Below are 101,182 nucleotides of genomic sequence, written 5' to 3' on the forward strand. Positions count from 1 at the left end.
AGGTTCTCTGGAAGAGCAGGAAGATCCAGGCCCAGGATCCCACCCCAGCAGGCATCTGTGTTATTAGTGCTGCCTCTAAAACAAAGCATACCAGAGACTTTAGGCTGGAGAGAGCTTAACCACTGAGTGATCTCTCCAGGCTTTTAAAAGCAAAGACTATTTACTACTGATATGTATCAGAAACTGACAAGCCAAAAAAAAAAAACCTGTATTATTAAAAAGAATTATGCAATTTTTCTAGTAGTAAAATTTCTGTAAATATTTTTATGGTAGTATAAAGTATAATGAAAAACAGCATTTTGTTGGTTTTTATTTATGAAATAGAACCTTTACTTTATCCCAACATTTTCTTCAGAGGTAGACTTTGATTTGATTTCAATGAGTTCTTCTACTCGAGCCAGAACACTTTCAATCAAGTCAAATGTGAAGAGAGCGGAATGTAAGACCTGAAAAGCCAAGAGCATCACGTTGTCATCACTGGTCTCGTGTTAAAACAACCCAGACCAGCCTTCAGCTCACAGTCCTCCTGCATCAGACTCGCCACTGCAGGGGTTCCAGGCCCAGGGTCCCACCCCAGCAGGCATCTGTGTTATTAGTGCTGCCTCTAAAACAAAGCATACCAGAGACTTAGGCTGGAGATAGCTTAAAATTTGTGGGTTACCTTAAGCTGCATTTCAGGAGGCATAGTAGGGATTTCTTCTCCACCTACAGTCACGGAACAAACACCTTTACACATCGAGGCTACTGTAGGGAAGAAATAAAGCATCTCACACTTAGACATTACAACAGTTGGAGGGTGTCAGCACCGTGTGTGTGTGTGTGTGTAGGACTGGGGATCAAACCCACGGTGTGTTGAACATACTAGGCCAATGCTGCTGATTCCCAGCCCCAGCTCTCAGACTGTAGTACATGTATTTATTCTGTGTGTACATGTGTGGCATGGTGCATGTGTAGTATGACATGGATTTATTCTGTGTGTACATGTGTGGCATGGTGCATGTGTAGTATGACATGGATTTATTCTGTGTGTACATGTGTGGCATGGTGCATGCATAGGGGTCAGAGGGTGACTTGGAGGAGCTGGTTCTCTTCTTCCACCACTTGGGTCTCAGGGATTGAATCCAGGTTTTGGGCATGACTGATGGCAAGCACCTTTACCCACTGAGCTATCTTGTCATTTTAATTGTACATAGATAAACTACTTTAATTGTTACTAATTGTAAAATGGGCCAATGGGGTAATACTTTGTTATAAACAAATAAAATTAAGCACTAGAACTAAGCGATATGTGACTTCAGAGAAATCACTTTATTTTGGCATGTATAGGGCACAAAAAACATTTTTCTTTAGTATACTCAAGAGCCTATATAAGGAGTGTAAGATTACTATACCAGAATTGCCAACTTTAAAGAAGTAATTCTGAATCTATATTTCTTTTTTACAATTTGTACAAATTTACTCTGGGACAATGAGGGGTGGACCATGTGATATAAGAGAGTGCAGTCGGGCCCAAGGAGAGATGCTTCTAATATACCCATTCACATTCAGAGCCTGGGGCTCTAAACACAGAGACTTTCAATGTGGTTTAAGCCTTCATTAACCCAATTTCAGTACTGGCTAAGAGTCATTTTAATTACACAAATATTGCTTTTATGGCCCTCATTTTTGCATAAAGTGAACATGTACTAAAATGTGATAGTTTGGGGCTATAGAGATGCCTCAGTGGCTAAGAGTACTTACTGCTCTAATACAGAGCCTGGGGTGTTTCCCAGCACCCACATGGAGGTTCAAAAGCACTTGTAACTCCTGTTCCACGTGATCAAGCAACCTCTTCTGACCTCCACAGGTTCATGCACACATATAGTACACATAAAATAAATATTTAAAAAATATGCTCATTCCAGAATTTGAATGGTTAGACCTAATGGCAAATAAGATTGCATATTACCAACCTTGGTTATTTTGTTGGCTGTTTTTAATTTCTGCTTCATAATGTGCTTTTGACATATTAAGTCCTATATGAAGTGGCTTCAGAAAGTTATTTTCAATTTTTCCAAGTTCTGTCCATAATCCAGTCTGTTCAAAAGATTTAATGAACAAATTAGTTACTTGGTTCAGTTAATAAACATCCACCAACTATGAGAAACGACGACCGTGCCACTGTGCTGCTCTGCAGTGAGTTCTGATGTGCCAGTCAGCAGTACCCACCACACACACACATACACACACACACACACATCTTTTAAACAACTTCTCTTACACTGCTGGGAAATGCAGAGGTCTAACAAGAAACTAGATATAAATTCAAACTTCAAAAATATACCTATCTAGTCCACACAGCATCTATAGATTTATCCTGGGAAAAACAAAGATTAATCTGTAATGCTTGCATTGTAGACAAGTCTTTAAAAGCAATGTTTAATGAAAGAGAATGCAAGAATATGTCTCATAACAGGAAAATGTTAAGTAGTGACATATTTGCATAATGGAAAACTACATAGCCATTACCTTTTTCTTGAATAAATATTGTTGAATGAAAGAAACTTATATAGCATGGCTTGCTTTTTATTTAAAAGAGAAAAACGTTCAAAGTGCCCGGAAAAGTATAATGTCAACAAGGGGTGACGGGTGTGTGATCCCTGCTTTTCATTTATTTTGTGTGTGTGTGTGTGTGTGTGTGTGTGTGGAGGTGCCACGCTGTGGTGTAAATGTGGAGGTCAAAAGGACAGTCTGGAGTTGGTTCTTTTTCCTAATACCTTGTGGGATCCAGAGACTGGGCTCAGGTCATCAGGCCTGTGTGCAGGCTACTCGACCTGCTGAGCCCTGTTTCCAGCTGATGTGTTTAGTGTGCGTGTTGAGGTCACATCCTGCGTGGAGATCAGAACACGACTCTGCCATGTTGATTCTCTTCCTTCCGTATCACTTGGCTCAGGCTCGGCACCACAAAGCCGCCCTGCCAGCTCTGGTCCTCATTTCCTTGGTGTAGCGATCATTGTAGGACTGTGGTGTAGCGACGCTGTTCTTTATGTGCGTTTTGGGCTTTCATTCGTACACGCCTGAGAACCATATTCTCACATCTGTTCACACCTCTCTCCACCTAGTCCTCTCGGGCTAACTCCTGCCTCCACATCTGTCCCCCTCTAATGTAAACTACCCCCTTTCCTTTACCTGTATCTTTTAAGCACTAGAGCTGCTGCTTCCGAGGCTGATCAGGTTATTGTTGACAGCCAAATGTGCTGCATGCATGTCTGTGTACCTTATTTATGCATTGAGGGACCAGACGAGGGCATGCAATCTCCTGAGATTAGAGTGGGCACTGAGAATCAAACCTAGGTCTTCCACAAGAGTAGCACTGTGTATGTTATTTTTGTTGAGACGGTTTCACTGTACATAGGACAGCCCTAGATATCCTACAATTTACTCTGTAGACCAGGCTAGCCTTGAACTCACAGAGATCTGCTTGCTTCTGCCTCCTGAGTACTAGGATTAAAGTGTGTGCCCCAGCTACCTAGCCCAACTACTCAGCCCATAGCCAGTGCTCTTAACCACTGAACCTCTCTCAAGTTCCCAAGGGGAACACTTTTTTCACCTATACTTAGCTTTATCAAAAGGAAATACCTTCCCATATTTATTCAAAAGAAAGTATTAGTTATAATTGAAGTCCTCTTTACTCAAGAGGTAGCAATTAATTCATAACCAGGTGATTAACACTTTTTATATCTATGACACTTAATATAAAGTGTGTGTGTGAGTGTGTCTGTGTGTGTGTATGATGTTGGCAAGTTCTAGGCCAGCCAGAGGCACCCAGTGAGACCCACTCTAGAAAACCAAACTCGAGTAAGTACTGAGTTGTAATTGCTGGATCTCACTGGGCTGCCCTAGACGAGGAGCGGGGATGAGGTGGGAGTCTGGATGCTAGTTCCCCCTTGCTCTCAAGTGCCCTCCAGAACTGAGCAAAGCCCTCCTGAGGGCACATCCTTCCCACAGATGAAAAAATCCTTATAGTCAAGGCAAGACAACTCTAAATGGAATTCACAAACTGGCCTGTTTTTTATTTTCCCTATTCAACCTGTACAAGGGTTTTATAATCCCAGAATTTGTGATAATTGTTGGCTACATAGCAAGTTCCAGGCCAGCATGGACAAGAAGCCAGCAGAAAGGCTCAGTGGGTTAAGGCCTTCACTGCCAACTCTAACAATTTGAGTTTGATCCTAGGAGACACATGATAGGAGGAGAGACCCAATTCCTGACAGTTGTCCTCTGACCTCCATTGGTGGACACACATGGACACACACACACACTAAGATGATGATAGTAATAATAATGCATGAGCTTACAACAGCAGCAAAGGTCTAACTGTATACACACTGCAGTTTCCTTTTCTTTGCTGACCTCACCTCTGCAGGGCTGTAATTATAAGCAGGAGCCATGGCATCCAGCTAGGGGCAATAATTTATTTTAATTTGTAGTCCATAATATCAAAACATTGAGTAGTAAAAACACCCTTCAAAATTAGACTAAAGAAATTTTCCTTCACATGCTGTTCAGCATAATTCCAGTCTTTTCTATAATGAACTGTACTGTTTTTAGAAGCATGTAGGAGTAAAGATGCTATGGAGGAAGAAAAATTCTTTGTCTTACATGAAAGTTACCAGGTCTCTCTAAAGCACAAAAGAATTAAGTTTAAGATTTCTTTCATCTCAAATGCTAAAAAGAGTAAAAAGATTTTTACAATGTTTATAAGGACTTAACTTTTGAAATCCTTGCAATTGTCTGCCTCTCATCTCATACCTGTCACTGACTCAACAATTCTGACAATATTTGAGTTCTGTCTTAACTACACACTAAAAATTCACTGCAGCCTACCCAACCCCACTAGACATTTCTACATCATGGTGAAATAGGTTCTGGGACAGGTAGGAACCCTACAAAGACACAGTCAACCATAGTAAGTGGAAAAGGGCATAGCCGTGTCCCCCTCTTGGCTCTTTCTCCTAACACGTGCCTCATTTATTAAGCGGTAACACCAAACTTATACCACTTCATTCGGAAGAACTTGGGCGACCATTAGCCGTGTGGCTCTGCAGACTCTGTGTGCATGTGTGTGCGCATTTCACTTTTAAGTTGCGGTGCTACTGAACACATTTTAATTTTGAATAAACAGGCATTAGGGAGGGTTTGAGTGAAGAGGACAAAGGTAAATGGCATACCTGGGCTCTATTTTAGAACAAACTTGTAATCCAAAACAATAACTACCTACAGAATCCCAACAGCAGAGAATGTGACTTCTATTAACTAGAGATGAGAAACGTTAGTCTGAAACTGACAGGAAATGGAAATGTAGGACAAAGTGCTGACAACATGCAGGTGGCTGGGATGGGGACAGGAAGCCAGGACTCTGGAAAGGAAACTCAAGCTGGTCAGAGGGATTCTTACTTCTTAGGAGTCCACTTACTGTCTTCATCTTGGAATGGCTTTCTTACTCTCCCTGGGTGCCTCTCTGACTTTTAACCTCCATCTTAGCGCACCTAAATGGGCACAAACAGGAACTGGGAGGGGCTCCTCTGAGGGAAATGCCCGAACACCACAGTGTCACTTTGTGACTTGTAAACCAAGCCAGAAGCCATCGTATTTGTTTGTGTTCAGGGTTCTGCTTCACACTTCAGGCTGGCCAGGAACTTGTGACCCTTCCTCAGCTCTGTAAGTGCCACCATACAGGGCAATCCCTTCTGGACGGAGGCGGTGGATTATTTGTTAGCCATGGTGGCTAAGTTTGCCTTTCCTTGTTGGAACTGTTCTTAGGAGGAATGTTCCCATTACAGACAGGCTGTTAAGCTTCATAACAGGAAGGGCGTCTGTTAATCATCTCCCTAGTATGGTAGTTCTCATGGTGTCAGCAACAAACAAACAAAAACCAGGATTTGGTCCCTATGGGGAATAAACCATTAAGTATGGCAGCCTTATAAATGAGGAGTGTGCTTCATTATAGAATGTCCTCACCAAAGTACATTAAGGCCCTATGGAGTCAAAACAGGCATTGCCTGCCTTCTCCAGACCCTCTGACCCTGTATTAGGTGTACATTACAGCCACTACATCAATCATTGCTAATCAGTGAGACTGCTTTGTGTCAAGCAAATCACATCAACTCCTTTGTGTGTTCAGCCTTCCTGATTACTGCAAGGTTATGCTCCTACCTCCCCTAAGAATGCCCGCCAGAGACCCAAGGACCAGGGCCGCTCAATAGACACTGTATCTCTTCTGTTTGTTCCTTTATGAATCAGAGTTAGTTTAATTCCAAAATTTCTATTCCTTCCTAGACCTCTGCCCTTGCAGGAATTATTGATCGTTCCTGTAAGAGAAGGGTTAATGAGAAGGGAACAAGAGTTCTTCTGTCAGCACTGTGAAGACTGGACCGAAGCACCTGGCAGGACAGCAGCCACTGCCATCAGGGATGGGTGGACAGTGAGAAAGACTTCAGTGATGATTGTACTTGATAAAAAGATCTATACATCTGTGCTTGAAAACTCAAGCCAAACCAAACTGTTGCAGAATTTCCCCCCAATTAATTTAAATATTAATACAACAAGAAGCCTGTGATTGGACAAGGGAGGTGGAGCTAACAGTTTCAGGGACAGGGTCAGGAAGGGAGGAGAGATGAAGGAAGAAAGATAGAGGGAGAAAAAGACGATCCAGATTCCGTGTGGCTTTAAATAGCAACAAGTAGCTAAGAGTATCATAAAAGGATAGAATGACTGGGATAACGTATTAAATCTGGTGGGCAGCTTGTATCATTATCAGTTGGCTTTAAAATTATTGTGTGGGCATCTTATGAATTGAGAATTTATTGATATATAAAACTGACTGAAATGATAAGCTTTAAGAGTTTTGAGTTACTGGGTTAAGGGGATTTGTGACAGCTAGCCGCAGAGGATGTATGGCTGGAAAGGTACAAGCGGCTCAGAGGCAGGTGAACCAGAGCTGAGAAGACCACAGCCTGGGGCTAGCTATGAAGGCAGTGAGCAGAGACCGCCGGGGCAGAGAATAGCTGGTTATGTCATTGGATGGTGCACTTTTTTAAATATTTCCTGTAACACCAAGCCAAACCAAAACTCATGACTACATACTGAAAATCTGTGTACATCATTTATGTAATTTTACTTCACAGAAAAACTGCTGACAAAGACTTAACTCTGCCTAGTGGTACATATGCTGAAATGTTTGGAACAAAATTTGCTTATGTCTACAGACTTTTGGTACTTTGAAATGCACCAAAAATACAACAAAAATGGATGGGAGGGGAGACAGATACACAGGGAGCAGGTGGAGCAGGCACTGCAGATGGAGGGCAGCTGTAAAGGTCTTCCACCTTTGCAGGACATTTTAATTTTCACAATAAAATATTGAAAAAAAAAACCCAGTACAGACTAAGCCAGAATGAATAATAGTAATCAAATATTTCTGGATGAAGAGACATGAGGAGGTCAAACTTCTGAGTCCACTAGATCTGCTAAAGGTACTGCAACTCCTCACAGACTTCGCAGCCTACGCTGTGACTTATCTGAGTATAAAAGATCTCTCTGGTACTTTTACGTGAAAATTATTTTCATTCTTCCTATTGCTTTTTTTTTTTTTAATTTTTTTAAAAGGCCATTTTAGCAACATGATTCATGTGGTTATAGGTAATAGGAGAGCAATTATTAGAATGGAGTAGGCGGAAAGGAGCTCAAAAGTAAATGTGATTTTGCTGTATGACAAATCTCCGTCAAATAGCTTTCTATTTATTGAATACTTCTAATGAAGTGCTATTAATAATACCCAGCTTCCTACATACCATTCAGAAAGTGCCATTAACAAACTCTGTTTTAGGGCTAAATATGCTTCCGTTTGTCACGTCTGATGAGGTGATATCAGATAATTTTATTTTGTATAACTCAGATTAAAATCCAGAACTGTACACAAGCAGAGAAAGATGATCAAATGTTTATGTGTTTGTGGAGCTCCAGGAGGTCAATTAGCACAAAACCCGCAGCTTACCTACCAAGAGGGCTAAGCAAGACTGGCTTTTCTACCAAGAGGGCTTAGCAAGACTTGCTACAAAAGTGCAGCTGCACACAGGACAGGTGAATGTAAACACTGAGGGGTGCCTGGGAACTGGCACATGTCGGACCAGGTGCTCAACAGAGATAATGAATGCTGCTCAGGATGATACTCAAGAAAAGCTCAGACACTCCTTCTCATTCTGAATATACTCACAGGTTCTTTTCCGAGTCATTCACTTACTTGATTGTCATCTTCATTATCTTTGATAACCAAATACCTCAATAAATTTAATGAAGCCATAATCCTGTTAATTAAAAAATATCATTTACAGTATAAGTTTATGTAATCAACAACTGCAAATTATTATAAAGCAAGATGAAACATTGGAAATACCATTGTTCACACATTTGCCATTAGAAACTGTTCACGCCCATCTGTGGTCTGACAACAGCTGCTTACCACTGTTCTTATATAAGTTCAGAAATACAGGGTGAGCACTTTTCCCTTGTCCTCAAGACCACCACTTCTTCCCAAGTTTCAAGATTCTCTTTGTTTATAAATGCAAGCACTTCTCCACATCTATCCTAATGCACTAAGAATATGTTCTATATGGGAAAAAATGGACCTGAAAAACAAAGCCCAAATACATAAGTCCTTTATGAACTGTTTCTGTGAGATTCTTAGTCACAAAAGTGTGGTTTCAAATCTCTGTAATGCTGAGGACTTCATTGTTCTTGAAAGAAGAGGTTTTGTTCTATATTAAGTCACTGAGTAACTTAAATAGGAAACTTTACATACTTTTATGAACTAATTACAGATCATATAATCACAGGAAACCATATTTCTTAGTTTAGGCAGCTGACTAATACAACTTGAGTGGTGGTCACCTCACCTGTCTGAGTTCTGCAGTAAGTCTGTCTCAGCGCCCTCAGGGAGAGACAGGACCAGGTCTAACAGAGAGATCAGCTGTGCTCCTGCAAACCATTTGTTATATGTTTTCTGAAAAGCAAAATAAAGTTTATGTAATAGTATGATAAATCTCATATAATTACCCAACAGTACAAAAACTATTAGACTCTTAACAGATATTGTCTCTTTCATTTCCATGTGCCTATTCCCTTTGAGATGCGTGTGAAAATCCTGCCAGTGTAAGAACACTGGTGATTTCTTTTCTCTATGTGGGGTTATTCATATTCAAATACAGAGGCAACTCAAAATTTTATTTTCTGAAGTATATAGCACAATAAAAGCCATATAAGCCAGAAAAGTTTATAGTTAACAAGTTTTCAAAATTCAGGGGTGTGGGAGTCATGTTTATTTTTTTAAATAGAGAATTATACTTTAATATTATAGACATCTATGAGTCAACCATACTGACATATGCCACGCATGAACAAGTAAGTTGGTAAATGACCCCTTACCTGGCCTGTGCTCTTACCTTAAATGATAAATCAATCTGATTTTTGATGTTTTGAATTACAAAGGCTTCCACACCTGAGTGATTACTTGTATTTAGTAAGCACCTTGAAAACATAATTATAACACATAAGATTATACAATTCAACTGGGCTTTATATAACTTTTAAGGATATAAAATTCATAGCAAAGACAATTATCAGTGTGGCCAGGCAACTATAAGGTCATCGTAATAGTTTTGCTTTTTCTAGTTAGTGAATTTTATGTACAGCTGCGTCTAAAGACAATTCTTTTATTTATTTATTTTTTTTTTTAGTGTTTGCATGTGTGTGCACAGAGGCCAGAGAGCAGTGGGTGTCCTGTTCTGTCAGTCCCCTTCTTGTTTTGAGATGGTCTCTCACTGAACCCGAGATAGGTTGGCACAGTGAGCCCCAGCAATCCCCCTGTTTCCTGTCCCTCCAGCCAGGGCTACAGGTGTGTGTGACCGTGAGATAGGTTGGCACAGTGGGCCCCAGCAATCCTCCTGATTCCTGTCCCTCCAGCCAGGGCTACAGGTGTGTGTGACCGTGAGATAGGTCGGCACAGTTGCCCCAGCAATCCTCCTGTTTCCTGTCCCTCCAGCCAGGGCTACAGGTGTGTGTGACCGTGCCTAGTTTTTCACATTGATTCTGGAGATCTTCACAGGTCCCATGCTTGGGAAGGTGTTCCAGTCACTGAGCTGTCTCCTTAGCGCTCCAACAAGAAACGTCTATTAAACCAAATTCAAATCGTTTTTATGGATATAGTTAGAATAATTTAACATGGTGAGAATGAGCACCAGTATAACCTAAAAACTTTCAAAACTGTTCTCTGTGAAAGAAGACTAGTGCTGGCTCACTTGCTTAATGAAACCTGATAAGTGTTAATGGCTTAGTTCTTCAGTGTCCCCTAAAGGCTCATGTGCGGAAATCCTGGTTCTCAGCTCCTGGTAGCACCTTAGGAAATGAGGCATCATGGCCTTCCTAACCCTAGCCCTAACCCTGACCTAGGTCACTTGGGACATGTGCTTGAAGAAGGTATTGGGACACTAAGCCTTTCCCCTGACCCATGCCTGTGTTCCTGGCCCCCATGAACTGAGGCAGTCCTGCTACCGACACACTACCATGATGCTCTGTCCTGACTGCACAGACCAAAAGCTACCAAGAAAGACTACGTAAAAGGGATCTCTTGGTAGAGTATAAGTAAAATAAGAAACTTGGTATAAGATCTAAGGGCTAAGTCTGTGTAGGCTAGGCCTGACTCTGGTATAAGATCTAAGGGCTAAGTCTGTGTAGGCTAGGCCTGACTCTGGTATAAGGTCTAAGGGCTAAGTCTGTGTAGGCTAGGCCTGACTCTGGTATAAGGTCTAAGGGCTAAGTCTGTGTAGGCTAGGCCTGACTCTGGTATAAGATCTAAGGGCTAAGTCTGTGTAGGCTAGGCCTGACTCTGGTATAAGGTCTAAGGGCTAAGTCTGTGTAGGCTAGGCCTGACTCTGGTATAAGGTCTAAGGGCTAAGTCTGTGTAGGCTAGGCCTGACTCTGGTATAAGGTCTAAGGGCTAAGTCTGTGTAAGCTAGGCCTGACTCTGGTATAAGGTCTAAGGGCTAAGTCTGTGTAAGCTAGGCCTGACTCTGGTATGATCAGAGCTGAAGAAAAGGATAGGCTCAATGGTGCTAGTACTGGACACAGCCAAAGAAGACCTTTCAGCATTTTACTGTTGCTTAAACCAGTTCATAATTCATTCTTAGTCTCTAGAACAGAGTAAAACAGGCTAAGATCTGTAGGCTAAATTTAGTATGTAGTAATGTCTGTGTTATTAGAATACATCCACCTCCTAATATCAGGACAACAGAGTTTCCACACAAACTCTTTATACAGCCTTATAAAGTCTTTACTTATTATTTAGGCTAAAGTTTTCTAGTCTTTAATTTCTTGCCTAGAAACTCTACTAGAAGGAGCTAAGAGTAACTTGAAGTGACAAACCTGTTGAGGTTACAGCTGTTCTCCGTGGTGCCTTAGTGCCAATGATAAATGATGGAGGTCACTGAACTCTGTAAAGACCTAGCAGCTCCAGCAGGAGCATTATAGTCCCAGTTATTCCTTCCACACCGAGTGCACTTACAGTGCTTCAATCAAACTGAAACTTACACACTGACACTCACATAATATTCGATAAGCTGATTCTGTGGTTACAGACACTGAACAGTACTGTACAGATGCTGTACCTTTAAATGACTACAAGGCATTAACAGGTTTTGATCAGCCACATACCTAGTAATTAGCCAGGGGCTATGTTTTGAAATGTCTCCTAAAAGCTCATATGTTAAAGACTGGGTGCAGCTGAGACTTCGTGAAGTGATTGATTAAATCCTGAGGGTTCAAACCGATCAATCGACTACCCCTTGATTGAGTCATATTATAATGGCATCCTTGAGAGATGGTAACTAGGCAGTAGAGTTTAGTGCAGCAAGCAGGTCTCTGGGGGCATGCCTCAAAGGATGTGTCTTGTCCTTGGCCCTTCCCATGAGGTGAACAGCTCTGTTCCATCACCTTGTCCACATGAGCTCTGTCTTACAGACAACAGCACAGGAGCTGGCAGGCCACAGACTGCACCTCTGCAAACACTGCACCCAGATGAACATTCTCTGTAGTTGTTTTCTCACCTATTTTGTCAGAGCAATGAGAAGTGCCTAGCTATCAGCTTGATACATACCTAAATAATGTATATTTGCCTTGTGAATCCAACTTGTCAATAAACAGCTGAAGCATAGATAAACCTTTTTTCCTCTGAAATTAAACAAATAATACAAATATATAAAACATTTAAAATTACATTATTTATTAAGATTTCTTGCTATAACTCATGAGTTAGCCCCCAAATCATACATACCAATGTCTCAATGGGGCAAAGTGTCATAACTTTGACTAAGCCCTAGAAATAAAGAAAAAAACATTTTAAATCCAGAGGTAAATCAATTCTGTCTGCCAAGTTCAATTATCACAAGGTGCTAGAGAAAGGAGATGTGCGACCTAAGGAGACCTGCTTCTCTGGCCTATCATCACATGGCAAAGTAACTACAATTAGTTTTATACATAGCATAAAATGAGATGTAAATAAATGTGATTTTAAAGTAAATGGTAATTTCAATTATTTGTAGAAGAACAAGAAAATCAAATCAAATATGCACAAATATAACACATTAATTAAATATCATCAAGCTTAATGTACTAGCAAAAGCCACAGCTTTCTACTTAAATATTAACCTTCACAGCTGAGGACCTGCCTGGTGAAGGAAGAGATGCGACTGAGAGCTAAGTCACAAGGTCAGGCCCTCCCTCGTGCCATCAACCAGGATGGTCACAAATAGCTATTTAAATATATATTAATCCTAGGAGTTGGGGAAATTAATCAAAATAGAATTTAAACTTCAGTTCTGTTGTCTTATGTCGTCTGGCTTTTGTCACGGCAGCACAGAAAGCAGGCCATTGCCATCTGCACAAACAGTGAGTTGCAGCTCAGCTGGAAGTCACAGCAGCACTTACAGAGGTGGGGAAGAGTAGGGGAGGAGTCTCAGCGCACACTACCTTAGCAGAGGTCAGAATAGATAAGGAGCTGTTACAATGTTTGAATCCATGTTCTGCTTACCTGAGGCACAGCAAGAAAACTCTTGATTTCTAAGTACTGATAACATAGGCTGTTGTCTTCTAATCTCAATAAGCTAGTCTCCAGAAGTTCCTACAGATGAACATACATGAACATACATGTATATACATGAACATACATGCACATAAGGTATAGTTGACCATTATATTTGTTATTTTTTATAATTTATAATGTTAGCTAACAGGCTGCTGAGATGGCTCAACAGAGAAAGGGGCTTACCTTAAGCCTGATGACCTGAGATTCCCCAGTACCCATACAATGGAGAGAACTGGTTCCTTCAGGTTGTCCTCTGGCCTCTACAAGTGTACACACATGTGCACACGCATGCACCCCCCCCCCATACACACGCACATATGTGCACACACACATATGCAAATATACAATGATAGTAAACAAACCTTACCAATCCTTTGGAGTAAACAGACTGTTCTGTTCTGAAAGAAAACATTGAAAGTTATCACTATGGTTTCATGATTTATTTAGAATGATTCCTAACTTTAGGATGAGCAAATAAAAAATTGAAATATAAGGTCTTTTAAAGCTACATCATTATCTGGAATGACTGGTGGACACTTGTAACAGTAGCACTTGGGAGGCTAAAGCAAGAGGATCTAGCGTTAGACACTAACCAGGGCTCATCCCAAGACTGTTCCAAAATTAATGAAATGATCTGTATGTTGAGGAGAAATTCTGTTGAAGAATCTGTCAAAATTCTTTTTTGTTGTTGCTGTTTGCCAAAGGGTCTCATGTAGTTCACCCTTGTCCTCAAGGCTTGGTGTTGCCAAGGATGACCTTGAACCTTGACCCTTCCTCTACCCCCACCCTCCTCCCAATGACAGCTGAATGTTACAATTTAATTCTGAGATTTCATCTAAATGATCTTACCTTTGCAGAAACACTTCAATATGCTCCATGTTCAACTGCAAAAGGTATGATGGGCTAAAATAGGAAATAATAATAATAATTTTAAAAAGATCTTTAAAAACAGTAATTTCCTCTCTTCAACCACTGAGCAATCCCAGGGCCTCACGCTAGATAAGAACTCTTAACACTGATCTCCAATTATAGCCCCAAAATCTCTCACACATACACATACTATTTGAATTGTAGTCTCCTCAAAAAACATAGGTTGGAGTCATAGTCTCCTGAACTTAGAATATTAGACTTAAGGATTTTATAGAGTTAAAATAAAGTGAGGTCTTTGGGGGGTCAGCTCTAATCCAGTACCTCATGTCTACTAAATAGGAAACTTGGGGGCTGGAGAGTTGGCTCAGCGGTTAGGAGCCCATACTGCTTTTGCAGAGAACTTCAGTTCCCAGCACAAATGTCAGGTGGCCCACAACTATGTGTAATCCTGCCCCACGGGATCAAATGCCCACTTCAGATTTCTGTAGGCACACAAATAAACATAACTAAATACATCTTTAAAAAGGCAGGGTTGTGCCACCGCTGGGCATAAGAACTGGTGAGGTTGAGTGAGCTCAAACCCTGGGGAATCTCAGAGATTTGAGAATGGCAGGAGTGGAGCCACTCCCTGCCTATCTCTGTAGTGCTCTGGGACATGTAATGGCACACCCAATTGAGAGGACCACTCAGTCATGTAGCATAGTGCCTAGAGGTCTCCATGCTAATGAGGTATCTTAGATAGCCTTAGCCTTAAGCCAATGACTTTCTCTTCCTGGATACCATCACACCCTTCCCCAAGAGGTATATAATCCTGGTTTACCTGAATAAAGCATATGCGTTCGCATTCTCCCCCATGAAAGCAATGTAATCAAGCATGGATTGTCTCAGAGAGCTGCTTCACTAAAGATGCAGAAGGCCTTGGCCTAAAAGAGCCACACCTAAGACTCCAGAAGAAGGCTTTTCTCTTCTCCCACCCCTCTGGTACTTGCTCCCAACAGGACCAGATCCTGCTCATTTCAAACTCTGTTTCCCCTTCCAGCCCGGCATTTACACACCCTAAGGGGAAACAGGGACCTCTGACCCAAGTTCCTGACTTTCAGGTGGTACACTGGCAGTGCCTGGGTACCCAGAAAGGAGACCTGGAACTACAGCATTCATCCCAGACCCCCCTTTTCCATTCTGGCGAGGCATGTAGCAGCATCTGATGCCCCAAAGGGAAACATGTTGTGGACTTTCCTTTCCAGACATTGCCCAGTCTTGACTATGCCCAGCCTTCTCCAAGCTGGCATGCCTGTGGCACCAAAGTATCCCAGGCAGAGGCAGAACACAGTACCACAAAGGACAATGTAAGAATATGAAGGTAAAGACCATCAAAGATCTAAATACCAGAGCAGCATGGATTCTTCTTCCTAGCTGTGCTGCCTAGTTTTTATTGTCAACTTGACACAACTTAGACTCATCTAGGAAAGGGGAATTTCAAGTGAAGAGTTACCTTGGTCAGACTGGCCTGTGTCTGGCTGTGAGAGATTGTCTTGATTGATATGGAGAAGGCCCAGCCCACTGTAGGTAGCACCATTCCCTAGGTACATGGGTCTGGGCTGTTAAAAAACATATCTAAGCATGAGCTAGTAAGCAAGCCGGATAGTAAGCCTTAAGTAAGCAAGGTTCCTGCTTCAAGCTCCTTCCTTGTGTTCCTGTCCTGACTTCCTTCAAAGATGGATTATGACGGGAAGTGTAGTCCAAGTAAATCCTTTCTTCTTCAAATTGCTTTTGTTTATGGTATTTATCGTAGCAACAGAAAGCAAACTATAACACCAGCCCTCAAGAGTAAGCAACCTTCTGATAACTTAATCACAAACTTCCTACCTCTAGAACTAGGGTAATATGTTTCTGCACTTTAACAGTTTTATCTGGTATGGCAGACCTACTGGTTTTAAAAGCAATGTATTCAGTTTATCACTTGAAGTAGTATGTTGGTTCTAGGCCTTCCACATACAGCCTGTGTCAGTAACATATGAGTCTTCTATTTAAGTTTCTTTGGGGCTTTTATCATGAAGGGATACTGAACTTTGTTAGATGCTAGATTTCCTGCATATAACAATCACATGAAACAACCACATATCTGTCCTTGAGTCAGTATTTGTATGTCCTGTGTTATTTACTGATGTATGCTGAACCAGTTTTTACATCTGAACTGAGATCAACTTGATTGTGACTTATGATCCTATTCTGACACTGAAAAATTTGCCTTAGAAGCATTTTGTTGAGTATTTCTACAACAAAGCTAAGCAAGGAGACTGGTTTTTTTCTTTTGTTGTTTATTTTGTTGTTGTCTCTTGGGGGTTTTAATAATGTATTATTTGTGTACATGCATCCACACGGATGCTGGATATGATGACACTGATGTAGAAGTCACTTCTCTTCCACTTCAGGGCCTGGGAGCCATTTCAGGTTAGTCAGGCTTTCCTGACAAGTGCTTGTATCAACTCAGCTATCTTTATGCACTTATCTCTTGCTTGTCTGGGGGTTTTTGTTTGGGTTTGTTTTGTTGTTGTTGTTTTGTTTTGAATCGTGATTTTGATATTTGGCTCAGACTTCCTAGAATTCACTATGCAGCCTAGGCTGGCTTATATAATTCATGTTCTTCATGCCTCAGCCTTCCAAATTCCCAAATTCTGAGATTATAAGTACGTAGCACCACACCCAGCCAGTTATTTCTCTTGTATTTTTACCTAGCTTGGGTATCCTATTATCTTGGAAGGGTGAGTTTAGAAGCACTCCTCCTCTTTGTACTTAGAGGGTAGCTTAAGAGTGGGTTTGTACAGCCCTGGGCTTCTCTCTGTTGGGAGATGTTTTGTTACTGATGCTTAGGTTCTCAGCATCATCTCAGTTCGATTGTGATAGGTTACAGACGTCTAGAAATCTACTGAGTACTAGATTTTCCAATATACTAGAATTTAAGTTTTCAAAGTAATTCATAGTGATTCTCCGGATTTTAGTGATTACCACTTTATATCTAACAAAATTCCATTATATTCTCATGGTTAGTTTAGATAAATGTCAACTTAGAACTGGCTCTGTTTCTTTGATCTTTTTTGTATTGCTCTTTTAGATACCATGCCATTTCTTTCCACACTGATCTTTTAAAAAAAAAAAACTGTATACAGCATATAACTTTCTGTCTGCATGTTTGCCTGCAGGCCAAAAAAGGGCACCAAATCTCATTACAGATGGCTGTGAGCCACCATGTGGGTGCTGGGAATTGAACTCAGGACCCCTTTAAAGAACAGACAGTGCTCTCAACCGCTGAGCCATCTCTCCAGCCCTCCACACTGATCCTTACTTCCTTCCATTTAATTTGTTTTGGGCTAGTTCTGTTTTGTTAAGACCTTCAAATACATCAAGTTATTTATCTGAGATTCCCTACACACACATTAAAAAAAAAAAAAAGATGTGTGTGCACATGTGTGTGGGTGCCCACTGAGACCAGAAGAAAACATAAGATCCCCAGTAGGTGGAATTAAAAGCAGTTGGGAATGACCTCACATGGGTGCCAGGATCAGAACCATGGTTCTCTGAAAGAGCTGCAAGCACTCTTGACACTAAGATAGTTTTCCAGCCTCCTATTATTTTTAATTTCGGCACTCATAGCTACAAATTCCCTCTCAGAACTGCCTTTGTTATATCCTGAAGTTTATGGTAGGTGACTTTTTTTCAGATGATTCTAAAGAAATTTTAAATTATCCCAATTTCCTCAATGACACATTGATTGGTCAAAAGTAGGTTATATTATCAATCTCCAGGTGTTTGCCTATTTTCTATAGCTTATTCTGTTACTGACATATTGATTGGTCAAATGTGCTGTTATCATGCTCCAGGTGTTTGCCTATTTTCTATAGTTTCTTCTGTTACTGATTTCTAATTTTTATCACATTATGACCTGATAAGACAGATGTTCTTTTTTAAAATTTTGTTTAGACACGCTTAATGGCTTAGAATGTGATTTCTTTGTAGAGAAAGTTTCAAAATATATATAAGAATATATATTTTGAAGGTGTTGAGTGAAATACTCTGTAAACATCTGTTAAGAAGCTGCGATCTATGACATAGCCGTCATTAACGTTTTTCTGTTAGTTCTTTTCTCTGAGTGACCAATTTACTGATGAGACTGGAGGCTGAAATCTACACCATGTTGAATCTGGACTTAACCTTTGCTTACGGCGCTGTCTTATGGAATTATGTGAAGACATGCTATTCTGTCTTCTCAGTGACACTCAGTTACTTTGGCTTGGGGTCTCTATTGTCCAGATACAAGCTAGTCCATCTTACTTTCAGGTTCTGCGTTTTTAGAATATCATTTCCATACTTTAGGTCTATGTGGGTTTCTTCTACCCATGCCTGTTTGTCTGCATTTCTTTGAGACAGGATATCTCAGGGCATTGCTGTGTAGCCGTGGCTAGGCGAGAACTCACTGTGGCTGGCCTTAAACTCAAGGCCCCCATGTGCTGCTGAGTGTGGTTTTGAAAGTTAAAAAGTAGTTTGGGACTGGCAAGATGACTCAGCAGTTAAGAGCACATACTGCTCCGGTCAAGGACCTGAGTTGGGTTCCCAGGACCCAGACTGGATGGCACACAGCCGCCTGTAACTCCATCTCTAGGGGATCTAATAGCTCTAGCCTGCTGGGGCATCTGCACTCACATGAACATATGCAACATATATGCAATTAAGTTAGTTGGGTATCATTGTATCCCCAGCACCATAATTCCATCAGACAGTTAAGAGGGTTCACATTGAGGGTTATCAGTGAGAGGCACATGGCTAATTCCTGCTGTTTTCCTGATTAACTTTCTAACGTATTCACCTTGTTTTGGAGGTTTAGTAACTCTTATTGGTCATCTGGTTTTCCTGTGACTTATTCTTCCCAATGCTTCTGTGGTTCATCCATTGCCTTCTCTGTGTGCAGGATTGCCTCATGTACCTTCTTTAGTGTGGGCTTAACAGTCTTGCGCTGATCTTAGACGCCCTTATTTCTATCTAAATTTTGCTGGATATAGTAGTATTTTTGGAAGCTACTTATTTTCAGCTTTAAGTGTATTGAAAGATCCTGAGAGAGAAGAGTAAAAAATTATGTAAGCCCCTAGACTTGTGTTCAAAATAGACCTCACTAATGGCAGGGAGTAAAAGTCAACTCGCCCCATTGTTCCAGGATGTACTAACCACAAAGTAGAAGTTTAACTTGCTCCATTGTTTTAGGAAATGTTCGTACAGAATACTCCAACCGTTTCTTGAACCCGTTATGCTTGCCAAATGCTATAGCCCCATGCCAGGTGTGTGCGGTTTCTGCCTTTATAAACCCCTTACCCTTTGAGCTCAGGGTCGACTCCTCTACCCCTGCGTGGGATGCGAGTCATCCCCAGTGCACTGGCCTTCCCCAATTAAACCTCTGGCTGTTTGCATCAAGACCAGTCTCTTGTGACTTCTTGGGTGTCGTATCATCCCGGGCCTTGAATGAGGGTCTCCTGTTTCGGGAGACTTTCAGTATCATTCCATAATCTCTCTGTTCCCTTTTGCTTGGGGTTCTTGGCATTCCATCCTCATAACTTTCTATATTTTTTTTCCTGTACGTTTGACATTTTAGCTAAATTTTCATATGGACAGTTTCTTGAATGCCCATTCTAAGTGCCTCCTTTCCTTGGATGTTTATCTTTCTTCTATAGATTTTAGAAATCCTCTCTAAAAACCAAGTTTAAATTCTCTAGCACTTCAATCACTCCATTTTGTTTGGAACTGGCGACTAAAGAGAGGTAAGTTCTGTGGGACTTCGTAACGAGCCAGCCTTCTCCCAAGTCTCAGTTCCCCCTAGTACATGGAGTGTTGGAACATGGTCCAGGAATGGAGTTGTGAGAAAAATCTGAGCTCTTGTGAGAATACTCAAAGAAAACAAGACAGGAGTCTTGTGACTTCAGTTTCTCCAAACATGGAATTGTCCTTGGAATGTGTTTTCATGTTCCTCCCAGGGGTAGGAATAGGAGTGAGTTTGCTTCAGATTACTCATGACTGCTTGCTTGTGTTATTAAACTGTCATTTATTTGCCACATGTGACTCATCCTTGTGATTGTGTACGGCTTAAACTCACTCAAACTTTACCCATGTAACCTTGGAGTACAAACTGTCTGGGGCTCTGATTGAAGTTGGCCTCATTTATTGGCGCCATTCTCCCAGGTGCCACCGCCTCTAGAGCAGTGACAGTGGGTAGACCACAAACACTTAATTACAAAAGAAAAAAATGAAAACAACAATAAGGATAAAGAAAAAGGTAGGATGTGTATGGGATAAATCAGAATTACAAAGCTAGTAAAGTTAGCAGTGAAAAGAAGTGGCAAGAAGCATGAAGGGGAGGAAGAGAAAGACAGAAGTGCAGAAGCGCCCACAGGATGGAGATACAGAGCCACATGACCCACCAGAGTGCCCCGCCCTCCTCAGACCTTGTTCCTTGCAATGTCTGCTCAGCACTGAGTCCACTGTACTGAGTGTTGCCGCCATCACTGCTGCTGGCCTAAACGCTTGTCAGTGTTCTCATGGGTTGGCCCAGCAACCTGGCAAGTTTAATATGCATGAGGCCCTGGGAAACGCCAAGCAGTGGCTAAGGCATTATTCACTCAGAGCCAGTTTTACTCCCTAGAGGTAAAGACGTTCCCAGCTCTAAGTCTCACCCACCTCCCTCTGCAATGGAGCCTGCACTTCTTATTAAGGAAACCTTATGTCTCCTGATCTGGGTTCAAGTCAAAATCATTTTGTCTTGATGTCACCTGAGCCCACAGTGATTTTCAAGGTGGTTGTTCCCTTAGTCGGCAGAGGGCAAGCTTTTAGAGCTTAGAGGTTTAGTAATTCTGGGCTTCTACTTACCTTAGCTGAAAAGTTTGCCTACAAACTACAAATCTCTCAAGGTCCCCCTATAGCATTAGTGAACAAGCTAGGACGTATGAGGCCTCCATCGCTAGATGTATCAGGCGCACTTCTCACTGTTGACTGTGTGGATCACAGACCTCTAAGCTTAATGTGCTATGCAGAATGTCATACTCTGTACCTGTGGGGCTGTTTCCTTTACAAGTCCAATATTCAATACACCTGAACCTCATCTGGTCTCTGTCTACTGATGCTGTTGTACTCCCATGCCTTTTTACACCACGACCTCTCCCTGAAGCCACACACTTACTTGAAGTCTTTTCTTAAACTGGTGGAGATATCAGAAGATTCTAGGCATCTCTAATCTGCCATCTTTCAGTGTACTAGTATATTAACATACACGTACTGGATAGTAAATAAATCTAGAGTTGAGATTGACTCTTACCTTAAGACCATGGGCAGCTGATCGATACCGATGCCCTGAACAAATACTAGATATGTCAGAGAAGCCACAGACTCTGCCAGTTGTTTGTCTTCTTCTTCTTCAAATTCAAGGTAATCCCAAGTCCTTTTTTTCCTTCCATGATTAAGAATAATTTGGGGGACAGGGTGTCCAATTTTTGATAAAAATCCCTGTGAAATGGGTTTTTAAAAAGGAAGCAGTTGGCATATATCACCCACTTATTCCATGTCCACTCTGTCCATATCCCTTCTCTTTGAGGGTATAGACAATTTGTGGGACTTGCTTTGAATGTCACCCCCATTGTTAGACCCTCTTAAATGGCAAAGGTGAGTGCAGTGCTCGGAATAAGAATGGCCCTATGGGATCACACACTTGAATGCTTGGTCGGCAGGGAGTGGCACTACTTGAGAAGGAATAGGAGGTGTGGCCTTGTTAAAGTATGTCAGTGGGGGTGGGCTCTGAGGTTTCAAAAGCCCAAGCCAGACCCAGACGCTCTCTTCCTGCTGCCTGTGGGTTTGAATGGAAAACTCATCTCTTTCTCCAGCACCGCGTCTTCCTGTGCGCTGCCATGCTCTCCACCATGGAGATAATGAACCAGCCTTCTGAAACTGTAAGCAAGCCCCAATTCAGTGCTTCCTTTCCTAAGGGTTGCTGTAGTCACAGTGTCTCTGCATAGCAACAGAACACTGACTAAGCCACCGAGGAAGCCTGCTGGTATAATGCAGGTCTTGAATCAATTGATTTTGAGTTATTCAAGATTACTGGATGGGCCTTACCTATTCAGGCAAGGTTTCTGCTTTTCCTTCTTTCTTTCTAGATATGATCTCACTCAAAATCATAATTAAAGGTGCATGTACTCGCACGCGCACACACACATATACACACACACATACATTGAGTTTTTGCTGATAGCTAAACTACCCAGTTGCTGGAGGGAGGGCTTTAGAGTAAACTAAGACAGGTCATTTCAGGGGCTGAAGAGATGACTTAGCAGTTAAGAGTACTTGGTGCTCTTGCAGAAGACCCAGGTTTGGTTCCCACTACCCTCATGGCAGCTCACAACCATCTACAACTCCAATTCCAAGGGATCCAATACCCTCTTCTGGTCTCCTTGGCCACTATACACATGTGATGCACAAACCCACTGTGATAAAAAAAAAATGAGTAAGTTTTAAACACAAATGAAGCTGGGCACGCCTTTAATCCCACCATTTTGGGAGGCAGACACAAGTGGATCTCTGTGAGTTCAAGGCCAGCCTGGACTGCAAAGAGAGTTCCAGAATAGCCAGATCTATGTAGAGAGACCTTGTCTTCAAAATACCGAAATAAAAAGAGAGAAAAACCATTTCAGCATGGAAACAATAGAAGTGCTTTCCAATACAGTGTGGCAGCTGCCAGGCAGTGACAGGACAGGCAGGGGCCTGGGAGGAGTGCTTAGTCAGACAGTGACAGGACAGTGTGTGTGTATGTGTGTGTGTGTGTATGGATGCACGCTTAGCCAGTTAGTGACAGGACAGGGTGTGGGGAGGGTGTTGGGGGCAGTGTTTAGCAAGTACAGAATTTAGGTAGAAAGAAATGTTCTTGAGATGGCAGCGCTGGTGACTGCACAGCAATGGAAACACACTTAATGCTGTACTTTAAAATGCTTAAGATGGGGGCTGGCTGCTCTTCTAGAGAATCCAAATTCAATTCCTAGCACCCACATGTTGGCTGACAACTAAGATCTGATGGTCTCTTCTGGTTTCCACAGGTACTGCATGCATGTGGTACAAATACATTCAGGTCAGATATACACGGACACATACACACAACACTCACACACATTCTCTCTCTAAAAAAATAATATGAAATTAATACCAATGACTTGTATTAGAGTATTAAGAGAAAATATACACATTTTCAAGATCTTATATGTATGTATACATTTTCTTATTTATTAGCATTTAGAAACATTTAGAAGGCTTTGGATAATATTACTGCTATTTAGTTTCCATCCTGTTGTTTATCAGTGTTCTAAAAAACTATATACTGCCCTATTAATAAATTATCAATTTAACTGGTCATATATCACAATATAGCAGGATAAATTTAAAATTACAAGTATTATAGATTAGATCAGCTGTACTTACTATTATTTCAGATGCAAAACACCGAAAAGGGTCATTTCCAACATCTTCTGACTGTTCGAGGAATTGTGCTGTCAGCAAAGGACATTTCAAGCCTTTGAAACAACTACGGCATAAGAAATAGGTAACTATGCAGTCAACACTCCCAAGGCACAACACCTCGAGTTCTTCATTCCTGGCTTTTCATGAGAACTGAGTGCAGCCTGTATGGGTTGTTGGCTAAAACAGTGTAACAAGTGGGACCTTTGAAAGGTGGGCTCACTCTCATGGGAAAGAAGGTGCTGTTCTGAAAGCATGAGCTCAGCGAACCTGAGCCTCAGTCCAGCCTGAGAACTCCTAGCCTAGAACTGCAAGCCACAATACCTTGATCACAAATCACCTATATTTTACTATGTCACAGACGTGACCTAAGGCAAGCACCAATAGTTCAGTGTCGGTAACACAAGCTGAATCCTTCCTCACTCGTGACAGTACTGGGAAAGCATGAGAAGGCCTTGCTAGACTGCATAGCTCAGATTCAATTGAATCTCTAGAGTGTTACAATTGATGCTGAATGTCTCCTGAGGGCCAGCTAGTTCAAGAGGTCACCATCATTGGTCCAAGGAAAATTCAGGACAATATAGTCATGTTTTTCATAGAGTTGCATTTTTTTAAACTCTAACTTTATTCTGTAACTAAGCCTTTTCTAGTTCTTTAGGATAGTTTTTTTAAAACAATTTTTTTTGTTGTTTTTAAAAACAACTTTAAATGCCTTAACCCAGAAAAATAGAAAAGCATTAGTCTTCCAAATTTGAAAAAAAAAAAAATTTAGTACTGTCCAAGAGAAATTTAACATAAATTCCTTTATTTTGTCCTTTATTTTAGAGGTTTTGTGTTGATTTGGTTTTTGGGACAACTTAGTCTATAATCCAGGCTCTAGCTTTGATCTTACAATCCTCCTGCCTCACCCTGAGCGGTGGAATGGCAGGTGAGCACCACCATAGCCAGCTCATGGTCTTCCTGTTAAAAGGGTCCAGCAGTCAAGTCCGGAGGCTGTGTCATACTGAGAGCACATCTCAGTTTGGACCATCCATATACTGAGGGATTGGCAACCACATTCAACAGTGGTGGATGTTTGGTTAGAACCCAAGGTGTGAGAGAGTGGGTGAGCACTTTGCTGAATCTGCAGTCAGGGTGGATGTTCAACTCTCTAGTGGTCTCTATTTTCAGGTACGATTTCCCCGAGACAGAGTAAGTCCCTTGAGTTGAATCCATCCCCTGCCTGACTTTCAGTGTTTGCTTGCTGTGATGGGTGAAAGTGAGTTAAGTGAAGGTTGGTTTTGTACTGTCAGTGCCTCTGTAAACGACCATGCTGTGTCAGCCAAACATCTACATCTAAAATTCAAAATATGAAACTAGGTTTATATGTACAAATAAGAAACATAAGGTAACTGAGCTGCTAATTACTCACTCCACGGTAAAATGTTCTTCAAGATATACTTACAATTTCAGTAATTCATCTTTTAGTTTTGCATTTTCTTTGTTTTCTTTATCACTTATTACTTCTTCCACAAAAGGTTTCGTGAACTCTATCAAGGCCTTGCAACACTGACAGAGGCCATAATCATCTGCCTGAATTTGTTCTTCTGAGTGTGGAACAGGAAGAAGAGACAGCTGACTCCAAAGTGTTGACAATGCTAGTCCAACGGAGTATGCCTTGTTGTTAGGAAGTTTCTGAATAACTGCAACAGAGACGAAGCAGTTAGTTCCCTCTGCTCACCGCATAAGCGGTTACTGTGCTCAGTGCATGAGCTGTCACCTGTGTTCGCCTCTTAAGTGGTCACCTGTGCTCATACGTGAGCAGTTAACTGTGTCACCCTGTGAGCACACAGTCCACGTGGGACAAGGTTCTGGATCCTTAGCAGGTGGAGCCTTGCTAAAGGAAGTGGTCACTAGAGGTGGGCTCTGAGGCGGTAGAGCCTGATCTCACTACTGTGACTGTCATTACAATGTGACCAGGTACTTCGCCACCCTACTTCCACCATGCCTCGCCACCATGATGGACTGCGGATCCTAACCAGATCCACAGTTCTTCTTAAATTGCCAGTTGTCAGGCACTTAGGCCAGCAATAAGAAAACCAACAAATACAGTATTTTTATAACTCGTTACATCTTTCCCTTATTTTTGATTATAAGCACAAAATATGAATGGAAAATTGCAAAACACCGTATAAGTGTACAAGAGTATTAAAGAGCTTTTTGTGTCCTTAGAAAACTTTGAATATTTAAGAAGTGTCTAGGTCCCTCTATCATATTCTGAAGCATATATATGTGCTACATACACACAAACAGTAAATAGCTTCTTTCATGGAAAGTGTCTATGTTGGTTGTTGAGAGCCATTATTTGCCAATATTGAACCGTGAAGCTTTCTCTTTTCATGCCTCATTTCACTCTGGTTGAACCTTTTAACTCCAACCTCCCAATTCAAAGGCCAAGTAACACCCTGTCTCTTCTTAACCAAACTACAGGACTACTACACTGCTGTTAGACTGCGCGCTGCAGGTACCACAGCTGAACCACTAAATATGCTTAGAGGGGAAATTCTAACTATAGCTGTAGATAAGAAGCTTACTAGGAGCCTAGAGCCACGGCTCAGTGGCTAAGAGCACTGGCTGCTCCTAGAGGACCCAGATTCAGTTCCCAGAACCCATATGGCAGCTCATAACTATCTCTAACTCCAAGGGATCTGGTAAGGTACCAGGCATGCAAGTGATGTACAGACATACGTGCAGACAAAACACGCGTATATGCAAAAAGAAAGCTAACTAAAGAGCTACACACACGCCAACAGTATGACATACAACAAGGGATTTCCTGAGCAGCCAATCTTCCAGGCATCCCGCAGCATCCACACTGGCGCTGCTGGGACAGCCTAAAAGCTGGGCATGCAGTAACTTATCACAAACTTTACTTTGGTGACAGTTCATACGTAGGGTAAACATCAAGACACTAATGCAAATAGAACAAGAAATACTTGGATATCAAAATGCTCATTACCTGTTTGTAATGGTTGCAGTAAAAGAAGAATAATTTGGGAAATCTGTTTTCCGGAGGGCTCTTCAATGAGTTCAAGCAAACCCAACAACAATTCCTTTGGATTACATAACTATAAAAATATTCACAATTGAACCTGTTTAATACAAGTTGCATTTAAAGCCACATGATTACTATTTTAAAGAAGACATACCGAGAAAATACAGTTATATTTGCTAACTGTAAAATGCCCTATTCAGTTGTTAAGGCTTTTCAGAACTCAGGCTTCTTCACTGTAGACTGCAGACTCTCCATGCAAGGCCTTGACCCCACACCACTGTCTCTTGTGTTTTCTCAACAGATGCTCTACAGTGTGTCCTGACTGCCATATCTTTTTTTTTTTTTTTTTTTTTTGATTTTTTGAGACAGGGTTTCTCTGTGTAGCCCTGGCTGTCCTGGAACTCACTCTGTAGACCAGGCTGGCCTTGAACTCAGAAATCCGCCTGCTTCCGCCTCTCAAGTGCTGGGATTAAAGGCGTGTGCCACCACTGCACAGCCTGACTGCCATATCTTAAAGCCTCAATCTGCTTAACATTCTCAGCACCTCTACCAGAGCTGCATCCCCAGCCACTGCCTCCCTCTTTAAAAGTCCTCATAATCAAGTGTCCTGTTACCTGGGAGGAGCTTTCTCATCCCAGGACTCATCTGTGTATATCCCAACAATCTCTAGTTCCTATATTAGATTTTACTATGGCATTTTCAAACAAGAATTGTTATTGTTGATCCGAGACCCCCTTTACAGTCTCTTTTAACGTTCTCATCTGGCATTTGATTCTGGCTCTAATGCTACACAAGGGTCAGCATGGCATTAAAAGTTCTCTAAAAGTGACTTCGCCTATATAATGAGAACACTTGTTAAATCACCTTGTAGCTTTCTTACTGGAAACTGAGTTAGGGGTCTCAGCCTGGGTAATTCTTGTATCTAGAAATGTTGATGATGCTCAGCTGGAGCTGCCCGCTCATCCAGTCAAGTACAACTCAGCATTGTCTAGGAATAATTTCCTGGACTAAAGTTTCCTTACTGAAGAACAAGAATTAAACATGGAAGGGAATTGCGGAGCTGCTGTGTGCTTGACAGGCAGAACAAGCTTTCCTGACTTACCTTCACCAGCAAATCAAATATCAGAAAGCACTCTTCTCTTTTATCCTCTTCTCTGCCCCTCAGGAGGCATCGAACAACAGGACCAACAAGATTCCACCCCATAGACTTAATGATGGTCTGCAATCAGGAAAGAGCAAAGCAAATGTTGTCATCTAAAGAGCCCTGAAGGAACGCAGTGCTTTCTCAGATAGGAAGGGTGAGGCAGGCGAGACTCACACTTCACCACTGACTTGCTCACAGCCAGCAGCCTCACCATGTTCAAACGCCGTTGATGTTTTCACTGAGGGACGCAGAATGGCCTTTACTCAGCAACTAGACCCAGGCCCTAAACAGTTCTGTTATTTCTGACAAGATATGAAATGAGGAATGTGGCTTCCTTTTCATTCTCTCCTACATGCAATTTTACTCTTTCTTCCTTCCTTTCTCTTTTCTTTAAGATAGGGTTTACTGTCCTGCAACTCGCTCTGTAGACCAGGCTGGCTTCAAACGCAGAAATCTGCCTGCCTCTGCCTCCCAAGTGCTGGGATTAAAGGCATGTATCACCACTGCCCAGCATAGTTTGACTTTTAATATTTACAAATTTGGGGCTGGAGAGATGGCTCAGCAGTTAAGAGCACTGGCTATTTCCGAGGACCTGGGTTAAATTCCTGCACACACATGGCAGCTTAAAATTGTTTGTAACTCCAGTTCCAGGGGATCGGATAACCTCACACAAACACATACTCAGGCAAACCACCAATGCACATAAAATGAAAATTAACAAATCATTTAAAAAGTATTTTAAATATATATTCAAGAATCCATGCTATGAATTAGTAACTAAGTTTTTGATAATTTAATAAGTTATTATCTCACCATAACTTGATTTAAAGAAGACTGACTAAGTTCACGTTTTAAAATTTGGCCCTTAGGCAGGATAATTATTTCTTCAATGAGGTCCTATACTTTCCATTCCTAGAATTCCTAACCCCAGCACAGTCCTCCATGCAGATCAGCATCTTTCCTCTTTTCTTTCTTTGATCTCTTTCTGATGCTGGCCAGACCAGGTAGACTCTTCCTGTGGGCTATGGGCTTCCTTGCTCTTCCTCTAAAGTCCCACTTCTTGCCATATCATATGGCTGCCTGCTACCCTGAGGCTTTGTTTCCTGTCTGTTCTCCCTGACCAGCTGCAGAGATTACAGCTTGCTGAGGACAGACTGGCTTTCTCTTAAACTCTAATGCAATTGTCCTTAAGCTTAAAAACAATAACAAAAACAAGTAGCCATAACTCCTGGCGCTGCAGCTTCTAACTAAGTTTCTCTTTGCACAGCTCCACTTCTTTCAGTAAGTGATCCTTCGAAAATGTTTATCTAAATACTTAAACAACTCTTTGACTGTTTGTTTGCTTAGTGTATGTACATGTTTTGCACGTGTGCAACAGCATGTGTGTGGAGGCTAGAGGACAAGTTGGAGATTGCCATTCTCTTAAAACTCAGACTGTGCTTGGTGGTAAGTGACTTTGCCCATTAGCCATTCTGCCTACTCCAAGAATTTTAGCTATACATTTTACAAATATCAGTCACAAGGTTTCCAGGTACTATAGAATGATGTGTTTGGGAACTTAATAGACTCTAATATCAAATATTTCATGGTCTTTGTTAGGGAGGAGAGAATAATACATCAGTATACAGAAAGGAATTAAGACAGGGACTTAAAAAACCAGACTAGTGTGAAACTCAGAGATCAGCCTGCCCCTGCCTCCTAAGACACCTGATGTACCTTCTGCAGTGTTTTGCAACTAAGCAGCACACAGGGTAATACTGTTGTCCCCAAAGCGGCACACAGGGTAATGCTATTATCCCCCACAGCAGCATACAGGGTAATGCTGTTGTCCCCACAGCAGCACACAGCCACAGCAGCACACAGGGTAATGCTATTATCCCCCACAGCAGCATACAGGGTAATACTGTTGTCCCCACAGCAGCACACAGCCACAGCAGCATACAGGGTAATGCTGTTGTCCCCACAGCAGCACACAGCCACAGCAGCATACAGGGTAATGCTGTTGTCCCCACAGCAGCACACAGGGTAATGCTATTATCCCCCACAGCAGCATACAGGGTAATGCTGTTGTCCCCACAGCAGCACACAGCCACAGCAGCGTACAGGGTAATGCTGTTATCCCCACCTTATATAAAACTGTGGCAAAGCCAGAGTCTCTCCAGCTCCAAGCCTTTACTTTCCTACACTCCAGTTGCTCTCCACTGGAGCAGTCTTGCTTTCAAGTCCCAGGGGATACTGGGTAAGGTCTAGAGATTTTTGGTTGGTGTAGGAAGGTGCTGCTGGTGTAACAGGGAGAGGCCACCGCTGCTGCTGTATATTCTACAATGCACAGGACAGTGACCCTTACTAGAATATAAGCAGTGTTCAAGTGCAAAAGTCTACATTACAAGGTCTTAGGACAAGTTAGTCTTCAATTGGCCTTTAAAAATATTAATGAGGACAGATTAATAGTAAATCAGGACCAGTCCTGAAAACATCACCTGGAAGGAAAATCAAGCTGTGATCAGTGTTAAATATTGTGTTGAAATCTGAATCTTGTAGTTATCAGATTATACAGTACACAGGTGATTTCCAGATTAAGCCTAAGCCTTACTGTCTTTAAATTTACCCTGTTAGCCATTTAGAAACATACTAAAATTAAACCACTCAGCCATGAAATACCCAAGTGTTAGGCTCTTTGCTTCTCTGCCTCACTGATGCACACCTTGACAGTTGCATTCTCAGCTACCTGCTCCTTAGTTCCTCAGGATGGGCCAATGAGAGCTGGGGAGATGGCTCAGCAGGCACAGTGCTCATAAGAATGAGGATATGAATGCCAGTCCCCAGAACCCACGTGAAAACAGGGCATGGCAGTGGGCATGTGCAATCCTGGTGTTCCTTCTCCAAGATGCAGGATCTAGGAAAACTCAAGGACCAGCCTGCCCAGCATATATGGCAGTAAATAACAAAAAGATCCAGTCACCCCTGACCTCTACACATGTGCCACGGCAAGCCTATGCCCACACTCACACACACAAGCAGGGACATACACACATGCACATCATACTCACAAAACTTTAAACGATGAGATCCTGGACCTCTTCTCTGCCTCTTGAGAACTCAAAATCTCCCCTACCCTTAATGCTTTAATTACCTAACTTTGAAGAACACTTACAAATCTGCATTTGAATCTATTTCTCTCTCTTCTCCACCTCCCCCCATCTGTGTGTGTGTGTGTGTGTTTGTACAGAATTTAATAGTAGAGGTACTTTCCTTGTGTGTGTGTGTGTGTGTGTGTGTGTGTGTGTTTGTACAGAATTTAATAGTAGAGGTACTTTCCTTGGGTTGGTCAGAATTTTCTTTTCATTTTATCTTTATTTATTCACTTTACATCCGGATCACTGCTCACTGCCCCTCCTCTTAGTTACCCCCTCCAACAATCCTTCCTCCCCTCCCCCTTTCTCCTTGTCCTCTGAGAGGATGGAGGCTCCCTAGATATCCACACCCTTCACCTCATCCTGGCACATCAAGTCTCTGTGAGGTTAGGTACATCCTCTCCCACTGAGACCAAACAAGGCAGTGTAGCTAGAAGAACATATCCCACAGACAGGGGGTAGTTCCCCCCAACCACTGCCCCCCACGGCTCGTTGTTCAGGACCCATATGCCCACATGAAGGCCAAACTGCATATCTGCTACATCTGTGTGGGGAAGCCTAGGTCCAGCCCATGGATGCCTTTTGGTTGGCGGTTCAGTCTCTGGGACCTCCCAAGGGTCCAGGTTAGTTGACATTGTTGGTCTTCCTGTGGCGTTCCTATCTCCTTCAGGGCCCAAAATCCTTCCCCCAATCTTCCATAAGATTCCCCAAGCTCATGCATGTATGCACTCGCTTATAAGTAGATATTAGTCATAAAATACAGAATTCCCACGTTATACATTCCACAGAAGCTAAACAAGAAGGAAGGCCCAAGCGAACCTCACTCAGAAGGGGGAATAAAATAGTCGTAGGAGGCAGAGGGAGGGAGAGAATTGGGTGAGAGAAAGGATGGGGAGGAGAATGTGGGAGGGAAAGGGTCTGGATTAGGGGTGCGGAGGGATGAGGAGAGGGCCAGATCGCCATGAAAATGAATGGAAATCTGCAACTGAGCTGGAGGCATGTAGAGGATGTGACAGAGATCTGGGATAGGGGAAGCATGCAAGAATCAAGGAGGGTGACCTTAGCTGAGTCTCACAGCAGTGGGGATATGGAGCCTGAAGAGACCACCTACTGTAGACAGGCAGGAACCTCAGGGGAGTGACAGGGACACCCACCCACTCACAAAACTTTCAACCTCAAATTTATCTTGTCTACAAGAAATGCAGACACGGGCAATGGAGCAGAGACTGAGGGAATGGCCAACCAATAACTAGACCAACTTGAGATCTATTCAATGGACAAGCACGGATCCCTGACACTATTAATGATACTCTGTTATGCTTGCAGACAGGAGTCTGGCATGGCTGTGCTGAGAGGCTCCACCCAGCAGCTAACTCAGGTGGATGCAGAGACCCACAGCCAAATAGTCGTCTCCTATGTCTAGTTATCAATCAAAATCTTACTTCCCCCTCGCCTGCTATGTCTGAGACGATTCTCAAGTCAACTCCCTTGCCTTCCTTTTGCAAGCTTTCTCTTTAAGTGAGTTAGGCTGTTTTAGTGGAGATCACATCCTGTGCTGCAGATGCAAACAACAAAAACACATAGAAAAACAAAGAAAACAAACAAAAGCAACAGTCGTCCTTTATGACTGTTTGCCTTAGCTCCCACAACCATCCCCTCCTTCATTCTACCTCAACTTTCCTGTAAGTCCAGGGGCACAGGCCAGTCAGTAGATGCTAGCCTAGCATGCACAAAGCTCTGGGCTGTCCCCAGCACCATATAAACCAGATGTAGTGGCACACATCTGTAATTCCAGCTTGTCCTCAACTACAGAGCAACTTCTAGGCCAGCCTGGGGTACAGGACATCCTGTCTCAGGTCCAACACAGTAGTCAAGAGCGCCAAAACTTCGGATTCTGGATGTCACATAAAAGCTGTTGCGTCTTCCAGTGATTACCTCTTCTCTATAAAGTGATTGCTTGTTTTATTTGTTTCTCTTGAAATCAGAGTCCCTTCATATTGCCCAGGTGGTCTTGAACTTCTAGTCCTCCCACCTCAGCCTCTCAAGTTGCTTAGAGTTGCAGGTATTACAAAATGAATTTAATAGCAGCGCTTATCTTATGAGATGTTGGAGAGGCTAAATAAAGTAACATACCAGAAAGTGTCTGGCATAAACTTAAATATTAGTAATTAATTTTAGTATCGATAGCAACAGTATTGTCAAAAGTTATCCTTTGATAATGCAACTGGGAAAAATGAAGAAAACTTTAAAAACACAGAGACAGGCACGTCCTTGGAATTTGTTGGCCACCCAGCCTAGATGAATGTATGAGTTCCAGGTTCAATGAGGGACCTCGTTTCAAAAGATGGGAAGTGATTGAGGACAATCAACATCAACCCCTGGTCTAGACATGCACCTGCATATACACTCACAAAAGCACGCCTCTCCCCGCTTCCCTACTCCACCCACACACAAACAAACAACGAAAAACACATGGTAAGTTTAAGAACTCCCGGACAGCATGGGCTAAAGACTCTGCCTCAAAAACCCCACAAAACTGACTGTATTGGAGGCCATAAGAGTATATTATAGTTGATCTTAACATCAGCTGGGATCCTCATGTGATACAGCGTCCTAACTGCTTTGATTGTTGTAGCAGTACAGGTAGGAAGGGCATGGGAGAAGGAAGACTGCACCTTTGTTCCTTGGCCTTCCCTCCTGCAGTGTGTGGTTGGTTAATAGCAGCCCAGCTAGTGCTGCTGCCGCCGCCACCTCCTTCCCTGCTATAAGAACCAGTTTCTAAGCTTTCATTGTGACCTAGGATTGGCAGCTCTACAGCCATTGTAGGTTTCTGGGTTCAAACAGGACCACTGAGACACCCAGCCCTGCCCCAGTGGGGACAGCCATTGTAGGACTGGGCTGACTGCTGAGACACCCAGCCTCAAGGACCAGGTAATCACTAGGTTGATGGTTCTCAGGAGTGATCTCCATGACCTCATCCTCTGACCCTGAAAGCCCCAGTGAACTGTTCCTTCTCTAAGCCCCAATGAACTGTTCCTTCTCTAAGGAAGGCTGAGACATGGTCATACTCCCTCATTGCAGCAGTAGAATAGTAACTAAGTTAACAACAACAATCTATTATTCCCTTCCCAAATGAGTATTATCAATGTATTATTCCCCTTCCAAATGAGTAATAACAACAATGTATTATTCCCTTCTCAAAGACTGAAGAGTGGACACAGAGCCTGGGCTTACCTTGTTCTTTTCATCTTGAATAATCTCTAGCAGCTGGTTTATATGACCATCTTCAATGCATCTTTGACCTGCTAACTGAAAGAGGCCAAAATCTTCTTCTTTAAAATCATGCTCTTCTAGGATTTGCTGTAAACAATCAAAAATTCACACAGATGCAAATACAGATTTAATATAAATGACTTCCTGATTTTATCTCTAGGAAAAAAACTGAAATCTTAAATTGTAGCAAAAATGAACATGATACACATTGTACTGGCTAGTTTTGTGTCAACTTGACACAGCTGGAGTTATCACAGAGAAAGGAGCTTCAGTCGAGGAAATGCCTCCATGAGATACAACTGTAAGGCATTTTCTCAAATAGTGATCAAGGGGGAAAGGCCCCTTGTGGGTGGGACCATGTCTGGGCTGGTAGTCTTGGTTCTATAAGAGAGCAGGCTGAGAAAGCCAGGGGAAGCAAGCCAATAAAGAACATCCTTCCATGGCCTCTACATTAGCTCCTGCTTCCTGACCTGCTTGAGTTCCAGTCCTGACTTCCTTGGTTATCGATAAACAGCAGTATGGAACTGTAAGCTTTGAATAAACCCTTTCCTCCCCAACTTGCTTCTTGGTCATGATGTTTGTGCAGGAATAGAAACCCTGACTAAGACACAGATAAAAATTAGAATTATCCTAATAAATATTTTAATGTTTGGCTTTATTCATTTTGGCTTTTGAGACTGGCTCTCATGATGAGACTTAGGCTGACCTGGAAATTTCAGGTCCTCTTGCCCCAGCTCCTGACTGCTGTATATAAGCATGAATCAGTATGGCTTAAGGAGTGATCTTGAACCTACTGCACCAGAGAAAATTATGAAAACAATAAGAAATATAAAATTAAAGACTACTGGGACTAGAGAAATGGTTTGGTAGATAGGCAGAGGACCTGAGTTCAATTCCCAGCACCCAAGTCAGGTGGCTCATAACCACCTGTAACTCCAGCTCTGAGTGGTCCTAACGCTCTGGCTTCCATGCCAGGCACTTATACTCATGTATGCCCCCCACCAACACACATAAACAGACATGTACATGATTTAATATGCTTTTAAATACAATTTATTAACGTTTACTTTCATACGTATGCATGTGCCTGGTGCCCACTGTGGGCCAGAACAGGGCCTGGGTTTTGAGAAATGAACCCAGGTCCTCCGCAAGAACAAGTGCTCTTAACCGCTGAGCCATCTCTCTAGCCCCTTATGCCCCTTTTGTGAGCGAGGGTCTCTTTCTCTCCATAGCCCGAGCTGTCCTGGAAATTTACCATGTAAACCAGGCCAGCCTGAAAATCACAGAGACCCCTCTGCCTTTGCCTCCCAAAACTACTAGGATTGAAAGTCACCACCACCATCATCGTTATTAATCTACTTTCCTGATTTTTTGATATTTACAAGTCAAAAAGAAGAAGAAGAAGAAGAAGAAGAAGAAGAAGAAGAAGAAGAAGAAGAAGAAGAAGCAGCAGCAGCAGCAGCAGCAGCAGCAGCAACAGCAACAGCAGCAGCCGGATTTAGTAAGATAAATAACACGAGTGACCACAAAGTAAAGATACTCTCTGCCCTTCCCATATATTTAAAGGTGTTTTCGGAGAAGTACTTACACATCTTTTTATTATGCTCTGAAGTTCCTCCACAGCCATTCCTAATTATTTTCCTAGTTTTGATGCTGTAATGAACTAATACAAAAAAACAGTTAATTGTGTGATACCATGTAAATTGTTTCATAAACCGTTTCATTCTGAATTATTAGACAACAAACACAATGTAAAGTTTTATAGGTTAACTGCTATTACTGAACGTTAGTGTGTTAGCCTAATGAAGCATTTTTAAAGCCCCTGATGTAATGCCTAAAGAAAGTAATTTTGAAAGAATGACGAGTAAAAAAATAAAAAGAGCCCTAGAAAGAACTAATAGAAGAGCCTTTGTTTAAAAGGAAAACAAAAATCCAAATTGTGGACCTGGAATGAAAATTCTAATCATTAAGTAATTTTTTAAGTATCCCATTGACAAAAACTGGAATCCAACATAATTAAGTCACCCAAAGAAGTTGAAGATTCCGATGCCGCCCACCCCATTCTCCACAGGATCTCCCTCCTCACTTAAACAATCGTCAGTGAGATCACTGAGTATCACGAAAGGAGGCCAGCAGCGAAGGTCCTTGCCCCGCAGGCGCGAACAGGAAAATCACACCCTACCGCGCCTGGCTGAGCCGAAGGGAGGCCATTTCCCCCTCTCCCTGCTCCTGCAGCGCAGGGCGCCCAGGCTCCAGCACCTCCAGAGGCCGAGCAGGCGAGCCGCGTGCGGCGCAGGTCCTGTTCGGCGAGCCCGATCCGCCCGACCCAGCACGTCCACCTACCCGCCGAACCACGCGCCTACCTCTTGCCCTCCTCCTCCTTCTCCACTTCAGGTAGCGCAGGCCTCACTCCTGGTCCCGCCCCCGAACCGGACCCTCCCCCTCCGCCGCTCGCCCCGCCCTGCCCCGGGCCCGCCCCCTCCTCCGCTCGCCCCGCCCTCCCTGGGCCCGCCCCCAGCCCGGTTCCGGGCGAAGCGTGAGGAGGTAGATGTGTTGTCCCGACCCTCGCTTCTGACCGCATTTCCCATGGCCGACTCTGCTGTACCTTGCTCTCTGGGCCCAAGTACCCGGGCTTCCAGCACCCACCGAGACGCTACCGGTACGAACAAGAGCCACCGTCCCAGGCTGGGACCCTGAGACCTTGGTTTGAGTACCACGCACGCGCGGGCCTCTTTCTGAGGCTGCGCCGGGGAGAGAGAGAACTCCGGGTGGAGGAGGCCCAGAGCTTCTCCACGCAGGCTGCCCTGGTGCCTTCGGGGGAAGAATCCCACACCCTTACACAGGGGTTTTAGGATCTCCCCCTACGTGGGATGTCCTGGGAACAAGTGGCCAAGGCAGGTGGTGTTCAGTTGCCTTGAACCCTGGATTGCTTTGATATCTGGTCTCTGAGGTCTCAGACTCCTCTCTTTAGGCAAGGGAACATTTGGGAGACCGAGCAATGTTTATTCTAAAGGAACCCAGTTTAGAGAGTTTTTTAAAGCACTTGATTAAAACGCATCCGGTATATGAGAAAGAGTCCTCGAAGAGACTGTCGTCATGAAAATGTAAAATGTAATTAATTTACAGAAACAATTGAATTTGCTTCCTGTTTAGCCCCCCCCCTGTTTTTGTTTTGTTTTTTTTTGTTGGTTTTTTTTTTTTTTGGACACATCGAAGTTGGAAATGAGATGTGTGAGAGAAAAGGAAATGGTGCCTACAGTGTGATATTTGGGGACGACTCTGCTACATCAAATGCATTGGCACTTGACTGTTCTCTCTTCAATTGTAGGTACTAAACAGACCCGAGCCCTGAAACGAGGAGATGCGGCTAAAAGGTAGAACCACGTGGGCATCTGCATTTCACTTTGCTTTTATCTCATTAATTCAATCTGATTTTTTTTTCTTTCTTTTTCTTTTTTTTCTTTTTTTTTGGTTTTGGTTTTTTGTTTTGATGTTCTGTTTTCTGATCTTGCGATCTGGGAATTGAACTTAAAGACTTTGTACACGCTAATGAAGCTCTCTGTCTAATTTACCGAGCTATATACTCCAGCCCAAATAGTTTAAAAGCATAGTGCATACCCTTCTTGAGAAAATACTTAAGACTCAGGAAGCACTGTCGATTCTCGCGTAAGAATGCTCTGTCCTTCAGCTGTAGGAAAACCAACCTGGAGGCTTAGGCTGTTGGAAACTATGGTGAACACCTGTAGAAAGTTCTGGGGACACAGTTCCTGAATTAACCAACCCTTTCCCATTTCTTCAGGTACACTCTCACTGTTGTATGTGCCAAGCTCGCTGAAGCAGGTTCTTTCTTTATCACTTCAAGGGACCTTTTGTCTTCTGGGTTTTTTGTTTTGTTGTTGTTTTGTTTTTCTTTTCTTTTTTTTCTTTTTCTTTTTTTTTTTGGTTTTTCGAGACAGGGTTTCTCTGTGTAGCCCTGGCTGTCCTGGAACTCACTCTGTAGACCAGGCTTGCCTCAAACTCAGAAATCCGCCTGCCTCTGCCTCCCGAGTGCTGGGATTAAAGCCGTTCTCCACCACTGCCCGTTTTTTTTGTTGTTGTTGTTTTGTTTTGTTATTGTCTTCTTTGTAACATTAAATAGGGACTTAAAAACAAACAAACAAACAAACAAACCAAAAGCATCCTTTACAGTTTAGAGCTTCCAAAAAGTCATGGTCTCTCGTGTCACAGAAGAGACAGCTAGAGCAGAGCTCATCTGAAGAGACTAAAATCCATCACTTCAGGACTCACCGATTCTTCTTGCAAGATATTTTCTAAATACAAGCTAGTCTGTATTTGAGTTAGGCCCCTAGGATGTGTTGCTGAACAAGTCAGTTTTGCTCACAAGAACTGAGCTTCCACTTCCATATCACTGCTCATCACGGAAGGACAGTCAGGTCAGGACTCACACAGGGCAGGAACCTTGAGGCAGGAGCCGATGCAGATACCACAGAGGAGTGCTGCTTACTGGCTTGTTGAGCATGGCTTGCTCAGCCTGCTTCCATACAGCATAAGCCCTAGGATAACATCATCCACAAATGGGCTGGGTCCTTCCCATCAATCACTCAGAAGATGCTCTTTAGGCTATCCTGAAAGTTCCCTATACCCTCCCCCTGCCCTGCTCCCCTACCCACCCACTCCCACTTCTTGGTCCTGGCGTTCCCCTGTACTGAGGCATATAAAGTTTGCAAGACCAAGGGACCTCTCTTCCCAGTGATGGCTGACTAGGCCATCTTCTACTACATATGCAGCTAGAGATACGAACTCTCATAGAGGCATTCTTAAGGTTCCCTCCTCTCCAGTGACATTAGCATGTGTCAGTTTGACGTAAAACTGCCAGGACGACATTTTTGACTGCCATCATTTGTGACAGACAGAGAACACAGTAAGGTACTGTAGATATCTGTCAGTCAGGAGGAGAATGGTTAAACAGTCAGTGTGCTTGATAATTGGAGCCCGCAAATTGTATATAAATCTTAGTACATGACATCACCTTTATTGATGGGCATAAAACAAGAAAAATAATTTTTCATGAAGCTTTTTGTATTTAACATAAAGACCTGTAATGTAATCTGTGTTCATATCTTTTTACTTTCTCTGATACAAAAGTGGTCTTTATGGAGTTAGTGGTTATAGCTCAGTAGTAGAGTGCTTGCTTAGCATGTACGAGGCCCTGGGTTCTAGCCTCGGTATCTTAAAGTAACAATAAAACGATCTTGATGAAATGATGGGATAAAAATAGGTGTTTGGTTGCAAATTTCTCATTTTCATATATTCTGGAAAAAAGAATTGTTGGTGAATCTGTACCAGAGTCCCAAGTTATGGGGGTTGGGATGGGACATATTGCTCTAGGCAAAGAACGAGAGTCTAAAGTCTCAAAAGTTAATGAAGGTTCCTACCTTCACATGAACACATGAAAGTGTTTCCAGGTTCCGGATGTGAGGGAGAAGGGTAAGACCTGGTGACCAGCAGAGGTAGTTCTGGTAGGTCCCAACCCAGAAGAAGAGCGGGTAGGTCACCACAGCACTGAATCCTGAGCGTGACAGTGATTCTCTCCTCTGTGCTTCTGTCCTACTCTGGTTGACAGGGCCTGTTGTGGGACCTGGGCATGGTGTCTGTTCTTGGTGTGCAGCTGGGTGAGGCTGTTTCCTGAGATAGCTTCGATTTTTGCCTTCCATGTGTGTGAGCCACAGAGCGCTGACGGGACCCGTGGTGGCTATGACAAGGGTTCCTCGACCGCATTTCGCATATCAGTATAGTTATTTAGTAGGACTTTATAATGAAGGTGAGGAAATGCTGCTCTTCTTCTCAGACATAACTGTTCTATTAAGCTGAGCTACCATAACTAGACTGTTGACAATTTTTTGAGTGAAAGAAAAATAGAAATCACCTCTTCACCCTTCATTCTGTTCACTTATGTGGCAGAGAAAAAAAACTTTTTTACTATGTATGGCAAAACTACAAAAGGAAAATTTATATATATAAATTTTGTTATAAATTTTATATATACTCTTTTTTAAAAATATAACTTCATTTTATGTAGTTCACACTTGCCTTGGACTCAGAATCTTCCCACTGCCTCCTCCCAAGTGTGTGGCTGCGGCATGTACCACCATGTCCTGCCCAGCCCTCCTCTACTGGAGTCTGTTTCCTCGTTCTCTGAGCCTAGAAGTAAGTCCTCGAGGCCAACTTCCATGTACACACTGGGAAGATCAAAAAGTATTGGATCAGAAGTAGCAGAGTTAAAAGCTCATTTATTGGCAAAATAGTAGGCCACTGGGTGGCTTTTAAAGCACGGAGTGTTGAAGGTAGGAGAAGTCTTGAATTGGGTTAACTTTCTCATTAAAATTTCAGGCAAGCAGAACTGGAAGCTGCTATACAAAGGAAGGTGGAGTTTGAAAGGAAAGCTGTGCGCATCGTAGAGCAGCTCTTAGAGGAGAACATCACAGAAGAATTCCTGAAGGAGTGTGTACGTGTTCAATGGTCAGACTACCAGATTTAAAATAGAATATCTATATTTAAAGATTTATTTGTGTATATGAGTATTGTACTTGCTGATTTTGTTTGTTGACTTGACAAAGGACCAGAGGAAACAGAGCAGGTAAGTCAAAGCAGCAAAGGAAAAAGCCTCTGCTGAGGACACGCCTCCATGCAGAGGACACGCCTCCATGCAGAGGACCCCGCCCACAGTGGGTGGCTCCACCCCTGGGCTCTGGTCCTGGGTTCTACAAAAAAGCAGGCTGAGCAAGCCAGGGGAAGCAAGCCAGTAAGCAGCACCCCTCCATGGCCTCTGCATTAGCTCCTGCCTCCAAGTTCCAGCCCTGCTTGACTTCCTATCCTGACTTCCTTTGGTGATGATCAACAATGTGGAAGTACCAGCAGAATAAATCATTTTCTTCCCAGTTTGCTTTTTGGCCATGGTGTTTCATCACAGAAGTGATAACCCTGACTAACAAAAATAAACAAGCTGATGCCATAGTGGTGTATTTGCTATGGCAGACATGTTTTGGGGAGGATTGTGGAAGGACTTTGGAACTTTGGCTAGAAAAAGCCATTGAGCGATCAGAGCTCAGTGGGTGATCTTTGGGAGCTTGGAAGATAAGAATGTTGAGAACAGTGCAGACAGTGAGGCCTAGCTTGTGAAGTTTTAAGATTCTGGCCGTTTGCTATTTTGGATTAAGATTCTGTGGTTCCAGTTAGGTGGGGCTAAAGAACCAGCTGTGATTTAACAAGAGATGAGAACTACTAAATCGAAACCTTTGCTTTGCTGGGATACTTGATGCTGGTCAGCTGGAGCTGAAAAATTAGCAGTGATCAAGAAGAGACCAACATTATTGAGATAGAAATCTTCTGGGAAGTGTTTCCTGAGAGCACAGGGAAGCTGTGTTCCATAGGTGACCGTGGTTGTACCTTGTACTGGCAGCCAGACTTGGTACCCAGAGTCACCCAGGTGGTACTGCTTTTGAAGGCATGAAGGAATCATGGAGACGAGCTGAGGCTTGACACTGTGAGATGCCAGGAAAGACCATTGGTGAAGGTGCAGCCCAAGACTGAAAGGATCATGCAAAGAAGTTGAGGAAGAGAGCCATGAGGGGCTATTGGTGAAAGTGCATCTCAGTTGCAGTAGAAGACTCCAGTGTTTCAGAGATGCCAGTACCGTGGGAAGACTACCATGGGACAGCAGCAGCAGTGGAGTGGAGCCAGCCTGAAGGCAAGCGGTATGTGCTACAGAGTGCAGAGCTGGAGGAATGACCCAAGCCCCTGGAGGAGCACAGAAGACTGTGAGTGGATCCCAGACATTGGACATGACCAAACAGGAAAAGGCTTATTCTGCCTGCACTTTCACATTGCTGCTCATCACCAAATGAAGTCAGGACAGAAACTCAACAGGGCAGGAACCAAGAGGCAGGAGCCTAGACAGAGGTCATGGAGGAGTACTGCTTATTGGCTTGCTCAGCCTGCTTTCTTGTAGCACCAAGACCATAGCACAGGGATGGCTCCACCCATGGTAGTTACCATATGTCAGCGCAGAGCCATCTTTTCAAAGTGTTTAAAGTCACAGCGTTACCGTATGTATGTTAGACCCTTCTTGGTGTGCTCACAGAGCTCTCACAGTCTGTTGGGAAATGCCCTTTCGTTTCTCCCCAGGGGATGTTCATCACACCGGCTCACTACAGCGACGTTGTGGATGAGCGGTCCATCATCAAACTCTGTGGCTATCCTTTATGTCAGAAGAAGCTAGGGGTTGTAAGTACTTTCCTTTAAAGTGTATTTATTAATTTTTACAAAACATCACAGAATAGTAAGTTAAGCCTGTGGTCATGAACTAATAATAACTTGGGTTGACCAAAAGTATTAATTGTAAATGACTTAATTGTATATAACATAAAGTTTGTGTTCCTTAATTAAATTCTTTTGTAAATTATACTTTATTTTTCTTTAGATCCCGAAACAGAAATATCGAATTTCTACTAAAACCAATAAAGTCTATGATATTACTGAAAGGAAGGTAGGTTCAAAGCTGTTGAATGTGGCAGTTAATTTTTAAATGACATTGTATCAAACTTTAAATTTTTTTACTTTAAAATTTGTCTGTTAGAAAATAGCAATTTACAGGTTGTTTCTGTTAAAAGCTAAGGTACTAAGAAAATTTCTTGCTTGAGCTTTAATAAGACTTGAAGCTGGGTGTGGCAGAGACCGGAGAGTCAAGGGTTAGATTTATTCTCGGCCCTGCAGCAAGTTTGAGGCTTCTCTGGGCTACCTCTCTAGCTCAAAAATGATTTGAACATTTGAAAACATGAAGTACATGTTAGTATAAACGCAGACAAGTAAACCATGGTGAGAAGGATGAGCCAGGAGCAGACTGATCACACATATGAACCCTGGATAGGGTCATAGGAGGGATGGGTTTGAGCAGCTAGAGGCAGCACAGTCAATCATCCGGATTAAAAAAAAAAACATGAGAACTGCTTATCCCAGCAAAAGCAGGTTTGAGAAAGGCAGGGCAGACCTCTCTCAAAACTGTATAGAAGAATATAAACTTGGGCAGAAAAGTAGACCATATATGGAAAGCTGATAAACTTTCTTATATGAAATTTAGAGATTTTGTCCATTATAAATAAACAAGAGAAAGATGTAAAGTTGTGTCTTCTAAAAGTTGCTAGCTAGAAAGGGTAATCTAAGAAAAAGGAAGGCAACGTAATGGAAGCCTTTATAGACTAACTGCAAACAGTTAGTGAACAGTCAGAAACGCATTCAGTCTCTTCAGTAATCGGAGGAAAAGCCGCTCTAAACACAGTGGGTTCGTTGTACAACTCACAAAGGTGAGAATAAAGGCTACTACATCCACCTTGAGAGCCTGTTTTGGAATCTGTTTCACACCATGAAGTGGAGGAAGGCTGGGGTTCAAACCCAGAGCCTCTTACGTACTAGAAGGGCTCACTAATGCTAAGTACAGTTACAAGCCCAAAAATGTATCACATTCTTCGTGAACAAGCCTTCATATTCCTTGTTATATGCCTTGAAAAAATTGCTGAGCTATGTGTACCAGGGTAAATGTATAAAAATATTGATAACTATAAAATATGGTATAGGCATAGAGTGGAATGATATTCTGAGTTTAAAAAGAAGGTAAGTGCTATAGGAACTTTGAAGACATCAAGTGCAGAAAACCAACCCAAAAGGACAAAGACTGTATAACCAACTTACACAAGGTTCCTAAAGTAATAATTTTTATAGCAGAATGGAGCTTATCAAAGAAGGTAGGAATAAAATGTTACTGTTTCATAGGTGTTACTTCAGTTTTGTGCTCTGAGAAGAATTCCAAAGATATATACTGAAGAGTTGTACAACAATGTGAACTTGTGTCATTGAATGTACACTAAAACATAGTAATGAGTAACAGGTGTATGGCGTTGCCTCCATCCCAGCTCCCAGGAGGCCAGGGCAAGAGAACTTAGAGTTTGAAGCCCACTGGTCTACACAGCAACTTACAAAAAAAAAAAAAAAAAAAAAAGGATTAATAGAGCAAACTTTGTATGTATTTTAAAAGGAGATGTCTCAGGAGTTTAATGCCATGTGTTCACAACCTCAGCACTGGAGGTTGGAGACAGGCAGACCCTGATAGCTCACTAGCCAGTCAGCAGAGCCAAAAGTGGGAGCTCAGAATTCAGTGAGAGACCCAGTCTAAAAACCATAAGGAGATGAGTAATTGAAGAGCACACCCTGTTACCCTCCAGCCGCAGAGGTGAGTGCTCACACAGACACGTAGGTACTGCTTGTGTGCATGAGTGCACACACAGACACACATGCCATGTTGGGCGCCACCTGTCGTGGGAAATATTAAAAACGTCAACCCACCATGTCTCTTGCCCTGCTGGTCCATATTTCCGCTCTAGTACCAGTACTGGCGGGCCACCACACTATGTCCTCATGACCACGTGGAAAAGAGAGAACTGACTTCCCCAAGTTGTACCGTATGCATGCCGGGGCGTGTGCATACACATACATGCCCTTGTATGCAAATTAGACAGTTAAAAAAGTGAAAGTATTAAATGTAGTCTTTAAAAACCATTTTTTATTAAGGTTGTTGTTGTGACTCACACTGAAATTCCAACACTTGGTTAGCCTCAGCAGTAGGATGCAACAAATTCAAAGCCAACCTGAGTTACACAGTGAGGTTTGGGCCATCCCAGAGTACAAAGTGAGATCCCATCTCAAAAAAAAACTTACAACATTTACGTGGTAGCATAAACGTCAAACTGTTCAGTTGTACATAAGTAAAGAATACTGTATACCAACTGCGTGGAACACATTTGCTTTCTGTGGCAGTGGGGTGGAACTCAGGGCCTTGCAGGTGCCACACAAGCGGTCTGCCTCCTGTGTCCCAGCTCCAGAATGCTGCACAGTGAAAGTAAATACATGAGAGCCTGGGCGAATCGTAGAAATGAGAACAGACAACCATACCCCACTTGAATCAAGCTCAGAAATGTCAGCGCTGCCTGTTTTACAGGGATGTGCATATAGGTGCTATACAGGGACAGGTGTGTGGGTGTTCTGCATAGAGATATGCAGGTAGGTGCTATATAGGATAAGCAGTTAGGTGCTGTATATATAACCAGGTAGGTAATTGCCAAAAGGAGTGGTGAAAGGAACTTCTGATATGCTTACTTCTGGGGAACAGGGAAGGTGATGCAGTTGGCAGGGGCACAGGAAAGCCATCAAAGCTGCAGTCCTTTACTCTCCATCTTGTGTGGTAGAAGCCCATTCTTCAGGGTTTCTCTTATTCTTTGATGTACACATTCATGTTCACTGCATGTAGGTTATATTTCAAAATAGAAAGATAATGAACTAACTTCAGATTTTTCTTTTCAGTCTTTCTGCAGCAATTTTTGTTACAGAGCATCTAAATTTTTTGAAACACAGATTCCCAAAACTCCAGTATGGGTTCGAGAGGAAGAGAGGTAATTAAATCTTTATCTTGTTTATTCTGGTTGTAAGTGACCTTTCTGCTTTTGACATAGGCTGGGAGTGGGAGTAGTTTTCTGTAGACTGTTATCATTTTATACACGTTAGCTGTGGGTAAATAGTTATATCTTAAGCATAGTAGTTAAGGATTTTTAAATGGAAAGTCTTACATACAAATATGTTTTCTCTAATGTATTTTTAATCACAAAATCATTCTGGCTCTTGCTTTGCCGAGAGTGTCAGTGAATCCTGCTAATGTTACAATCTTGAATTAAAATATTAACTTTCTTCAGAATACTAGCTCTTCGAATCTGGCCGAACTCACTTTGCTGCTATGATAACACACTTACAGTAACTGCAGTATCCTGAGTTTAAAGAAAACCAATAAAAAAGTACCTTTTGCTAAAATGTTTGTGGTCATCATAGGGCTTTTGCCTCAGGAAATAATTAAACATTTGCAGTATTATACTGATGCAGAATTTGAAGAAATGTATTAATATCGTGAGTGAGTACGAGAGCATAGTAGCAAAAAACAACAGTTGTTGTCATTATTAAAGTAAATTGTGGGCTGGCGAATGGCTCAGCGGGTAAGAGCACCAACTGCTCTTCCAAAGGTCCTGAGTTCAAATCCCAGCAACCACATGGTGGCTCACAACCACCCGTAATGAGATTTGACGTCTTCTGGTGCATCTGAAGTCAGCTACAGTGTGCTTATGTATAATAATAAATATATCTTTGGGCTGGAGCGAGCAGGGACTGAGCAAGCTGAGTTGACCGGAGCGAGCAGAGGTCCTAAAAATTCCCAACAACCACATGAAGGCTCACAACCATCTGTACAGCTACAGTGTACTCACATATATAAAGTAAATAAATCTTTAAAAAATAAATAAATAAAGTAAATTGTATAGAAATTCAGACAAAGGCATGATGAGGTTAGTGTCTTCCTGAAGGATGTAAAGAGATGGCACAAGCCCTGTTATTTGTGGTCAGTGAAGATGGGTGCTAAGTCCAGTGACTTAGGTGTGAAGAGATGCAGTTGTCTCAGAACAGGCAAAACATGCCACACTGTATTTTAAGGTCACTGCTCTAAAGTCTACCAGTTCATTGACTGTGATGACAGAACTTTTGATAGCATATTCCTTTGTTATCCTTCCTATGCAAAACCTATCCACCAATCTTTGGCCTTAAACTGAATGTAATAAAGACTAAATTGATCATTTTACCACGATCTGTAAGATTTTTTTTAGAAGAATAAAAAACAGCATTGTCCTAGGTGAATGGGGGCTCACACTTTTTTGTTTCATTAATTTGTTTATTCATTTTACATCTTGATCATAGCTCCCCCTTTCAGCTCTCCTCCAACTCCCACCCTCACACATCTCTGCCCCCATTATCCATTCCCCTTCTCAGAGATGGGGAAGCCCCCTTGGGTACTCTCCTGCCCTAACATCAAGTTGAAGCAAGACTAGGCACATCTTCTCCCACTGAGGCCCAACCAGGCAGTCCAGGTAGGGGAAGGGGATCCAGTGGCAGGCAACAGAGTCAGAGACAGCCCTGCTCCAGTTGTTAGGGGACCCACAGGAAGACCAAGCTGTATATCTGTTTCAAATGTATAGGGGGCCTAGGTCCAGGCCCATCATGTTCTTTGGTTAGTGTTTCTGTTGTAGCTTGTCAAAAGACCCTCACTCACACAAAGACCACAGAGTCTTCCATCGTTGCAAAGCGCATGAGTATTTTACTTATCTAACATGTTGGGGATTCCCCTCTCAGCACGCAGGCCAGAGGAGAGACCCAGAACAAAGAAAGAGCACACTTTTTATACCTTTGTAAGGGCCAGATATAGGCACCAGGGTAGTTTGGCTTATTTTAATTGCTATAGCCAATAACCTTTTTGGACATTGGTTGGTTTGTATGGGGTGACTCTTATTTTGTCTGTCCTTGTGTTTTTTTAGAGTGAGATGGGGCAGGGAGATTGTTAATCTTGTTTTTGACCTTTAAAACTATGTTTCTGTATTTGTTTAGTCAGCCAGCTTTTTATCTAGCTCTGTACTTGGCCTGCTAGTACAGTTTGGAAAGTCCTTTTGAAGGGGGAAGGTGCGGGGGGTAGTCTTGAATTTATTTTGGATATTACATTTCAGACTCTCTTGCCCCCATGCCCAGGTTAGTTCACTTGCTAGCTCTTGTGTCCTTGACCTCTCTTTTTCCCTACTCTTCCACAAGACTCTCTGAGCTCTGCTTGATGTTTGGCTGTGGGTCTCTGCATCTGCTGCTGGATGAAGCCTCTCAGGACACAGTTATGCTGGGCTCCTGTCTGAAGTATCATTAATAGTATCGGGGGCTGGCTCTCTCCAATAGGGTGGGGCTCAAGTTGGGCCAGTCATTGGTTGGCCGTGCCCTCAGTCTCTGATCCATCTTTATCTTTTTGCATCTAATAGGCAGGACGTTCTGGGTTGAAGATTTGTGGGCACATTAATGGGAACCCACACTTTTTGATCTTGTCACTCTGTCTTGTGCTTCACTGTTTCTCTCAGCAGAAGCAGCACATTACAGTTCCACTAAGTAACACCAGTGGGCTTGCATTGTCCTTGTCTTTGATTTACAAACACATCTTCTCTACTTAGCAGTCTTTTTTTTTTGTTTTGTTTTTGTTTTTCGAGACAGGGTTTCTCTGTGTAGCCCTGGCTGTCCTGGAACTCACTCTGTAGACAAAGCTGGCCTCGAACTCAGAAATCCTCCTGCCTCTGCCTCCCGAGTGCTGGGATCAAAGGCGTGCGCCACCACGCCCGGCTACTCTACTTAGCATTCTTATTTCTACTTCAAAACCATTTACCTAACCACACATGATCGTGCATGCCTGTAATCTCCAAACTCATGTGAAGAAGCAGGATTTGAGGAGGCAGAGCTCAAGGTGATCCTCATCTGTATAGTCAACTCCAGACCAGCCTGTGGACATGAGGGGCTGTCCTAACAAAAGAGAGAGAGGGAGAAGCGAAGGCTTTACCAAACAAGCTATCCTGCCAGCTCTTCTCCTCAGACAGTTACTGGCACTTAACTAACCTTTCCCTAAGTCTCACCCCTCTGTGCTCAGAATATCTACTTTTCCTAAGATCTTGAAGCCTTGATCTATGTCACTTTATGTTTGTGCTCATTAGCCTTTCTTACATTTTTAGTGGAGGAAGGAAGACGAAAGAAAATTGCCCTTTATTCCTCTAATCTAGACAAATGCCATTAATTTACAGAGTATACAGTATTCACTTAGTATCTGGGAAGACACATCCATGCACATGTTTATTCATGTCACGGTATATGTACATGAGAAGACTCATCCATGCACATGTATATTTGTGTCATGGTATATGTACCTGGCAACACATTCACACTTATCCATATTCATGTCATCGTATATGTACCTGGCAAGATGCATGTTTGCACATGTGTATTCATGTCACCATATACCTGTCAAGACAATGCATACATATGTATACTCATGTCACTATATATGTGCCTAGCAGGACACATGCATATACATGCATATTCACGTGCACCTGTAAATCTCAAACTGTGAATTTAACTGTAATTGAGATAACAGAATAAATACATGAGTGAAGCAATATTTAATAACCTAAGTGTGTGTAAGATAAATTTTGTGACATTACTTAATGACAAACTGTAAACGAAAGAAAAACTGACAGGAGTCGGTTGGGGTAATGCACTCACTCGCTGCAGTGACCCTCGCCTGCCATTGTTTCACCTTCTACTTTTTCAGTTCCCAACATTGACTGTAATCTGAACATATTAGTAGAAGATTCCAGAAATAAATTTTAAGTTTTAAATTGTAAACCACTCTGAATAGTACAAGAAAAGTCCCAGACCCTGTTGCTCCTCCTTGCTCGTCCAGGGCATGGCTCATTTTTCCAAAATCAGCACACTGTGCTCATGTTCACCTGCCAGTCACTTAGCCACACAGGAAGAGCATGGTGGAGTGAGGTTTGGTACCATTCCGGATTTTAGGCGTCAGCCTTGGAGTCTTGATGGGGGGGGGGGGTGTCTATCATGCATTAGAGGGCACTGCTGTATGTCATGGGAAAACCAGATCATAATAGGCAAGAAATGCCAGGCTGAGTTTGGTGTAGGAAGGCGCTCTCAGGGATTTGTCTTGCAGTGCTGAGGGTTGAACTTGGGGCCTTTTGCATGCTAATCAAGGGCCCAACAAGGTTTGTTTTTGGTTTTTTTTGTTTTTTGTTTGTTTATTTGTTTTAGCAGACCCTGATCTGCATTGCTCTTCATGATGAATTGAAAGAGAATCACAAAAGCTTAAAGGATCCAGAGAGTCAGTCTAGTCCCTTTGTTAAGCAACCTTTCAAAAACTGAGCATATTTTATAAGCTGATGATGGCTTCTGAGTGAGGTCAGGATTCTTCTCACTGTAGTCAGCGTGGTTAATGGAAATTGTGAAGGCTCAGTCTACAAATACATTTTCTCGTTGTTATCATCTAACCAGAGCCTCTGCTCTTGCTGGTTTTAGGACATCTCTGGATGAGACAGTGCTGGCTTTAATCTGTAGTGTGGCTGTGCTGTTACCCAGTAAGTCCACTAGAGAGCACTAGTGTCACTGAGCCGGTTTTCTAATGCATTTCAGAATAAATAGCAGTCCTTAGTGTTTAATATAGAGATTTTTATTTTAAGTCAAAAACATAAATTGCATGACTGTGATTTAATAGTCAATTTAAAATGAAAATTTTAAATCCATTTCAAGTAAAAAAATACATTATTGCAATGAATTATAAACTTTTAAATTAATACATCTTATAGTCTGACATATACATATAACTTTAAAAACAGTCATTAAATGTCTATTTTCTGCCATTTTTATGTCATACTGATCACGTGTCTTGTAATGCTTCAGTATTAGAAAACCATTTCTTAGCCCCAGACCATGGTTCCTCATTTGTAAAAGTAGAAGTTTGCATTTGTTTTAGTTACGTTCTGGTTAATGATCAGCATGAGCCTGGATAGACTTGAGCTGTCTTGTTATAAGCAAGAATCAAATTCTTAATTCTGATTTAAGAATTAAAATTAACTAGAATGCTTTTGTTTATAAAGATGAAGGCTGATGGAGGACTGGGTCAAAGTTCTAAATGAGAAGAAAAGCCAGGGGTATTTTTAAATGTGTTTTAACCCTGACACATCATGGTCTTATATACTAATAGGAAACAGAATATTAAATTTGACCCAATTTGATCTCAAATAGATTATTGTGAATATGAGGATAAATTTATTAGATTTTAAAATCCCCAAGCCTTGTATCAGTGCCTTAGTTACGTTTACTATTTCTCTTCCTGATATATTAGAGTTGAAAAGAGTCACTAATTATAGGGAAAAATATCTAAAATTAAAATACACTCTTAAATACTGGGGAACAGTGCTTACAAAAACATCTCCTGGTAGTCTGCCAGAAGCCTGCCAGAAGCAAAACCCTGAGTTAAAGCTGTGTGGTTCATAATGTGTGATGTGTCTCACATTGTGACTTAGAAATTGCTCAGAAGGCTGGTGGCCACAAACAGACCACATACAGTTCTGGTGCCGAAATACTGTGCTTTGTAGATAGTCTGTGGTTGCATTATAAATCCTGTATGGTTTTGTAAATGTAGAGTCTGACAGACCTGGGAAGACAAAAGTTTCTAGAATTATGTGCTAAATCTAAATAAGGAAGGACACACATTGAAAAGCAAATTTTGTTTTTAAAAATCAATGCTGACAGAGCTAAAAGCATCATGTGGCTTAGAGTTGGGGATTTTTCAGTAGCAGTTCTAAGCAGTAAACATGCACAGTCTCAGGGTGGAAGCCGAAGTGTCTGCGGGACAGGCTTTATAACCTCCTCCTCAGCATACACCCTGCTGTCTGAGCAGAGGAAAGGTTTCAGTGTGTTCAAATACACTTGAGTCTTACCGCAAGGAGCACTGTTGTGTTGATGCAAGTGAGACACAAATATACAAGCATATCTACATGAGGTTTGGGGCATAGATTAGTTCTGTTTTAGATTCACTTTGCTAAAATTTAAGTTAAGCATCTAGAGTCAGGTACAATTGGCAGCATTGAGAAGGCAGGAGGATAAGGAATTGAAAGGTCGTTCTCCAGTACATTGTGAGTTCAAAGCTAAATCATGTCTCTAATTCTAAAATATAAATACAATTACATTAATCAACTGACTTTCACTTTAGTGAAAATATGAGAATGCCTTTATGAACCACCATTTTGAAAGCATTCTTTAAGTAGGGCAGTTGCTGGTTTGTGTTTTCTAACTGTGCTTTCAGAATTATCACCAGAGCAACATAAACTTGGAAGAGGATACTCAGCATAGAGAGAAATAGCCATCTTAACACAAAAGATAACTTTAGCTTTATCCAAGAAAGAATTGAAGGATGATGTATTCTGTCTTGTTCTCTGCAAGACTGCACATAACAATGTCAGTTGTAGTATAGGTACCATTACTCATTTCACAGGTTAGGGACCAACAAAGGTGTTAGTCACTCAGGATATCAGCTAGTGTCAAGGTTGAGAAGGACAGTAAAATTTGTAAAGTATGTTCAGAGCCTGCAAGCAGAACATACCAACCCTCGGGGTTTGGTTTCTGATTTTTTTGCTTTTGTTTTTGAGGGGGTTGTAGTTGTTGTTGTTGTATTTGTTTTTCTCACACCAGAGGCAACATGAGATAGAAAGAGCTCAGAATGTGAAATGAGGCCTAAGAGCCGGGAGGAACCAGGAGCCAGAACAGACACTTTCTCCTTTAAGGAGTGCATGTATCACAGCACTTAGGACATGGAAGAAACTAGTACCTGTCTAACACACAGTTGCTCATCACTCCTGCCATCAGAAACAATCAGACACAGCAGTGTGAGCCTGTGGTCCCCACTGCTAAAGGCTGAGGCAAAAAGATCAGTTGAGACCTGAAGTTAAAGACCAGCTTGACCAACATAATGTGATCCCTTTTCAAAAAAAAATCTGTACAGTAAAAGTTGGCTAGCTTGACACAAAATTTTCCATGAAATGTGTCTATAATATGCATGTGTATGATATATGCACATTTCGGTGTTACATGCTTGTGTGTGATATATGTATGTGTGATACATATATGTGTTTAATGTATGCATGTGTGTGATGTGTGTGTGTGACATGCATGTGTGCAATATATGTGTGCAACATGCATATGTGGTATGTTTGTGTGATATATGCTTGTGTGTGGTATGTGATATATGCATGTATGTGATATACACATGTATGTGTATTGGATATTCTGCTCTATTATTCTCCACCTTATTCCCTTGGAACAGGGTTTGAACATGGAGCCAGGCTGACAGCCAGCAAGCTGTAGCATAGCACCCCTCCTGTGTCTGCCCCACAGTGGGGGTTATGTCTAAGCACATAGCTATACCCAGCTGTTACATGGGTGCTGGGATTTATGCTTTGATCTTCATGCTGGTATAAGCCCTTTTACCCATTGAGTCATGTCTGCAGCACCACTCTCTGGTTGGGATCCTGGACTGTGTAAGAGTAGAGAAGACTCGCTGAGCACTAACTAGAGATGAGCAAGCAGAGGTCCATGTGCTCGTTCTCCCTCTGCTCTTGACGGTGGCTGTGTCCTTACGTGTCTGCCTTGACTTCCACAGTGATGGAGTGATCACATCATAGTAACCTGTAATTGTGAGCCAAATAGTCATTTCTTTCCTAAGTTAACTTTTGTCAGGGCGTTTATCAACGGCAACAGGAATGAAGCTAGGGCACCCTACAAGCCTGCTGACCTGAGTTGGATTTCTGGAGTCCATGTGAAGGTAGAAGGAGAAAATTGACTCCACGGTGTTGCCTGTGCCCTCCACACATGCACTGCGGCACGTGGACAGCCACACCATATATATACATACAGTAATAATTTTAACACATGAGCCAGAAAGCCTGTTGTGTTAGGGTTACTATTGTTACGATTAAACACTATAACCAAAATCTACTCGTGGACAAAAGGCTTTGTCTATTTGGCTTACATCGCACCAGTGTTAGTGATTCCATTGAGGAAGGCAAAGCAGGAATTCAAACGTGAGTCGAGCAGGGGACCTGCAGGGTGCTACTTACTGGCTCGATGCTCATGGCTTGCTAGCCTGTTCTTAGAACCCAGGATCACCAACCCAGGGATGGTCCTACCACAATGGCCTGGGCCTCTTCTATCAACCACTAATTAAGCAAACATACAGGCTTGTTTTCAGCCTTATCTTATGAAGACAGTTTCTCAATTGAGACTCCCTCCTTTCAGAAGACTCTAGGTTGTGCCAGGTTGACATAAAACTAGCCGGGATATGTGGGATGGATAAAGGTATGGGTCAGAAGAGTAAAAGGTATGGGAAGTGTCTACACCGTAAGTGTTTCAAGTAACCAGTGGAATGGTGGTGGTGATTTGCCATCCAAGGACATCATCAAACTAAAGTGAGGACTATGGATTGATCTCAGTGAACAGAAGGCAGCAGGGGAACCAGGACAGTTGAGAAGCTGGGGAAAGGCCTGCTCCTGTGGGCCAAGGGAAAATGGGAAAATCGCCTTTAGAGCTGCAGAGATGGCTGGAACAGCAGTCGGGGCTTCATTCCTTGTGCTTTGTGATGGTAAGAACTTGTGAAGGATGTAGTGGGAAAGACTGCCTAAGTCAGCTGTGATTCCCATCTCCAAGACAGGAGGGCTGAGAGCCATCCCTGCAGTGCCTCCTGTGTCTGCACTGAACCAAGTACAGGCTTTCCTGGGTGAGAGTTAGCGGGTCAGTGCCGTGATCACAGTAGAGGGACACACTTGGGCCTGACGTTTTAAATTGGCAGTCTTGAAACGTCAAAATTCAAGTAAGTTCTAGTTTCATCTGTACATTAGCTTGACTTTAATTTAAAAAGGTTGGGGGTTTTGTTCTTGGCCTTAAATTGTTTTGCAGTTTTAAAACCCCCTAGTACACCCTTGTTTGGGCCATTAAATAAGATTTACATTTGGTGGCTTGATGTCTCTGTATTGTGCCTCTAGACCTTTATATTTTTTTTGTTTCTTCTGTTTATTTGGTGATTAAAGGTTCTTCTTAAATTGTGGAAGGAACTTAAATAGTAGAACATTTGCTGAGTGTGCATGAGGCCCTGGGTTCAAAATCTAGCACCATAAAAATTACATTTTTTCTGTTCTTTTTTTTCTTATGCGCATTGGCGTGTTGGTGCTCGGCCTGCATATATGTTTGTGTGAGGGTATTTGTGTAAGATCTTGGCATTATAAACAGTTGTGAACTGACATGTGAGTCCTGGGAATCAAATCTTGGTCTTAGAAGAACAGTCAGTGCTATCAATCACGGAGCCACCTCTCCAGCCCCAACACAAAAATTACTTGTAAAAGAAAGCCTCTTTGTAGTTACTTCATAGGTACTCTGAATTTTTTTCTGTCCTCATGGACTCACTGGCTGTCGTGTTTGTCCCCCTATTTGCCCCACGTTTTTCTTTGAAGCAGCCCCAGCTGGCCTTGAACTTCTGTTACCCTGTGACAAGACATTCTGGGGAGACACAACACACATCCTACTGTACATCCCAGTTAGGGAGCCCAGAACAGACCAGAGTCCAACAGTGACCCAGTGTGTTTTATTGGGATTATTACAGGAATGTGCATGAGGGTTACTAACACGAGCAGAAATGATCAAAATCAGCTCCATTACCAAAGCCGACCCCTGCTTGGGTGACAGCTCACAGAAGCCAGGAACCTAGAGAAGGCTCAACAAGTCGGAAAGTGTCCTTTCCAGGTGACCCATTCTAAAGCTTTTCCAGGCGGCTGTTCTGGTCTGCCGTAGCATTCACTTCAGCGTGGTTTGTTTGAGAGTGACTCTCTTCCAGGCTTCATTATTTACCTTTAAGCAGGGAGAGACCTGGTGAATCTGGTCAGTTTCAGGGACTTCTGTTTTGAGCTGTTGATCATCTAGTTTGAGAAGTTCGCTACAGGATGGCATGCTTCTCTCAGAGGAAACTGCTACATTGCTACTACTGATCCTCCTGCCTCCATCGCCCACCACCTGGTTAATGTGGTGCTGGCAATGGAGTATGCTAGGGAAGCTGTGCCCACGGAACTACATCTCCAGCCCTGTATTTGCCTTTTCAGTGTTCATGGTGGCCAAACAATGTATACCCAATTGTTCAGAGTTAAGTTTAACTTAATCCATCAGTACAGGGGCTGAAGAGGTGGTTCAGTGGTTAAGGGCACGTTGCTGCTCTTGCAGAGAGGATCCTGGTTTACCTCCTAATGACTACATGTAACTCCCAGCTGTCTGTGGATGTCTGACCTCCTCTTCTCACTTCTCCAGGCACACACTCAGGACACAGATATTCATGTAATCCAAACACCTTTTTAAAAAGCCAGGCGTGGTGGCACCTTTACTCCCAGCACTGGGCCTTTATGAGTTCAAGGCCTTCAAAACAAAAACGAACACAGTTTAACATCAAGGCTGTCCCAGAAGTTAGGGTGAGCAGATGAGAATTACAATATAGTCTCTGTCTGAAGACCTGGTGGATCAGCTAAGAACCCAACTTAAACATGTGTAAAGTAAAACACTTAGATAACAGCTCTGACAATAAAGAAAACCTGATAACCATATTAACTGGAGCGAACATGACTAGAATCTAGAGAACAGAGTGAGTTTACTTTTGCCCACCTTTGTCAAGGGAAGCTGTACCGCATGCGTGGAATTTGAACTTAGTTTTGAAAAGGAGTAAATTTTAAGTAAAAAACAAAACCACCAAATCCGATTTTCTGCATGTATTTTACAGTACTTTGTCCCCTTTTTTGTTTGTTTCCTTAAGGAAGAAAAAAGAAATCTTCATCTGAAATACTCCTTTAATTATATTTGTTATGCAGTACAGCTGTAGTAAACTCTGGCTGGGTCAGTAGCCTTCAGTTTCTTGTCTCTGTGTTTTTGTTCCAGGCCTCCTGACTTTCAGCTGCTGAAGAAAGGACAAAGGTTCGTTCCAGTCAGTTTCACTGACCTGAGTGGGCCAGGTGGTGTGATCGCCTGGACTTCCTGTGCTTGTGTGCTACAAAGAAACGTGTGACACGTTCAACATTTTCCTTTGTGAGGGAAAGATGATTTGTTTGATCTGTCTGATTTATCGTGCAGCTGTCCCACTGGGGAAGTCTAATTGAAGCTGTTGAAATAGACACAAACATAGCCTCTCTCTCAGACACCACTCCTTTGTTGATGAGGTCGTGCCAATTGTATTTGGAGAAAGCATTTTATGGTCTTGTTTTATAGGATTTTAAGATATTAATGTGTTGATCGTTTGAAAGAATATCTTACATATCAATATGAAGCGCAGGCTATAGGTTTTTGGTTTTGCCAGTCCCACCTCACAGCTCTTCATGGTGGTGTTTGCTCAGCTCCAGCCGTCTCTCAGGACAGGTCCTTTCACTCTCAGATCACATGTCCCTGCTTTCTAATCACTGCCTTAGTCACAGGGTATTGAGTACAAATAAGAGATCCTTGTTTTTTGATGGACACCTTTCTGGCTTTAACCTAGTATAAAACATAATTGCTTAAAACCTCAAGAGACAGAATGGGATATAAAGACTATGAAAGTTTCTTTCAGCTTTTCATTTATTTTTTAATATGTGTTGCCTGCATGTATGTCAATTTGCTATATGCTTGTCCAGCGGGCACAGGGAGATCAGAAGATGGTGTTGGATCCCTGGAACTGAAGTTAAGGGCAGTTGTGAACCACCTGGGTGCTGGGAATTGAATCCAGGTCCTCTGGGAGGGCAAGTGATCTTAACTGCGGAGCCGTCTTTCTAGCCTGTAATCTAGTTTCTTAAAGTTAAACTTTCTTTTCTTCTTATGCAAAAGTTACTTGCCTGATGGTGTAGGCTAGAGTCTGGTTAAAAAACTATATGTGATCCTGGAACTTTGGGAATTTTGATCAGTTTCTGTGTCCCACTAGGACTTGCTGTCTAGCTTGGCCTTCCCTCCTTCCCACCATGCGCTTCTAGACCAGGCCTCAAACTCTGAGTGTGTGAGGCCAGCTGCTCATGGCTGCTTGTTTGTCTCAGCGTGAGCTGGAGGAACTCCTGCTTCGCCTTTGCTCCTTCAGAATTCTTAATCTGATTGAAACTGAATCTGAAAATCAAAATGTGCAACCATGGGACAGCTGTTATCTTATTGTTTGCATTCGTGAGCGCTCAGATTTAAATAGCTCTCATTGAACTATGTTGATGTGCCAACTTCATTTTCCGTTATGACTTTTGTATTTTTTTTCATAACATGAAATTTTCTCTATAATGGTCAGCCAGAACAAGAAAATATTAACTATTTTTTCAAGCAAAACTCAAAATTGTTGAATAGGATAGAGTCTTTAGAGGGTTATGGTGTTTACTATACTGCTTTAAGAATTGTAAAATGTTAGGAAAAGACAAAGGAAAGCTGGAAAAGAACTCTGTCAAACGTGTATTAGATATGGAGAAATGAAAGCCTTCTGAAATGTAAGTGTGAGAGTATAAAATGTAAGGCTATATCTGAGGGACAGGAATTCTGGCCTTGGGAATTCCCGAGTGTCCCTGTGGGAAGCTTTGTCTCGGTTGACATGGTTTTGATGGTCTCTCCTTGTGCAGCGGCAGTTCTGGAGAAGTAGTACAGTTCTTCAGAGATGCCGTGACAGCAGCAGATGTTGACGGTTCCGGCGCCTTGGACGCGCAGTGTGACCCTGCTTCTTCCAGCTCTTGGAGCGAGCGGACCAGTGATGAGGAGGAGCAAGGCTTTGTTTCTTCTCTTCTACCAGGAAACAGACCAAAGGCAGTGGATACAAGACTGCAGCCGCACACAAAAAGCAGCAAAATGAGAAAGAAGGGTGCTCAGAAAGTGGACTCCAAGGAGGGAGAACAGACCGTGTCAGAGGTTACCGAGCAGCTGGATAATTGCAGATTAGATAGTCAGGAGAAAGTGGCCACTTGTAAACTTCCTTTAAAGAAAGGAAGTACTCAGATGTCACCTGGCCCTGTGTGTGACAGACTTAACACTTCAGCCGTTTCTGAACATAAACACGGTGTGTCGCAAGTTACGCTTGTAGGCATAAGCAGGAAGAGTGCTGAGCATTTCAGGAACAAATTTGCCAAGTCAAATCCAGGGTCTGGGTCAGCCTCTGGTTTGGTACAGGTGCGTCCTGAGGTTGCGAAGGCAAACTTACTCCGAGTTCTGTCGGACACTCTGACTGAATGGAAGACAGAAGAAACACTGAAGTTTTTATATGGCCAGGACCACGATTCTGTGTGCCTGAAACCCTCTTCAGCCTCTGAGCCTGATGAAGAACTTGATGAAGATGACATAAGTTGTGACCCAGGTAGTTGTGGTCCTGCCCTGAGTCAAGCTCAGAACACCCTAGATGCAACACTGCCCTTTAGAGGCTCAGACACAGCCATTAAGCCACTGCCAAGTTATGAGAGCTTGAAAAAGGAAACGGAGATGCTGAACCTGAGGGTCAGGGAGTTCTACAGAGGGCGCTGTGTTTTAAATGAAGACACTACCAAGTCTCAGGACTCGAAAGAGGTATGTCTTCATGATGGGTGTCTTCATGATGGGTGGTTCAGGCTGCTCATACTGAGAGAACTCTGCAGAGCAGATCTGGGAGCCTCGCGCTCTGCAGTGGGGCAGGTAGGTCACTTAGATAGTCAGATATTTCCCTAGGTGACTGCAGTGGAGTGGTCGGTTACTTAGTCAGATGTTTCTCTAGGTGACGCTTAATTGCAGTGTCCATTTGAAATGTTACAGATATGGCTGGGGGTGGCTTACTGGAAGCTTGAGGATCTGGGTTCAGATTCCTAGCACCAATAAAAGCTAAGCACAGCTTACCCACTGGATGTATCCGTTAGGCACTGCCAGAAGGTGGATTCCAGGGGCTCCCCGATCAGCCAGTCTAAGGGGACATCTCCAAGTTCAGTAAAAGACTATATCTAAAAGCTAAAGTGGAGAACAGTGATAGAGGAAGACTGCTAGCAGCATTGATGTCTGGCCTCCACATGCCCATGAATGCACGCATACAGGAGTATAAACACCTCATAAGCTCACACGCCTGTGAATTCACACACACACACACACACACACATGTCGAAACACCTCACAAGCATACAAGATGAAATGTTACAGATGAAAATTCAGTAAAGGAACTTATTGGGAAGAAATGGATATAGATATTTGAATATCTGCTCTGTTGTCTGCTAGCTTCTTAAAGTTAATTCTTTGATGCTACTTACCTGTAAATAGAACTTCCATTGTTCAGAGTGTGTCACATAACTGATAACTTGGTTCACAGTCATACATAAAGGCTGAGTGCATGCTCAGGAAGGAAGGACTGTGTAACATTGCCGTTCATATCTTTGGTTCATATGTACTATCTGCAAATCATATGGCATAACGAAAAGAGTGGGTAACAGTCTTATTTTTACCATATAATTGTTACTAAGTTGTAAGTGATGTTGCCCTAAGATTAAAAATGCACTTAGAGATTTGGAGAGGTAACATGGAGCTAGAAAAAAAAAATAGAGAAATTTATTGCATCTTTACAGAATTTTTGCCTAGCTTTGGACCCATATTTGAAATCTCAGTATTAATATTAGACGGCATCCAAAACTTACATTAAACTAAAACACTAGTCTCTCCCGGTGAGCTCTATAACCCACCATTACTCACTGGGTTTTGCACTAAGAAGCCTTAAAAAAAAATAGAAATGAGTGTCTGAAGTCTTTGACTTTGTTGTAGAACACTTTTTGTTGGCATTTAATATCAAGTGTACGGGTTATTGAATACTGAGCACCCACAACATCACTGTCCAGGACAGGAGCTGCTTCCTTCCTTATAAGGAAACTTGAGCATCAGTGTCTGTCCCTGACCCCTTTGCAGTTTCACTGTCAGACAAGGTAGTGGAGATTACTTGGCCAGTTTTTGAACAGCCTGTATTTGTCCAGTTTGTTTCCTAATACCATGTGGTTTTGTTTGGTTTGATTCTAGGCATCCGTGCTGTTGTGTATCCCTGTAGTCCTTGCTGCATACACACTGCACAAGTGCAGTAGCCCCGAGTCACCTATGCCCCATGAGCCCCAAGCCTGCCTTTTGTGTTAACTTTCCTGATGGAAAATAAATGTCTTTTTACCTTGAATAAGGACCCACAATCCAAGGGAAGTTTCCATCTAGGTCCACTTTGTAAGACTGAGTATGCTAGGATTACCGATGGGCTGGGTAGCCGCAGCTGCATCACTGAAAAGTCCCCCAGCACTGGCTGATGGTTACTGAGGCTGCTCCCAACAGCAGCCAGCCTTCCACCTCTTGCATACTCTGCCACCAAAGCCACATGCAGTAAGAGGGAAGTGTGGCCAGGATCTGGTATAGGTCAGCACTCCCATAGACCCAGCCGCCATGACTGCAGCCACAGGTATTGTACTTCATGATGGACACTGGTCACGGTGTCACCAGGGAGAATGTGGCCCTTGCTGCACCCCTGCTTGATGAGTGCTTAGAAATGCTCTGTTGCTCAGTTCTGCATCTGGTGGCTCTTTCATATATAGTTCCAGTTTTCTGCTAAAAGTTTTAACTGTCATTTTTCATTGAAAATGTTAAATGTCTTTATATAGCATCATACAGTATAGCACTTAACAGTAATAAAACTTTGCTATTGTCTTACTTTATTAGACATCAAACATTGTATACTAACATGTTACAAGGTGAATCTGGTGGGGTGTTCCTATAATCCCAGTGTTTGGAAGGCTAAGGCAGGGTCGTGAGTTTGAAACCTGAGATGCAGGATATTGTTAGCATCCTCTAGGATGATCTATTCACCTCCAGAGATTTCCAGTCACCCACGTCACCATACCTGAGCAGGACTTGAGGGGACTCAGTGGTGGCAGCAGTCCTCAAGGGTCAGTTTTCCTTCAGCATGTTCTCCTTCCAAGTCTGTCCTCCCACTGGGGAGCAGTACCCATAACCCTCCTCCTTTGGCATGCCTGACCTGTGACTCCATTAGAAAAACTCTGCTGAGGTTCTCAGGATCTGAGTTGTCTCTTCCAGGTTAGCCCAGCGCTCTCCTGAGTTACCCTCTCCAGGGTCTCAGCCCAGATTTCTTACTACCTTGCTAGCTCTGTGCCACTTTCCAACAAACAAGATGGGCTTTGTTTGTGGGTTGCTTTGTTTCCCTTCCAGTTCTCTCATCCCTAGTTCATTGGGATGACCTGACCCCTTTCTGCAAACACTTTCCCACAAGTCGGAATTCTTACGTTAATCCTTAAATGTACATTTATAGCAAGTTTAGTAGTTTGCAGAGGAGACCACTACCCTCCAAGGAGGGCAGATGGCCATCATGAAGCTCAGGTTTAAATGTTCAGTTCTCAAGTCTTTTTCTGTACTAGAAGAGTACACATTTCTATTTTATGTTACTGCTCTACTCATTAAAAAAAAAAAAATTCTCTGTTTTGCTTTAAGAATGTGCTTCAGCGTGATCCCAGCTTCCCACTGATAGATTCAAGTTCCCAGAACCAGATTAGAAGACGGATTGTTCTTGAAAAACTGAGCAAAGTGTAAGTATGGATGTGTCATTTTGGCTTTTTAAGAGGTTTAAATTAACTCAGTATTTTTATGAATTTGCAATTTATAAATATTAACCTTGAATTCTGAACATTTTTTTAATGATTTGAAAACCTTGCATGAGCTGGTACAACCACTCTGGGAATCAGTTTGGCGATTCCTCAGAATATTAGATATAGTACTACCTGAGGACCCAGCTCTACCACTCCTGGGCATATATCCAGAAGATGTTCCAACTGGTAAGAAGGACACATGCTCCACTATGTTCATAGCAGCCTTATTTATAATAGCCAGAAGCTGGAAAGAACCCAGATGTCCTTCAACAGAGGAATGAATAGAAAATGTGGTACATTTACACAATGGAGTACTACTCAGCTATTAAAAATGATGAATTCATGAAATTCTTAGGCAAATGGGTGGAACTAGAAAATATCATGAGTGAGGTAACCCAATCACAAAAGAACACACATGGTATGCACTCACTGATAAGTGGATATTAGTCCTAAATAATATGGAGATAAAGTATAGAACAGAGACTGAAGGAAAGACCATCCAGAGACTGTCCCACCTGGGGATTCATCCCAAACACAGTTACCAAACCAAACACTATTGTGGATGTCAAGAAGTGAATGCTGACAGGAGCCTGATATAACTGTCTCCTGAGAGGCCCTGCCAGAACCTGACAAACGCTTGCACCCAGCCATTGGACTGAGCACGGGGTTCCCAATAGAGGAGTTAGAGAAATGACTGATGGAGCTGAAGGGGTTTGCAGCCCCATATGAAGAACAATATCAACCAACCAGAGCTCCCAGGAACTAAGCCATCAACCAAGGAGTACACATGGCTCCAGATGCATACGTAGCAGAAGATGGCCTTGTCATGCATCAGTGGGAGGAGAGGTCCTTAATCCTAGGCTCAATAGATGCCTCAGTGTAGGGGAATCGGGGGCAGGGAAGTGGGTGTGGCTGGGTGAATGGAGGAACACCCTCATAGAAACAGGGGGAAGGAGGATGGCATGGAGGGTTTCCAGGAGCAGGGGAAACTAGGAAAGGGGATAACATTTGAAATGTAAATAAAGAAAATATCCAATAAAAAGAAAAAGGAAAAGGATAAAAGAAAATTATAAAGGTGGGGGAAGAGAAAGGCTTGCATGAATTTCCTCACTTGAAAATTTCCATCTTATGATTTATTTTTTCAGATATGTTTTAGTAATTATTTTTGTAGGTGACATAGGAATGTCATAAAGGAGAAAAGTGAGATTGTAGGCTAGAAAAACAAACTACCCCACACCTTCCTAAGCCAGCAAAGAGAGAGCTGTTAAAACAAACGCAGGGAGCCTCTACCCTTGTGAGCAGTCATGCCACTGGACGTTCCACAGCTGGTCGGCTCGCTCAGCATTTCTGCATGGTCATAGGCCCATTTCACACCCAAGAACATAAGTTTCATTCGGTTCAACGTGCGCTTTGGCTTGAAGTGCCCTGTAATGGGAAGGATTGTTCTTAAAATGAGCCCATTCACAAGTAACATTTAAAAAACTGTTTCTGTTTAAAACAAAAACAAAATAAAGTTTTTGTTTTTGCAAATCTTTTTTCCAGAGGTAAGAGATCTACTGTGAACTTTCCAACCTGCAATTTTTTTTATTTTTATTTTTTAGCAAGGAAACATGAAGTGTGTTAATCACTAGTTGGAGATTTGGAGATAAAATTGTCTTGATAAGATTAGTCAAAGGGCAGTGCTTTCATCGTGAAGCTATGGAATTAAAGGTGCTGACAGACTGACAGAAAGAAGTGGACATCAGCCAGAGTGGTTTTTGCATTCCAGGCCTTACTCTCTGTAGCACAGACTAAAGCAGCAGGACTGACTGTGAATGGTGCTTGACTTCTCACTAGTCCTGAGGCAGCTTAACCTTGGGGACTTCCTCAGTGCCACTATTGGCACGGAAAACCCAGAGGGAGGCACAACATGTCATTTTTTTTGTTGTTGTTGTTCTTTTCTCCTCAGATTGCCTGGACTTTTGGGTCCTCTTCAGATTACAATGGGAGATATTTACACTGAACTTAAAAACCTCATTCAGACTTTCAGGTTAGTGTTATGGTGTAATTTTTCCGTCTCTGTTACTGACTGTATTGACTGTCTTGCGAAGTGACAGGGGGATGGGAGCATGGGGAGAGGAAGGGACTGACCTCTGTGGACTCATCTTAGACTCCGTGCTGTTCCTTCTTCTTGATTCTGTTGAATACATCTCCATTTTGTCTCGAGTTGTGACACATTTTACTTTGGATAGCTTGCTTGTAAAGTAACTTCATTTAGGAGGAAAATTTTAGGATGAAGAGAGATGACTCTGTCAGTAGGAAGCCAGCCTTGTGAGCGTAATACCTGCATTCAGCCCCAGACGCCAAGTTTAAAAAATGAAAAAGCTGGCATGATTGTGTGCGGATAAGCTTAGTGCTGAGGGGTAGAGGCAGGCCTGTTGGCTGGCCAGCCTAGGCTACTTAACACGTTGTAGGCCAGAGGGAGAAGACCCTAACTGAGAAATGGTAGACAACAGCTGAAGAACTAAACCTAAGGTTATCCTCTGACCTCCCTATACACACACACACATACACACACCTTCCCACATGTACACACACACACATACACACAGAGACCTTCCTTTATACATATATGCACACAAACCTCACATATATCCATATATAAGAAATTAGTAATAGGCATGTATGTGTGCACATACTTACACGTGTGTACATGTGCATGTTTGTTCACGTTTGTGGGGGAATGGGAGTGAGACTCAAGACGTGACACATGAGCATATACCCTGCCACCGCCAAGTCCTGTCCTCTAGAGAATCTTCGAGGAGAACTTGCAGCGTCTTCTGCAGCACCCCTGTGTCAGGTCGCCTCGTGTTCTACTGTATCGTAAGATGCTCCGACTCAGCAAACCTTAGCAAAGCAGAGGGAAAGGCAGCTCAGCAAACAGCACCGTGAGCTTGGAGAGGAATGCAGAGACGTGACACTGCATCAGATTCCATTCACCAGACGGGGCTCCACTGTGAGCTCCCTAACAGGACTTAGGAGTAAGGGCAAGTGTGTTCTCAGGCCCGTGTTTCCCTCCACTTCACGTGTCCTGCCTGTCTTCTTTAGTCACCTCTTCCTACAACTTAAGTTTTCCACAGGCAACTATTTTACTAGACAGTATTTATCTACTTCCTGTGGTTAGGCCCTGAACACACATTCAGATATAGTCTTTTCTTGAAGCATCTTACTAGCTACAGTGGGAAACATGTATTGCTTTCATGTGTTGCATACTAGGCTTAGAATTTGCTAAAAGAATAGCTCTTGTTACTGCTACACACACACACAAAGGAAACTACATAAGGTGAGAGGTGTGCTGATCGGCCCAATTTTTTTCTGGAGAATATAGATATATAGTCAGATATAAATTTACCCACTATCCCTCAGTAAAGCTGGAAAGTGATGACAGGCATAATAAACCTCAGGGCAGGACCATAGAGGTGGTTCTGACGCTTATAGCAGGAGGTGCCTTGCAGGTTAGAAGATGCTACTTATGGAATACTGTAATAAAGAGTTGGTGTGGGAGCTGAAATATAAGCCAGGTGGTAGTGCACACCTTTCATCCCAGCACGTGGGAATTAGAGGCAGGTGGTATCTGTGAGTTTGAGGCCAGTCTGGTCTATAGAGTGACTTCCAGGATAGCTAAGGGTACACAGAGAAACCCTGTCTCAGAGAGACAGACAGAGAAGCTGAGATATGAAGAGTAGTAAGTCTGCCATGTGGTCTGGGGATGTGGTTCTGTGGTAGAATATGCAGTTAGCACGCCTGAGGGCCAGGTTAGGACAGACTCCAGACCCCTCTAATTTATTAGCACTGCATTACAGCTTCCATTCCCTAAACTGGCAGCTTTGCTGATGTATAGTCCAAGCACCTGTGTGGGCTTCTCATGCACATAGCAAAGGGACATTCTTTGATATGGGAGTATTCTTGAGTGTACTTGAGGACTTCCGAGTGTATTAAGTTGAAAACCAGTAATTTTACCAGACCAGAACTTGAAAAACCCAAAGAGCCTAATGGGATTATTGTGAAAGCTTGTGTAAGGAATCTACTGTGCAACTTATGTTATTGATGAAGCTTCCTCTGACACATGCGCTAGCCAGGACAAGAGGCACTTCAGTGGTTCTTCAGTCCTAACAGACAGACTGCAGATAGGCCAAAAGTCACTTTCAAATGCCCCGCACTTTTAAAGACCTATTTATTTAATTTATATGAGTATATGAGTACACTGTAGCTGTCTTCAGACACACCAGAAGAGGGCATCGGACCCCCTTACACATTGTTGTGAGCTGGGGGATGAACTCAGGACCTCTGGAAGAGCAGTCACTGCTCTTAACTGCTGAGCCATCTCTCCAGCCCCCTCAAATGTCCCCTTTAATGTATAAACTTATTTTATCACTTTTTCTGTCATTTTGCAACCAGACCCCTTCCAATTACTTTTTTCATTAGTCACAATAATTAAATGATTAAATGATCTATTGGCTTTAAAATTATCCAAGTTAGTAGTGTGGTAGTTAAGTATGGGGCCGTGGAGATGAAACATGGTTGGTCAGATGATTGTTGTCTGAATAATAAAGAGTATACAGATCTTATTTTGTGTTTTTTCTACTGTTACATACGATTGAAATTTAATAAAGACATCTGTGAGAAACAAGCCAAAAAGTAAACATTACCTTGGTATGGGGCACTATAGAATTATGCTCTAATTTTGGGGTCTATAGCTCCAATAAAGATTAATCTCCCTAACCACCTTCAGGGAGATGTCAGGTACTCCAGGGAATAAGGAGCCCTCTGCTTCTGACAGGACAGTGTGATCTATAACCTGTTTCCTCTGAAAACATTAAGTCACTTGGTGACTACTATGGAGAACTCCTTCCAATCAATACTGACCAATGGGGAAAAGTTGATATAAATAACTATTTTTCTTTTTGAAATGGTCATCAATATGAAGAGCTTGTAGAACAGCCATTCTTGAGCCATTTAACAACTACAAATGTGCGGCCTGATCCCTGGAGACCAGGTGTCTTTTGGTTGGTTAGGGTTGTGCTCAGACAGCAGTATGGCTTAGAAGCCCCCTAGGTGCTTTCAGCATGCAGAGTTGAGAGGCTATTTAGGGCTCTCTGAAGAACTTTTCATGCTTGAGTAGAGAACTGCCCACTCCTATCTACCCACCCCGGAGTGGACTATGCCTGTTACCACTCACCTGGCATAGCACAGAGCAGGCTCTGCCCAGCAGGTTAAGACTCTTATCTGAGCAGAGGTGAATTAAAATCCTCTTTAAATTACCTGTGTGGTGAATCAAGACTACTGTTCTAAACATGTATACATTTTAAATAATGTGCCTAATACCCAGGGAAGGCAGAGAGGGAATCGGATCCCCTGGAACTGGAGTTAGAGATGGCTGTGAGCCACGTGGCATGTGAATTGAACCTAGTTCTCTGGAAGAGCAGCCAGTGTTTTCTACCCCTAGCCATCCCTCCAGCACCTTTTGTTTTTTATTAGTTGTACAATAATAAACATACTTATTTAGCATATATAGTAGAAATTCTATGGATCAGTAATATGAAAACAAGTGAAACTTTGCTATCCAGCTAATGTAACAGAAATACTGTGAGATAAAAACAGTCTCTGTGGCTTGAATGAGAAGGCCCCCATGGGCACATGAGTTTGAATACTTGGTCTCTGATTGATAGCACTTTTTAGGAAGGATTAGGAGATGTGGCCTTGATGGAGGACATGTGTCACTGGAGTGGAGGCTTGAGGTTACAAAAGCCCAGTCATTCTTAGTAAGCTGTCTGTCTCCTGCTAAGGATCAGATGTAAGATCTCAGCTACTGCTCTAGGGACATGCCATGCCTGCTGCTGCCATGCTCCGCATCACGGTGGTCATGGTCTCCTTCTGAAGCTGTAAGTCCCAATAGACTTTTCTGTAAGGTGCCTTGGTCGTGGTACTTTGTCAGGGCAACAGAAAGGTAACTAAGACAGCCCTTCCCTGTGTTTCCCCAGTTCCTGGAATAGTGGTAGAGATTTCACATGTGCAGCATTGTTTTTCCTGCATGACAAAATGGACTCATGAAATATTAAATATGTGTTACCTGAAGGTTTACAAACAACAAAAAACAAAAACTCAAAACAGAATTTTAGGCCTGATGGTACACACCTTTAATCCCAGTACTCAGAGGCAGCGGTGAGCCAGCCCAAGGCTACACAATGAGAGCCTCTCTCACACATGCACAGATATACACACAACCACCCAAGAGGTTGTTTTGTCATTTTTATGTCCTGCTATTCAAGCTCTTTGTGGGTATGTGCTGGATTCCATTTTGTTTGCTACAATACAGTGAACAAACGGAACAGCCCTTATCTCGTGGTGCTTCATCCGGCCAAAGGGCTGTCCGCACGTTTTAGTATTGTTATGTGACTCTTCTCTCGTTCAGTGGTCTCCATTTCTTCCAAGAAGCTGAAAAGCAGAATGAGAAGCTTTGGTGTTAGATAATCTGGTGGGGAAAGACAGCACGGGGAGATGCATTTAAAGAAAGGGCTAATGGGAGATCAGGAGCAAACTGGTCCTATCTGAGATCATCCAACAGAAGAGCTTCAACAGAAGAGGGCCAAGGTGGCTCAGCAGGTCAAAAGGCACTTGCTGTTGTTGATCTGAGTGATCTCTAGACTCTTGCAGAAAGATGAAGTAGGACCCAGCTCTACAGAATTGTACTCTGACCTTCATACATGTGTCGTAGCACACAGACTCAACATATACCATAGTCACATACAAAAAAAAAAAAAAAAAGAAACCTGAAAATGGGGCTGGAGGTAGGGTCAATGGTAAAGAGCACCCACTGCTCCTCCAGGAGGCCTGAGTTCACTGTGTGTGTGTGTGTGTGTGTGTGTGTTGTGTGTGTGAGATTTTATATGTCTTACATAGATAGGAATGGTTTTTATTTGGAATTTATTGGAACGACTTAACCATGGTTGCAGTAGTTGTTGTTTTTGTTTTTGTTGTTTCAAGACAGGGTTTCTCTGTGTGTAGCGCTGGCTGTCCTGGAACTCACTCTATAGACCAGGTTGGCCTCAAACTCACAGAGATCCACCTGCCTCTGTCACCCGAGTGGTGGGATTAAAGGTGTGTGCCACCACCCCTGAATTGAATTCTTAATACTCACATGGTGGCTCACTACTATCTATAACTCCAGTTCCACTAGATCTGACACCCTCTTCTGGCCTGCACTGGATGCAAATGGAGTACAGACAGACACACATGCAGGAAAAACACCCATACATATAAAGTTAAAAACAAAGCCTGAGAACAGGAGTGAGCCTGATGTAGTCATTGAGCATTTAGGGTGCTGATAAACCTAGGAAAGTAATGGAAGTCAGGAGGAGAGATCCGCGGTCAGAGCCGTGGAACTGTGTGGGGCACAGAGCAGCCTAGCCCTACCAGACACGAGGGGTGTGTGTGCTCATGCTGCATGTGTCAAGTAGACTGTCTGATACAGAAACTGCAATTCAGGAAAGAGGTCCAGACTGGAGCTGGAAGGTTTGAGAGTGTCAGCCCATAGTGGTCTTGGTGTCATAAGACTGTCTGCAGAGAACAGGAGAGACTTGGGTCAGAAGCCCTGGTTGCTCGGAATTAAGAGGTTGGCAAGTGATACCACAGAGAGAGGGAGAAACCAGGTGGAGATGTCCAAAGAGGGACCGCTCTGCTCACCTGTGTCGGAGCTGGTGAGTTGTGACAGAAAGCTGATCTGCCAGTGTGTGCCTTTTGTACACCTGATCTTCACAGAAGCCTGTGAAGAAAAGTGGGGCTGCTGACCCTTCTCAAAGATTGGTTAGTTTTGGTTTTGAGACAAGGGCTTTATATATAGCTCTCACTAGACTTTTAAAAGCTTTATAGACCTGGCTAGCCTCAGACTCACAGAGATTCCCCTGCCTCTGCCTCTGCCTCTGCCTCTGCCTCTGCCTCTGCCTCTGCCTCTGCCTCTGCCTCTGCCTCTGCCTCTGCCTCTGCCTCTGCCTCTGCCTCTGCCTCTGCCTCTGCCTCTGCCTCTGCCTCTGCCTCTGCCTCTGCCTCTGCCTCTGCCTCTGCCTCTGCCTCTGCCTCTGCCTCTGCCTCTGCCTCTGCCTCTGCCTCTGCCTCTGCCTCTGCCTCTGCCTCTGCCTCTGCCTCTGCCTCTGCCTCTGCCTCTGCCTCTGCCTCTGCCTCTGCCTCTGCCTCTGCCTCTGCCTCTGCCTCTGCCTCTGCCTCTGCCTCTGCCTCTGCCTCTGCCTCTGCCTCTGCCTCTGCCTCTGCCTCTGCCTCTGCCTCTGCCTCTGCCTCTGCCTCTGCCTCTGCCTCTGCCTCTGCCTCTGCCTCTGCCTCTGCCTCTGCCTCTGCCTCTGCCTCTGCCTCTGCCTCTGCCTCTGCCTCTGCCTCTGCCTCTGCCTCTGCCTCTGCCTCTGCCTCTGCCTCTGCCTCTGCCTCTGCCTCTGCCTCTGCCTCTGCCTCTGCCTCTGCCTCTGCCTCTGCCTCTGCCTCTGCCTCTGCCTCTGCCTCTGCCTCTGCCTCTGCCTCTGCCTCTGCCTCTGCCTCTGCCTCTGCCTCTGCCTCTGCCTCTGCCTCTGCCTCTGCCTCTGCCTCTGCCTCTGCCTCTGCCTCTGCCTCTGCCTCTGCCTCTGCCTCTGCCTCTGCCTCTGCCTCTGCCTCTGCCTCTGCCTCTGCCTCTGCCTCTGCCTCTGCCTCTGCCTCTGCCTCTGCCTCTGCCTCTGCCTCTGCCTCTGCCTCTGCCTCTGCCTCTGCCTCTGCCTCTGCCTCTGCCTCTGCCTCTGCCTCTGCCTCTGCCTCTGCCTCTGCCTCTGCCTCTGCCTCTGCCTCTGCCTCTGCCTCTGCCTCTGCCTCTGCCTCTGGCTCTCCAGTGTTGGGATTAAAGTTGTGTACTACCAGTCCTGGCTTAAAGTTTTAATGTTAGTACATATCAGAGTCTATAACAGAAGTAAGTGACAGAGCTGCACTAATGTCCTCACTAGCTATTATATTGTACTTCCATTTTATAGCTAGACCTTTTTTGATATTGAAAAAAATTCTTTCTATAGAGAAAATCTGGATTGATAAATTAGTAGATGTTAAATTTTCTAAAATTTCATTCATATGTTAAGTAAAGACAGCTATGAGATAATAAATTCAAAATACTGATTTGAATGCCCATTGGTTACAGGTGGAGATGTCCTCTGGGGACTTGGAATAAATAGGTGGAGAATGCTGCTTCTTTGACACATTAAATTATAATTCTTATCACAAACTTAAACTCAAAGGTAAATCTTGATGTCTTTCAGATTATCAAATAGAAACATTATACACAAACCTGTGGAATGGACTTTAATTGCTGTGGTCTTGCTGTTACTGTAAGTACTCTTTCAGATTCTGTCTCTAAAGGAACAGTTTGGTTAGGGAAAACAGTCACTGGTTTGGAGAATGCCTTCTTCATACTCTGTGCCTCATTCTCTGATTTTTGTGCAGTGAGGTAGTTTCCATGTCTGCTGTATTTTGAGAAGCTGTAGTGTTACCTTGCGTCTCTACCATCTTAAGAGAATCGGTTCTCATAAGTATTCCTCTTTTGTTGGAAATTTATACAGCAGTCTTACAGTTCCTTGTTATTGACTGTTCTATCAAGACTGAATGAACTTCATTGTCTGACATCTGTTTTTATATATATTTCATTTTTGGACATAGTTTGTGTTTAATAGTAGTGGATAAGTCTTACTTTCTAAATGTACGTTTTAAAATTAACAGGTTTAAAGGAGCTAAGTAAATTATATGAGTATACATAAAACATTTAAAACTCACTTACCTCTTAAGAAACCACTGGTGGTTTCTAAGGCTATTTTTCAAAAGGGTTAAAACCATTTAGTAGGTGTAGTGTTTTTCAGCTTGAATTGGGGAAATCTTTAGAGGCTCACTCGTTGCTTTTGCTGCTGTTGCTGGTGGTGTTGGTTAGGCCATTGAAGCCCACAGGCAATTGGAAACTTAGAGATGCTCACGATCAGTCACGCTCATGATGTCTCCAGCACTGCTCTCTCTTTCTTTGATATTACTTTAGACTGACATGTGCCTTCCCTGTCCTAAGAAAAGCTGTGTGAGAAGGATTAGCTTAGGCTTCAGTGAGCCGGAATCTGTGTCACCCGAACAGATACAACTCACATGATTCATTAAATCAGAACACAGAAAATAACTTTACTTGAATGCTCTGATATAAATTTTTAATCAATCCTAAGAACAAATCTTTTGTTATTTCTACTATTCAGTGTTCCAGTTGAATTGGCAGTTCATGAAAAATATATTATTAATTTTTAAAAGGTTTTCTACTGTATGAAATGTGTAAATATTTTGGTCACTGACAGAAAAAATATCAATAACTGTGCTTACCCACAGTATCATATACCTGATAATAAATGCTTGTAGACAACTCTCTAATTGTCCTTTTGTAATTTATTACACTAAGAGGGAAGCAGTGTTTAGGTTGACATGTTAGAGGCATGAGCAGTGATCTCAGAATCTTGCTTCTGTCACTGAAGACATACGAAGCCTTTACTTTTTGTATTAAACTACTGCCACATCACCAGCATGTCTGGCAATTAGAAGAGTGAGCCAGGCAGTGGTGGCTCACACTAATAGGAGCACTCAGGATGCAGAGACAGGTAGATATCTGAGTTCAAGTCCAGCTGGTCTACAGAATGAGTTCCAAGAAAGCCAGGGCCACACAGAGAAAGCCTGTCTTTGGGGGAAAGGGGGAATGTTGAAAAACACAATAGTAAAATGTAGTATTAAAATTTAGTTGTATGCTTTTTATCTGAAACTATTCCCATGTGCAATCTTAAAATCGTAGCCGTGAGAACCGCTGTGTCCTCTGTCAGTCTTATGCCCTGACCCTACAGGGAGATCCAGCCTTCCCAGCCACTGAGCCTTTTGATTCGTAGACAGCTCAGTCATTTCTGGAGTAGGTCCTTTGGCTTTGAAAATCTTGTGTCACTGTAGATCCCGTGTTCCAAGGTACTTGCTAGGCTTTTGTTCTTGAAATCTTGTGTCTTTGCCATAGGTCTTCTTAGCAGTTCCCAATCAGCCAATTTGCACACTGTGTAGCCTCAGGTTTCAGGTGTCCCTCTTTATCTTTTATCATTACCTCCTAAGACTTCTATCTCAGTACACATTATTTCATTTATTTCTTTTTTCACAAAGCCCCCTTTAGCTGTTCACGTTACCCTAAGGAACCTGTCACTTAGCTGTTGGCCCCTTTCATCCTCAGTCCCATCCCTCTAAAGTATTAAGCATGTTAGGAATAGAATTTAAACATTTTTCACTTAGAATTTTAAATAAAAATTTAAATATTTAAAGCGAATCCCACTCACGTCTATAGGGTATAATTGTATTTGGTATACCATCCCCCTTCTTCCTATATTTAACAAAGAAGCATTGCCCTTGATATGAGGGTCAGTGCTAGACAGAGAGTCTCCCATGGAAAGTGTAGAGAACTCAGATGCCCAGAGATACTCTCAGCCAGAGCCAAAGGGAGTCAGGCACAGATTTGTGTAAATGGCCTTCCTTTTCCGCTATTAAGTTACTGCCACCAAACTGCGTAGAGGCATGAAAGCCTCTCCTGGGCACTCTTCAGAGACCTTCACAGGAATCTGCTTGCAGATTTTCATGGAGGGTTACTCACAAACTAGGCATTCTGAAATACATATTCAAACCAAACATAAATCTGTAGAGCAACTGTTGTGACTGAGAAAGGAGGTATAGACTGCAGGAGGCTCAGCACTCAGGCCTGACTTTGGTCTCCAGATCCCGCAAGTTGTCAGAACAGATACCTGAGAGTTGTCCTCTGGTCCCCACACACATGCTGTGGCATGTGAACACCAGTACTCACACACACAATAAGTAAGTATTCTAAAAGATATCTTATATAGTAAGATATTTATGATCTGTGTTATAAACGGTATAGCAGTAGACTACAACTTTTTGAATATTAAAGTTTTATTACTAATGTTCATTAAATACGGAAGAATCACCAGGAAAGACAATTTTCTATGGAAGTGTCTTACACTCTTGAATATTGATATAAAAACTTAAGGCCTGGCATTTTCTGTCGCTGTGGATGAGCATGCTTGTCAAAGAACCCTCTCCAGCCCTGGTAAGAGCACCGTAGAAGTACAGAACTCTGAAACCATCTGGAGAGGGTTCTTTTGGCACACACATTCATCCACAGCAACAGAAAATGCCAGGCCTTAAGTTTTCACACTAGTATTGAAGTAAGACACCTGTATAGAAAATCATCTTTCCTGTGATTCCCTGGTGCCTTCACAGGCCACTGCCTGGAGGAAACTGTAGAGCTTAGCATGCAACACTTCAGTGTAAATGTCCCATTCTTATAACAATACAGTCTCAGGCATGTAGTCACTGATGGGATTGGCACAGTAGGTGAGATGCGTGTGCACAAGAAATGTATCATGGATCACTCTCTCTTAGAATTTTACTAATTTTATGAGACATGAATGGCTATTCTGACTGCAACATTTATTGATTTTATATATTCAGAACTTGAGCACAGAGAAACCTTCAGGCAGGGTTTAAGCAGTGTGTATTCATTTCACATGAAGAAATGAGACATAGATTAACAAGTAGTAATAATTAATTGACCTTCTTTAATAAGAACTGATTGAAAATGCAGTAAAATAGCTGAGTAGTTGCTGATATTTCTTACCTAATCCCTAAGTAATAATTTTTTCTGGTTGAACATAGCTATACTTTATTCTCTGGATAGGGCTGGACATTTGAATAATACAACCTGAATTGGATTTTCCCAAATAAATATGCTCAAATAAGATACTGGGGTCTTTATTTTTTTAGGAGTTTATTTATTTAATGTATATGAGTACATTGTCATATGGTTACAGATGGTTGTGAGCCACCATGTGGTTGCTGGGAATTGAACTCAGGACCTCTAGAAGAGCAATCAGTGCTCTTAACTGCTGAGCCATCTCTCCAGCCCAGTACTGGGTTCTTAATACAGTTTTTAATATATTACTCTTAACAAAAATATGTATAAATTAGCTTTTCTACATTTTAGAACCTATATATTATAACAGATAAAACCTATTAATATATGTAGTTTTGTTTATACATCAAATCAGGAAGCACTGTGTGCATCAAAGGGCATCTTCTGGCACATAGCTCCCTTACACGCCTTTTTCTTTCTTTGTAATTCCCATCTTATGGCCTGACATCTCTTCTGCAGTACAGAGTCTGAGGAGATGTCATAGGTCAGCCCTCAGCCGACCCTGACTCCTTTCCTCTTCCTTTGTCTTTTGTTTTCTTGGTCTGGACCATTGTCATTAAAGCCATTCTAGACTGTAACTAGACTATAACTGTCATTCTAGTTTGTAACACAAAATAGGACTGTGCTATGCTGGAGAGAAATCTAGGGAAAGGTCCTGACCAAAACTGGCAGCCAAGAAAAAGGCAGTCTAACAGGCTGAGTCCCTTGTGTGCAGCCCATGTGCCAGGAAAGGGGATCAAGTTTCCTCAACTGAAAATGTGCCGTGTTCCTTGGAACTTGGGTATTCCAGTGGAGGAGATGAGTGTTTACTCAGAGAAGATAGAGAGGGTGACTTCTGCAGTCGTAACATGCTGTCAACACATGCTGTTCCTACTTGGATGCCCTTGGTGTTCTCTAATGGAAAGCTTTCAAGGCCATCTCCAAAAGTGTCTGCTTTCATTTTACTTATCTGAACTGGCTGTTTCCAGTGAACTGTGGCCTGTTTGTAGTCAGGGACCATTCAATAGTTTATTCCCTCTAAAAGCTTTGAGTATTCCCATCGTTCAGGGATTAGCATGTAAGTCCTGGGAAATGGTATTTTAAACAAGCTCAACTTGACCATGGTCTCTCAACAAAAGCCATCAGGACGCAGACAGTCACTTTAAGGAGTCATCAAAGACAGGTACTCTGGAGAGTCCCTCCCTTCCCTAGGGCTCCTGGGCATGAATGGAACTCCGAGACTAAAGCTTTAACCCTCTGCCAACTGTGCTTTAGAGCCTGTCTATCACTTCATTTCCTCATAAAGATCTTAAAGCACTCCTTAAAGAACAAATAGATGGTTCTTATCAGCAAATACATCTCTCTTACCATTCCAAATCAAGTTTGGCTCCTGAACCTATATTAAAAGACTTTTGGAAGTATTTTTTGTATTTTATAATTATGGAATATTTATAATGTATTTTTTGAGATAAAATTCCCATTTTAATGTGTAGGCAGTTCTGGATTTTAGTATATTTGCTATATTATACAGTGGTCCATACTATCAAATAACAGAACAATTTTGTCACCCCAAAAAGAAACCTCATCTGAGTTCAGCCTTGATATCTCCTCTGACAACCACTTACAACCCTGTGGTATAACCATTTATCTGTTTGCCTGTTGTAAATATTTAAATCCCTGAAATCTTGTGGGATATATCTGTTTATGTTTGGCTTCTTTCATTTAACATGTTTTTAGAATTTTTGTCCATGTCAGAGCATGCTTGTTTTTATGACCTTATAATATTCTGTGATGCGGATATACATACATTGACCCAGTGCTCAGTTGTCAGGTGAGAGTTATTTCAGTTATTTCCGCTCTGAGGCTAGTTTGTACAACAGTGTCATCTACATCCATGTGCATGCTCTTGTGTGGCATGTCTTCAGTTTAGTTGTATGCACTGATGTTGAATTGCTGGGTTATGATTAACCTTTTGAGAAACAGCCAAGCTGTTTCCTGCAGCAGCTGCACCGTTTCACACAGTCACTGGCGGCATGTAGGCACTCCACAGACAGAGCTCACACCCAGTTGTCATCGTAGGTGCTCACATGTGCAGTGTCCCCAGCGAGTGACGCTGTTTGGGGAGGTTATAAAGAAGCTTTAGGGGTTGTAGCTAACTGAAAGTAGGTTGGCAGGCAGAACGATCCTGTGGGGCTGTCCTTCCCATCGCACTTCTGTCTCCTGCTTCCCAGTCACCAGCTGTGAATTGTACTGCTCTGGCATGTCCTCTGAACCATATTGGAATTAGCTCTCTAAAACTGTGAGACAAAAATATAATCCCTCCATTTAGTTGTTGTCAGATATTTTTGTAACCACTGTGACGTGGGATTGTCGCTGTAACTAAGCCAGGTGATGTGGTGCTTACACTGGTTGCAGAAGCAGTTTGGAAAAGACTGGAGAAGCTGTCACAGGAGCTGCTACAGTGATGCAAGCAAAGCTTAGTAGACAATTATGAGGTCATTCAGAAGACCACAGCACCGCCTGGAGTGTGGACAGCAGAGACCAGGCTCATGAGGTTTCAGAAGGGAACTGAACAAAGGCTATGCTTATTATGTCCTGGCAAAGAATTTATCTACATTTGCATTGAGTCTGTGTCCTGTGCTAAATTGAAAAATGATGGGCTAATGAAGTAGGAAATTTTAAGACAGTGTGATAATGTCATATAGCTATTGGTTGTTACTAGCCAAGCTTAACAGTAAGGATCAGGAGCAAGAGGCCTAGGAACAGAAGGATTAAAACAAAACAAAAAACAAAACAGTGCAGTATAGCCAGGAAAAGAGTGAGGTGGAAGGTTCTCAGGAGATTAACGCCATGGAGAGAGTGTTAAGAGTGCCAGGCACAGAGAGAAAAGATGCCTTTAGGGCACCTCAGGAATTGAGCAAACCCTACCCATGGGCAGGCTCCAGAGCATAAATTTCCTTTAGAAAGAAAGCCACCAGGTGCTATGATTGTACAGTCTGGTGTTTTTCCAAGTTGACCCAGGCAGCCCCCAAACCTGCAGCATCCGTGATTTAGAAGGACTTGGCTCCTGCTTGAGCTCATGAGAGACCTTCCTGCTGGTGTCACTTTTTGAGGTTTTAGACATTCAAAGGAAGGCATAAGAGACCAAGCATGCCTTCCCAGATTCTCTACAAGAAGCCCCTAATAGGGCAGTACTTGAAACTGTGATGCTGAGACCTCAGACACAGTGGAGACCCCAGGATGTCCTGTGTCCCTAAGGCATGTCATCAGATGGCAATATATATTAGGCAATAACATGATACACAGTCAAGGGTCAGAGTGGACAGCGACCAGAAGGCCTCAGTGTACCGGATTGTATACAACTGTACATTATGCCCATTGTATATGTATTTGAGTAGACTTGTTACTATTTCCTGCCATCTCTGGAGAGGAAGCTTCCCAGGGGCCTTTTCCTGTGTAGGTGGTTGACAGGTTTGCTTAGGTTAACTTGTGCCTTTGTTCTTTACCAGAAGTCACCCTGAAATAATAATCTTAGGCTTTTTGGGGGTGCCTAGGGCCAGAGATACAACTCAGATGCCATTATTTTGAGCAAAAACTAGTATCAGACCAGATTAAAAGTACTTTAAAAATAACAAATCTATAAACTAACTTTATTTTGCCAGGAGAAAATAGCCTTTCTCTAATGTCTCCCATCATTCTGCCTTTTGTCTAATCTGTAGCTGTCCTTTCAGTTGGTGTCTTCAATTTTAAGAAAGGCCAATTGTGATACATTCCCCTTCCTGTGCTCACCTATTGTTCCTCTTCCACAGAATTAGCGTGTTCCTGAGACACAGGATGTGGGACTTGTAACACTGTGAGAGAAAGGTCCGGTCTCGGTGACTTTTGATACTGCTATCCCTTAACAGAGTATCTGGCCAGGGAAACTTTGGCAGCTGTTGTGGGTGACACCCAACATTGGGGTGGGCCAAGCCTGGTGTAGTTCACAGAATCCTACCACATACTAGATGCTAGACACGGAGCTATAGGACTTCATGTTTCTCCTGCTGGGTTTTAGTCTTGCTTTGACTCAGTTCCTCCTCTCTGCATACCATTTCTCTTGTGGAATGAGAAGTCTGCTCTGTGCTGTTGGATGTTGGATGTACATGACTTTTTTTGCTCTAGAGGAGTTAACAACTAAGCTTGTGCTAGCTTTTTGGCATCTCTGGGGCAGGCTTTGGGTCCTCCTATCTGCTCCCCGTCTTGAGCAGCAGTGCTGGGGTTAGAGACGTTCATTCCTGCACAGCTTACCCGGGGCTCCAGGACCGACTCCGGTCATCAGACTTTCACAGAGGCCACTCTTACCTGCTCAGCCATTTCCTTAACCCAGAACCCAGATAATTTCTAAAGGAATAACACTTTAAATTTTCTAATCAAAGCCTACTTTCTACAAAGATTTCTTTTCCTTAGAATTCCCTACATCTCCATTAAATTTATAATTTAGTCTTTTTTTCACCCATAAATTGCAGAGGGTCCCCAAACCTGCTGCCTTAATCCATGTTAAAAATTACCAGTGTGTGAGGCCCTGTGTTCCCTCCCTGGCAGTGCCACACACGCCGCGCATGTGCATGTACACACACACACAAAAGATTCCCCAAGTCTCCAGATTCCCAGGCTCCATCAGCTTCGAGGATGATGGGTGTTAACAGCAGTTGGCACTTAGAATCACAGCTCTAGCTTAGGTAGCCAGTCCCTAGTTTTCCTATGTATCTGCCTGTCTGAACAAGCTCCCTGAGTTTACTGGTAGTGTTGCCCCAGCCTTGGGATCTCCATGAGAGGAGAATAGTGATTTCTGTGTGGGGCTTGATCCCACTTTGTCACACACTGAGAAGGAGAAAGCTGGAGCATTGGCCAGGAGCAGGAATTGGGAAGAAAAGCCGTGCTCGTCTGCAGCTGCTTTATAGACCTGCTGCAAACAGGATTTAGATATAAAGTTCTGAAGTTACTCCACCCCAACCCCTTACACAAACAACATGTAATATATCACTCCACAGTGATTTACAAAGGACTTGTTTCTTTTGAATTAGAAATATCAGTGGGAAGCATCCCGGCTTCCTTATTAATAGGTAATCCTAAACCCTCAAACGCAAACATCATCAGGGCATGAGCCATCTGTTAGAGGAGAAACATTTTATTTTATTTGGCTGCAATGGTCTTCTCTAATCAAAGTTTTTATCTCCATTTTCTAGATAAAGCTCTGAAGTGAATGCCCATGATGGCATGCCCCCTCGCATGCTCTCTTATCTGTCCTCTCTGACTGCTTCGAACACCATCACATTACTGGCCTTATGTACCTATTAGTTTCTTATTTTGGTGACTTTGTCTTTTTCCCTAAGGTAAATTTTGTTTTGTGATTTAGGATCCTCTGACTCTGTGGCCCAGGCTGCCATGCTGCCCATAGCTCACAGCCGACCTGCTGCCTCAAATCTTTCAGGTCTAGGATTACAAGAGTGCACCACTACAGCCAGCTTACCTAAGATAGAATTAATAGAACCTTTATTTGTGTAATTACCTTTTAACAAGCCGTATTTCATTAAAAGTAATTCCATTGCCCTAGATGCAACACTTATATAAGAGTCTTGAAGCCCTAAACTCAGCTTCACAAATTATTCAACCTCATTGAGTGTTAGTTTCCTCATTGGAAGTGTGAGGAGTTAGACTGGATTCAGGTTTTGTTGAGGCAGCGCTTGTTTCTAATGAGACTCATCAGCTGCAGGTGCCAGCCCTGACATCCCGCCCTGACATCATCCAGGCCTGACATCCAGCCCAAGCAGGAGAGCGAGGCAGGGGAGCGAGGGGTGCTGAAGGAGATGGTGAGAGCGCTGTGGGGTTGCTGGAGGCGTCCACTAGAGTGAAGCAATACTCTGAAAAGGTGGCTCTTTTCCCCTCCATCCCTTAGCCTAGCACTTTCCCACTCTCTCCCCTACACTTCTCTCTTTGACTTGAAGTGAGGGTTACTTGGTAAAGGTTTACACAGACTCTTAATTTCAAAAATGAAGAAGCAGGGCTAATGGTATTGAATGTTGATCTTGGGTGTACAAAGCTGGGTTTGGGTTTAGTGTACACACACACAAAATTAAACGAAAAATCAGATAAACTCTATGTCTGCTTCCAAAACTGTTTGGCTTTTACTTCTGTAGTTGGCTCCGCTTCATTCTCCTCCTGCTCCATCAGTGATGGCCCTGGGAAGACTAAGGCACAATCTGAAACAGGCAGTCTGTGCAACCGTATCTAACCCTGCGGACTCTTCTCTCATATTTCTCATCTTTACCTTCCATGCCCTTCTGTTTCCCATGGTGTACTAGTCCATCTATGAGACATAAACATGTACTTCACCCTTGCAAAAAATGTGTGTGTGTGTGTGTGTGTACACAAGTCTCTGTAAAAATAAGAGACTTTCTGTTTATACACATACTATGTTTGGACAATATGTAGATAGTACTAAATCAGGAAAAATTGTCTACAGTCAGTGGAGTGATTTGAAACTGTTCTTTAAAAAACAAAAAACCTCTGCTCAAAGGAGTTGCTGTGTAGGTTGCTACTGTGTCATATCCTGATGCCACCTGACAGATATGCCCCACCCCTAACAATAAATGCACCAATAAATTATAATTTAAAAACTAAAACCACATACATCCTCATCTCTCTAGGGTTTTAAACATTATCACCTGTGCCGTACATTCCTGAGTGGTGGGTGGGGCATGTCTGTGCTCAGGCTGGCTTGTGAAGGTCAGGCAAGACCTTGCAGGAGTCAGGTCTCTCCCTCCCCTCTGTGGGTCCCAGGGATTGAACTTGGGTTGACAGGTTTAGCAGCAAGCACTTTTATACACCAAGCCATCTCCCCAGCCCTATTTTTTAAGGCCTGTGATTACAAAATAAGTGAACATACTTCTAGAGAAAAAACTGTCTGTTTTTATACAGCCCAGGCTGTCCTCGGTCTTAGGGTCCACTGCCTTGCTCTCCCAATTACAGATGTGCGCCCACCACACCTAGCCTTTGATAAAGTCTTTAAAGTCAGTAGCAGACGCTAATAGCTAAATCATTCCGAGAACTGTCCAGATCAGTGATGGTGACACATGCCTACAATCAGCAGCACTTAGAAGGCAGGTGCAGGATGACTGGCACAGGGATATTTATCATAGATTCATAGAGCCTGATAGAAATGCTCACTTTAGCACAAAAGTTCCCTTTAGTTTGTGTAAAGTCTATTTATTCAGTAGTCTTGCAAATTTAAATGAAGCTGTGAGAGGAAAAAATATTATTCCCAAATGTTGGAGAGTTTGGCAAGTTTTTTCCTTCATTAACTACATGTTTATTTTGTGTATTATAGAGACAAAACTTTTCTTATTTCATCCTGATCATTGTAGTTAGCAGTAAAATCTTGCTGTTCTTGGAGCTGAAATTCAAATACTTCCATCCTGTTCCTTTTTATATATGTTCACAGAATTCTAGCGCATATAAGAGTGAAGGGGGGAAAACAAAGCTTAGAATTCCTCGCTCTTCTCTCTTCTGTCAGGTCATCTCAGTGTCTGTCCTAAATGCAAGGTTGGGAGTTGGCTGCTCCCATTTGGGAAGGGCTCATGTGTTCTGTGCCATAGAAGATCAAGTTCAGACTGATTAGGACTAGAAATGCAGCAGAGGCCACACACGCACACGCACACACACAATTTATCCTAGAAGGCAACGTAGGAGAGATTTAACAGTGACAGTTTTAGAAAGAGGTTAGTTTTGTTGATTCAGGTAAGGGCATGGGTGAGCAACCATTAACAGTTAACAGTTCAAATCGAGGGCAGGATATTAGGGCAGCATTAGTTTGAAAAGACAGACAAAGCATGGGACACTAACAAAGAACTTGAGTGGGAAACAGTATAGCTGTTCTCGTCAGGCAGACAGCAGGGATGGACAGTTACGTAGATTTCTAAACGGACACCTTGGATTCTCAGCGGAGTGGAATTAGAGATGGTTCTCTAAGGGGATAGAGGTTGGGTCTGGATGAAAAATAATAACAGTGATCCTCAATGCAGCCAAGGAGCTGACCAAGAGCCACAGTAGACTAACTTACTATTCTGATGAGGCCAAAGATCATGGCTTTGTAGTGCTATCAGCCAGAGACACTTTCTCCCCTACCCTCCCTCCCAACCCTGCCCTAGGAGTTTGTAGTCACCCTGTGGTGTGGAAAGAGCAGCATTGATTATGGATTGCAGTTTGGCTGGGTATAGCTAAGATAAGGGGACAAAAAAATCAGAAAGTAATAGCAAGACATTGGTTCAGAAGGAGACGAGGAAGCTGGGGAGATGGCTCTGTGGGAAAAAGCATTTGTATGCAAGTATTTGGACCTGAGTGTGAATCTCCAGCACCTATGTGAACAGCTGGATTTAAGGGTAAGTGTCTGTAATGCCAGTGTTGCTACAAGGATATGAGAAGTGGGACAAGAGGGTCCCCGGAGGCTCACAGGCCAGCATCCTCAGTGAGCAAACAAAGACACCGCCTCAGAACAAGATGCAAAGTGAGGACCAACACCTGGGATCGGTCTCTACATGAGCACTGCATTCATACACTCCCTGTCCATGCTCACATGCACAAAGAAGTTACAGCAAATGTAAAGGATGGTGGAGCTACTTCAGGAACAATATGTGTCTCCTCAGCCAAGTACTTCATGTGACTTCATCCCAAAATTGTGTCTCCCACTCGGATGTCTCCCCCAGAAAATGCATGAGATTCTTTTTGTTGATCATCTCTATTTGAATATCCCTCAGGTACTTCAAGGCTCAAAATTGAGATCAAACATATCTTCCCTTTCAGATGACCCCTATTTCTTTTGTTTCTTCCTGATGACCCAACATTGAAAACTGAGTTGTCAGCTAGGCACAGTGGGGAATTAGAGAGTCTGGGACAGGAGAATTACTAAGAGTTCAAAACCAGCCTAGACCACAGTGAGACCTTATTTAAAAAGTGTTGTTGGGGGAGGGAGTTATTTTTCTCTTGGTGGCTATTCTCAGTCATCAACTTTACTACATCTGGAATTAACTAAAACCCAAGTGGCTAGGTGCACCTGTGAAGGATTTTTCTTAAATCATGTGAAATAGGAATACCCACCCTAAATCTGGATCTTTTGTGGTGGAAAGAGTCACTTTTAATCTGGACAACACCTTCTGGTGGTGGCCTGTATGAAGGACATGGGGGAAGGAGGTTCTGCCTGCCCTTATTCTCACTGGGAAGTCCATTCCTCCACTGGCATTAGAGTCTACTTCTAGATTCCAGAGTCCACTGGAAACCGGCTGAGAAATCCAGCCTTGTGAACTGAATAATTAGTGGATTCTTGAACCTTGCATGGATAGACAGCTGTTATTGTACTAACTGGACCAAAGACTATAAGCCATTCTAATAAGTTCCCTTTATTTTTTTATGGATGGATGGACAGATGGATGGATTCATTCTTTAAGTTTTGTTCTCTGAAGAGCCCTAGCTAACACATTTGCCCTTTACTTCCCATATCTGATTATTCTGACTTTCAGGTTTTTTTTATTTCGTTTTGTTTTGAATCAGCATCTCACTATGTAGCCCTGGTTGGTATGGAACTTGCTGGCCTCAAATTCAGAAAGCCACTTGTCTCTGCCTCCCAAGAGCTGGGATTAAAGGTGTGCACTACCACACCCAGCTATATATAGTCTGTTTTGTGTGATTCCTACTGTGATTAAAGTGCATCAGCCTAGACTGCCTTCCTGAATAGAGCTGCTTACCATCCTCATCCACCCTCCCAGCTGTTATAGTCTCCTCACTGAAGTTTAACCCTGATTGGGATAGAGGGTGGTTTCTATTCTTTATTATTTTTATTTTATTTACCCATGTGTATATGTATGTCTGTACACATGGGCACACGTGTGTTTGAGTGCCCATTGAGGCCAGAAGAAAGCATTAGCTCCCCTAGAGCTGAAATTACAGGCAGCTGACAGGTGCCCAATGTGGGTGCTGGGCCCAGAACTCAGGGCCACTGGAAGAACAAGCAGTACATGCTCCTAACTACTGAACTATGTCCTGTATGGACGGATTAAAGCAAACAGAAAACAACCACCACCTAGGCAGAGACTGCACTGCCTCCATGTAGAGACCAAGCAGAGACTGTGGGCCCAGGCCTCAGCAGGACACCTGTGCCGTCCCCTCTAAGGCTCAGGGAATAGTGCAGAGGAGGTGCAGGAAGGATGCCGCTCTCCAGACACACTCTTTACAGTCATTAGTACACAACAACTGTAGTTACCTGCAGTGGGTCCACACAAGGACCAGCCCTGTCCATAGTCAGACATGGAGGTAGGAACGGTTCACAGGGCTCACTATTTTACTCTGAACCACTGAGTACTCACAGGCTCCTGGAGATGAGAGAGCTCTGTCTTAAGTTGTGTACCTTGTACTGAGCCCAGGAGGCTCCAACAGATAACTCCACACCTACCATCACACAGATGGCCCAAGTTAATCAAACTCGGAGAACCACAAAACAGAATGAATAGACATGAACACGAGAGGGGTTATGGGAAGGATGGAGGTGGGGGTGAGAGTGGTCAGCACACGTACACTGTACATGCATGTACTGGCTAGTTTGTGTCAACTTGACACAGCTGGAGTTACCACAGAGAAAGGAGCATCAGTTGAGGAAATGCCTCCACGAGATCCGGCTGCAAGGCATTTTCTCAATTACGGGGGATGAAGGGGGGAGGTCCCCTTGTGGGTGGTGCCATCTCTGGGCTGGTAGTCTTGGTTCTATAAGAGAGCAGGCTGAGCAAGCCAGGGGAAGCAAGCCAGTAAAGAACATCCCTCCATGGCCTCTGCATCAGCTCCTGCTTCCTGACCTGCTTGAGTTCCAGTCCTGACTTCCTTGGTGATAAACAGCAGCATGGAATTGTAAGCTGAATAAACCCTTTCCTCCCCAACTTGCTTCTTGGTCATGGTGTTTGTACAGGAATAGAAACCCTGACTAAGACAATGCACAGAATTTCATAAGAACAAATTAATGTTTTTAGATACCTAGTGACTTTCCTGCCAGATATCCTTGACGTGGCCTCATCAGCTCTCTCAACATTTCTCTTTATCATGTCACTAATTGTGTCCCCTCAGCATCTGGCAGCTCTATGGATGACACTTTAATTTACATGTCTGACATGCACTGAAAGCTCTTGTTCAGGGTCACAGCCTCACCTCCCGTGTCTAGTCGCCTGTGACTATGACCTGTAAAAAGATTCCCTTTATTTTTCAGTTTCTCTCAGCAACTTGTGAGCAGCTAGGATGCGGTAGCACTTAACCCACAGCTTCGACACAGTTATATTTAACCACTAATTCAATTCAGAATGCAGGATAAGTGTATTTGACTAGATTTCCGGCTACTCAGACTAAGATCAGAGAACTACAAAAGACAGTAGAGAGTTCAAAGACAGCCCAGGCCACACCACAGATCCAGTTAAAACAAAACAGTTAAAAACAGTTCCAGGGGAACTCTGAATTATTGCTTCTTTATCCTGGCTGCCCATTAGAATCACATCAGGAACTTTAAAAAATATATTTACTATTGATTGTTATACCAATTTTGATTTCCTGATCTTTGCCTAAATAGAAATTTTGTTTTTTCATTTCCTAAGGGGCTAATTGTACACAAAGAACCAAGAATCATTGTCTTACCTCAGGTTTACTGGGTGCTGAGTACAGATGTTGTGCCAGGTAGCGTTTGTGAACCCCTAAAGTCCATAAAGGAGTAGATTCCGATGCAATCGAATTAGAGTCTCTATTCACTAGTTTGGGCCACACCACTGTCTCTGACGGAGGAGAACTGGGGGAACATCCCTAAATTTAGTTTCAAGCAAGCATTTATAGATACAAGAAGTGGGTATCTAGCCTGGTACACATCTGATTGGGGGGCCATTGTGGTCTTTAACATAATTGGCTGTGCTGGGAGCCAAACCATAAACTTAACCTATGCTTTTTTTCCTGATTGGTGGTGGTTAGGAAGTGAAGTGTCAGAGGCAGGCTTTTAACCTGGGGGTGTAGATTTGTTGAGGAATAATCTGGAAACTGGTGCTAGACGCAGGTCTTGTTGGGGGTCCCCCAACCTGGGAAATGGTGCTAGGTACTGGCCTATTAATTAACTTGAGTTCAATCTTAGGTCAGGTTATCTAAGATGGGGTTTGAACCCAAAAGATTTGGTCTCAGTAAGGTTGACTGAGCTGTGTGTGACAGGCTAGCTTAGGCTGTGGCACACAGTAGAAGGGTGTGTTAGCATCAGAACTGCCCACTTTAATTAGCACGTTTACTTTGTAATGGCAGACCCCATGCTTTATTTGAAGAGCATAGACAAATGGCCTTTGAAAATCATGAGACCTTCTCAGTTCTTAAAATGAATCAGATGTGTGAGCTACTGTGGTCTCGCGGTTAGAAGTGCAGACTGTGGGGATGCTTCTGGGGTTATCTGCTCGTCTGTTCCTGACTTACATGACCTTAAGAGAGTCGCTTGGGCCTCATCTTGGAGTTGACACCTGCTGCAACTTCACAGAAAGACCAACAAGTTAGTCTCATTTTAAAAAAGAATCTTTTTAGAAAGTCGTAAATCACTGACTTGTGTTTGGGACCGGCTGGGGTCTGCAAGAGAATGGTACATTTCTACTGTCCGTTGTGAAGTGGCTGAATGTGACACTCAGCTCTAACTAACCTCTCTGTGTTTGTTTCCTTGTCAGGGTCAACAAAAGTAGCATGCAGCAGTTGCCACAACACATGGCCTAACCTGTGTTATCTTATAGAAAGGAGGAGGCTCTGCAGCATGGTGACTTTCTGGACTTTTAGCCCAGCTGATTGTTGTTTTCTTGTGGGGAGGAAGTCTGATCCACAGGCTAGACAAATGTTTGTGGGCTCCCTGTTAGCATTAGACTTTCTGTCTCTGTTCAAGAAGCAATACAGCAAAGGAAGTTGAAGGTGCAGGCCAGTGGCACACTTGTAACCCCAGTACTCAGGAGGCAGAGGCAGGCAGATCTCTGAGTTTCAGACCAGCCTGGGCTACATAGAGACTGACCCTGTCTCAAGAAGGAAAAAGAAAAGAAAAAAAAAGTAAGTGTATGTTAAATATGAAACCTAAAATTTGAAATTCCAACTATTTGTATTCTGAAGAGCCCTAAATATACAGGCAGGATTCCTTCTGAAAAACATATACCTGATTTCTTTTTCATTTCTGAGGAAGATGTTTTGCATAACATCTGGGGTTTCTGTGAGCCCTCGGCTTTCTGAAGCATGGCATCTTGAGCCTCTGTGTTACGGTCACAGGCAGCCAATGTTTTGTTTCCTTGAGTGTGAGTCTAGGGTGATAAAGACAGATATTCTGGTTAATCCTCTGTCATTTAGTTCTGGAGAGAAGGGTAAATCCTAGCTCAGTTTTTAGAACAAGATAGTCTGGTGCTGAGTCACATTTGAGAAAACGAGGTGGTGTAACTTCTTTAGAGTGCCACAGCTAAGCTTGCTTTAGATTTTTACCTGCACCATTCTTAGTGAAGCACTTCAGCCAAGCATCATTCACGAGGCCAAGGCAGGAGACTGGGCTTCCTAGTGAGACCCTATCTCATTTTAAATGTAGGTAAACCTATGAAACGTAAGACTTTCTTTGCTTTCATTTGAGTCTGTTCCCATAGACTGTCAGGTATTGTATTTGTTATTTAGGACTTAAAAATAGGGTCTCATCCTGAACCCAGGCTAGCTTAAAACTTGTGGTAGTCCTCATGCCCCAGCCTCAAAAATGCTGGGATTATAGATGTGAGCCTCCACTCCAGGCTTCTTGTATCTATTTACATTGCTGGCATGATAAGCACAGAATATATAAACATAGTCTTTCTTTTAGGCAGAAAATTCCCTCATACCTCTTCCTTCCTAGCTCTAAGAGAAGATAGGAGGGGCAAGGGATATAGTCACTGTATCTTTGTGGCCTTTGTGCCTGGTGAGCAACAGAGTGGATTCCCACCCTGCAGCAGAACTCTGTATGAACCCAGTAATTTCTCAAATCTGATAGGTTAAAGTGTGGCTTTTTGTTTCCTGTCCTTCCTCCACCCATAACCATACTGTGCTTTCTGGTGACATTTACTCTCACAGACCTTGTCACAGCTCTTTCTTCACTTAGATCACTTGTACGTGAGGGAGATGGTTGTCCAGTGGCATTTATAACAGCCCACCTGCTCTCAGAAAACTCCCTAGGAGACAGTGCTCCTGCTTCAGATCAGTGTTGAGGGTAAAGTTCTGGGATATCACTGATGCAGGTGCCCTAGATGTTTAAGAAGTGATCATTCAGACCACCGTGATCTACAGTGTTCTAGGAGTTTCCAAGGGGAGGCCCTGGTGCTTTAACGTGGTGCCATGACTGCTGCAGTAGGAATCGGAAAGGAGGAGAGCACTGAAAATCCTAGCCTGCTACTGACTTTGACTGCCCTACAGATGGATAACACAGCATTGAATCTGCTATTTAATTCTAATTGTTCAATAAACCAAAACTTGGACTCTTTATGTGGCTCTCTGTCTGGGGACAGGATGCAAACCCAAGACCACTGGGTCTTCTGAGTCTCAGTGAGCCATTTTCACAGCTCCAAGTCCTTGACTCTAATGTTCTATCAAAGATCCCTCAGTAGTCATGCCCATACTTTGAAGCTCTTCCTAGCACCGCACGTAGTTCCTGTTAAGCAGGTGTTAGAACAACAAATGGCGTGCCTGTCCTAACCTGACGTGTTCGCTCCGTTTGATGTGTAACATATGTGGAGCAGTGGGCTGAAGGGCGTGTCAGTGGGATGCTGTCTGACACTTGGCTTTGCTTTGTTGTTATGCCGTTTGCCACACAGTAAAGAACCAGTTTCAGATGTCCCTGTGTTTTCCCTGAGAAGTCTCTTCCTGCTTTTGATTTTATAGGTTAATGAGTTTGCAGTACCTGTTTTCTTCGAAGTATCACCTGCAGTCCTGCTACTGTCCCCTCTGCCCTCACAGACTTTATGCATTAACTTTTAAAACATTCACTGCTATCCACATTCTCTACCAGTGACTTTAAAGATAGAAAACACATTGTCAAATATCAACTCTGATGTGTTGCTGTCTCTTAAGTAGAAGTTTTTCAGTTCATTGTTTTCTTTGGTATCCACTATTAGAAGTTTGAAGGTTAAAATAGTTACTTCAGTCCTTTCAATGCATGATGGGTTATTTTTTTTAATTTTTTATTAGGTATTTTCTTTATTTACATTTCAAATGCTATCTCAAAAGTCCCCCATACCCTCCCCACCACTCCCCTACCCACCCACTCCCACTTCTTGGCCCTGGCATTCCCCTGTACTGAGGCATATACAGTTTGCAAGACCAAGGGGCCTCTCCTCCCAATGATGACCGACTAGACCATCTTTTGATACATATGCAGCTAGAGACAAGAGCTCCGGGGTACTGGTTAGTTCATATTGTTGTTCCACCTATAGGGTTGCAGACCATGATGGGTTATTTTTAATGAAAAAGATTAAAGAGGATAACTTAAACTGAGGGTAGAGTAAATACCTGTAATCTTGGGAAGCTGAGGCAGAAAGATCACTTGAGTCCTGGAATTCAGAATCAGGCTGCGCAACATAGCCTATGTCAAAAAGGAGAGAAAATATAGACATGGGCCTAGAAAGTCGGTTTAACAAAAGTGGGGTAAGCACTTGGTAAGATCCTACAGGTGTACTTCACAGATAACTTACAAGTGCTTCCTCTGTGTTCATTCCCTAGTTCAGTCTTTGGGTTTGCTGTAGTTTTGAAGTAATGACTTTAGACAGTCTCTGTATTCTGAGGCCCACTCTTTCACTGTGTCCAGAAGCTCAATGGCAGCACAAACGAAGCAGGGGTTGAAATAGGAGTAGATCCATGGCACCAGATGGATGACCATGAAAGGAAGGTAAAGCCAGGCCATGGTGGCATACAACAGGAATCACTGCAAAGGCAGGTAGATCTCTGAGTTCAAGGCCAGCTAGGTCTACAGAGTGAGTTCTGGGACAGCCAGGGCTACACAGAGAAACCGTGTCTTGAAAATCAAAAAAGAAAGAGATGGGGTGGAGGAGAGGAAAAGGAGGATAAAGAAACAAGAAAAGGAAAACTCTTAAAGAGATTCAGTTATATATGAGGAATGGTGTTTATAAAGTGTAAGATTTGTTTACCCTTACAGTATGCCATACATGGAAATGCCATGTGTCTATCCCAGGAGTCAAAAGATATCTTGTGGGAAAAAAAAAACAAGACAAAATCACTACATTAAAACAGTCTAAGAACTGCGCATAGTGGTACATGCCTTTAATCCCAGAAACAGATGCAAGAGAATCACGTAGGGCTGGGAGTTTGGGTCTAGCCTGAGTAACATAGTTGGTTCATGGTTATTATTGTTTTTGGAGCCAGTTGGTTGCTCTGTTGGCTGGTTTTAGGACAGGAAGTAAGTTAAAAAGTACAGACACTTAGCTCTGATTCCTCTTGACAGAATCTTCACTTCCCATGAGGCAGTCCTGGCAGGAACAAAGGTGTTCTAGAGACACTTGTCCACTTGTCCTTTGCTGTACTGCTGAAACAACACCCAACCACCACCACCACCCCCCCACGAGAAGTAAGCTAATTGTCATCAAAGGTCCATGTTATAGGTGTGTAGTCATTTACATTTCTCTTAGACACTAGGATGGGGAAGAAATATTTTCAAAGGAAAATATTAAGGTTCCTCTGTCAACACTCCCTTCTGCCTACCAACCACTAGCAACTCTATTTGTAGTTCTCTGAAGAAGGTATGCACCACCACACCCTCCATAGCCGCTGACTTCCATGTGCCTATGTCCTCCTGCTTCAGCTCTGTCGTAGTCTTTGCAGGCTTTCTCCGGAGTCATTGTCTACACACAGGTGTAGTTTGATTTCGGCCATTCCATTTGTATGCCTTTTAGTTTTTTTCTCTAATTGCTCTCACTAAAACTTGTGGAAGTACACTGAATAGGCACCCTTGTCCCATTGTTCTTAGAGGAAAGGACTTCAGATTTTAACTTTTATTATGTTAAAGATGCTATTTAGTATTTTTATTATGAAGGGATATGGCATTTCATCCAATGTTATTTCTTCTTTGACTGAAATCATAGTTTTTATCCTTCATTCTGTTGATGTGATATCTTATTTACCAACTTGGGTGTTGGATCATCTTTGCATCCATAAGGTAAAACTAAATCGTGATGAACGATTTTGATATTCTATTTAATTTGTTAAATACTCTTACATGTTTATGATACTCTACCCCAACCCTATGCAGTTTGCTTTAAAGATGATGAGGATCTCAGAATAAACTCGCATCCCTTCACTTTCCACTCTGTGCAATCATTGGTTCTCATTCCTTAAGATTCATAAAATCCAACCGTGAAGCCATCTACTCCTAGGCTTTCTGTTAGGAAGCTTATTAGTAATTCACATTTATTATGGGACTTGCTATTGGTTTATTTGTCCTCAGAGTTGAGTGTTGTTAGATCATATGTGTCCATTTGTAATATACCTTCCAGTTTAACAGACTTTTCAGGGTCTCTGAGACTTTGTATTTCTGTGGCATTAGTGGTAATATGTCCCTTTGTATCTCTGGTTTTATTTGGAGCTTCTATTTTTCTTTGCCAAGTCTAAGTAAAAGTTTATTCATATCTTTTCAAAGAACCAACAATGTGTCATGATCTGTTGTATAATTTTTTTCAGCACCCCCCCACACACACACACACATTTTTATCTGCCCTGATATGTCTTTTTCTCCTTCCACAAATACTGGGGTTTGCTGGTGTTGAGGATATCTGTGTCATGTGGCACTAGGCAGATGCAATATATGAGAGAAGAATAAAAGCAAAAAAATCTTAGCACTGGGAATGGAACTTGTCTAGCATGTACAAAGCTTTGAGTTCAGTTCACATAAGCACATTAAAGGTTTTCTAATACAATAAGAATCTTGCTTACTGATTACATTTCAATGAGAATTAAATTTTCCATTATATTTAGTCAGTCTTTAGAGAAATGTATCAGAAGTGTTTTGAGGAAAACATGCAATTGGTGTTAAATGCTTTATGATATATGATTTAAATTTTTTAAAATTAAAAAGTTACATCCCAAATGGTAAACTTGCTTTTTGTCTTTTCCCCCCTCGGGTGGTATAATCCAAACCTTCTATATTGATGTAAAAAAAAAAAAAAAAGCCACACACACACTTGCATTTACTTTTCTCCTAAGAGTTTTTGCTGGCATAACAAGTATGTTACTAGGCACAGATGTGTAGATGTTTTTTCTCAGTGACAGTGTTTGTTGGTCCCTCAGGCTGAGACTTCTGTCTTAGTAAAGCCTTTCTCTATAGGAATGTTATCTGCAAGCTGAAGATGAGTGTCCTGCGGTCCGTCTTATTTCTTCATACACATTACTATTATTGGTTTCAGATTGACACCGATTCTTGGCATTCAGAAGCATTCTCCGAAAAATGTGGTTTTTACACAGTTTATAGCCACCCTGCTGACAGAATTGCATTTAAAATGTGAAGATCTTGAAAAATTAACCATGATATTTAGAACCAGCTGCTAGCTAACAAGAATGGTAAGTTGCATTATATCTTTCTATTTTGTTACCTGTGAGAGCTTGTGATTCATGCTCAAGTGTTCTCCCCCCTGAACTGTGTCCAGCCATAAGTTTAAAATTTCAAAAGCCAAGTGCAAACCTCAAGTTAACTTTGCTTGCTGACAGCTCAGCTACCCGTAGTCCTCAGCTGTCCCTGCTGCTTGCTGTCCAATTGACTTTGAGCCCATCCTGTGTAAGCCCTCCATATGCTCTGCAGCTCTGGCTCTGGTTCTTGCATTCTGGGACATCCCCCTTGTCCCACCTGGGAAGTGTTTCTCCAGGAAATAGCAGCTCACTGCAGTAGACAGCACTGCATGCACCTCTTCCTAGCAGCGTCCCTGTTAGCTCAGTACAGGCAAGTGGCAAATCTGCATAGCTGGCTTTCTTGACTTTTATCACTGCTTCCAGAGACACTCCAGTCTTTTGCCTCTTGCAGGCTGGCCATCAGAATGTCCCTGAACTGTACTGCTTCCTGTTTTCTCATTTCACATGCCCCCTTCTTGTGCTCAGATAAATTCAAAATTAAAAGAATTTATCCTAATTTTTTTAATTAACTCAAAATTTTCTTTATTGTAAAAAAAACAAACAACACAGAAATACACATATGTAATAAGAATAGAAAGTCTTCCTTACCTCTGCTTTCAGTCCCCAAAACATGCTTGTTCAGTTTTTTTCCCTCATCAATTCTTTTTTTCAATTTGCCAAGCTGTGACTGTTTATTAACCAGATTACAGAAGTACCACAGATGAACAAAGGTGTCGCCCATAATTGTTTATTCATTTACTTTACATCCCAGTAACTACACCACCTCCCAGTCCCTTGCCTCAGATAGTCCCTCCTCCCTCCTCTTGTCCTCTGAGAGAGTGGAGGAAGCCTTGGGTATCCCTCCATCCTGGCTAGGTGCATCCTCTCCCACTGAGGCCAAACAAGGCAGCTCAATTAGGGGAAGAGGATCCACAGGTAGGCAACTGATTTAGGGACATCTCCTGCTCCAGTGTTAGGGGACCCACATGAAGACCTAGCTATACATTTGCTACATATGTGCCAGGAGGCCTAGGTCCATGCTCTTTGGTTGGTAGTTTAGTCTGTGAGAGCCCCCAAGGGTCCAGGTAAATTAACTCTTACTGTGGTGTTTATATCATTTTTATATTTGATTATATTACATTACTGTGTGGAGGTCAGAGGACAACTTTTTGGAGTAGGTTTTCTCCTCCTACCATGTGATTCCCAGAGATTGAACTCAGGTTGTTATGCTTAATGGTGATTTGCCTGAGAAGCCATCTCAGAAGTAATTACAGGACTTCCTCCTCTCAAATTCATGACCTCTTTTTTTATTGTTGTATAATCACATACATACATACATACAACCTGCTGAATTCATTTAGGGTTGCGTGTATGTATATGCTTTCAGGGCTGACTACTTGATATTGGATAACCAATTGAGAGGCTCATCCTTGGAGAGGACTAGTTCCTTCATTCTCTCCCTCCCTCTCTGGGACCCCTCTCAACAGTGTCTTTCCGGTCTTTTTTTTTTTATTTATTTTTTTTTTTTTTGGTTTTTCGGGACAGGGTTTCTCTGTGTAGCCCTGGCTGTCCTGGAACTCACTTTGTAGACCAGGCTGACCTCGAACTCAGAAATCCGCCTGCCTGCCTCTGCCTCCCGAGTGCTGGGATTAAAGGCATGCGCCACCGCGCCCGGTTTATCCTGGTCTTCTTTAGGCAGCCATATTGTTGAAGAATCATGGTTGAAGATTCCCTGTTATTTCTAGTAGACACAATCCTTCCTGGTCTCCCTGCTCCTATCACCTCCCCATACCTTCTTCCAAGATGTTCCCTGAGCCTCGCTGAGGAGTTGTATTGGTGGTATATCTGGGCTAGGTACCCCATAGTGCATTGCTTGCTGAATTTTGAGTACTTGGGGTTTTCTTTAATGGTTCCATCTACTGCAAAGAAAAGTTTCTTTGGTGAGGAATGAGACACAATACTTATGTATGAGTAGAAGTATTTAGGGATCATGTTGGTTTAGTAAAATAGCAGTAATATGTTCTCCTGTAAGATCATGACCTCACTAACCCTGGGTAGTTCGCTAGGTTTCAGCTAACAAGACACTTAGATTGCTTGAGTTTTGTAGCTATTGTGAATAGAGTGACAGTGAGCTTGGCTGAACAAGTAAGTATCTGTGGAGCAGGATGTAGAATTCTTTGAGCATATGCAAGGAGTGGTACATTTATTTTTACCTTTTTTCAGAAAACTCCACACTGATTTCTGCTCACTTTGCAATCCCACCAACAGTGAATAAAGGTTCCCCTTTCCCTACATCCCTTCCAGAACTTGTTTTGTTGATCTTTGCAATTCTGACTGGGGTAAGATGAAATCTCAAAGTTGTTTTGATTTGCATTTCTGTAATTGCAAAGAAGAGGTTTTCTTAGCCATTTTTATTTCTTCTTTGAGAAGAACTCTGTTCAACTCCATAGCCCATCCTTTGAATGGCCTTTGTTGTTTGGTGGTGGTTGTGATTTTAGTTCTTTATACCTATCAGATGTGTAGCTGGCATGAATTCTCCCCCATTCTGTGAGATTTCTCTTCACCTATGCCTTAGTTTCCTAGGCAAATAGAATCCTATTGTTTTACTGACATGTATTGAAAGATAGTCCTGTAATTTCTTCTACCAGTTTCAGGTTTCACGGTTAGGTCTTTGATCCATTTGGAGTTAATTTTTGTGTGAGATGATAGGTATGGGCCTAAACATGTGAACCATATCTTAGAAATGCTTTTTGTCATCTTTGTCAAATATTAAGTGGCTGAGTTACATGTCCTTATGTTTGAGTCTCAGATTTTGTCCCACTGAACTATGTCTTTTTGTGTGCCAGTACCACTTTGTTTGATTACCATGGCTCTGAAATACATCTTGGAGTCTGGAATGGTAATCTGTGCACCACTGGTCTTTATGATCAGGATTGTTTTGGCTAACTGGGGTATTGTGTGGACCCTATCACTGTGATTGAGATTACATTGAATCTGTAGATAGCTTTTGATAGAATGCTAATTTTCACAATGTTAATTCTAACAATCCATGAACATAGGATATCTTTCCATTATCTAGTGGCCTTTTATCGCTTTCTTCAGAAATTTAAAGTTTTCATTTCATTTAAATTCACTGAAATTTTTATTTATTCCTAGATATTTTCTTTAAGGCTATTGTGAACTGGTATGTGGTATCTTTCTCTGTTTGTTGGTGTATTTTTAAAAGCTATTGATTTGTGCAAGTTGATTCTGTATTCTGCTACTTTGCTGAAATTGTTATTTTGTAGGGAATGTATAGTGGTCATGACATCTCTTAGCATAAGATCATATCTTCTGCAAACAGGGATGCTTTTGACTTCTTTCCTTGTTTGTATCCCTTTAATTTCTTTATCTTGCCATAAGTCCATCAGTGTAATTAATTCATTGACTTGTATATATGTTGAACCAGCTCTGCATCTCTCAGATAAAGCTAATTTGGTTATGGTGGGTAATCTGTTTAGGGTATGTCTGTATTTGGTTTGCAAGTTATTTTGTTGAGGATTTTTGAATCAGTATCATCTGGAATATTGACCTATAATTTTCTACTATTTCTTTACCTGGTCATGGTTTTATTATTAGGGTAATACTAGCTTCCTTGATGGAATTTTGTATGTGTTGTAATGTTTCCCTGTTCATTTCTGATTCTATTCATTTGCTTAGTTAAGGGTCTATGGAGCTTGTTTATCTACTCAGAGAACTAGCTTTTAGATTCATACTATTGTTTTCTTTGTTTCTATTTTCTTGTCATCTATGGGATTTAGATTTGGTTTGTCCTTGCTCCAAATTCTTGAGTTGCATCAAGTCATTTATGTGTGTTCTTTCTGATACTCTTTTAAACTCAGAACTATAAATTTTCTTCATAGGACTACTTTCTATGTATCCAGAGGTTCTGTTGTTTTTTGTTTTGTTGTTTCATTTAGCTTCAGTCATTTTCTTTGATTTCTTCTCTGAACCATTCATCATTTAGTAATGGGGTGTTTAATCTTAGTGTTTGCTGTTGATTTTAAGTTTTACAGCTTAATGGCCAGAAAGGATACAAGGACTGACTTCAACCTTTCTGAATTTGGTAAGACTTGTTTTGTATCCCAGGATGGGGTCTGTTTTAGGTACACTTCTATAGGCTGCTGAGAGTATTGATTAGTTTTCAATGTTTGAGTAGAATATTCTATAGATACCTGCTGAGAAGTCAATTTGATGCATGACATTAATTAATCTGATGTTTCTCTTGATTATTTTTTGTCCAAGTGTGGTATTGAAATCACTATTAATGGATTGATGTTAGTCGGTGGTTTTGGTGGTAGTTTTGTGTGTTTATTTTGCCAGATGTTAGGATAGCAGTACTTCTTGCTTCCTAGTCCCATTAGATTGAAGTACTGTTTTCCATCCTTTTACTCTAATGTGGGGCCTCAAAAACAATAGAAAGATGGATTTTGTTTCTTATTCTTTCAGCCAGCCTGTGTTGTGTGTATTGTTTACAGTCATGTTGTTGTTTTCTCTCATACTCCTCATGCTTCACTCACTCTCTTTCTGCAGTATCTTGGCTGTGCTTCTTCAGTCTGAAGTATTACATCCAGTATCCTTTGTGGGCTTGGTCTATTGGATATGAATTTCTTCAGACTGTTTGGATCATGGAAAGTTTTTTTTCTTCAACTACAGCAGATAATTTTGTTTAGTTTATGTTACTTGTAGCTTTTTCAACTTTCGATATTTTTCTTTGTTCTGCATTATTTGGTGGTTTAACCATGATTATACTGTAAAGAGTTTATTTGGTATTCTGTGTGCTTCTTGTATCTTTATAGACGTGTGTGTTGGCTTAGGATGCTTCTTCCTAATCTATACCTATAATTTGAAGTTTTAGTTTTGTCAAGGTATCCCAAAGTTCTTCCATATTCCTTTCATGTGCTTTTAAAAATAAAATAATCTTTTCCCTGTCAAAAAAAAAAAAAGGTTTTTCCTTAGGGAGGTAAGCTCAGATTGGCTTGTATAAGCATCATTTTCAAAAAATCTTTAAAAATACAGTTTGCAGCAGGAACCCCGGTGGAATGATAGGGACACCAACCCACCCACAAAACTTTCGACCCAAAATGTATCCTGTCTACAAGAAAAGCAGGGATGGAGCAGAGACTGAGGGAATGGTCAACCAATAACTGGCCCAACTTGAGACCCATCACATGGACAAGCACCAATCCCTGACACTATGAGCCTTGGAGGAGATAGGAACACAATAGAAAGACCAACAGAGTCAACTAACCTGGACCCTGGGGATCTCAGAGACTAAATCACCAACCAAAAAGCATACAGAGCTGGACCTCAGCATAAGTCGGGAAGGAGTAACTGTCCAATTCCTAATATTTGGTTTTTCTAACAGATTTGATAATGCATTGCCTGAAGTCACTCCCTCTTTTCCCCATGGTGTAGAGCCCAGGGCTTCACACACTAACCTAATACCTCACCACCGAGCTCCATCCACTTCTAGACTCTGTTGTTGCTTTCCTGCCAAGGTACCTAGGCATCCCCCCCGCACAGATGTAGCAGATGTGCATGTGAATCCTGAACTAGAGCAGGGGCTGGCTATCCCAAAAGCTGTTGCATGTGTGTGGGATATGTTCTTCTAGCTCTGGCCTTAGTGGGAGAGGATGCACCTAGCCCTGCAGAGACTTGATGAACCAGGATGGGGGGAAAGGATTATAGGAGGGGGTGACCAAGAGGAGGGACAGTGAACAGGATGTAAAGTGAATAAATAAAAATTAAATGGTCAGTTTGGAAATTTAAATCCAGTTGTCAGTTTGTCTTAGCCATGTTGATTGGTAGGAAGACTTATCAGACATACTTGAAAATGCATAATGCCTAATTAGAAGTTGTTCTGGACCTCCTTTAATGGATACCAGTTAAAAGTCACTTAATTAGCATATTTTAGACGTGTATAGACAGATGGTATTCAAGTGGCTTACAGACTTTCAAGTATAGACGTTTCATGTAGACTTTATGCACATTGCTCATATGCCCCATACTTTGTCAAATTACAAAGGATTATGAATGACCAAAAACCATATTACTTTTCTTATATAGATTTTTTTTTCTGCTTGCATGGTTGGTTTTTATTAACCATGGGATATTGAGTGTAAAAATTTTAACAGGAAGGCATAAGAAGAGAGAAATTGATCTTAGCACTAGAAGATCACTTAAGACTTGCTCTGGGATGGACTATGAACAAAGTCTCTTCCAAGCAAACAACTATAGGACATGATAATGATCCAGAAGAGATGGAACATATAATGGCTGTGTAGATATTAAAATATTTTAGGTGTTTTATCCAAAGTTTTTTTGTTTCCCAGATGTAACTGAGGAAGACAGAAGAGGAATGCTCCTCACCAGACCTGGTGTTTTCGCCAGTGAGAGTCCATGGGTGACTGATGACTAAGTGTGTAACTTCCTCAGACATAGAAAAGCCATTACCCCAGCAAGAAGGAAACTCTTACATCCAGAACCTCAAAACACAGGATTTGAGGGAAAAATGAAGTCTTAAACTGAAATTTGAATGAATATTGGAGAAAATGTAATTACCTTTATTCTTTTTGATTGGTTACCACCAACACAACCAAAACTTAAGAAAATGGTAATTGTGGCCTATTGTAAACTCTATCATACAAATAACAGCAAAGTTGGGTCAATAAATGTGATCTTCAGTGAAGTCACTTTTTCAAAAGCTGACATTGCTGACTGCCGAGCTCTAAGGTCTTACCAGAACCCTCCTGTGAGGCAACTACTACCCCACTTGGTACCAAGACATCCCTGTCTTCCTCCATGGTTAGCCTGGTGACTACCCCTAAGCTCCTCTTTCACACCTTCTCTCCAACTTGTCAAATCTGGCCAGGGTCTCCCAACCTAGTCTGACCAACCCCAACCATCCCCATCTACACAGTAGTGAATCTCTTGGTTTCCACAGTATCCCACATCTTGCCTAACTGACCACTTCCACCTAACGACATAGCCAGGGCTTCTGATAGGACCTATTCTATCTGCAACCACCCACAGATAACTCCAACACAGCTTTGAACCATCCTACTTGATAGCCTGATACCCCACATATCCAAGGACTATTGTGGGTCCTACAGCCAATCTCTAGACTTACACCAGCACCTGCGCCAACCACCCACAAGGCCTTTCTGAGAAGCTTCCACCTTGGTACCCAGACTTTCCACATCCTCCTCCCAGGTTCTAACCAAGTAAGTTACCCTGACCTCCCTCCCATCCATGCCTTTCTACAACTGGTCAAATCTAGCCTGGGTCCATAACCAGTGTACCAGCATAGTGTGGCCTACCCTACCTGCACTGCAAAGGAGTTC

General features: G+C 42.5%; 2 protein-coding genes across 8 annotated transcripts; one reads left to right on the forward strand and one right to left on the reverse strand.

The window, feature by feature from the left end:
* Positions 1-282: 282 nt before the first annotated feature.
* On the reverse strand, positions 283-36,590 carry Glmn (glomulin, FKBP associated protein). 4 transcript variants are annotated; one of them, XM_021162032.2, is made up of 19 exons: positions 36,527-36,590; positions 35,752-35,826; positions 34,125-34,250; positions 27,715-27,831; positions 26,577-26,685; positions 25,023-25,260; positions 23,543-23,645; positions 21,396-21,583; positions 14,024-14,077; positions 13,542-13,572; positions 13,121-13,210; positions 12,365-12,406; positions 12,188-12,261; positions 9,480-9,564; positions 8,934-9,040; positions 8,282-8,345; positions 1,953-2,076; positions 662-741; positions 283-446 (listed from the first exon to the last, which is right to left on the reverse strand). In XM_021162032.2, exons 2-19 carry the CDS (start codon positions 35,788-35,790, stop codon positions 330-332), a joined length of 1,788 nt encoding a protein of 595 aa, XP_021017691.1. In that variant the 5' UTR covers positions 35,791-35,826; positions 36,527-36,590; the 3' UTR covers positions 283-329. The 4 variants fall into 4 exon arrangements, with proteins under 4 accessions (XP_021017691.1, XP_021017688.1, XP_021017689.1 ...); XM_021162029.2 differs by having other exon boundaries at positions 662-744; XM_021162030.3 differs by lacking the exon at positions 36,527-36,590 and adding an exon at positions 36,346-36,504 and having other exon boundaries at positions 662-744.
* Positions 36,591-36,674: 84 nt separating this feature from the next.
* Positions 36,675-100,547, forward strand: Rpap2 (RNA polymerase II associated protein 2). Of its 4 annotated transcripts, none has more exons than XM_021162023.2 (13): positions 36,675-36,822; positions 37,492-37,537; positions 40,554-40,668; positions 42,348-42,446; positions 42,643-42,708; positions 45,573-45,661; positions 56,637-56,672; positions 58,313-59,243; positions 62,166-62,260; positions 64,269-64,349; positions 71,644-71,712; positions 93,599-93,752; positions 100,172-100,547. In XM_021162023.2, the coding sequence occupies exons 1-12, from the start codon at positions 36,750-36,752 to the stop codon at positions 93,738-93,740; spliced, it is 1,842 nt and encodes a 613-aa protein (XP_021017682.1). In that variant the 5' UTR covers positions 36,675-36,749; the 3' UTR covers positions 93,741-93,752; positions 100,172-100,547. The 4 variants fall into 4 exon arrangements, with proteins under 4 accessions (XP_021017682.1, XP_029333831.1, XP_021017686.1 ...); XM_029477971.2 differs by lacking the exon at positions 36,675-36,822 and adding an exon at positions 36,905-37,057; XM_021162027.3 differs by lacking the exons at positions 36,675-36,822; positions 37,492-37,537; positions 40,554-40,668 and adding an exon at positions 40,692-41,980.
* Positions 100,548-101,182: the final 635 nt, after the last annotated feature.

This window comes from Mus caroli, unplaced genomic scaffold (genome assembly GCF_978045245.1).
Source record: "Mus caroli unplaced genomic scaffold, Mus_caroli_1 scaffold_4, whole genome shotgun sequence".
Classification (NCBI taxonomy): Eukaryota; Metazoa; Chordata; class Mammalia; order Rodentia; family Muridae; genus Mus; species Mus caroli.

Excerpts from the sequence above, each read along its gene's own strand:
- Rpap2 (XM_021162023.2), top strand. The coding sequence starts at position 36,750 with ATGGCCGACTCTGCTGTACCTTGCTCTCTGGGCCCAAGTACCCGGGCT. Across the intron at positions 40,669-42,347 it reads AAGAATTCCTGAAGGAGTGT|GGGATGTTCATCACACCGGC; the intron begins GTACGTGTTCAA and ends GTTTCTCCCCAG. Across the intron at positions 56,673-58,312 it reads CTGCTGAAGAAAGGACAAAG|CGGCAGTTCTGGAGAAGTAG; the intron begins GTTCGTTCCAGT and ends CTCCTTGTGCAG.
- Glmn (XM_021162029.2), bottom strand. The coding sequence starts at position 35,790 with ATGGCTGTGGAGGAACTTCAGAGCATAATAAAAAGATGT. Across the intron at positions 23,646-25,022 it reads AAAGATGAATTACTGAAATT|TTGTTTCAAAGGCTTGAAAT; the intron begins GTAAGTATATCT and ends CTTATGCCGTAG. Across the intron at positions 8,346-8,933 it reads TTACTGCAGAACTCAGACAG|GATTATGGCTTCATTAAATT; the intron begins GTGAGGTGACCA and ends TTTAATTAACAG.